This window comes from Paramormyrops kingsleyae, chromosome 17 (genome assembly GCF_048594095.1).
Source record: "Paramormyrops kingsleyae isolate MSU_618 chromosome 17, PKINGS_0.4, whole genome shotgun sequence".
Classification (NCBI taxonomy): domain Eukaryota; kingdom Metazoa; phylum Chordata; class Actinopteri; order Osteoglossiformes; family Mormyridae; genus Paramormyrops; species Paramormyrops kingsleyae.
The window spans coordinates 6,397,403-6,515,931 of record NC_132813.1 but is presented as its reverse complement, the minus strand read 5'-3'; the positions used below and the strand labels follow the sequence as shown (position 1 = coordinate 6,515,931).

At 48.7% G+C, this 118,529-nt stretch overlaps 2 protein-coding genes and 1 pseudogene across 13 annotated transcripts; 2 read left to right on the top strand and 1 right to left on the bottom strand.

Annotated features, from left to right (window-relative positions):
* Positions 1-1,482: 1,482 nt before the first annotated feature.
* On the top strand, positions 1,483-4,768 carry LOC140579205 (gap junction gamma-1 protein-like; annotated as a pseudogene).
* Positions 4,769-8,371: 3,603 nt separating this feature from the next.
* On the top strand, positions 8,372-96,754 carry myo18ab (myosin XVIIIA b). Of its 12 annotated transcripts, XM_072701525.1 has the most exons (47): positions 34,528-34,744; positions 36,596-36,821; positions 37,491-37,534; positions 39,142-40,089; positions 41,164-41,226; positions 42,288-42,425; positions 43,672-43,737; positions 45,273-45,360; positions 45,666-45,772; positions 46,214-46,390; positions 47,460-47,670; positions 48,386-48,528; positions 49,226-49,326; positions 49,830-49,893; positions 50,179-50,323; positions 52,698-52,871; positions 53,033-53,123; positions 53,607-53,799; positions 55,245-55,331; positions 58,186-58,333; positions 58,426-58,585; positions 58,673-58,859; positions 58,944-59,178; positions 59,870-59,979; positions 61,294-61,359; positions 65,470-65,598; positions 69,548-69,691; positions 70,218-70,307; positions 70,727-70,846; positions 71,520-71,631; positions 72,482-72,609; positions 72,943-73,097; positions 74,450-74,573; positions 74,671-74,871; positions 74,973-75,083; positions 75,749-75,853; positions 76,126-76,272; positions 76,377-76,490; positions 79,139-79,255; positions 79,832-79,915; positions 81,052-81,189; positions 82,482-82,667; positions 84,120-84,259; positions 84,999-85,043; positions 89,212-89,334; positions 90,517-92,013; positions 93,223-93,362. In XM_072701525.1, the coding sequence occupies exons 2-46, from the start codon at positions 36,782-36,784 to the stop codon at positions 92,003-92,005; spliced, it is 7,788 nt and encodes a 2,595-aa protein (XP_072557626.1). In that variant the 5' UTR covers positions 34,528-34,744; positions 36,596-36,781; the 3' UTR covers positions 92,006-92,013; positions 93,223-93,362. The 12 variants fall into 12 exon arrangements, with proteins under 12 accessions (XP_072557630.1, XP_072557628.1, XP_072557632.1 ...); XM_072701534.1 differs by lacking the exon at positions 90,517-92,013 and having other exon boundaries at positions 34,535-34,744; positions 39,139-40,089; positions 93,223-96,754; XM_072701528.1 differs by lacking the exon at positions 41,164-41,226 and having other exon boundaries at positions 34,536-34,744; positions 39,139-40,089; positions 42,288-42,323.
* Positions 96,755-99,687: 2,933 nt separating this feature from the next.
* pipox (pipecolic acid oxidase) lies at positions 99,688-115,741 on the bottom strand. The gene is made up of 8 exons (XM_023823005.2): positions 115,504-115,741; positions 114,567-114,715; positions 112,895-113,108; positions 110,454-110,636; positions 109,602-109,754; positions 106,408-106,557; positions 104,480-104,555; positions 99,688-103,162 (listed from the first exon to the last, which is right to left on the bottom strand). The coding sequence occupies exons 1-8, from the start codon at positions 115,609-115,611 to the stop codon at positions 103,032-103,034; spliced, it is 1,164 nt and encodes a 387-aa protein (XP_023678773.2). The 5' UTR covers positions 115,612-115,741; the 3' UTR covers positions 99,688-103,031.
* Between the last annotated feature and the right edge of the window lie 2,788 nt (positions 115,742-118,529).

Here is a 118,529-nt window from a genome sequence, read left to right as displayed (position 1 = left end):
AGCTATGTTACACAATGCATTTAAAGCAAGCTGACTTCATTGAGAAAATATGTTGAGATTTCTGTATTCACATGTAACTGCAGGTAAAATATGTGGTTTTTACAGACAATTTGTTAAACAGATATTTCTTGGTGTCGTGGTTAAACACGCATACAGGATTTATTTATAACCAACGGTAAATACAGAAATTCTAATTGTACATTATGGCCTAACTGCTTCCTCTGTTAGCAGAATAATAAGGAAGTCCACCCTAAGAAATAATACATAAGTCATAGACTGGAGAATAAAAAGTGCACAAGAGAAGTAAATAAATATTAAGAAGGTCATTCACTAATCAGAAGTCTGTATCGATTTAACGTGTTGAATGATAATGAGGTAATTATCTTATAAGATAAAATACCACTGAAAAGGTGGCATAAAAGATTACTGTTTATGATTATATGGCATCATTGTACTAATTCTTAACTCCACACATCACATAGAAATCCATTCAATGACATCAAAGATTTTATTGGCATAGTAAACATATAAGAAAAGCTTTGAATATGGAAACAGAGAGAGTAGATTCTTGTATTCAAGAAATATGACTACTGACAAAGAGACATATACTATATGGAAAAAAATTATTGGGACACACCTCTTCATCATTGAATTCAGGTGTTTCATTCACACCCATTGCCACGGGTGTATAAAATGAGGCACCTAGCCATGCAGTCAGATTTACAAACATCTGGGAAAGAATGAGCTCAGTGAACTCAAGAATGGTACCGTCATAGGATGCCACCTTTGCAATTCGTGAACTTGTTTTCCTGCTAGATATTCCATGGTCAACTATAAGTGGAATTATTGCAACTGTAAGTGGTAATATCGCAAAGTTTAGGAACAACAGAAACTCGGCCACAAAGTGGCTGACCGCATAATTAACATAGCGGTGTTGCATAGTGTTGAGGCGCATAGTGCATAAAAGTCACCAACGCTCTGCTGACTCAGTAACTGCAGAGTTCCAAACTTCCTCTGGCATTAAACCCAGCAAACCGGGAGCTTCATGGAATGGACTTCCATAACTGAACAGCAGCATGCAAGCTTCACATCACCAAGCGTTGGATGGAATGGTGTAAAGCACGCTGCCACTGGACTCTGCAGCAGTGGAAATGTGTTCTGTGGAGTGATGAATCACGCTTCTCTGTCTGGCAGTTTGATGGATGAGTCTAGGCTTGGCAGATGCCAGGAGAACATTACCTGCCTGACTGCATTGTGCCAATGCAGTAAAATGTGCCAACTGTAAAGTTTGGTGGAGGAGGGATAATGGAATGGGGTTGTTTTTCAGGGGTTGGGCTTGGCTCCTTACTTCCAGTGAAGGGAACTCTTAATGCTTTAATATACCAGACAATTCACAAAGCAAGGTCTATAAAGGCATGGTTGGGTGAGTTTGGTGTGGAAGAACTTGACTGACTCCATGGAACACCTTTGTGATGAAATAGAATGGAGATTGTGAGCCAGGCCTTCGCATCCAACATCAGTGCCTGACCTCACAAATGCTCTCCTGGGTAAATGGGGAAAAATTCCCACAGACACACTCCAAAATCTTGTGGAAAGCCTCCCCGGAAGAGTGGCAGCTGTTATAGCTGCAAAGGGGGGACCAGCTCCATATTGATGCCTATTGATTTTAGAATGGGATGTCATAAAAATTCCTGTAGGTCTAATGGCCAGGTGTGCCGATACTTATGTCCATATAGTGTACATATAAAAACACCTTGCTACACCTATGACTGATTATTTTTTTAATGGAACATGAATGCCGTTAGATGCTGATTTATGACACAGGTGTCAACATTCGTGCTTCCTGACCTTTGTCAGAGTGCAGAGTAACAATGAGAGCAGACTGATAGCAGGTAGGTGACAGAGGCATCTGGCCTATGGCACTAGCTCTATGACAAGGGTTAGGGGGGCAGTCATAGTATACCGGGGTAGATATGCAGCAGCATGCACCCTGTTTTTGAGTGGGCGACTTAGGGTAAATTTCAGTGATCTGATATTGAAAAACCACTTAGAACCTGAAAAGGTGCACTCTCAGGAAAAATTTGCACCTTTGCTTGTCCTTGGGGCTGTATCCTTGTAATTGTACCTTTTAAGGTACTGAAATGGACTCTGAGCAACATCCCAAAGGTACAAACAGCATTAATGTACCATCAATGGTATAGAAATGTTCATTTCTGTACCTTAAAAGGTACAATTACCTACAGCTAAGGGTATGATTGGCAGACCCTTGAGCGCACAGCCCCAGTGACAAGCAAAGGTACAATTTTTACCTCTTTTTCTGAGAGTGTGGGTACTTTCAAATGTTTGCGCAAAAGGGGCAGATGCTCAGGCTATTTAACCTACCACTGATCAAGGTTGGAGAAACCTTGGAAAATGTGTGTGATATACTTCCATTTAATGTTTATTGAAGTAAGTGAACATATAGATCCTCATAGTGGTAGACTAGAGAGAATCCTCAAATGAACACTCTGGAGTCACAGAGTTGAGTGTGCAAATAGATTTGTGTTGAAACGCAGACATTGTATCTATCCACCATTTCAGTAAGAAGAGCTCATAAGCACTGTTCATGGCAGTAACATTTTTTTGTTCTGTCTTTTTCAGATGTATTTTCCAGACAGATGAAAAAAAAACAATCTATTAATCAGTATTGTGTGACCTTTCCTGTCCATTCTTTCAACTTTGCGTCTGACTGTTTAATGGTCAAAGGTGCCCATTGTGCTTTTATGTCTTTGTCGCACCGTACATTGGGAGCTTTTGTTCATGTATAGCACAATGCGTGTTTCAGAGGAGTGGATGTGAGCGACCAGGCTATTCCCTGACACCCAAAGCAGCACACACTGCAACAGACGGCCTCTCCTTTGCACATACTCGTGCAGGTTGCATCTTTTAGCCTTTTTTCTGGATTCAGCCCACAAGGACAGCTTGGCAGAGGTGTGCGCTCTCTGCTGCTATATGCTTTTCTCTCCCCTGTTGGAGCTTAGTTTCATACCTACATTCCCTATTCACCTGGTAAGTCTGGCACCCATACAGTGCAAACAATGGGTAAATTCCGAGAACCATCCATTCTTTCCATGAAAATCCATTTTTCGCCTTTTTAAATGAGGATAGTAAGCCCAAACTCTTGCCTTCAGGCTGTCTAATGAGTTGGTATTAGGCATGTTTTTTAATTTCCAGGTCCGGATCACAATTTGAAGTTCCCTTTTGCAATTTATCTGCCTCTGTAGTGGACCTCTGCAAGATCCAGACGTAGTTCACAGCACAAATGTTCCTTTGTACATTTTGAAGACTTGAGGTTTGAGTTTTTACAAGCTAGAGGACCATCTAAATCTGACCTTTGCCTCAGGCCACATTGTGAGGTCAGAGGTCACCTCTTTGGGCACTGCTTGCTGTGTGTGCATGTCAGTGTTTATGGGAAGCTTGGATCCGGGCAGAGGCAGCCGTCTTTGGTGAGCTGCGACTAATGCATAGTTACTGGGTGGATGGAAATTGGTTAAAAAGAAGGTTTAGGACTAAGGCTGAAACCACTTTTATGACCAAATGCCCAACCTTTATTGAACATCAGGTGTGTTTTTTTTCTTGCTAGGATCTCACAGTTGCTGCACATTCTATCACCATATTCATATGCCAAAATAGCTTAAACATACTGATTCTATTCTAATTTCAGCAGACAATATAGACATGTACTATTTAAATTACTATTTAAGACCCAGTATAATATTTAATTTCAGTTTAGTTCATATAATACCACCCCTACACATTCATAATTGCTCCAAAAGGTTGCTCTTCCACACCAACTAGGACAGCTACAGTAAGTTCAATGCTAAAGAAATTTTTAGATATAATATCTTTTGCAAGATGTGCAATTGTGGGATTCACATCCAGGGGGTGCTGCTGTTTCTGCCCTGAACTGCAATAGAATAAAGCATTGATACTCTCTCCTTTTGTCTTTCCAGGTTAGGAAAAGGGAGACTGGTACATACTTGGTCACTTTTTAACAGAGGTCCAGAGTCATTGGCAAGATGTGGCTCACTATGGCGCTGCTGTTTGACAACCTGTTGGTGGCGCTGGAGAGTGATGCCATGTACAGTGACAAGCAGTCCTGATGCTTCAGCAATGTCTGCCGCGACAGGTTCGCCCCCGTCTCGCACTTGCGTTTCTGAGTCCTCCAGATCATGCTGGTTTCCACGCCCCCCATCTTTCATACCGTCTATGTGCTGAACAGGATCACCCAGGATGAAAAGCTGGAGATGGGAGAGGGAGAAGGTCAAGGTTCAACAGCCTGCAGGAGTGGTGCTGGAGGGTGGAGGAGAAAGATCCTTATAGGTTGGCATGCCCACTTCAGACCCTCTCTGTGAAGAAATCTGGGCCCCCCAAGAGGAGCAGGAGTGTGTGAAGGAGGAAATTCAGAGAATGGGAAACACCCCACCCACACTTCCAAAAAAGTGCTGCTGATCGACATCATCCACATGGTTCTGCGATCCATCTTGGTGATCACCATCCTGGTAGGACAGCACTACTCGTTTGGTTACAGGAGACCATCTTCCTCCGCTTCATATTCAGCCCAAGCTGCTTCATCCTCAGCGTCACAGAGCTGCACCACCTGTGTGTGGTATACGTCCTCCGCGTGCCCTTTTCCATCTGCCTCAACTGCCTTAACAGACTTCAAGAGCACTTGCCTGTCTGTGTGTCAACCAGGAACTCCTCCGGAAAAGACTGTGACGTGCCCTAGCTATCACCTTTCAGACTGAAGCCATGGTGCAGTGCGCCCCCAAGAGGCCCAACAGTGAAGTGGAGGAGAGAAAGCAAAAAAGTAAAGTTATATGGGCAGAACCGACTAATGCAGAAAATCATGTGTGCAAATTGAATATTCTATCTATCTATCTATCTATCTATCTATCTATCTATCTATCTATCTATCTATCTATCTATGTCTGTCTGTCTATATTTAATTTTTTTGTTTCAGTATTTATGTTTTTTCTCGATTGCTTTGGAGCATTTCTCAAATGACAATTAACATTCGCAAAACAACAAGTGTAATCCCCACACCACAGTGTCACTTCTGCACAGCAGATCATTTCTCATTGCTTCTACACACATTTCCAAATGTTTTAGTACATATATGCACATCGTATTTCACAATTATATCATGTGGCACAGATCTCATTTGCTTCAGTCATGTTGGTCAAAAGAGATTATGTAGTTTCTCTTTGTAATAATTTTACACCCAAAACTATATATATTCATGTGATCATCATGTACGTTTCAAAATGTTTCACAAAAATATTCCATAAATTGCACTGATACAGCGTTGCGGTGTTTTTGGTTCCCACAGTACATGGTTTTGTTGTCTTTTGTTGTTTTTGTTTTGCCATTTTGTTGTTTTTGTGTTACACTGCATGACTTTTTTTGTTTGCTAATGTCCCGTGTCCTGATATCTGAAGAGGTTACATGTGAATGCTGAAGCTTTCTCTTGCCAGTGAACTTTACATACTGTAATGTAGAACCTTGCAGTGTTGAAACTAGAGTCTTTGACATGGATAAGTATCAGTTTGCAAATGAAAAAACGATCAGCCAGTGACAATGAGTAAGTGGGAACTGACTATCATTCAGAATTGTGGAGCTCAGGAGCATAGTTATACTGACATTTTGACGACATAAGCAGTTTGGCTTATATGGCTAAAACAATGCTGATTGTACTTTTCGTTTTGGAGGCACTGACTAACTCATTGGTGAAATTATTTGCTTTTGAGACATGAGTTAATTGTTTCGGGTACGTTACAGGCTTTTGCAGCTAAACCATTGTGCTTTGCTGTGTGCATGAGCTGCATTGAGAAATGCTTTTGCGGCCGTGAGAATGTTAAGCATGTTTCATGAAATCTGCCAAAGCAATCGAGAAAAACTGTAAGAGTAACTTTTAACCGGTTTATCTGGAGCCCTACAACTTTAGGTATGGCAGTCATGTCTAAAAGTGGAAAAAATGCAGAAACACCTGCAGCTACAGCAACTGCCGGTATTGGAACTTGTTTTGAGTTGACTAGAGGCTGCTGTTTTCAATCCATCTGTTTTAGATCATTTATATTTTAACTCTATGTATGACTATTCTTTAGGGTTCCTTCCGTCGAATTAACCACATATTATTTCTGTTAGGCCTGTGTAACTTTTTAAGTTAGACTTTGGAGTCGGCAAAAGATGATGTATAGTGGACTTGTGGTACCTTTTACTATAGTCAACATGATTCTAAAGAAATTGAGTTTATGTCCTCTAGTACATTAAGTAATAGGCTATTATTTGAAAATCCTGGGAAGATCCTAGCTAGTTATGAAGTATATCACCCTTTCACATATTAAATAAGCTGTCCAGAAAATCACGTCAAAAATTATTTCTATATTGTTAATATGCTGTAAACACTTTATGGTGAACATTTCCTGGAATAGCAATGGCAAAAGCAACAAAATATAGAGGATATATAAATAGAGGTTTATTACGTTAAAGATCATCCCATTATGTTTCATCCCTTTTACTTGAATAAAGAATAAGATTCTTCTGCACAATTTAAATGAAAGAAGTTTGAACTAATTATTTCTGCTATTGTTTTTTTACGTACGAGGAACATTGGAAAGGGTCCAGCTAAGTTTATGTTCAGATAACACCACAACATACCTGTCAAATTTTGGATTTGAAAATAAGGGAAATTTTCCGGCACCCACCGCGAGCCGCCCCACCAGCCCAACCAAGCTCCAGTATCCCTTACATTTTAAGACAGGTGTACAAGAAATCTAAAATAACCACTTGTCATTTACATTTTATTTTCATTACACATTTTCTTTTAATTTCTCATGTTCACTCATGTGGCTCTCTGGCATTCACTAATGACTTATTATACAGATTTGTTGCAGACTTTGTATCCTTGTTGAAGTCGTCACAGAAGGCGAAAGTAACGTTGTTTTTGGCACACAGCATTGTCATTTAAACCTCCGCATTTATGACCTGGTTAATGTTGTAAATGACCTGCAGACTACTGCAGGTGGCAGTTCTCGCGAGGCTACTGACAGTTCAGTTTGGAGAGGCAGAGGAATTTTTTTTAATGATATTATAATACGGGAGATTTACGGGAAAATACTAATACGGGAGGACGGCGGGAAAGAGGGGTAAAATACGGTAGTTTCCCGGCCAAAACGGGAGACTTGACAGCTATGCACCACAAAACTCTTCTCTTGTGCCTAAATAGGTTTTCCAATTTCGTTAAAAAAGAAACTTAATATATATCTGAGACTTGTTTTTATTTGTATAGTAGTTTGTATATTTATTTAGTGGTTTGTATATAAATAAAGCATCTCTAAAGGAGACATCTGTGCTTTGAGCGTTTTAGGTTAATTGTCCATGGTTTTGGTCATTTTGGTTGCGGAAAAACGAGAACGCAAATATGTTATTATTCCACAAGAGGTCGCCGTTGGACTGCGTCAGACGCGTATGTGAGCCACCGTTTTGATTTTTTAATTTATCACTTTCCGCTTCCAGTGCCGAAATGAAACCAGAACAAGGTGTCATTAATTTTTATTTATTATTATAAATCAAAATATCGCCATTGTACTGTAATATAAGACAAGAGCTTGTGCACTGTGTACAAAGAATTGCTACATATATTTATTGCTATTTGTCTTTTGTGACCTGAAAGAACTGACCCAGTTGTATCTATTCAGTCAGTTGAACTGTTTGATTTGTTGCATTTGGTGTTTTGGTTGACCGTTTTCTCCGAGAACACAGCTGTCATCCATTTATACAGCCACACATTTTACAAGATCACTCCAAGAAGTCTTCTTAATGGGCGTACAGCAGGAACTTCCTGCTGTCCATCAACATACTTTGCTATAGTTATTGTAAGTGTTTACATCTCTGAAATACTCTCAAATAGGTGGGGGCGTCGTAAAATGGAGTAAATTAGATTAATCACATGAGCCCCAGAGTGTCAGGGTCCCCCAAAAATTTAGAACATAATTGTATTGGTCCAATATGATATGCTTTTATGGGCCTTCCTCCAGCGGCCCCGCAAATAGGATAAAACAGCGTAACAGACGCGTTTCTGACCAGATTGGTATTGATTCGAGTGATTATTGTGACCATTTCATTTTTAAGTTAAAATATAACTATGATACAGTGGTTGAAAAATCAAACTGTGCCAATTAAGAATAAATGAAAAATACTAACAATTAACAATCAAAGAAAAATATACATATATAACATTTGCTAGCTACCACAAAGCGATGGATAATACTCGAAACCAAAGCGTGTTGTGGGAGTCATGGTGCAGTTTCCCCAACCATCCAGCAGGTATCGCTGTGCAGCACCGAGCGCCCGGCGGTGTGCCGAAGCCGCCCGCCTAGTGGCTCGCAGTCATTAACGCCGAGGCTGGGAATCGCTCAGACTGATCCAGCTCGACAGCGCGCCGTCAGCCAGCATCAGCCGGATACGGGACCGCGGTGAGTGTCTGCGGGGCTAGCCAAGCTGGGGAGAGCGATTCGCGGGCCACTCGGCGTCGTTCGCATCGTACTGTACTTCAACCGAGGTGGTCGGTGCCTGAAAATGAGGGCGAGGAAAGAAGACGTGCAGCAGGGCTACGGGCTTCCAGCGCCTGGCGGAGAGCTAACTTAGCTAACTGCTACTCCCTCCAGCGTCCGCAGAACAAACGAGCCATTCATTCCCAAGCAAGGATAATAATAGTCGGCGCTTTGCAGCATTTCCCCGCTGATTCGGATACTCGCAGTATCCAATTTATGAATTAGTCCACATCATGGTGACGAGCCTATAGATAATTCGCTAGCAGCCCCTGCGCTCTCTTCCCCTGGGTAACAACATCTTTTTTTGTGGCTGTAATTTTACCCGTCAACAGAACGATTTCTAATGCTGTTATTATAGGCTGAGAAATAGCTGGCGCTGGCCTGGGTGTCGCTGTTCCGGCCGACGAAGGGACACATCTGCGGTTAGCAGTGTGGCTAAGCTAGGATAGGGAGGCTGGGGGGGTGCGCCGGGGAAGGCACCGAGGAGCGGCCGTGTGGGCGTGAGGGAGCCTCAGGTGACGCGGCTACCTGCTGCCTACCACCGCGAGCGTACATTATTCACGGCCGCGGCACGGAGAACAAAAGGCGGCCGCGGATCGCGTGTCCGCCGGGCCCCTCTGGCTATCGCCCGCTGGTCATGATACCTGCAGGTCCGTACGTGTGATGTGCCTTTTGTCCAGGACACCATTCATAAAGGCCCATTTAATTAGTGTTTCGTCACGCTTTACTGTTTACGGTCTGACAGTCTGTTTATTAAACGCCCCTTAAGCGGTTACAGTGGCATGTAAACATAGACTGCTGTGACGACGCTGAATATCGCAAAGTGATTATTTACATTTTAAGTAATTTCTTTTATCCTGTCCCATGCACAATTGAAATATTTTGCTGCTTCCGTTACTCTTACACTTAAACACAGTCCTTATGTTCTGTACTCATCACATTCATATAATTACTTAGTTAATTATAACCTACTTAAATGAGGTATTAGTCATCCTGCCAGTTTAACTTGAATGCTTTTTAATATTGCCTGCTAATATTATATTTTGCTTAGCAGATACTTTCTTCAAGATCCCAGTTCTACAAATTTCAGTATTTTGAGTACTTGTAATAGAAAGTCAAACTAATGGTACTTCATTAGGACCCTTTGTGGGATTTGAAGCAGAAGTCCTACAATTTCTGCTCCATGGTTACTTTATGTTGATTCCTTATCGAAGGGGTGATTTAAACAGCGAGCTTTAAAATGTCTGTTTTAAAATGTCTGTTTCTCTCAGCTCGTAGGGGTTGAATGGAGGGTGTAGCTTGTGTGTGTTTGTTTTTCTCTTGTGTGCAGCTGACACTCAAGAACAATTTCAATGGTGCAGGTATTGCCAACGGCACACACAGCAGGCTTTGTAGCCCATGAATGAATTTACAATCAGAACATTTAAAGTTGCTAGATTTGCAGACACATTTTGGGAAATATTTTTGCATTTTGGCCTAACTGCCGCTTCCTTTTGGGAATGTCATAGATCCTTCATTGTGCCCGTAGTGTGATCTTAGCTCGTTTTACAGTCTGCCCTTTCACTGCCTTATTTTAATCTTGCAGTCAAGCCTCTTGACTTGTTGAAATCGTTCCACTTTCGCATTGAGGGTCGGAGTGAGCTTTATCGCCTGTCTTTTGTTTGCTTGTTTTTGCGTTCTCTCAAGTTTGTCACACAGAGAACAGACGAGCACACAAAGGCTTTTGACAGATGTAGCTGTATTCATTTGTGAGAATCGAGAGTGGATTCAATAATTAATGGAGGAGGGGCACGTAACATCTGATATTCTCTTTTCAGTAAAGCGGTCTAGTTGATCTCGCCAAGTGCTCAGCATTAGGGATAGGTGATCCTGTGTGCTATTAGCCACCTTCCTCACTTGATGGAAGTAGACTCCTTTCTCCCTGAAATTGTGACCGGAGTGGAACGATCGGAGTCTTTGTTTTCCCTCGTCTTCTAGACCATTCATGGTCTTTACATTCATGTTCTGTTGCTGGTCTTTGGGGAGGAATCTGATCCGATGCTATTAATCGAGCTTTAGATATTAGGGATCTCCTGCTGGTGGGAACCGGGATTTTTTTTTTTCCGCCAGCCTTGGGACCCTTGACAGTTAGAGGAAGCGAGAATCTTAGCGATGTCTATGGCTTTGTGACTTCTCCCACAACATTGTTGCTCATCTGTCTATTGATTCAACGCAGGTCAAAGCCAAAGTTCCTTCGGGTCTCGTGATGGATTGCTTAGTTGAGGAATGTGGTGTTTTTAAAAGTTTAAATGTTTTTTTTTTCTGCATCATATGAGGTGCAGTGTTTTTGTACAAAACTGAGTTTTTCCTCTCCCTGTGTAATCCTGCTTAGACCCTGATTTCCATCCAATATCTTGATTGTCATCTGTATTTTTGTTTGCCCTGGTATTAAAATAGTTTTTGTTTTTGTTCTTTGAGTTTCCCCCCCCCCCCATCTCAAATACTACCCCTGTTCTTCCTCCCTCCCTTCCCCCTTCATGTTATGTGGTTCTGTTGGCTTCTGACTGGAGCGATTCTTCAACTTACCATGAGGATTTCAGGAGTACTGTTCTGATAGAAGTTGGATGAATGCATTCTTGTCCTTACATTATATTGAGTATTCCTCGACTTTTCGTAGCTATTTTTCTATTTATTTTTTTTTTTGGGGGGGGGGGGGGGGTCAGCCACACTGGGTTGTAACAAGACCCTGGAATGTGTTATCCAAGCCAAAGTTGTCTAATGTTCTTCTGTTGTTAAGGAGAATGTGTTCCCCCAATGGCAAGTTAATTGTCCCTGGTGTGCTAATTATGGGTGAAAATTTTGTAATGCACTTGAGGAGGGGTGCATTTAGAAAGAATTTACATTTAAAGGCTTTTAAGAATACTTTGGTTATGAGTTGACTCAATGTTGGCGCTCATATTGGGGAGAGAGAAGTGACCATGGAAATCTATATTTTTTTGCTCATCTTTTGCTGTGTGAATGACTAATATACAGTGATCCCCTGCTATATCATGGTTCAGCTATCGTGGATTTTTCCGTGACACATCACAGTTCTCTGTGTATCGCGTACCTTGCTTGTGGTCCGATTGTTGTGAGCAAACTTTTTGTGAATTATGTTACTTAGTCCGACATCCACATATCATATGTGTTTACAAAGTGTGTTTTAATAAGTTTACTTGTGTTTAAAGTGTGTGGGTGGAGTCTGGAACGTAACTTCCGTGATTGGTGGGGGATCACTGTAATTTATCTAATAACAATGATAATATCATTGTTTGCTTGCTCCATAATATGACTGAATTGATTTACTGTTTCCGTTCTTTAGGTTGCTTAAACTAGTGGAAACGTAACCCTGTTTGGATGTTACAAGAGACAAGGAGATACACTTCAGACTCTGTATGGAAACGCCCTCTTGCCGTGAAGGAACCCGTGTTGACGTGTTGGGACGCTCTCTTTGGAGTGATAAAGTATGTTTAACTTGATCAAGAAGGACAAGGAGAAGGATGTGGGGAGGAAGGAGAAGCGGGATAAGAAGGACAAGAAGGATCGGATGTCAGCAGCGGAGCTGAAGAGCTTGGAGGAGATGAGCATGAGGAGGGGGTTCTTTAACCTCCACCGCAGCTCCAAGCGGGAGTCTAAGAACAAGCTGGAGATCTCCAATCCTATCCCCATCAAGGTGGCCAGCAGCACTGAGCTCAGCCTGACCGACATCGACTCGGACAGCCTCAGCAACCGGGGCAGCATGGTCTTAGACATGGGCCAGCTGAGCGCGGCCAGCTCCAGCGACGACCTCAAGGGGGACGTGGCCCATGACGGCCCTCGGGGCTCCGTCAGGGAACGGGCGGCCCGCTTTGGCTCTCTGGCCAAGCAGAACTCGCAGGTGGGTCAGATCATGAAGCGATTCTCCTTCTCCCAGAGGAGCAAAGAGGAGAGTCCCTCAGAGGGCTCTACGCCTTCGGGGCAGAACTCCGCGGCCCCCTCCCCGCAGGTGGAGGCCAAGCTCTTTGATCCGCAGCGCAAGCAGAACCTCCAGCTGCAGACTGTCGATTGGGTCCCGCCTGCGAAGAGGGTTAGGATCCCAGAGGTGGTGGACAAGACTTTTGCGGCCGACCTGCGGTTGCCGCATGTGGTGCCTCCCCAGATCCCCGAGGCGCGGGAGCTGGAGCTCCAGCGCCGCAACACGGGCGACTTCGGCTTCTCCCTGCGCCGCACCACCATGCTGGACCGCGGCGCCGATGGCACCGTCTACCGCCGCGTGGTCCACTTCGCCGAGCCTGGTGCCGGGACCAAGGACCTGGCGCTGGGGCTGGTCCCGGGCGACCGGCTGGTGGAGATCAACGGACGCAACGTAGAGAGTAAGACCCGAGATGAGATCGTGGAGATGATCCGGCAGTCGGGCGACTCGGTGCGGCTGAAGGTGCGACCCATCCTGGAGCTGAGCGAGCTGAGCAGGAGCTGGCTGAGGAACAGCGAAGGGTTACGCAGAGAGACGCTCGATGTAAGTACCCTTCTCCTTCTCCCCACTCTCCGGCATTAGCGTTTAGCCAGGAAGTCTCTGGCCTGGGTTTGTGCCGACTTCCTCGCTTCACATCGGCGTTGTTCTGTCAGAAGCCTCTGGAGGGCGGCTGTCAGTGTTGAAGGTTTTGCAGTTTCTCCTGCAGGGTGGTTGTCCTCTCTGAGCAGCACGTGGCGCTAGGTGGATGTGATGGCTGTAATCCTCTGGCTTTCCTTTCAGTCGCCACATGTGGTTCTCTTACAGGTCTGGTTCTCGTGCTCTAGGTCTCGAGGAACTTGCCGAGCTCTTGGCTAAACGTCCTTGGTGATCTTGTCGTATCTGTGTGTTAGAGGGCTGCTGTAATCTATGAATCCAGTTGTTGAACGTCAAGCAGAGCTGGGGAAGAGCTGTGTTTCTTCTCTCCCCCCTATGCACACATGAACCCCCCCCCCCCCACACACTTTCTGGTTATTTCTGGTTATTTTTAACACTGCTCCCTTTTACTCTCCCCTCCCAAGCGATGTTTCAATGTGCTGTTGCTGTTTTTGATGGTTGGGGTGGCCCAGGGAAGAAGATGGAGCAAACGCACAAAATGAGCCATGGGATTCCTGTATCGCTGTCTAACCCGCGCTTTAAGAATGGCAGTTCTACCCGATGCAAAGAGTCCTTTTCATGTGCCTTCGAGAAACACTAGCATTCCCGTAACTGTGTAATCTCAGTACAGTGGTAAACATCAGTGTTTGTTTACATATCAATAAAGGAATCACACTTTTTTTTTTTTTTTTTTAACCTAGTCATCGGTTGCGTAAAGGTCACGTCAGAATGAAGTGGGTTCATTCAGTTGTTTTGGGGGGTGCTGGGGGGGGGGTTTATCTGCTGTGGGTATGGGTGGAGAAGCCATTACTGTCCCAGGAAGGCAGCTAAGCAGAGTAGAGCTCCTCTTCCGCCCCCCTCACCCCTGAAAGGTTAAACCAGAAACAAACTGTTGCATCTTATCTTTTATTTTATGGTTGGCTTCCACGTTGGATTGTAGATAATGGCATCCCAGAGCGGGTGGAAGTGTGTGTGTTTGTGTGTGTGTGTGTGTGTGTGTGTGTGTGTGTGTGTGTGTGTGTGTGTGTATGTGTACACTTGCGTGTTGTCGTTGGCACGCTTGTTAGCCATGGGCACAGAGCCGTGTTCCTCACGTCACTCTAACTGCCTTAACAGGGTGAGCAGTCGCTGCGATTGAAATGCCTGGGAGGATTTCCTGCCCGGGCCGTGCATTTCCACACGCTGTGTCGTGAAGCACGCTCTGTGAAGCACGCTCTGTGAAGCACGCTCTGTGAAGCACGCTCTGTGAAGTACGATCTGTGAAGCACGCTCTGTGAAGTACGCTCTGTTTCGCCAGCACAAGCTGCTAGTGGGTTTTTGGGGGTTTGAGTCTGTTTTCTGGGAGGGGGGTTGCTGTTGTACATTGATCTTTCCAGGTGGAAAGTGCCCTTAATGGAGTCACTGGTTATGAATATCTATGGTTGGGGGAGGCGGGGGGGTCTGTAACCCGCATGCCAGATGAGGGCTGTGCTTTTCCTATCATCTTTGTTATTACTATTGTTGTTAATGTTATTCATTCAGTGATTTTTTTTTTCCCTCTTAATCATTTAAAATCATTTGTTTAGCCAGATATTTCAGGGTAGTAATTTAGGTTAAGTGCCTGTCTCAGAGGTGGGGTGGGGTGGGGGTTACATACGCATGCCGTGGGATGGCAGTTTGCCTAGGCTGCACCTGGCCCCCACGTGGAAGTGATACCCCAGGTTAGGGGTACTGGGGTGTGTGGGGACCCCCCCCCCCCCCAAAGCCTCTGGTGAAACAAAAAACAAAGACTGTCGCCGTGCGGTATGACTGACAACCAGTAGTGTGTGGATTAGGTCACCCCAAGACTGGTGGATGGGGGGGGGTTTCCTTCAGCACTGCCGTCCGCATTGTGTCATCAGGGCTGTGACCTCGTGAAAACACGACCGCAGGGGCGTTCCAGCTCCTGACCGCTGCTGGACCCTCGCTGTTTGGCACAGTAATGCAGCCCTTTGAGGGTACATGGCATTTTAAATGGCATGGGGGGGCATATGCAACCACCCCCACACCCAAACTACAGACAGTTACTGCCATAAATAAGTACAGCTAAATTAAACTCCAACTAAACACTGCTGCTTCTGTTCTGTGGTAGCTATTAACTTTGGGCAATACGTTTCCCGCAAACCCTTTACTGTGACAGACTATAAATATATCCCATAATGTGGTGGCAGCGGTGGTGTGCCAACAGAGAGCAGATTCATTGGGCTTGGAGATCAAGCGATGCCGGTGGGAATAGGATGCGGAGCTGCCCCCTCGCGCAGCAGCGCCGTCGCCGGATGGGATGGGAAGGCCACTCCGAGGGTCTTGTGATTCGGAGGAATCCACCCTCAGTGGGCCGGGGCGTTCTGGAATTTTCTGTGAGACAGAGAGAGCTTTTATGCGGGTATGTGACATTTTAATTCTTCCCTTTCAGTGTCTCTCGTTCTGTTTCCCTTGTTGTAGCCACAGGACCCACATTATTTCTCAGTCATTAAGTCGCAACCCTGACTTCTTCTGCTTTGTATTTAAATATTTATTTAGGCAAAAAATGGGTGGAGTGGCAACCTGGCAGTAAAACAAAATGATTTCTGGTGCGAAATTGTGCATCTTTCGCCGCCACAATAGTCTGACATTACAAATAATTTCTTAAACCACACATTCCATGACCTAGTGAAAATTGTTCCGCAACCCACTTTTGGGTCATGACCCACTGGTTGAGAACCACTGACCTAGTGGACAAGCACAGGCCTACTTCATTTTCATATGTTTTTATAAGTTGGTGCCTCATGGTTAAGCTCTGGTGTGTTTGAGAGACGGGGCACAATGAGTGTGAGGTTTAAGCTAATCTCTCATAACAGTGAGCTTTGTGGACTTAAGTCTTTGTGGTAAATTTTCCTGGACGGGCCATTCTTGCTTTGTTTTTGTAAAAAGGGGACAGAGACAATGGGCGCCATCACCTTCCGCATTCCGGAAGCGTTCTGCTTTTGTTCTCCAGCTGCACCGACGTAGATGAAGTCTGTTTATAAGGAATTTTTTGGAATTTTTTCCCTCTGTGCTCTTCCTAGCTCTGCGTGGGCAGCCGCGGGGCGAATTCCCGCAAATCTGCACGAGTGTGTCGTAATCTGCTGGCCTTTGGGAGCCTTAGGGGGCGCGACGGAGGGGAACTTGCCCAGCTGTTGGATGTTAAGAGAGTCGGCAGCTGGATGCAGGGATATTTACTCATCTGCATCTTGGAGTTTTTATGAGCTGTGGCAAGAGGCCTCCACTAATCGGATTCAGTGACGTATGGCCTGGCAGTGCACACTGGATCTGGCGGGTGTTTCTGTAGCTCTGTTGAGGAGCAGATTCTGGTTCTTTTTACTTGGGATGGTCGCACAGAGTCGCCCCCATCCCTGCGTGGCTGCACCTGACCCACCCTCCTTCTGATACCTTCTGTTCTGATACCCTGCCGGTGGTGCCCCCTAGTGTCTGCCGCAGTGTGGTGTCCGGCAGAATTTGGGAAGCCTACCATTTTGTGGGAAAAACAACATCCTTTGGGGTTGGGAATTATGTTTGTAACGAACTGGAAAAAATGTTAGCACATGAAAGGATATTGAGAGTAGTTGTGTGGATGATGGTGGGGTAGTTTTTTTTTTTGGCATGCAAGCCGGATTTGCCGGGCGGGGCGTTTGTATGTGCGAGTGCATGATCCCAGTCCTTTGACAACCTGGTGACCTCAGACCACATGAAAGGAGAACCTGCTGAGAGGAGATGAGTGATGCCTGCCATTCATGCATCTAATGACCCCCAAAAGGAGCCTCTGTGGAAACGGGGTGCCTGGCTCTGTCCTCAGATCCAGGCAGTGGTCGGGCCGATCCTCCTGCTCACACTGTTGGTGCAGAGACTGTCACCCAGAGTGACTCTGCCCCAGCGTTCGTCATGTTAGCCTTTCATGGGGAAATGCTCCCACAGTGGTTCCATTTCAGACGGATCCATCCTATTCACCCATATTCTCTTAAAGACGACAGACAGCGGCAGATTATCCCGCAAGTAGGGCTGACCCCCCCCGCCCCCGCAGCTGGCTCCAGATTCTTATTTTCTCATGATGTGTAGCAGCCTCCAGGATCCGCCTGTGCGTTAGGTCAAGAATGAAGGAGTTCTGGTGGAGTAGGGGGGCTTTAGGGGGGCGGGGTAGGGCCGGGGTTGGTGTTGGTGGGTCCTCTATTTATAGACCCTGAAGGTTTTTTTTCGTTCTTTCTTTTTTTTTTTAAACCACAAAGTCCAATTTAGTTTGGCAGGCTGCGGCGTGCCGACATTCCTCTTCCTCCTCGGCTGAGGAATGAACGCAGGGTCCTCGGTCAGGAGCGCGCTCAGGCCTGCGAGCCAGGCTCTGCCTTTTTTTTTTTTTTTTCTCCCTCTCTCCCACTCCTGTGTTTTGATTTAAGATGCCGGGAAGAGACCAGACAGACAGGAAAGGTCCACTTCTCTGTGACGGAGGCCGGGAAGACGTGGCGAGGAAATTGCGCAGCGTGTTTCAGGAAGGGTGGTACGGGGCTGACGACTCCATGCTCCGGAGCAAACACGTAAACACTCCGTACAGCAGCGTAAAGCTGGGGGCGCCGCGATTCTCATTCCCAGCGGTATTGCAGTCGGAAGCTTGGTGTCGACTGCTGATTGGCTCTGCCTCGGGCAGCGTGGCAGCCCTCTGTAGGAGCTGTATGGCTGGGCCCAGGGCACTGTCGTCCCCATGCAATCAAATTAGCTTTTACTTTAGTAAAACGTTTGGGGAGAGGCGGGAGGTCTCACTTAATTGGCAGATGGGTGGTGTTTCTATAGTAAAACCTCCAAGGAGATGATGTCCAGAAGGTTTGGTTACGGTGGTTTGCCACACGGGATGAAATGGGGGGGGGGGGGGGTCTGAGGACCTTGATCCCACCTGCGGTGTGCATGGGGGCAGAGAGAACCCAGGGTCCCACTCGCCCCTCCGGGCTGGATATGGCATGTGGTTTGATTTGATTGCAGGTCTGACTTTATTTGGTAATTGTTTCCTCTAGTCAGCGGGGGCATGCTGAACAGTTTTGACTACGAGGCACAACTGGAAAAGGGGGTCTTCTTCATTATTGGGGTGTTAATTATCTTGGTCTTGCTAAAGTGTAATCCACCCCCCCCTGGGTTTTTGCATCCGTGCCTCTGTGCCCATATGAGTGAGTTTGTGTGTGTGTGTGTGAGAGGGGATGTAACTGCGGCACAGAGACGCTGCATTTTATGGGGGGGGGGGGGGGGGGCATGTGGGACAGGGTTTGCACAGCTGCCTGCCAGATGCAGGTGCCCACGTCACGTTTAGCTTCATGTGGGCACACTCACTGGCCGCTTTCCACACGTATTTCCTTTTGGAATTGCATGATGGGAGCAGGCAGGCTCCTCATTGGCCTGGTGGTGCCGGAAGGATGGGGTACGGAAATGATGGGAGCGAGTTCCCCAGAACTCTCGCCCTGTCCAATCCACCATCTACCTAAAATCGAGGGCATCACAATTAAACCATGGGATACCAGATCAGTTTGGTCTGCAGCAGGCCCTCCTGAGGCTGCCTCTTCAAAGTCTGTTTGGCCAAGTCGAGGCATGGAGAAGAAGGTCGCTAGGACTGCTATGGTGGCTGTACAGCACTGTTTACCCAGAGTGCACTGCTGCCTGGAATGTCTGTCATGTTTCTCTGCTGGTAGCTCTGGTGCTCAGGAATAACCCGAGTGTGGTGCCCCGCCTAATGGCCGGCTCCCGGACCTCGCCGTTCCTGGTGCGGAGTTGAGCTCCTTTCTGTGCGCTTGGAGGACACGGTGTTTTGGCTTTGTCCGCACCATCACACTAGCCCCCTTTGTTTGCCCGTGTCCCTACGTTGGCAGCCATCTGCGAGAAATTAGTCTGTTGCCCACCCCCCCCTTCCCTCCCCCCCCCCCACCATCCCCTGTCCTCTGCATTGGGTAACATCGCTTTTTTGATCTAGGCGGTCATACATGCTCCTTTCTTGCTCATTTCAGACCACCCCCCCTATTTATTTTATAACCCCCCCGCCTTGCCAGGGGGCTCCGGTATTTCCGCTGCCTTGGCATAATCTCCCCGTGGCCTGGGAGCAATTTTCTCAAAAAGAGTATTTAATATGCATATATATGTAAAACAGCAAAGGATGGTAAGTGAAGTCCACACCCAGAATTCAGGCAGTTCCTCTACCTGAACCTGCTTGTGAATCATGCTGTGGGAGGTATTGCGTGTTGTTAATTTGCCTGTTCTTACACTCTTCATATCTTCATCCTTGCATATTTCTTTGCCGGAATTTATTACCACCTCTGATCCCTCTCGTCGTTTGTGCTATCAGGTGGTCGCCCACAATGTAACAGGCATTACCGCTGAAATCCGCTTTTCAGTTCCCGAACCGTGCTGTTCGTTTAGCCGCTTGTGTGGAACGCCGACTGCCTAGAGGTGCTGATCTGACCCGGCTGCGTTTCTGTGTCCGTTCACTCTAATTTTGTTTGTTTGTCCGTCTTATTTCATTCGCTTTGCCGCATTTGTTCTTTGTTTCACTCCTGGAAAGCTGCTCTGAGTGGGTCGGGATGTGCCGACCCAGTGGGACCAGCCCAATATGTGAGCTTGTTCACCCAGTACGTGCAGCCACGGGGTCAATGGCTGACGTGCCCTGATTCTTAGTGAGGTATGCAGTCAGACTGTGCCTCCGACTTGCAAGCTTTTTAAAATTCTGGAATCTGAGTCTCATCCATCTGATCACATGTACACTTCTTGTGCACGCATTCACACTCACGCACACCCGCCCATGTACCACTCTCCCCCCCCCCCCGTACCTCACACCCGTGCCGTGTTTGTTACGCTTGGACCTCACACTGTTATTTTACTCTCCCAGACTATGGGCTTTGTTACCAAAGCCATCCTGATTAGTTTGGCTCAGAAATATTGAAACATCAACATTTATGATCTTTGAACTTTGAAACTTCATAGCTCACCGACCCCCCCCCCCCCCCCCCCCCTCCCCCTCCAGTCAAACCATACTTGACTGACTGTTGCTCTTGATGCACAAATTCTACGGGGAAGGGTTTCTGTTGAATTTATTGTGCATTTCATTTTTTCTGTCCCTGTATTTATTTCACGATAAATGTAAGTCTCATCTAAATGTGATTGCTTTTCTCCCATGGTGTAGAAACCATGGAGTGTGTGGGTGTGTGGGGGGGGCTACATATTGTGAATCCTCTTCTCTCCATACTCCCATGATCTTTTAGTGTGCAGTCCTCCCCCAGCACTGATGAACTCCCCTCCAGCCTAATCAGCATTTTCCATTCTCCTGTTCCTTAATAGAAGCCCTCGATTTGAATGCGATTGGTTAGTTGCAAGGAGTCCAGCTGTGGAACCACAGGACAGCATCTGATGGTTTCCGGTGGCCTCTATGATCACATATTCTCGGCATTTCTGTGGGTGTGGCTTAAAGCGACTTGCAAACCATGTGCAGTCAGCTTGTTTTGCAGAATTCCAGAAAACTTATTCTGTTGTTTAATTGCACATACGAGAATGCAGCTTTTGTATACTTTTTCTAAGGACGATTAGGTGAATTATGACATGTGAAGAGTTAGCAGAATATAGTAGCTAGGACAATGGAATCTAATTGAATTATCCAGAAATAGAATTTGAAGAGGAACTTTAGTTTCAGCCATAAGCAAAGTCACAAGGCTTGTTCCATAAGCTTGTGAACACACCATGAAGTTTAAACTGAGTGTTTTGTGGGACCCAAAGCCGGGGCCCATCTGGGTCCTTCTCCTCAGAGTTGGCATAGCACTGCTTCCTCTTGCATTGTGTTGGAAATGGGAGCTTAATTCCACAACTTCCTCTACAGGCTTTGGGGGGAGGGCAGTGGTTTGGTACAGTGGTGTGATAAGCACAGGAGTGGGAGCACCAGGACTGCAGTGCAGGAAGCAATCGAGCTTAACCGGGAAGCCCTGGCAAAGATTGGGAGTCCTACTGGGTGGCTCACCACCTACTGCAGGCCAGTCTTCGAAACGGGGGTGTTTACCAGTAAAGCTGGCCTCTCTATGCCTGTTGGGATGATGGCCAGAAAGGGTCGTGTCTCCTGGGGGGGGCTGTGCCCCGTCTTTCAGCAGCTTATCCTTGGGGAGGGGGATCTGGTCCTGCGGTTACCCGGTGGCTGAACATCCCCATTGCGCGGCGTCGCCTTTCTTTGGATGACGGCTGATACCCTCTGCCGGTGTGAAACTGAGCAGCACCGCGCTGTCTGTGGCCTCTCAGAACAGAGGCTCCGTCTGTCAGACCTCCCCCCCCCCCCTTTGAAATGCATGCACCCAGAATCCACCCCCCCTTCCCACGTCTCAGATCGCACCGATAACTCTACATCTTAAAAGCTCCTGGAGGAATTATCCAAAGATTGGTCCTCTCTGATCTGACATTTAAAAAAAGATTTTAAAGAAGTTTGTTTTGAAGGGGGTTGTTGATGATATGATCGTATGGAAGATAAAAAAAAAAATCCACCAGGTTTCCTTCTAAGGCCAATATCTTCACATAGAGTGACATCCAGATGTCTGTACTGCTACTGACGGGGTATTAAGAGGTGTCCCTTTGCAAATCGGAACGGCACTTATTTACACACTATATGGCGAAGCGCTCTGCTCCCAGCAGTAGTCTGAGTGATTCCAGCTGGGTTTCCTCCCTAAAGTTTCTTTCTGGTATTTATGGAATCTGCATTGGAACAAACATCGTGCTTCCTGACTGGGTCCCTGGGGGTGAGGTGGGCGGAGCAGGGACTGGGGCTTGCTGGTGGACCAGTTGGGGCCCATGTAAGACAGGAATGCTATTTGTTAAAAAAAAAATACGTCACGTACCTAGGACAGGCGTGCCCACACACCATTCACACCTACAGGCTATTTGGTAAACTCCAGTTGCCCTCAGCATGTTTTTAGATCGCGGGGGGAAGCTGAAGTACTCGGAGGAGACCCCACGATGACATGGGGAGAACATGCAAACTCCACACAGGGAACCCAGGCAAAGACTTGAACCCACACCCCAGAGGCGTGAGGCAACAGTGCTAACCACTGCACCACCATGCCGTCCCGTTGCATTCCCTCTGTGGTGAAAGGCTTATCAGATGGACAGAGCTTCACTTAAATGGTCCTTTGTATTAATCAGAATTAGAATCAGTTGGTGTCTCTCTGGTACATTAAGTCGGTAGGTCTCTCGTTGGCAAGGACAGCTTTGGATAGTGTACTAGTGTTTGGCTGCATTCAGCCATTGTTGCCTCATGCTGCGGTGTCACATGTAAGTGCTGGGGAAATTGTAATTTGGTAGCATTATGGATTTGGTTGTACCTAATTAGGGAGCTGTGTTCCCGTGCTGCTGTAGCCGTGTGCCACCGGCCTGTCATCCGCTTTGATTCCCTTTTCAACCTTTCAATCTTTCCTGTCATCTGTGATCTTACGCCAGCTCCCACTCTGAGGTTTTTACATTCAGCGATTAGGCCAGTAGTTAAAAGTGGAACGAGGTGACTGGCTGCAGTAGACAAGAGGCGAACGCCTCGAGCAGCTCCAGCTTTTTGGAATGGTGATACTTCCTCTTAGGATGGAACTTTCATCAATGTCGTGAGAACATGTTTTCGTTCCCTGTCCAGCTGTAGCCCTGCTGCTTCCTCTCACACCACCGCTTGAATCCCTTTCCCCTGAGTTTCTCATCCTAGTTTTCTCACTCTCTCCTCACCCCTTTACTGACTGGCCCAGTCCCAGTGTCCACTCAATGACTTTGAGGCATGTTCCCGCTAAGTCCATGAGGGCTTAGGGCTGTCCCACTGTCAAATTGCCAAGTGCATGAGGGCTCTGTCGCAGACATTTTGAGCCCTTCATGCACACTTTCCCTAGGTCCACATTTCTGCAGATTTTGCCTGAGGGAATTACCCATAGTTCTTAGCGTTGTGACGTGAAACATGGGATTACCAGGGGAAGCCTGTAAGTGTAAAAAGTTTTTGCTTAATGATGCTGTTTTGACAACAAAGAGTAAATTGATTATTTGACAATTATCTCAAGGCATGATGCTGGAACATGTTCATATTAGACTGTCTGCCCCTTAAGTGCCTTGGCCATGAAAAAAGTGCAAATCTTAAAATAAGAAGTCCTAAACTCAAGATAGTAAGGGACATGTTTTGGTGTTGTCAAGGTAACATTCCAGAGTGCTGTCCCATTTTTACTGCTTTGAACCCTCGCAGCCTCTCGCACTCAAACATTTACCAGGTGACGTTAATGAAGTCTGTGTGGATTCAGGGCTTAGGCCTTTGTGAGGGGGGGGGGGGGGGGCATTGAGTGACTTACAGTAGAGGAAGGGGTTATAATTGGTGTGCTCTCTGGGTTTTCAGCCCACGGCCCTTGTGTTTTTAGCGTAGCGCTCTGCTGGTTGATCTACAGCAGCTATATCCCCTCTGATGCCTCAATCTTCAATCCTCCCTCATTGCCCGACTCTGCTTATCGTGCTCCTCTGGGTAGTAAATCATGGCCGCATAGACCCCCCCCGTCCCCCCGTCCCCCGTCCCTTCTCACCATGTCCCTGTGAGGTCAGTCTGCCAGTCAGTGAATTTTGTGTTGAAGGATCAGCTGGGAGTGAGCATGTTTCCACGATGTTAGCCATTTATAAATGAAAGCGAAGTGTCCTCCCTCACATGCATACATACCACTGAGTGATATTGACCGATAAGTGCAGGCTTTCCATTCAGCCCTGTTTCTCGTAGACGGGTTCATCAGAAAAACACACAAGATTTATAACCCAAGTATATGTGCAGCCTGGTTTTCCTCCAATTAATCCAAGACCTCTCTGTAGGAAATACATCATCACCAGGTCCTGAAACAATTCTGTGTTGCCTTCAGCAGTGCAATGGAAGCCAGGCCATTGACTGGAGAATCCTGGAATGCCTGTGGCTCTTTTGGAATTTACGGAATTGCAGTGTTTAATTTTTGTACAGTAACTGGACTACGGTTACACTTGAGTGTCATGTGTAGACCATCCACTGCCAAAACTGTTATCAAGTTGTTCCTTCCTTAAGTAGGTACCTTTACGGAAGCTGGGCTTTTGGTCTGTCCCTGGTGCCAGTGTTCTTTTTAATACTAGGAGTCATTGTCTTTGTAACTCAAGTAAATAATTTGGGCTAATTCGCATTTTCTCTGCAAATACAAAGTGTTCAGGATGAAACTGCGGAATGGAATGGGTTTTTTGGGTATCGGATGTTTCTCGGAATCGGGTTAATCTTTTTCCTGCAGTTTGCCGAGATTGTGGTTTTCATCGAGAGCTGGAGTGGCCATTAGGGGCAGCTAATGTTCCTGGTGTCTCACGTTTGCAGCCTTCTGTGGTTCCACATACTTCGTTCTTTGCTGGCAGACATTTTGTTTTCCCTGTCTTTGAGAGGTTTGCGCATCCTGTTGTAGATAAAGTTCTCAGATGAGGAGTATGAACATGGAAACTGGAGCTTACGCTGTGATTTTTACATTGGGCTGAGGCTGGCGAGCTTGCTGAAGGGTCCAGCGTCCTGGAAAGGAGGCCATCTAGAGCTCCAAGAGGTGTAGAGCGCGATTGTGAGTAACAAGGAAGTCACGGCAACTAGGTTTTGGCCAATGGCTGCGGAAGGGAATACAGGAGTTGCGCTGCCCTTACAGATGTAGGTGTACGGGTTGCTTTCCATTTGTGTACCCAACAGTCGCGCCCTGTAGGCAAACCAGCTTCGCTCTATCAGCGGAATGTATCTGTGACCTTTTGAAAGGACCCAGCCTGTCATGCCCATGGCGACAGACTGCCTCTTAGGTCTTGCTGCAACACTGGGCGATGAACAACAATGCTTATTTATTGCTACGTGATGATGGAGTTCTTGTGCGTTGCTACCTTGCACAACCGCCACGTGACACCGCACGCTTGCACATGCCTGCTTGCCATTTATTGCATAAGCTTCTCCCACCCCTGTGCTGGGGAGCACGTCCACTATGGAATCCCTTCCCGACTCTGTCAGTAACAGACCATTAAATCTGTTCATCGATCTTTCATAACAGTTTATGCAGTACAGGATCTCCACGTGCCTGGAGCATATTTCAGGAAGTAAAGGGTGTGAGACATGAGATGCCAGTCTGCGGTGCCATTAAATGTCAGGATAACCCCAGACATCTCTTCACAGGGAAGGTGAAGACCTTGATTGAATCTAAGATAATGTTAGCATTATGGTATAAAATCCTGTGTCTTTCACCTAATAAGCCCAGACCCCTGCCATCACACGAAGGTGCTTTTTTTCCCCCCCTATCTATGATGATCCAGAGACGTTTTCATTCAGCTGGTGCTTGCAATGGTGGCTGAAGCATTTGCCCAAGTGTGTCGCTCATTTTTGTTAAGTTGCGAAGTATTTGTTGACGCGTTATGTGGTGAATTGTGATAAATGCTGTTTTACAGTTAGGCAGTCGCTGCTTGATCCACAGTAAGCTCTCTAACATCGGGGGTGTGGGGGACCAGTTATGCGATTTTAAAAAGATTCGTAAGGGACCTTCCTGCAGTGTTTTAAAGAGGATTCAAAACTACATTGCAACAAAGCATTAATAAAGGCTTACATGGCTATCATCAACTCTCTTTGTTACTGAAGCTATATATAGAATTTTGAAAACATGCATTAAGTTATGATGTATGAGGGTTTGGTAAACATTTTTGCGGTTTTAGTAGTAGTTAGAGGAAATGGTTGAGTAGCTTGTGGCCTTTCATACACAAAGTGTTTTTCTCCTAATTCATTTTTACATAAAAATGCAGGAAGTTTGGTTAGAGTGTAAGAAGAATCCCTCCTCACTCCCGTTGTGGTGAGGATTGAGGGCTCAGGGAAGATGGATCACTCTAGGAATATGAGCTTGGTTGCCTCTGTCCACCAGTGCATACTCGGCCATTATCACCGGCAGGAGTCTGCACCATTAGCCAATGGCTGACCCTTATCTGACAGCTCTCGGCCAATTAAAGAGTGCCTTGGAGGCAGAGTGGAGAGACGCCTCCCAGTCTGTTTCGTGTACATGCACCTTCACTGCCTCTGTGCTCTCATGAGGAGCTATGCCTCTGGGTGATGGGTCACGTCAAAGGAGAGGTGGAATGTGTTTAATTGCTCATTGAGTCTATGCCGCAGTGACGTTGCAGTTTTCTGTGGATCCTTGAAAAGCGAATGCTACCTCTGCCCCAGCCTGTAATGATTGCAAGTCACGCCAGTTAGCATTTACGGATATTCTTTTATAAGCTTTACTGCACGGATCATTTGTCATAATCCCCAGAGGGCGACAGACCCCATGCAATGGGCGCAGTCGCTCATACCAAGGCTGTTAATTATTGAGAGGAGTTAAGGAGCAGCAGGAAGATAACGGCGTTGCTGTAGTGCTGCATTTGTTGGATCCCTCACTTTGCTTGCGTGCGCCTCTTGTTTTCTTAGTAGGCAGCTAGAAACATTCTGTGTCCACTGAAGGCTTAGGCACACTCCACCCATGGGTGCTTTCCTTAGCTGGAGTGTAATGCAATTATGTAATGCATGGAAAATGGGGTTTTAGTGAATTGAGAGTTTGTGTGTTTTGATGCCCCTAGTGTTCAAATGATAGTACTGCCCGAAAAGACTCGCTATAGTCATATTGATCTACATTGTCCGGAGATTTCCTTCCATCACTCTGTGAAATCATTCATTGGAGTCCAATTTTTCACCCGGCGGTCTGGAATGAGTGAGCGGGGGTGTCGAGCTTGGGGCAGCGGGCACATGCTGTAACTAAGCCCCCTTATGTAAGCGTGCTGGAAAACCTTTCTCCCGCATCCCAACTCCAGTTGTTGCCACAGAGGGCTGCGGAAGCAGCTGACGTCCGTTATGTTCTCCAGCAGTGGCGCCCCCCCCCCAGTGCGAGCTTCCGTCAGCTGTCCTCTGCGGGCTTCACTTCTGTACTCTGGCTCTCGGCCTCGGCCGCTCACAGGCAAAAAGCAACCAAGGCGGGCGGCCTGGCGGCCTGGCTGCCTGGCTGCCGCTGGAGGAGGCTGCAGAACTTGGCTCTCATATAAATAAGGTCTCCTGTGTTTATTTGGTGACAGGCACTCGGAGGCTGTCTCCTCCTGGGGATCAGGCCCCGGCACCATGCCGGCTTTTGCTCCCCGAACGGATGTGGCGGGAGGAACGACGGCAGATGAGGGCGGTCAAGTGGCGCAGACACTTGCACAAACATTGAGCAAACGCTGTTCGTTTTTGTGCTGCGTCTCTTCTTTTTCGGTGTTCTGAGAATCATCTCTGTCTCTCGGGCCTCTATTACAAAGAATGCGGTACCTGATTTCCCATTCCCCAAAACCGCAAGTCTGTGGACTGGTAACTGGTTTCTCAAGTGGGGTTTGCGTGGTGTTTGGGGAGGAAGCTCAGCCGCCCTGGCGATGCGCCACGTGGAACGTTCCGTACAGTTCTCGGTTCTCGCCTCTGTTAGGCAACAAAAGGGACACAGCCGGTCATGGATTCTGAATTCCAGAGCAAAGCCCCTGCCATTGAATGACTGTGGTTTTTTTTTTTTATTTAAAATTTTTTTTAATTTTAAAATTTTGCCGCAAAGAACTGCCATTGCCAGTTCATTGTGTCTGGTGAAGACAGGTTAGAGCCTTTTGGTGTGTGTGTGTGTGTGTGTGTGTGTGTGTGTGTATGTAGACACATGACCTCTCACATCATTCAGGACCAGCCATTTTGGGGGAATCGAGTTAGCATTTTGTAGCTATGATACGTGGCACTGCACCCTCCCAGGACGGGCGATGCCATGTATGAATGTACTCTAGCCGCCCAGGGGTGACCCATTTGGCAGGGTTTGTCCCGGCCCTGCCTGCCCCTTGGGGGGTGCCCATACAGATAATCACCCCCCTCCCCAGCCAGGTCGTCACACCCAGAAACGTGCTGGTATCGCTGCTGCCCCCCGGGCTCGTTGGGGAAACGGCCGCTCTCTCAACGCCGTTTGTGTGTTTCTGGTGATGTCACTGGGCCGGCCTGTTCTCGCAGGCCCGAGAATCTGTCAGGCAGACGGCATTCAGCGTTTTCCCCCCCAAGGCAGCGTGGGATACGGTTACACTCACAACACGCAGATGGGCTCTGGTCTGCACCTTCGTCTGCATCTTCAGTGTATGAGCTGAGAGTGTAAGACACCATCAGTCTTTATTGGTGTAAATGGCAGCTACTGGGATGAGCCACTGTCTTCTGTAGCCATAACATTTGGTAATTAACATGTTATTAGCTGTAGGCCTATAAGAATATATTAAAGTTCATTTTAGTTTGAGAACATCATTAATATAACACTTGTGCCTGTTTTTTGTTGTTTGAATTAGGTTTTTTTCAGTAATGTCTACATCCTGTGCCGATTTGATATTGACATCATTTACTTTAATGTCATTAGCACAGGTGAGCCTGGTTTGCTGGCTAATGGGTTGTTTTGTTACATAGTAAAAGATCAGAGATCAGAGAAATGGGGTGTTGAGTTACGGTAGGTTGGATTATTTTGTGCTGTCAATCATCTTCTGTTGACTACTCTGCTGGTTTCCATTGGGTTAAAGCAGGCACATTAGCCCCGCCTACTGTAGCCCCGCCCGACATATATATCGAATCTGTAGGACCTCAGACGACCCCCCTCCTCCGTGGTTGGACACCCTGTCCCTGCTTGTTCCACCAGCTTACCCGTCCATATCCATGTACCTCTTTACATATCCATATGCCCTCCCATCTGTGCCCATTTGCCCCCCAGTTGCCCCCAAGCTGACATGCTACTTGCCTGCACTTTGTCGTCTCAGCCACCGGTATTTAGCCCAGGTCATGGCGGGACACTGGCAGAGCGGGTTATTCTGCACGGTGTTGTGGGAAGCCTGCCCTTTTTATTAAGGTCGGCTGAAGACCTATTTGCATGTGGTCAGTCCAGTGCTAAATATGAAGTCCACGGACAGGCACCCAGAATCCTTTTGCATTCCAGAGAAATACAGCGTAGGCTTCTCATCTCTGGCTTTTCTGTAGTGTGTGTGTGTGTGTGTGTGTGTGTGTGTGTGTGTGTGTGTGTGTGTGTGTGTGTGTGTGTGTGTGTGTGTGTGTGTGTGTGTGTGTGTGTGTGTGTGTGTGTGTGTGTGTGTGTGTCGTGTGCAGTAAGCTGCCAGGGATGGGGTCCAAGCCCACAGGATACAGATGGATATGCACTGTTCTGGCTTGATAGTCAGCCTCAGCACTCTGCTAAATTACGTGTGAAGGTGGTTAATGTGGAAGTAAAAATAAAATACAGAGTTTATGTGGGGGGAAATTTCATGAATGCGACCCTGAAAATAGGATGGAGGGTAGTTCAGCTGGTGGATGTATTCAAGCAGACCATTATATTTGGCTAATTACCTTAGGCTCTCATCCAGAGAGGCTTTTTACTGGTTTATACAGTTGAAATCAGGTTTATCCGGCAGCTGGGCTGGTCGCTGCCTGCACACCAAGCGACATCATTCGCTCTCCTCTTACTCAGATGCCTTTGATTGAGCAGTGCTCCTTTCAGCCTGACAGTTCTGTAAACATCAGCTCTGCGTCACGCGCTGGGTCATGCAGTACGAGACCGGCGGAGGAGGCGGCGGCCCCATTGCATCGGGAATCCCGAGCCCGGTCGATGGAGTCCGTCAGCCGGAGATCGATGTGGACCTCACCGAGGGAGTGGCTGTCAGTGGGGATTGAGCTCTGTTGCTGATGTCTGCGGACGGCAGACAGTAACTCATCCGGTGGCGGTTTTACAGCCTTGTGTCACTTGACTGATTTATTGAGGACCTTCGATCCGCTGGCGGGGGTGAAAGGTCAGCCTGAGCCTCGCCTCACCCCACCTTCTCGTCACCTGACTAAACGCTAGCCTTTGACCCATGTGCATTACGGCTGGCGGATGTCCGGAGGGCCATGCTGCCGCGTCTGTTTACTCGGCGCCGGTTACTGACTCAAGTGTCACAGACCGACCGTGAGAGCACACGGCCGCGGTGAACATGGGGGTGGTGGTAGAGACCTCCCCTCGGCGTGTGAAGAACTTCCCCAGATGTCAGTCTGTAGCTGAGTGGCAGTGCTGATAATTGGTAAGGCAGCCCTCTCCCTAGTTTCAGTTCCTCCCTCAGTTTGACTGCCTCCCTCTGCTGGCCATGTGTGGCTTCTGCATGCTCCTGGCCGACGACTCACACCCCGACGTTTCTGTTTCCACCCATGAGCATCTCCCTGCTCTTTCTCTGCTCTCTGTCTGCGCATCCCCCTGCTCTCTCTCCTCTCTGTCTGCGCATCCCCCTGCTCTCTCTCCTCTCTGTCTGCGCATCCCCCTGCTCTTTCTCTGCTCTCTGTCTGCGCATCCCCCTGCTCTTTCTCTGCTCTCTGTCTGCGCATCCCCCTGCTCTCTCTCCTCTCTGTCTGCGCATCCCCCTGCTCTCTCTCCTCTCTGTCTGCGCATCCCCCTGCTCTTTCTCTGCTCTGTCTGCGCATCCCCCTGCTCTCTCTCCTCTCTGTCTGCGCATCCCCCTGCTCTTTCTCTCCTCTGTCTGCGCATCCCCCTGCTCTTTCTCTCCTCTCTGTCTGCGCATCCCCCTGCTCTTTCTCTCCTCTCTGTCTGCGCATCCCCCTGCTCTCTCTCCTCTCTGTCTGCGCATCCCCCTGCTCTCTCTCCTCTCTGTCTGCGCATCCCCCAGCTCTCTCTCCTCTCTGTCTGCGCATCCCCCAGCTCTCTCTCCTCTCTGTCTGCGCATCCCCCCTGCTCTTCTCTCTTTTGGTGACACAGGCACTCTGATGTAATTCTCGTCAGAGCTAAGAATAGACCCCCCCCCCCCCCCAGTCCTGCATAAGGGGGGTGGGCATGCTGTGTTTCTGTGTTTATACGTGTTTCCGCAGCGTCGCCCTTGCCGACAGTTTCGCTGATCAAGCCTGACAGCTCCTGCTGACTCCTGGCACCGACCTGGGGATGGGTGACGTCAGAGGCAGGGTGGAAGCGTTCCTCTTTGATCAGGGCTGGTGGGCGGATCGCGTGGCATGGGGAGACCAGGAGCTGCCCCCTCCTGTGTCTTGTCTGTTCTTTTACCAGCTGCTGATGCAGGTGGGACCCCTGGTCCTTACTCTGTATAAAGCCCCTGGCTTGACATGGCAGTCAGTAGCAGTTAGAGGGCGCCATTAGCCTGCAGTCAGCAGTGCGTAGCGTGTGAGGCTGGGCTCAGGGGCGGGCGGGTGGGCAGGCTGGCACCATCGCCCTGGCAGGCGCACAGAGCCGCATTGTGTCACGGCCGCGTCTGGGATCAGGCTTAATCGTCTTACTTAGGCTGCATGACGTGTGCGTACGTGTTCGTTCCTGCCGGGGTATCTCCCTGCCTAGGCTCCTCCCGCTGACAAAGTACCCAGCGGTCCTGAGGAAAACTGCGGCTGAAAGAGGGCACGGCTAGTAACCCCGCACCCAGCCTGGCGGCCCATCCCTGGATCATGAGGCCACGCCTACTCAGGCATATCAGTCCGTGTGAGGCACAGTGGTATTGCGGCCTGCCTCGACAGGCCTGGCCAGGCATGCCCACTCCTGTATCATCTGTGCCAACTTTTCTGTCCTGTTGTGTCCTCCTTCTGCTGTCCAATGCTGGGAATTCTTGGAAATTAGTCTCTAATACACTGAGTAAACAAGCACCTCTCTTCTGAATTGTATGCTGGATGCTGAGTTTAAGCACTAGCGTTATTCTGACCGTTTAGCATCCAGAATTGCTAACAGGCAAAGCAGAACCTGGTTACAGCTGACTTGAAATGTAAGCTGCATATAATAAAATCTATAGAGCAGACTAATGAAACAACATCCCTGCTGGGGAACAGGGTGCACCTATGGATTAGCCTAAGGAAGAAGTCTCTGCTGTCACAAAGGCAAAGCAGACCCTATTTAACTGATCATGCAGATAATGTTGCATTTCAGGTTTTTTAAGTATTCAGGTAGGCTGGGAGTACAGTAACAAAACTCTGCAGGACCACACACGTCCCAGTGACATGGCTGGGGGGCTGATGGTCCCAGATGCCCAGGCCTGTTTCAGTTAAATAACCACTTGCATGGGTGTGTGAATTTGTAAGCTGTGCAGTAGCAGTAGATGAGTCCTCAAGGTCACTGTGTGACGTCTGTTAAACCCTTTGTAACGCAGCTTAATTATAGGATGCTTAAAAAAACACGGCAGAAACGCTGGCCTTTAGGTCAACGAGAGGCCGTGCTTTTTACCCCCCTGCGGAATTCTGCTGCGGTTCAGCTGGATTTTTCTGACACGTTAAGAAGCAGTATGAGGTTCACCTGGGCATCTGTTGGGTGCTTGGGACTGCTGGGTCGCACGTGCTCAGCGTGCTGCAGATGTAGAGGTGGACTCAAGGCCTTCGCCTGTCCCCTGTGTTACTCCTCAGAGAACAAAACAATTCCAGTCTGTTTTGGTTTCCCATAATGCAATTTCACGTGACGTGTGAGTCAGTTGCTTTTTTTATCATTTACATAAAAATTTACATTCTTCTACTTGGAATAAGTATTGCGACTTGCTGATTTGATAATATCTTTTGTCCATTTTTTTGCTGCCCTGTTTCATTTCAAGAGACAGAAAGACCGGCTTAGACGTATTGTCTGGTACTGTGTTATATTATGTAAACACTGAACAAAGAGGTATTTCAAGGCTTTGAGCACCCCCATGTGGTGCATTTAAGCAAGTGAATGCGTCAGTGGATGCCTGAATGAACTTGGGAAAGAATGCACAGTGTCCCCTTGTGGTGTATGAGGGGTATTGCGACAAATAGACCAGGTTTGTTTTTGGCACGGTTTTTTGAGAAATGAAGGAAGGAGTGAAAGGGATTTCTTGTCTCATAATGGGATTTTTTAAGGTGAAAACTCTGCTAATTCCTGGAACTCCATTAATTAAGCTTTGTGTGGTATTGGGGGAGGATGGTGTTTTTGACCCTCGGCTATGCTGAGTCACTGTGTTCCAGTCACTCTTCTGTCTGCCCTGCTGGTTTACTACATAGGTGTTGTGAAACACCCGCATGCCGTGGCCCCTGCCTTTCACGGCGGCCTGGACAGACAGCTGCGGAAGCCAGGGGCTCCCTAAGGGTGGGCAGCTTCACAGGTGCACATTTGAGGTCTAGAAAGTAAAAATCCAGACCAACCAGCTGAGTACTCCGACTGTGACTTTTTATATTCACCTAGTCGGTTGAAACGTCTGGATTTTTGCTTTCTGGATCTCAAATATCCAACTCTGACCAGCTTATTGGATACTACAGCGAGCAGGTCTGATGAGGGTGGGGGAGGGTGGGGGAGCGCAAAGTTTACACTCCTCCCCCCATTTTTTATTTTTTTTTGTGATACATTGAGCTCGATGTAAAAGTTCTCAGCTAAGGCCTTGCACTGATGGCGCAGAGACACTTGTATAAAATTGCCCTTGCCTGTCTTGGCTGTATTTTTATAATAGTGTAAGCAGACCGTGCCTGGCGGAGCGCTGTGTTTGCACATAAAAGACTCGCAGCTTCCAGTTCGGTGTTACTTGGTAGGTATAAGCCCAGGGCCCGGCTGTCAATCTCTGTGGTTTTAGCTTGAAATCCACTCAGGCCTTTGCTCACTTATACGCAAAGTCTCATTTGCGTAGATCATTAGAACCTGAAATGGTAATTAATCTGTTCCCCTGTCTCTAAAAGGTTAGATTTTTGCTTCTGGACGAAGGCTGTGATCTCGGCAGCTCGTTATCGGTCGTAGTTTTGAATGTCTTTAGCGTCCTGCCCCCCTGCACCTTCGCCTTTCGTTCCGGAGTCGAGTCTTGCTGCAGAGACGGGCGATGCCTCGCTGCGCACTTCCTTCGCGTCACGAGGAACTCGGCCGGAGTGCGGGGGAAGCTCGCCGTCGCTGTCATTTCCTCCCTCACCTCTCTGCCTTGTCTCTCAGCTTCTCTGACCTCTCTTGGCTGTTCGGGTTCGAGGTGCACAGTAACTGCGGTGCTGGTTGCACTATCAGAGTCTGACACGCACGGGCGTGCAGGCAGGAACGCCAGCCAGCGTACGTCTCCTGTCGCGTCGGCTTGCCGGCTGAAGGACGGGGGCAACTGCAGACACGGAGCTCCTAATTCCGGGAGGTGGCAGCGGTGCCTGCGCTGGTGTATAGCACCTATTTTTAACCCCCCCCCCCCATCCCCCTGCAGCTGCCCTCAACCCCCCTCGGTGCAGCGTCAGGAATAACAACAGCCCGACGGCCTATCACCTTTCCCGACCCTCTTCAGACGGGACCCCGCATTGGTGTGTGTGATGTGAGCTCTCTCTCTCTCTCGCTCTTTCTCTCTCTCTCTCGCTCTCCCGCTCTGTCTGTCTCTTCTTCTTTCCTGTCATTCGCCGCTGGCCCCTACCCTGGCCTGACCCCAGAACTCCTTCGCTTGCTGCGGTAAGGGCGCATAGCCGGAGGTGTGATCCCGGGACGGGAGGCAACGCGAGGTGACGGATCTCTACTCCTCCATCCTTCGCCAGTGACGCTGGAATACTGGAGCAGAGAACAGGCAGGCGCCCGCGCAGGTCCGGCCCGCTGCACGCTGCCCCGGCCGGGGGCAGGGAGGCTGCCTCGCCGCATGCCCGCTCTGCCTGCCTCTATTTTTAGGGCTGACGCTGGGGAAGGTGTGGGGGAGGTGCTGAGTTGAGCCCAGCTGCCATTTTGCTCAGTCAGTTTGTAGCTGGAGAGGAAAGTGTTAAGTTGGGGGGTATGAACCCGCCGTTTAATTTACCACGGTAGGCTGTCGTTTCTGTAACTTTGTTGTGTGGTGGTGAGGCTCTCCAGGGTGTAGTTTTGCGGGGATGTTGGGGGGCAGTGAAGTACGATCTTTCGGGTTGGGTTCTGTCCGCGCCCCCGATTAGCGGAAAGCTGCAAAACTTTCGCCGACCGTGTGTGTTTTGGAAAAGACTCGAGTCTGTTTCCACCAGAAGCGGAAGTGAAAGCGCAGAGTTTCGACATCTGCAGGTTTGAAAGAGTCGCAGGTCGCACCAGAGACAGGAACGTGTCTGTTTGAATCTGACTACGGGCTGCCACTGTGATCATTGATTGTGTTATGCATTTTGTGTGTTGCGCACCACTGGGGTGAGCGTTTCTTACCCGGCGGTTTGCCCGTGCATCTGTGTCGACCCAAGGGAGGTCGGTAGTGAGCTTTGTGCGTGCTGGCCTGCTGTCCCCTGTTCACAAGGGTGGGTCTGCTGTCGAAATGAGGTGAGACTCTAGCGGGCACTGTGACTAACGCTTTCCGGCCTTAAATGGCCCTGCCGCCTGTTTTCCCGCTGTAGTGTTTCCTGCCGTTCAGCTCCGTTCAATATGATCATGGTCCATGTCTGCCCAAGCGTGGCTGGCTGCCATTAGCTCGACCTGCAGTCACTGGACCAGCATCTCCCGGTCTCCCGCATCTTTCTAGAGACCGATAAATGCTCCCGAGATATGGGTGCAGAGTCACATGACAAGGGAAAGGGAGGGAGGAATAGGGACTTTATTTGGGGGAGGGAATGGAGTTTTAAGAAGGAGGACAGTGGGGAATGAAAGTGAACGATTCAGGTGAGAGAACAGGAAATAAAATGAGAGAGCTTCAGCGGGTACTTCAGGGTGTGTTGGTGCCAAGTCTGACATGCTATAAGGAATTAGTGCATGTTTGTCACCCAAGCCTGGGCTGTGTACCCAGCTGCATAACCATGGTAACCTCTGTGTGGTCAAACCGGACAAACTGGGCTTGTTGTAATGTCATCTTAATGGATAGCGATTAGGTATTAATAATTGTTTATCCAGTCGATTCGGGGGTGAGTCATTTTAGTGCGGTCACAGTCCTATAGTGAGGCTTTATGAGGGGTGGCAGCCTTCCTCTCCAGCGTCACACTTTCGGCAGCTGGGCACTCGCCTCCTGTGATGTCGTCATGTCCTCGGGGGGGGGATGGTTGGGGGGGGGGGACAACATAGCTTCAACTTCAGCAGTCCCTGTCTGGATGTGTGGCGGAGGTTCTTTAGACGTGATGTTAATCAAAACCCCACCAGAGGGCACAGCTCTGCTTTTTTTGGGAGTGCCCCCCCCCCAGGAGCCTGCTTCTCATCCACTCTGTTATCAGGGGAACGGCTAAATCGGTCTGGCAGCGATACTGGCTGTCGCGCCCTCAGCTGCATGTCCACATGGACTTTCACTGGCTGTCACTGGCTTCCTCTCATTCTTATGATGGTTGATGTCAAGCCCCTTAAAGAGTGTATGTACACTCTTAGAGTGTATTTTCCATGTCAGTGGCTGTCACCTGGTCACGGTCACTTTCCGCTTTCAGCTGGATGATAAGAGTGGACCAGTGTCCTCATGTCCTAACCTTGCTGTGACCCACCAACCCCACTCTCCACTTCTCTTTATACCTCAGACTTGTCCATTTCACCCCTCCTGTGGCGTTGTGTGGTCCTACTGGCCTGCCCGTTTAGGCCCTCGAGCCAGAAGCTCCCCGTCACCCCATCCGTCCATCAGTCCGTGATCAGCTGCGCGTCCTCCTCCCTGCCCCTCCGCCTTGTCTTCCATCTCCTTCCCAGCCCATGACAGGAGACCCGGCATCATGGCGTTCTCATCGCGCTTCTCCTTCTGGGAGCAAAAGGGAAGTGTTGTTCAAGGTGCCATGTGTGTCTGCGTGCATACGCGTGTGTCTGCGTGTGTCTGCATGTGTCTGCGTGCAGGCATGCTTAACACCCCCCATCTCCTGTTCACAGTGCAGCTTCGGCTTCGGAGTGCTGATTGCCATTTTGTAGCCATACCCCCCCTCCCCCCGTGCTGTGTAATCCCTAGCTGTGTATCTCCTCCAGTGACCGATCGGTCCTGGGAAGGCCCGCTTAGAACCATGGAGAGCATACAGACTGAAGAAATGTTGATGCACAGCAGCTGTCTTATGTCACCCATGTCTTTCTCAGTAACGGCTTGATGTGTAATAATAGACTTTTCACAAGCACTTATGTAACTTATGTATCTTTTATGAAGCTTGATGTTTGTGTATGGGTGGTCATAGATGGGTGTGAATGTGGCAACTCCTGCTGTTTTTTTTGGGGGGGTGGTGGTGACATTACCCTGATTCTGACAACACTTGATGCTGCTTGGTGTTCTCCAGATATATGGTCCCCCCCTGCTTCCCGTCGCCAGGTTGATTCAGCTTCTAGCTTGCAGATGGGAATGTGCATGAATCCCCTCCCCCCCAGAGTGTTACTGCATGCTAACCTCCTGTCCACTGGTACCCGGGTTTAACCCGAGACCCTCTCCACTTTGACCCCTATAGGTCAAAGACGAGACCAAGCCAGGCCTCAAGAATTCCAAAGAGAATGTAAGTTTCCAATAGTCAGTGCCTGGCACCCAGCGTGTGGTTGGGTTTAGGGTACTTTTGGTCACGATGTTTGAATGTGTCTGAAATTTTAGCTGAATCAAACTGCACGGATGTGAGTTTCCAGTTTGGGTTAGGACTGGTACCGAGGCTGACTTCTTGCCAAACGAAGTAGAATGACAGGAATGAATGGGAGCCTTGCGATTATTTCCCTGCCAGGGGACCGCGGTGTCATGGATAGTTACGCATAATTGCACAACAAAAGCCGGGAACGGTGCTGTGTGGCATCTCTGTAATAGCTGCCTAATTGCCTTTGAAAATGATTACAGGTTTCGGAAGTCTTATTTGTTTAACAGGTGTTTTGGTATGTGTGTTGGGAAGGAGGGGGTGGGAGGAGGGTGGGGATGTTGATTCCTGGCTCTGAATTAGCACAACCAGGCATGCCGAAAAGAAATTCATTTGAGAGGCTAACTGTGTAGGAATTTCTGTTTATTGAAGTGGACCCACCGGGACCCAATCCCCACCCCAACAGTGTTTTCTGGAAATGGGAACTCACCCAGTTTTTCTTTGATTTATCATCACTCACTTTGATTTCAGAGAGGAGTAGGTATTGGCTTTAAGTAGCCTAATTTCAAGCTGGGATAATTATTACAGTAAGGAATCTTAAAGCAGAATGAGGTGAAGGTCTGTTGCAGAAGGAAATTGCTCTAAAGTTGAAGAAGTTGGGTTTTCTTGAACTGGGCTTGGAAATTGCAGGCCTGCTCATCCTTGGGGGGTTGGGTTGGGTGGATGAAACCAGCATGAAACCAGCAGTGGTGGCCCAGATCCAGTATCCTATTAGAAGTCTAAGGTTTGGTAGGATCATGGCACGCTGTCAATCACAGCCTTGTTTAATACAACTGGGGAAAAGACCCCGTGCCTCATTAATCTCATCAGTGTGGGCAGTATAATTCCTTGAGACTGGTCTCCAGGCTATGACCAGAAGTTGGGCCCATGTGGCTGGGGGCGATAGCCTGGATAGCTCTTCGTGTCTCGTTGGCTTTATGTTTAAGCAAGCCAAGTAGTTTTCTGCCTGATGGAAATTCTCCTCATTGTACAGAAACTGCCATGCGAGTTGTCAGCAGAGCCTGCTTAGAACTACAGTTGACTAATCAAAGATGCTAATTTCTTCTAGTGCAGAGGTTATTCATACGCCTGCCCAGAAAAGCAGAAGCAGCCTTGATGTAGGAATATGGTCTTTAAACAGCACGTTGGGATTGCCGGGACTCTTATTCTCATTCACACACTCACTCTCCGTTCACAATTCCCCCTGCCTTGTGTTCCGAACCTGCGCTCCAAGGTGACAGCAGCGGTAATGAGGTCTATTTAACACATGCAGCCCAGTGGATAATGGTACAGTAGCATAGTTTGGGTTAAACGTGTCTGAGAGCTGGGGCACGTTGAGTGGTGCTGAGCTGCTTGGGGAGATGATGCGTGAGTCTGGGTCTCATGGGAGAGTCTGTCATAAAGGCAGAGCCAGAACTCTGTCTCTTTCCAGTTGTTTCATGGGGAATGTTGCTGTTGCCTAATGTCAGCTCTGTTCACCCCCACATGACTTGCTGCCCTAGCAGTCTAACAGTGACGGCAGCATGAGCAGCCGGTCCCAGTCTGTACCCAGCCTGAATCCTGCTCGGGCGCTGCTGCGCGCCAAGAGCCCTGAGCCCCAGCAGGAGCAGCGAAAGAGCCCCGAGCTTCCCCGAGGCCGGCCGTCCTTCCGGAGCACCGAGCCACCCGGTGCACCCGGGCGCTTTAAGAGTCCGGAGCCTCCCATTCTCAATGGAGACAGTGGGAGCAAAGGCACACTGAACGGCCCTGAGGAGCAGAGTGTGGGCCCCAGGAAGGTGATCCGGCGGATGGTACAGAAGGCGCAGCCCAGCGAGGAGGACGAATCTGCGGCTAAGGCCACTGCAGGGCCCCCGAAGCCAGGGGCAGTGCCTAAGGTGATAGCAAAGCCATTTTTTAACTTCAAGCATGACACTATCAACAAGGAGGAGAAAGATGACATCACAGCTGGTCTCACTAATCTGATGGGCCGTGGCCGGAGCAGGGACCCCCGGCCACGTTCGCGAATTATGCTTGTGGAAGAGAAGCTGGGTGACCAGAAGCTACCGGAGGGGAAAGACGAGGAAAGTTTAGCCTCACCTCCTGCTCAGAAAGATGAATCTCCATTGCCCTCCACTACTGAAGCTTTACCTCCATCCCAAACCTGTCCCCACACCCCACCTGCTGGTTACATACCTGCTCCCAAATCCTCTGTGCTCTCCTCTCCTGCTGGATTAAACCCAAAATCGTCGGCTCCCAATCCACCTGCCAAAGCAAACACTTTTGCTCCTCCTGTCGGATTCATTCCTCCACCGAAAATGAACCCCCTCACGCCCCCTGGTGGATTTGTTCCTCCACCCAAAGTGAACACCCTTTCCCCTCCTGCTGGATTTGTCCCGGCAGCCAAACCAAGCCCCCTTTCACCTCCACCTGGATTCATACCTGCTCTCAAACCCTCATCCCTGAGGAAACCTGAGGTACAGTGTGTTTTCCACGTGTGATAGACACGCACGGTTTAGCAGGTGTGAAATCCTAAGCCACTCACAGTGATGCATGCAGTTGACGCGTCCTCAGTACTTGACAGGTCTAACGTTTGCACGTGCATGCTGGTTCTTGAAGTTTCTTCCTATACCTTTGCCGTGATGTGTGCCCAGTTTAACATAAATCACTGCTAAAAGTGACTGGTCATCCCAAAACAGGCTTTTGTTCTGATCCTTCTGTTGTCTGATTGTTCAGTGCTGGTTCTTGACTGACATGTACTGATGGCTCTGAAATCTCCTCCCCGTTGACCAAACTCCCTGGTGTTTACACACTGTGCACCTCATTGAATTCAGAGTGGCTCTTCAGCTAGTATTTGGTGTTGAGATCCATGAGGCTTTCTTGTCATCAGGAAGCTCATGAATGTACGAGAGTTCAACGGGAGCTGGCAGTTGCAGCAGCGAGACACTTAGAAGAAGTTTCATAGCCTGTGCTGCTTCACATAAAATATTTGAAAGGAACTATTTTGCAGCTGTGGAACGTATGTGGGCATTCGTACATAGGCATGTGTTTTGGGTTTGTGGTTCTGATGGCCTTTACTAGCTGTCCTTATTGGAGCCTGGTGAATGACCATGGAAAAACATTGGCTGGCTGAATCTCATATGGGCATCACTGGTGTGAGTTTGCATTGTGATTGTGTTCCAGTGTGGAAATGTTACTAACTAAGCACATGGTTTGGTCTGACCTGGGGTTTGTGTGTTTGTGTGTGTATGTGTGTTTGTGGGGTTGTTCGAAGGTGAAGGCAATACCTCGCCTGGGCTCTGACCGAGACAGGTGTGTGTGTGTGTGTGTGTGTGTGCAGTTGCTGGTGCCTGAGCCACACTGTAGCTTTGACTTGCAAACGAAGGGGAGCATTATCGTCTGGGCCATTGTGGGATTGAGCCGTTCCACTTTGCAGTGTGATGATCGGAGCTATTCCCGATCGAATGCCGCCTACTGCCTGATGGCACAGTTTTGGAGTATACTGTTCCATGCTTGCTGGCAATGGCCTTCATCCATGATCTGACCTCTAGGTGGTGCAGCTGACCCCCACTGAAGAAGCTCAAAGACGAATGGAGAGGATCTTCAATGTGCCTGTAATTCTCTAATCTTACCTTCTCCCTCCATTTCGTCTTCCTTCCTCTTCACGCCCTTGCTACCCTGCCATGCTAACACTTGTCCTGAAGAGGTTAGGCGCCCACCTGTCACACGAGCCTGTAGTCTTCATAAGGCGACCCTACCGCGATCACTCGACACCAACAGGGGTCATTAAATTTTAGTGTCTGGCATAACCTAGTCAAATGCTTGAGGGTGATGTTCATTTCGGAGCCTTCCGTGACCTAGGGTTTTTTTTTTTTAATTCTTTCCAGGGACCTCCGCATAAATACATGATTAGATACTTTATAACAAGCATCTTTTCACTGCTGCCATTGGCAATGCTTTTGTTGGCAACCAAAAGGTCTCTTTGTGAATAACTGTGGGCTTATTTATTATTGCAAAATTATTTAACGCACATTATTATTTGGCTAGTTAGTGGTCTTTCTTCTCAGTTAGCCAGGCATGGATGGAGAGATTCTTGAGGATTTGTATTTGGCTGTCCTTGTTTATCCAGCATTCGTAAGGCCCGTGTGGGTCGCCATGAGGACTGCAGGCTACTGTGCCAACTAGCCGTGGATGGATGTTACAGCTTGACTGGTTTTTTGATTAACTCCTGCCTTCTTCTCTCTGATGGGCTTTTCTTGCAGTGCTTTCTTTGAGGCCTCTTTTAATGTTTTCATCATTGTTTTCTGTCTTCCCTGTTTTTTTTTTTTGGAAATATGACAGTGAGAGAGTTGTGCTTCACGATTTGCCTGTGGAGCTAAAACAACCTTCAGCAGTCACAAATGCGGTGTTCCTGTGACTGTCTGCCTTTCACAGCAGAGGTCTCTTTGAACAAGTGTTGCATGTTGTTCCAATTTGACCTGGCATTGCTTCCACAATAGCGACTGGAGCACATCTCCCATCAGGCTTTTTGTGTCCTGACATTTCGCCATTCACCCGCCACCTCCCGTTTCTTGACTTTTCCGTCACACTCTGTTTTTTTCTCATCTCTCCCTCTCTTCTCTTGCCCATTGCTTTTCTGCTGCTGCTGCCGTTGCTGTGGCTGCTGTGTGGCTAGGTGGAGCCAGTGGCCAATGGGCCCACCCCCACCCAGGTACCGTACCTGCCTCAGGATCCCCCACCCCAGCCCGGCCAGCCACTCGCCATCCCCTGCCACGGCTTTACCGCCGTATGCTCACGTGTGTCATGTTGGAGTGTAAGACTGTTTTCTTTAACTAACTCCTCCCCTTGCATTGTCTCTGTCTTCCTCTCTTTCTTGCTGACATGCTTGTACCTCCACCACTTACCTTTCCCTCTCTGAATCCAACACCTGTCATAATCCGTGATTGTATGATGTGTTTTCATGGAAAGCTCCCCAATTAACTGGCTCAAGGATGAGTGTGTGTGGCAATCAGTTTTATCATTTACTGGTCAGATCCTGCTTGTGTCCTACATGTTGTGGTCCCTCCCACCCCGTATGTCGATACATTATAGTCTGAGTAATAAGTGACTTGTATGATTTTTGCTGTTCAACTAAAATTGACTGCACAAGGAGGCTAGGAGATTGGGGGGGAGGGGGGACACAGAGGAGCTGTCCTCTGTCCTGTATACAGTAAGTCTGAACACAAACCTACGTCAATGTGTACAGACTGCATGGCACAGCCCTCCCTGTGGGATTGGAGGTGTGCACCTCGGCGCTTATTGTGGGCCAAAGGTGATTTGCGAACACCAAGTAGTATATTCCTGGTTCTAAGTATTTAGTCACTTTATACTTCCTATGGCTGACTTGACATGCCCACTCTGCTGACCTCACTTCCTGTTTGTATATTCTCTCCTGTCCCCTGAACACGAGTCAATGCTAAGGTATTTGCTAGTCATGGATATGTTGCTTAGCATCACGTATGATCAAGAAATCCTTAAACCTAGCCCTTGGAATGTTTGGTGTTTTTGCTTAAAGTAAATCTCCAAAACCCAGTTAAATCAGTCCTTTGGCAATGAATTAATAGTTCTAGTGATTTTTCTGTAAAGCCATTAGATTCTGATTTACATGGCGAAATATAAGGATGTTTGCATGTAGCACTTAACAGTTGTGGTTGAATTTTATATTAACCCTGCTGTGTTAGTAACACCTAAAAATCTAACGGGAATTAACAGAAACTTGTTCTTTCCACACAAGTTGACCTCTGTGCCTTACTTTTATTCCAGGAATTCGAGATTGTCCACGTATCTCCATGCATGCACGCAAATGCACTTTACAAAAGATGCCGTTTTGTTACATAGTGGCTTTTTCCTCATTTTGTTATGTCAGCTGGTGGCGTTGATATAGTTCTGGGTCCTCTTCTTAATGCATGGTTATCCATTATTCCGTGTTATTTATTCCGTGCCCCTCAGCTTCTCCCTGTCTCTATGGGTTAAATATTGACTCTTACATTCCTCCCCCCCCACCTCCTGCCGTCTTTCAGGGACAGGTGGATGAGGATCCCGTGGCCGTCCTTCAGACGGCCCACGCTGTGGCCGTCCAACCCAAGGTCTGGCCTCGGTTCTGCCTGCGTTGTTTTCCACTGACCTCCCCCTGCCCATTTTCCTGCCCTTGCCCCACCCATCCCTTTGCTGTGCTTTGTCACATGCAGTGTTTTATTTTTGTGTGTGGAGTGCCCCCAGCCCCACCCCAAATATCTCCACCCTAAAACGGACTGTGTGCATGTAGAATGCTAAAACCACCCACCCCGGAATAAAACGGAAACCTTTTCACAGGGAAAACGGGACGCTTTTTTGACAGTCTTTCATTCAGCCTTTTGTATTCCTTCGTGAAGCCCAAATTAGCATGTGCTAGAAGCTTGGTGAAGGGCCAGTTGTTACAGTGGTATCATGAGAGCGGTGGAAGCACTCCCGTTTTCCGACGTCCCGGAGTGGTGCTTTGGTTCTCATTCACTTCCCATGTCCTTGCACTCTCATTTCCCCCCCACATATCCCACAATGGAAATGCGTTTTTCCATTTCCATAAAGAGGTTTGCTTCACTGCTTCCTGTTTTAACTCTCCGCCTGAGCCATAATGTGTTCTGCTAAATGACGTTGAAGATTGTGAACGTTGATTAACGTCGTATAGAATCGACGTCGTCGGTTGGCCTGTTTTGCAGTGTGATGGTGATGTGATCTGTGCTGTTGCGACTGGTGACTTTCATAGCCCTCCCAGTAATGCAGCAGGCCTTGTCTAACCTCGGTTCATGTATGGATGTGGGTGGGGTCTTGTGGGGTCCCGCCCCCTAACACCTCCCCCACACTGCACATGGCTGTTGTAGTGCAGCTGATTACCTGCCTCAGAGTGCGGCCTCCGTTGATCCGTACCGTGTGCTACTCGCATAACGCAGAGGGAGGAAATGATGAGAGTTCTTCGGCTATTTGGTATAATGACTTCCTGCCTCGCTTTTCTGCTTCGGGTCATTTGGGGATGCTGACTCGTGGCTTAAATTAAACTGACATTTTCATAGGCCATTAGGTAACAAGTGGTTCGCTTTCAGATTTGAATATTTCAGCCTTTTTTTTTTTTTTTTTTACTTTGTTTACATAGTGCTGCAGTGTTAAAAAAAACAGCCTTTTGCAGAAATCGGTCAGCTATGTCCCCTAGCATACGGTGCCTCTGTCATCCTAGAGTGGCAGGCAGCAACACTGTGCAGATGGTTTTCCTCTTAATTATTAGTTTTCCTTCTTGCCTGTTCCAGAGGCCGATGGAGGGGCTTTAGCTCTGTGATTTTCAGTTTTACTCCTTTATTTTTTGTTGCCTGTCTGTTTTCTTTCCCTCTATTATGCCGATGGGCGACTCTAAGGGGGAGCAGAGTGTTCGGCAAACAGGGCACGATTGAAATTGCCCTCTCTGGGCTTCGATTTCTTCGTGGAAGGCCTGCCACACCTCCTCCCCCACCCACCCCCCAACAGTCGCCAGCAGTTTGGCTCCCCCTACTGGGCATTTCATTGCAGTACAGGGTGTGGTGAAATTAAGGCCAGACCGCGGAGGTCTTGTCGCAAACGGTGGACATGGCGTTTGATGGTTCTTACTCCTCTCCAGGTGAAGACGGAGGAGCAGATTGCCGCAGAGCAGGCATGGTATGGCTCGGAGAAGGTGTGGCTGGTCCACAAGGATGGCTTCTCCCTGGGTAATGGTCCCACACCTATGTCCTACCTCATGCACCCCAAAATTCGATCATTATCCTCAGCAGCCAGCCTATCAGATGCCTCCCTCCACATCATGTGACCTCACAATTCACATACAGCTACAAAATCAGTTTTTATCACTTGTACTGGTTGGTTGGTTTAGTGTTACAAATTTCCTCTTTTAACTTGCAGAAACAATACTGTAATTGTATAGTGCGCCAATGGACCGTAACTGTTCAACTAGGAACTATCAGTCATTGTTTGGTTGATTTATGCCATTCACTTCTCTGTTCTGTGGTCTCGTCAGCGACTCTGCTGAAGACGGATTCTGGCAGCCTGCCAGAGGGGAAGGTGAAGGTCAAACTGGAGCACGACGGCACGATACTGGACGTGGATGAAGATGACGTGGAGAAGGTTGGTCAGCGTGGCCCGTAGGGTGCAGTCCCTGATTCCAAAATCCATGATGTTTATTCAGTTGTTGGACTGGCCAGACTGGTGTGAGATGAGCCCCCTCCCAGGGCGAGCAGATGCTGTTTGCACCTGTCCACCACCCTGTTTTTTAGAAGAATGTCAGATGCACACATGGTTGGCGGAGCAGAGGAAGGTGCATTGCATTGTGGGGCTTGAGCCAGGGGTCGCATGGAAACAAATGTCAGGAATGTGTTGTCTTGGCCACAGGGATCGGAACAGAGAATATCATTATGGCATATTTAGACATATTGGAGACCCTGGCTGTAGATTTCCCATCACATGTGATTTAAACAGATTAATTTTGGTTGCAGAACTGCTTTTCCGTAGCTTTTATGGCACTCTTCATTGGCAGCATTTGACCTTTGACCTGCGCTCCCTTCACAGGCAAACCCCCCGTCATTTGACCGTGTAGAGAACCTCGCCTCCCTCCAGTACCTGAACGAGTCGAGTGTCATGCACTCGCTGCGGCAGCGCTACGGAGGAAACCTCATCCACACGTACGCTGGGCCCAGCATGGTGGTCATCAACCCTGTTAGCGCCCCCTCCATCTACTCCGAGAAGGTAGCACCTCCCTCCTGCCCAGGAGTACAATGTAGGCTACTTTGAGTATACAACATATAAGTGTAACTTGGATATTTGTTTAGATAGTTAGGATGAACCATTAGCAGTGTAGGATGGTTAGAGTATAAAATTTAAGTTACACTGATTATTTCTGTAGAGGAATGGACATGTCCCAAATCTTTAGTGTGGAAGCATTTACATAACAGCTTACCATACTATTGCATGGAAGCAGAATCAACCGTTCGGAAAAGGCTGACTTTCACAGCAGATCAGCCTGGTAGCCACTTCTTCTTCCCTTTAGGAAGTGGTGAGGTATTGTTTGACTTATCTTGTTGATAAGAAAGCAATTGTGGATGTTGTGAAGAATATTTGTAGCCATAACGCCACAAAGATCATGCAGGCACACACTGAAGTACAGTAGGTGCTTAGTTGTGTGTGTGTGTGTGTGTCTGTCTGTGCGTCTGTGCGTGCAGGAGACCTGTCATCCATCTGAAGTAATTGTCCCCCAATGGGAGTGTAATGAAGTGATGAACAGTGAGCAGCCAATAGGGCCTTTACCGTGATGTGAATTTAAAAGGGCGTCAATATCCTGTCACTGGTAAAGATGGCCGACATGAATGAGCCCAGATGACCCTTATATTTTGCTCAAATGGTCTGCATGGCAAAACATGCCACTGCGATGTCTTAAACCGAACAGCCAATAGGAGGGCATATTGCAGCCCGCTTACGGTATTTGACAGTTTCGGCAAAAGCCCAACATCGGAACTGTAGTTGAAATGAAAGCCAGCGTTGGTGTATTTGTGTGCCGTCTCCGTTGCCAAGATTGAACAGGGTAGTTCAAGACTGGTAAGAATTTGATTATACTGTAACATATTAGATTACACTATATAAAGGCCGGTCAAATTTTATTTCTGCAAGCTAGCTTTTGCAAAGTACTGCTTACAGTGGTTTGTAATCTAAACCATGATGACTCCCTGACACCATCAGAGAAGGTGATGTAATGCACATGGTAAATGGGCATGTTGATAATGTGACCCCCCCCCCCATACACATACACACACACACACAGGTGATGCACATGTTCAAGGGCTGTCGGAGGGAAGACACAGCCCCCCACATCTATGCCGTGGCCCAGACAGCCTACCGGAACCTTCTGACCACGCGCCAGGACCAGTCCATCGTGCTGCTGGGCAAGAGTGGCAGTGGCAAGACCACTAACTCCCAGCACCTGGTGCAGTACTTGGTCTCCATCGCCGGCAGCACTGGCAAGATCTTCTCTGGTGAGCTGGGAGCCTGCTGGCTTTCCGGAGACAGGGGGCGATGCAGTTCATTGGCTGTCTGAAATAGTGTGATAACCAATCACAAATCGATGTTGATGAAACTTATACTGCTATGTTCACACATGCTTGCTTTTCATATTTTTACTATCCTTACAAAGATAGGACTTAATCTTAGCCACAAGTCACAAGTAACCAAACAAAATACAAGACTTCTTATTTTTTTTGATTGCATTGGTCCCCACAATGTAATATAAACCTAATACACACACACACACACACACACACACGGACGTGGTGTCTCACCCAGGCTCCCTCTCGCTTGCTCAGCTCAAATGCTTAGGACCACCCTGCTGTATCCTGCCCTGGTTTCCATGGTTACTTCAGGGCAAACAGGGCTGGCGTGGACCCACAAGGACGGGGAGGCGGTGGCCGCCAATCGAAGGCCGCCGGGCAGTCCTGATGGATTACATTCGGTCTAACTGCTCCGCTTTCCCCTAATTAGCCTAGCTTATCAAACAGCCTCAGTCGTGTTTAGCTTTTTTTTTTGCCTAATTGGTGCTACAGTGCTGATTAACTGCATCGTTTGGAGACGGGAAGTTATCTGTCCGGGCGGTGGACTTGAGGGGAGGCCCTGCTGGGTCTGACCTGCAGTTCTAAGCATCTCGGATGGTCGAGGCGCTCTTCTCCTCTAACGCTCCTCCCCCTGCCCCCGCAGCTGAGAAGTGGCAGGCCGTGTACACCATCCTGGAGGCCTTCGGGAACAGCGGCACCTCCATGAATACCAACGCCAGCCGATTCTCCCAGATCGTCTCCCTGGACTTCGACCAAGCCGGCCAGGTGGCATCGGCCTCCATCCAGGTTTGGGCTGTTCCGTCCGTCGGGCATGTGCTGGGCACACGGACATGGAGACCCCGATACTCTGCCCAAATACACTCCTGGGCAAAAAAATGGGCCAGTGCTTAATGTTATGCAATTTGGGTTTAGCTCATATTTTTTTTGCTCAGGAGTGTACACTGGAGCACTTGGGAGTGTACACAGTGTTAACAGTGTTAAAGTACCAGTTCACCCCAAAACTGAAAAAGATACGTTTTAGAGGAGCTTAATGCTATCTCCCCATCTAGGTTGTTCTGTTGTGATGCGAGTGTGAGTGCCCCTCATGCACACTGACACCGTTGGTGTGTGGAGCTTGGTAGAAACAAATAGTGTGCACATTTAAACTGCTGAGTACAAAATCCACAGGTTATCTTCAATAACCGGCTCATGATTTCTGTTAAGAGACATTGCTGTTGATTTTTTTTTCAAGTGTATTCTTCTGCCACTTTAATCACCACATAAAGGATGCCATTCACTCCCGTTATATTTGAGCGAAGACTGACATTTCTACAGCCTATAAAACTAGGCAACTCCCAGCAGAACTACCTAGATGGATAGACAGCACTAAAGCCTCTCTGAAACACATCTTTTTCAGTTTTGGCATGAACTGCCTCTTTAAGTCCACCTTCAGCCAGCAGGATATAGAGCGCCAATGTTTTGTTGCCCGGTTTCCCGCTCGCAGACCATGCTGCTGGAGAAGCTGCGCGTCTCCAGACGCCCTGAGGGAGAATCTACCTTCAACGTCTTCTACTACATGATGGCGGGCGCAGACAGCACCCTCAGGTGAGCCGCCATCGCAAATCGCGCCTGCAGGAATCTCTGCGGGTCGTTGTGCGATTCGTCAGCCTTGCAGGCCCTTGTCCATTGTTTCGAAGCAGGACGGCTGGCGTGTGGACGCCGCGCCTGGCCCCGTCTGACCTTGCCTCTAAAAGTGGGGCGTGAGACCTGCCAGGCGGTCACATGGGGCCACAGGCCCAAGCTCCGTGGTGTCCCGTCCAAACGGGCTTGGCCGGCCGCTCCGCCCCGGCCTGCCAAAATAAGATACGAGCAGCCAGACGAAACCCGGCCTGGGCCTGCTGAGCGAGCCGGGTGCCATGTTTCACCCGCGTGGGTCGTATTTCGCAGCGCCGAGCTTCCCGCGCCGATTCCGCCAGGGTCGTTTTACGGCGGTCGTCGTGGCGGAGGCCCGTGTTGGCGATGCCCGTGAAGGCCACGGTCCCAGTGCTTTTGAGGGATCACCCTGCAAACCGCCGTGTGACACACTTTCTGCGCCTTTCCCCTCTCAGGACGGAGCTGCACTTCAACCACTTCGCCGAGAACAGCGCCTTCGGAATCGTGCCTCAGTCCAAGGTAATTTCCCGCGAGCTGCACCAGCGTGAATACCAGTGAATCTGATCTGATCTGCCTTCACGCACCATGCGAGAGGGTGTGTCACTCGAGCAGGCAGGCCGTTCATGTGTGAACGAGGGTTTCTGCTCCGAGTGCCACATGCTTGGGATGTTAAGAAAAATGACATCTCCTGAGGCAGGACAGTTTGGAAGCGGAATGCTAGTCCAAATAGATGCTGCGAAGGGGTACTGATATTTTTAGTTAAGTGCAGGCACATAACTGGTCACCTAACACCCCCATTCACAGCCTGAGGACAAGCAGAAGGCTGCCCAGCAGTTTACCAAGCTCCAGGCCGCTATGAAAGTGCTGGGCATCTCGTCTGAGGAGCAGAAGGCTGTGTGGCTCATCCTGGGGGCCATATACCACCTGGGGGCCGCAGGGGCCACAAAAGGTAATGTTCCACACCCCAGGCGCTTGTGGGTTCTTGTTCCTGCCCTGCTCCTGTGCAGTAAACTGTCTAACTGTAAAGCTGTACACACAAGATGATGACTGACTGTATAGCGTTTATACCATCCCAGTGACACCTTCTCATTTGAACGTATTTATCAGAACGTAAGGCTAATGTTTATTGACATTTATTACTCCTGCTTGTGGTTTCCTCGATGCCAAAATGACTAACTCGTCCGTTGTCCGCTATCACCCGAGAGGGATGCGTGTCGTGTCATGCATTGTTGTGCTCCTGTCGCATACACATGGCGTCTGCGTTTGATTAATATGGGAGGAGAATCCAAGCCGTGTTCTAACACTGACACCCTCATTCCAAAGTTAATTAAAAATCCAACCCCAAAGACACAAACAAGAGCAGGACAAAAGTAATTAAGGAACAACGAATGCATTGTGTGCCTGACGCACCATGCAGTGCGGAAAAGGTGGTCGCATTTTTTTCCGGGCGGGGAGCGATTGGAGCGCAGTGATGACAGTCTCTAATGTCGCCCTTCCGGCAGTTTCCGACATAGATGGATGCGGTAAAGAACTTTTCTTGTTTTTAAGCCGTCAGTTGCTTTCCATGCCCTCTATATGCATGAACGTCTTTGAACCCCAAACTCTGACCTTGTGGTCTTTAAAGGCTCCCGCGGCGGCATCGCGGACATCAGCATGCACGAGGCCTGCCACTGGTCTTGGCGTCATGTGATGCTGTCTGGCGGCCCATCTCTATGCACTTTCCCTTCATCTGGGCCTTTTTTTTTCCCTCCAGCGGGAAGCTCAGCCAATTAAAGCTCTTTAATCAAAGGGAAATACCTGTTTACGGAATCATCCTCAACCCGGCGCCACGCGAGCTACGCTGGAGCGAAAACACCTCAGCGGTCTACCCTGTTTGTGAACTCTGTGTGATTTGCGTACGTTTGCCACCCTGGTGTGCGGCTGCTGTGAGCTGAATATTTAATTTGAGGCTACGACAATACACGCGTTTAAATCGTGCAGTTTCTGTGCAAAACAAATTTGCCATTGTTGTTGCAAATACAGCTGTACCAGTAGGGGGCAGTATTGATCTTTGTTTTTTTTCCCCTCTCCATTGTGTCAGCTCTTGGAGAGGAAAAAGACAGAACAGGTATTTGCAAGATACCTGTCCAGACCCCCGTTTAATAGCAGCTAAAGACCATAAATATGAGAGAGAGAGCACAGATAACGTGGTGTGCTTAATGTCAGACCATCCAGTAAGCGGCCACTCTGAGATCTTTGCGAATGTGATGTGAACGAACCTCCCAGACAGAGCACACGAACAAGCCTCCCCCCCATCCATTTGCCGCGCACTCGGTTCACCTGCCCTTTGCGGGGCGCGATGTCCGGTTGTGCGTGCGACCGCGTCCCTGTCCTCCCTTTGCCGTCCTGTAATACCATTTGGCAGATTGAAGTTCTGTATCCCTAACATCTCTGTTTTTACTTGCATGTTGCATGCTGTCCGTTACAATGCAGAGGCAGACGAAGGTAAAAAAAACATACTTATATTTTTCTTCTCTTTCCTGAGTAATTCCTTTATCGTTATTACCAGACCTTCTGTAATTAGCATTTTTATTGTTTTCCTTTGTCGTCTTTCACTGTTGTTGGTATTTTTTTTTGTCCCTTACAATTACACGCCTTCATACCAAAGCTGGCAGCCCCACGTCAGTACTGGGGCATCGTAATGTTTTCCGTAAAGCACAGCATTTGATGCTCTTTAGAGATTTTTCGCTTTCATTCCTGTCCGGTGAAAATTAAAGCCGGCTCCTTCCTGCCTGTTTTCTCCATTACCCGTTTTGACCAGAGCGACACGCTGGCTTCTGTTTTCTGTACCAACTCCCGACGTTCCTTGGACGGAGTTGGTGCAGAATGCCGGCTCAGTTTCCCTGCCCGCGTTTGACTTCTAATGCAGCAATTAGACACCACCTCTGGCACGGCGGACGCAAACAAAATTGGAGGTTGATCTCGGTCTGCCGTGGACAGGTGCGGGTTGGGGGGGAGGGGTTCAGGGGCATGATGCCATGGGAAAAAACAAGTGCCCTTCTAAGCCGTGCCAAAAATTCAACACATGACTGGATTTGCAATTCAGGCATGCGGTCGCTTGGTCAAAATCACCATAGGTTTGGGATTACATGATGGGGGAAAACATGGCAGTAAGGTTAAATATTTACATACAAACATGGTTATAGTGACTGTTAGTGCCAGACAGAAGAGTATGTCGGGCAGGCAGGTCTCTGAGGCCTTGGACCCGGTAACCGCTGGCTACCTGAGTCTTGCACTGTCTTGGAGTGTGCTGGTCTGATGGAGGCCCGGTGCTGTGTTTGCAGCCGGACGAAAGCAGTTTGCACGCCACGAATGGGCCCAAAAGGCGGCCTACCTGCTGGGCTGCAGTCTGGAGGAACTCTCCTCCTCCATATTCAAGCACCAGCACAAGGGCTCCCTCCCGAGGTCCACCTCCTTCCGGCAGGGCCCAGACGACTTGGCGTCCGGGGATGGCTCAGGTGCGTTGGAAACCTTTATTCACTCTGCCCGTGCCCCTCGTGATCTGAAATGGGCCGATCGTTAAACATACTCCTGAAGCTTTCCAGTTCCCGCTTGGTCTTGCACGCGTTTCCGGCATTGCAGAGGACACCTCTGTTCATTAGCACTTCTGTTTCCTCAGGACCCAAGATCACGGCTCTGGAGTGTCTGGAGGCGATGGGTTCCAGCCTCTATTCCGAAGTTTTCACTCTCCTCATCTCCCTCGTCAATCGGTCAGTCACTCACTCCTCATCGGTTTCTCCTGCTCTAGAGTTTTAGGTTTTTAAAAAAAATTCACTGAATCTGGTGACCTTTATGTTTGGGCTTCAAATCCATTATTTTTTTTTTTACTTATTATTAATGGAAACAGTCATGTTTTATTAGTTAGTTGCATATCCAGATTTGTTGTGCATCAGGCCTGAGAATGTCTGGGAAGCTGAATATAATTGAATCCGGACTGCGTGATTGATTCCGGCCCCTGGGCGGCAAATTTTATGGTTCCCCCCTGGTCGGTGAAATTTATCTTTGGGGAACCCATCCCCTGCTCTGCAATTTTTTTTGGACGCAGAGAACGTTGGCTTTGTGCTGCTGGTGGAATTTGGACCTTGAGGAATAACAGTTGAGGATCGCTGCCATAGACGCTGTGAGCGTATTACACGTGTCAGTGCTGCTCCCCGTTGTTCCTCACGCCGCTGCTCTCGTCCGCTTCGCCCCAGTGCCCTGAAGTCCAGCCAGCACTCCCTGTGCTCGCTGCTGATCGTGGACACGCCGGGCTTCCAGAACCCGCGGCTGACCAAGCGCGAGCGCGGCGCCACCTTCGAGGAGCTGTGTCACAACTACACCCAAGAGCGACTGCAGACGCTGTTCCACGAGCGCACCTTCGTGCAGGAGTTGGAACGCTACAAGGAGGTATTGCCACGGGTCTGCATGCGAACACGTGCACATGCTAAAGTCCTTATGCTAAAGTCTCACAAAGTCAGTTTTTTCCCCGTAGTAATTTAGAATGCTCATACTTTAGCCATGCCCCTCTCTGGGTCACATGACCTCCCCAAGCTCAGAGTTTCCATTGAGACCCTGTTTGTCAGTGTTGTTAATAGGATCCTGTGTGGGAACAGTAGGCCGTCCTCACCAGTGACCTTTACTGCCCAGATTCAAAGGCTACAAAGTCGCTCAGTGTTTTCTCTCCCACTTGAGACCAGTGACTGCCAGACACACAATGGCCCCTTTGTGGATGGCCAGCCTGACCAGTTACAGGGGCACAGTGATGATATCTTTCACCCTGTGTGCTGGGGTGGGCGCGGTGTTGTCTCGCCAGCCCCCGCTGGGGCATTTTGTCAGGATGTCCCCAGCAACAGCCGCAGTGTCGCCCCCCCGCTGGGTGACTCTGGCCTGCCCCGTGGCGTGCTGACGGCCGTTTATGGCCCTGCTCTGTGCCTCACAGCTCTCTGCTTTTGCTTTGGCTTGGGGTGGATGGCAGGTGGGCAAGTTGATGCAGGTTCTTCCTCCCATATTGACCAATCTCACCTAAAGCGTGGGTGTCCCCCCCCCCCCCTCCCCCTGCACACACAGGTGGCATCAAAGGGGCAAAAGTTAGGATGATTCCAGAATTTGGAACATAATTTTTTTGATCTGGGTTGGGAACTCTGTACGATACGCTTTTATGGGGCTCGAACGCTGTAGTGGCACCCCTAACACACACACACACACACAGCAGTTACTTTCCAGTGGATCTCCCATGCATGCACCGGTGCATCTGCAGCAACATCGTTCCCCTGGTGTAATCAAACACCAAATGGTTCCAACCTGTCTGAGTTGGTCCAGCCTGCGGCAACAGGTTTACCAGTACTGTGATGAAACAAGTGTGCCCGAACAGCGCCGGCCCTTTTCACCTAGCTCCCCCTCCCAGCTGTGTGATCAGGTGGGTAATTCATGTCAGTTGCTCCTAAATATAATGGGCCCACGTCCGTCACTAAGGGAATCTTGCTTGCTCCCCGTATGTGACGTCAGGACAGTAACAACAGCAGCAAAGCCTCTGTTCTCTTGCGATCGTCGCAAATGCAATGTTTTCCTGTTCCAGCTTGGCAATCAAAGTGTTTTTTTTTTTCCCCCGCCTCCAGAGTGGTCATTATAGTGACAAAAAAGTTAGCGGAATGCCTTGACTTCCTGATGAAAAAGGAAATATATGCATATCATACACATGTTTCTTTGGAAGGTTGTGTTGATATGCCTACCTGCAGGGACTGCCTTTTGGTTAGCCAGTGAAATTAGGGATGTGAGTGAAGTTTCACGAGCATTAAAGAACTAATAGGAGGCTTTTAAACTGTGTCACTCAACACTCCTTTTTCTCCACTTAGGAAAACATAGAGCTTGCTTTGGATGAGCTTGAGTCCAGTACGTCTCGCTCTGTAGCTGCTATAGACCAAACGTCAGCTCAAGCACTGGTAAGTGTAACTCTGTGCCTGTCTGTCTTTCTCATGGTTTGCACCCAAATCCTGGATCGACGTGGCTCGTCTTTCTGGCCCCCACAGCCTGAGGTTCGAGATCAGTTCTGGACTCCACTGACAGCCCATCATGCATTGCATGCACTGTTTTTGTTTAGATGTGGTCTCGCCACGGACCCCGCCCCCTGAATCTTCAGTAAAACAGACACTTAGGGCATTCCAGTCCTCAGAGACCTGCAGACAAGCATGTTTTTGCTCCCTGTGAGGCAGCAAAAATGTTTACTGTCTGGCAGGGAGCAAAAAAGTGGACTGCCTGTGGTCTCTGAGTCCCAGGTTGGGAAACACTGACTTGGGGAGCTGTATGTTAAGTTGTACTTGTTAAGTCCGCCTTTTGCTTAATCTTAACCCAGGCCTGGCATTTTTATCACACATCAAAGCCGCTAATTTTACTCCCCCTTAATTCTCACCACAAGCCTTGTCTGACAACCCGTGTCATCAGCGGAGGAAAACGTCCAATTTAAGTAGCTGGGATGATGACACGTGTTTTGGGTTAATTTTTTTCCTGTTTCCTTCAGCCCATTTTCTTTATTATGATGCTTATTTTTGTCTGCTCGGTTATTGACGCGGTAAATTAGCAAAAGCAGGCACTGGGGGGCTTGCCGGCAGAGCGGGGGGGGGAGCGTTGTTTTTTGTGCGCCGAGGGTGAAAGGGTCCCGTGGAGTTGAGAGAAAAGGCCGTTCGATGTGGAACGGCGCGTTCGTTGACTACAGCAATGCCAGTTATCTGGATCCCTCAGTTAGAATGCCTCATCGATTCCTTCCCCATGAAACATTAAAAGCATTCATGGACATATTTCACCCAGAGTGAGGTTGTGCGCTAGTAAACATAAGACGCATTGTGATATGTTCTAATGATAGTCACTACATATAGATGTTCAACTGAAGGATTCGATTTACTAAATAAAATAGTACATTGCTTATGTGGCTTGTTGATTTCCAGGAAAATGTGTCTTCTGTGTGCTGTTAGGGGATTGGCTTGTTATCAAGCAATGTAAAGAATAATCAGACATAAAGTACAACTTTCATAAGTACAGTGTATTGTGGATAAAGTCTGAAAATGTTCTGTGGAGGCTTTTTTGGGTCATGTGGCCTTTTCCTTGCCACTGTGCTGTCATAGTACCCGTCCTGACGTGTAAGTAATTTTGTGAGTAATGCCCCCCAAACATAATAAAAATACACCTTCAGTATTTAGCAAAGTCAGCCTGACCAGACAATGAGCTGTTTGGCACTGAAAAGTACACCCCCCCCCCCACAGTGAGCTTGTTATGCTGCAGGGAAGGTGTCCTCTCTGGACTGCCTCTACCTGGGGTGATGCCGCTGACCGTCACCCTCGTTAGACACGCCGAGTCTGGCACCTGAAGGACAGCCGGCGTGCCTGCGGTAAAGCGACAGCTTCGCCGTGTCTGTAAAACCTCGCAGCTTTCGGAATGTGCGTGGAACACATCCTGGCATGGGGGTACCGGGCTGGCTTGTGACTGGCGCTCCTCCGGCTGTCCGCGCAGGAAGAGCCTGAGCGCGTGCAGAGGACACGCTTTAAACGCACCTGTTAGTTCTCTCTGTCTATCACAGCCGGCCTGATTTAAGGAGGTTATTCGCTTCTGCTGTCATTGTGTTGGCAGCCTGTGCAGACAGTAACTGCTGCTCCTCCAGTTAAATGAAGTGATGCTTTATTTGCCATTTGTAGAAGTACAGGTTCATCGCAATGCTTCTTTTCACATATCCCTCCTTGCCCTCCCTAGAGAGAGACACACACACACACATACAGGTTTGTAATCTTTGTGGGGACTCTCCATTCATTTCTATGGGGAAGAACTCTAATCACAGCATTACTACTTTAGCCCCCTCCCAGCCCTAACCTTAACCATAGGTAACCAAACAAAATGTACTTTTGGCATTTTTACTTATTTGATTGCATTAACAGATCTTTGTGGGGACCCAAATAATGGTTCCACAATGTAAAAAAAACAGGTTTTTATTACATAGTGGGGTCCCCACAAATATAATATAGTAATATAAACCTAATACACACACACAGTGAAGCTTGGGGTCCGAGTACCAGGTTCCCTATGTGTCCGGAGCATTTTGGGAGGTTAGGGCCTAGTGTCCAACAGGAAAGGATTCAAACCAATGACCTTCTGATTGGGGGCATAGAGGCCTTTCCTACTCGGCCGCACAAGTCCACTAAGGCTGGCCTTTTGCTTCAACAGAAACCAGGCCTGAGGTCAGTGTAGTGCCCTTTCAGGACCAGAACATACAGAAAACACACCTGCAGGAATGACACTGAATATTTTTAAAGGAACAACGCCCTTTTTTTTTTTGCCTGTGTGGTCAAAGCACGATGCGGAAATAAATAAATAAAATCACGACTGCTGCCATCAGCTGCTGCTGAATTGGGGGGGGTTCTGTCTATTTTTAAATATTTTTCCCCTAGCCATTAAACACGTTACGAAATGGTGAGCTTGGTGATGTTACAGCGTCAGACAGGCGAATCGTGGCAGCCATTACTGGCGTTTAATTGCTTAAGTGGGGAGCGGGAGAGTGGGGTCTGTGAATGCTCCAGCGCCCGGCAGCTTTTATTTCCATATTAACGCTAATGAGCGTGCCGGCGCTGTGGGCGGCCGTCCTCACGGTGCTCCCCGTCTCCGCAGCGGTATGCCAGGATCGCTGAGACGAAGCTGCTGGCACTCGTGCGGAGGGGAGGTGTAGGGCCTAGTTTGTGTGTGTGCGCGAGTGCCAGCATGACCTTCCCCGACATGCAGACGTGACCCCGCCCTTGGCCGATCTGCCCCCACTAGGTGCGCACTCTGGCCCGGACAGACGAGGCACGGGGGCTGCTCTGGCTCATGGAGGAGGAGGCGCTGCAGCCCGGGGGCTCCGAGGACACGCTTCTAGAGCGTCTCTTCAGCTACTACGGCCCAGCCGAAGGAGAGGGCAAGGGCAAAGGTGAGGCCCCGCCGGGAGCGGCCGTCCGTCTCCTCGCTCGGCACGTACTGTCATTGTCGGGAAGGTGACACCGTCTCTTCCCCCGTCTCAAGGTCAAAGCTTGCTGTTGAAGAGCGAGAAGCCGCGTCACTTCCTGATGGGGCACAGCCACGGGACGGACTGGGTGGAGTATGACGTCCTGGGCTGGCTCAACCACGCCAAGCAGAACCCCGCCTCCCTGAATGCCGCCACGCTGCTGCAGGACTCCCAGAAGTATGTAGGCCGCGGTGCCTGTATCTCACCAGAGAAATTGCCGTCGTCGGCCAGCCCATACCCAACTCTTACCCAACTCTGTCGCAGGAAGAACATCAGCAGCCTGTTCATGGGCCGCACCGGTGGGCCCACGGTGCTCTCGGGCTCCATCGCCGGCCTGGAGGGAGGCTCCCAGCTGGCTCTTCGCCGGGCCACCAGCATGAGGAAGACCTTCACCACCGGCATGGCTGCCGTCAAGAAGAAGTCGCTCTGCATCCAGATCAAGCTGCAAGTGGTGAGTCGATGTGATGAGCTTCAAAAAGGTCTCGGAGGAGTCACCCACAATCCAACTTGCGCTCACCGTCTCCCTGTCCTCCAGGACGCGCTCATTGATACCGTGAGGAGGTCCCGAATCCACTTCGTTCACTGCTTGCTGCCCAAGGCGTTCGCACTGAGTGGGGAGCTCCGAGTGCAGGGCGGGCCGTCTCCCCGCTCCGCCGAGGGCGAGGCCCAGGGCGAGAGCGTCACCGGCCTCATGCAGCTGGATGTGGCTCTTCTTCGAGCCCAGCTCCGTGGCTCCAAGCTGCTCGACGCCCTACGGATCTACAGGCAAGGTGGGCATATTTCATGCCTGATCCACAGGGGTCATCCCAGAGCACGTCAGTCAGGTTTAGGCATTCTTGGTCTGAAAGTAGAGAATTGTGGAAATGACCTCAGCTGTGTTTGATGTCAATTACCAGTCAAAAATCTGGACACACCTACTGGAAATCATTTGCTTTTCAACAAGATAATGACCCTAAACACACTTCGAGGTTATATAGTAAGTATGAACAAGGAAGAAGATGGAGTGTGATTACAGATGACCTGACCTCCACAATCCCCCTACCTAAACCCTTCAGAGTAGGTTTGGGATGGGTTGAACTAAAGAGTAAGATCAAGGTGGCCAGCTTGTACCAAGAGCTTGTGGAAACTCCTTCAGGACTGTTGGAGAAACATTCCAGGTGGCTACATCTGGAAACTGGTTGAGGGCATGCCAAGAGTTTGCAAAGCTCATCATAGGAATGTTTTTTTTGCTTCAAAAGGGGGCTGTTTTGAGATGCTGAACCCTTCTCTTGCTCATAACAATATTTGATATGTATCACTACAAAAAAGCAGCCTAGAGGTTTTTAACTATAAGGTGAATAACATTAGCCAAAACAGAGAGGTGCGTTCAGACTTTTGACTAGGACTGCAATTTAATTTTACATGAGCCCAGTTGTCACTGAGCAATTACCCAAAAATGCACCTGCTCCTCTTCTTGCCCAGGGTACCCGGACCACATGGTCTTCTCGGAGTTCCGTCGCCGCTTTGACGTGCTCACGCCTCACCTGACCAAGAAGCACGGCCGCAACTACATTGTCACGGACGAGAAGAGGGTGAGCTTTTACCTCGTGCCCCTGTGACCGGTCCCCCCCCCCCTGCCCCTCAGGACCTCTGGTCATTGATTTAGGAACCAGTTTGCATCGTTATCCCACAGGTGTGACAGAAAATTGAACAAAAGAAGCCCTATTAATTAGCTCTATTGTCACGACTTATTGTCCTGGGTGATTAATCTGTGATGAACAGTGGCAGGATGGACCATTGTGTAGTGTAAATGGGGGAGAGGTTTTTACTGCTTTGCTGCAATGGACTCGCAAAACCCTGTGAACTTCAGAGAGTCAGTGGGTGAAGTTTATTTGAGTCCATCTTGCCAGTTCGGTCTGGCTAATGAACAGGTTTGGAATAAGCCCACCTGAGCATGAAGGCGACATACGGTCAGCTGGATCCTTATCAAGGGCAGGAGTTTGTATACAGGAGCAGCCCAGTAAAATGACCAGCACCAGAGGTACATTGTGTTAAAAAACGGGGGGCTGGAGGAAAGAAAAAGAGAGAGAGAATTTAGGTTTCTGCTGTGTCTCAGCTTCAGAGCCTAACCAAGCCCCCTCTGACCAAGAGGCTCGCTTCTTCTCCCTTAGGCGGTGCAACCTACAAGGATTTTTTTTTATTTTATTTTTTTTACACTCGCCCCCCCAAACTGAGATAGCAGGGCCCAATTTTACCTCCATAACAACCTCAAGAATCTGTTCTGCACCCAGCTGTTCTAGCTAAGCTTGCCGCTTGGGTTTAATGAGGCTGGCCATTCTCCTCTGACATCTCTCATTAACAACGTTTTTTTTTCCTTCCCAGCCTCTGAAATGCCAGTGATTGGATGTCTTTTGTCCATCACTCGATTTTCTGTGAACTCTAGCCACTGTAGTGTCTGAGAATCCCAGGAGGGTGACCGTTTCCGAGATACCTTAACTAGCACATACTGTATGACGCCACTTAGAAATTGTGTCGATTACACGCCTTGCTGTTGTAATGCTGAGCCGAACAGAAGATGAACCTCTTCACCCTTTTTATGTGCTGTATTCCTTTACAAACACATGATTGGCTGTTCAGACAAGCAGGCCGTTCACTGTTTGTTACCTAATCACCTGTCCTCTGCGTGGTTTCTTACTGAAGTGTCTAGTCGATCCAGCGACTCTGTGATCGGTTAATCGGTTTGTGGATAATTTGTCGACAGGAGTGTTGTCCATTTCTTGTAAACGGGTCTATTTATTAGCTGGTAACCACTGATTCGGTCAGCTAGATGCTTCTTTGAGAATGGCTGCAGAGGTGGGTCCTTGGGGAAGAGGCTTGTAACTATATTTTTCCTCCATGCTTTATAGGCTGTAGAAGAGCTACTGGAATCTTTGGACCTTGAGAAGAGCAACTACCACATGGGTCTGAGCAGGGTGAGTGCCCAGGCCGTCTCCGCTATCAATCTCCTGTTCTCCTCCTCGCTATGTCTCTCTTTCTCTGTCATTTCCTGCCTCTCTTCCCCCAACACGGCAAGCACACGTGCAACTAACAGACGCACACGTACACGCGTGTGCGCGAAAGCAGAACTTCATGTATTCCACACTCCACAGCAAGCCCAGTTCCGCTACCCATCAAGCTGAAGTTAACTCCCAAACGTTATCAGTAATTTTCTATCTGTGGATAGCTAATCAGTAGCAGCCAGCATAGAAAAGGCTGACCTTCATCACAGGACCGTCCTGCTCCTTTTCTTCCAGATTAAGGCTTGTCAGGTCTGTCAGCCGTGACTCTACTCATTCTCAGTCTCAGCACCAAAAGTCCATTTGCATTGCAAACGCCGAGCACCAATCTGTAAGGCGACGTCTTTCAGACGTATCTGTCAGCGGGGTGCCTCTGTGTGTATGCCTTTTTATTTGACATACCACAATATTGAAGTATATCAGACAAGCTGAACAGCAAATTCATTGCAGATATGAAAGCCTTTATGAACAGCGTGTATGGCAGACGACCGTAATCGAAATTGATTTCCTTTGGACCCGGCGCTTTGAATTCAGGGCTGAAATAATGGGCATTGTAGTTCGCTTTTCAGAAACATTTCGATGCAGGCAGCCAGCTATCGATCTCATTGATTTCATGACACCATCGGGAATTTGTCTATGAGAAAAAAAAATGCGGTTCTTCTCGCAAGGTTTATATATATATATATACACATACATACACGCTGGAATATTTCGTCCTCGCTATGGCGGCAGGAACGACTGTGTTCTGCCTTGCCTACATGCAGTTTGTACGGCATTTGAAATGAGATGAGACATTTACAGATGGCTGCATCGGTATGTGTGGCCGATTTCGGGCGCTGCCCCTGCAACAGCTCACGGCCTCTAGGGTATTTATGCAAAAACATGAAAAAGGACCTTTTGGAACTGAAACAGGTGCAACACTAGTGCTGACAGCCACTTGGAAAGATCGCAGCTTTGCGAGACGTGCAGGACTGCAGAATCGAACCTTAAAACCCTACTGTGGCCTCATTGCAGCGTTATGCTAGTTCTTAAGTACCAGCAGCCCTTTATTTAGGGGTCTAGCCTAGCTTTTTGTGAATCTTTGTAAACTCTAAGTTTTTACTCTTGGTCTTTGTCTGCTGATACCTTTATGTTGTTAAGAGAATATATATTTTTATTCCTTGTGCCATTTTTCCACAAAAAATGTACATACATACATACACACACACACACACACACACATATATATCCAGAAAAGTCCACAGATCCACCCAAGGCTAAGCTGAGGTTAAAAATCAGCCCTGGATTTTTTTGCAGATACAGACCCCCACCTCTTATACACACACCTATGATCGAATTTGCCAGTGCCGGGGGGGGGGGCCGCCACGACTAATTCTGTAAACCAGATGGCCAGTCCAGCCCTGGGTCCACCGCCTGAGAAATGCTCTCTGCTATCTTGGAGTGGAGCCTTTGGGGGTGGGGGCGGGCTGGAGTGGTGTGGGTGTATTCTCATTATCTTCCTCGCCTTGGCACATGCCCACAGTGCCCCAGCAAGCTCAGATTAATGCTTTCAGGCGAGCAGGTAGGAGATCACCCAGGAGAGAGAGAAGCCCCTTCTTGACAGTTCCGCGTGCCTGTGTACTTGGGGTAGAAGAGGCCAGATAAACAGACTCGACTACCTATGAGTGACGCGTCAGTCGCGGGGGCCGTCACAGACCCTAAAGTGGGTGGCTCCCTTCTGTTTCTTTTATAGTTGGATGCACATGAGGCTTTATGAACCACTGATTCCATTGAAGCTCGGCTTCTTTACCCATAATGCAGTGCTGGCGCAACACCTCACTCGGAGACAATCACCTTTTACTTAGCAGATGTTAAATGGGATGGTGACATAAGTGAGGCACATGGCACATTAGAAACGGTACTGTGCAAAGGTCTTAGTCGAAGAAAATGTTTAAAGCTGTTTATCTGGGTAGTATGTGTATATTTGCTCAAAAAAAAACACAATTTAAAATAAAAATATATGTAAATGAACATTAAGAATAAAAAGTAACAAGAATTTCTTCTGCTCTCCATAAACGTACTGATACCATGTTGGATAGGTAGATAAACAGTTTAGTTGCCAACCCTCTCCTCAGGGCACCACAGCCATTTCATGTATTTAAGTTTCAGCATCAACTTAACTAAATAAATTTAGTTAAGTAAATAAATGAGGTATTGATTAGGCATGCATGGTGTACTAGTAGTCGAGTCAGCAAAAACAAGATTATTTGATGGTTACTGCAAATACTGAGGTGGCTTCAGAAGAGGTTTTTCACTGGCTAAACTGACACACTTTGACAGACATATCATAGCTTTACGGCAACATGAAGGTCATTTAAACATTTTTGTTTGGCTGCCTAAGACTTCTGCACAGCACTGTACTTGCTGTTGAGGAGTTGACTAGGCACTAGGCAGTGAATGCTCAGTTATGAGAGTAAGCAGTATTGGAGCAGGAGCGATACAACAACATCTAACAAAGCTAGAACCCAAAGATAGAGACACAAAAATAAAAGGATCAGACCCCACTGTGATCATTTTGGTCCTTTGCAATCACTCTTCAGTATGAGGTCATGGATACATGGAACATTGTATCATCCATATGCCATTGTTACAGCAGTCACTGGAAAACGTGACCATTTTCCCTTCGCCAGCAGTGGAATGCCATTCTGCTCTGACCTCTGAAGACAAAGCTGGGAGTTTGTGCTCCTGGTTCAGCACCCACGCCTCTGGGCCCCTGTGGGGGTGGGGGTGGGGGGGGGGGGGCAGAGAGGGGCCCATTTGCGTTGCTCAGCGTTTTCCTCGCAAGAAATGTGGGCGAGCGAATCCATCACGGCAAAACTCCTGAAAGCCTCCCTTCAGTCTCCGAGAATGACGCCGATCCTTAAATGAACCACAACGTATTTCCACTGCATGGATGTGTGCAGGGCTTGTCGCTATGGTTACGCTGCATCAAAAGCGGACACCTTAAAACCGGCAAAAGTTATTGCCAAGTACACTTACATGACAAATACCACATTCGGACACTTCTCTAACCAGTTCCACATTCCAATAATGGTCCCTGACCTGCAAGTTTACAAGAGAAAATACGTTCTAAGGACACCAAAGCCGAAGTGAATCTCATGGGGCCAGCTGCTGATTGAGAGTTGGACATGACAGTCTGAGATATGGCACTTGTCCTTTGTTGTCTGTTATTTCAGAGATGGCATCGTGATGTTAAGAAGATGAGACTGTCTTATAGAGACACATCCATCCATCTTCCAGCTGTCTGATGACGGTCAGGGTTGTGGGACTGTCAGTACAGTCCAATTTAATTGCAGTCGTCTTTCCAACACTGTCTAATGTTCCTGTGGGTTCTAATGTGACAAGTGGGCTGTCACACACAATCCTAAGAAAGTTTCTTCCTGAAACTCCTTCAAAGCTGATGATGAAGACACTCGTGAGACAGTGCCGTCGTCATCCCCAGAATTAGTAAACAGCACTTTGGAGAAATTAATTCCATTGTCTCTCACCTCCCTTTCACCGCACTTCCTGACTACTGAAGAGACACTGGTGTAGTCAATTGGCTTATCAAGGTTTGTGTTAGAAATTTGTAGCGTAAGTGAGGGTCCTTTGAAGAAAGAAAGATAGTTTTGAAGGTGCGTTGAAGGTAAGAATAGGCCCTTTGAAGTCCTCTCTGTCAGTATTGCTGTTCACATTCTTTTCACAATAATCCAGTTTAATCAGAATTTTCTCAGATGTTTTTTTATTTACAACCGATTTTCGCAAATTTTGAAGTTTGAAATTGTCTCAAACATGGGATGAAACTTTAAAGCTCATACTGTCCTTCTGCCATTGCATCTTTTGCGCATTCATAATTATTGGTCTCCGGGGAAACAGGTAAGCTTAATTTCTGCCGTGGGCCCGATTTTCTTGCTGCGTCTGTAATGCATGTGTCAGGATCAGGCCGTGCCGTGCGGCCGAGCTCGCCGGGTTCCCCGCTGCAGTCTCATCCGGCTCTCTTCTCCGCAGGTGTTCTTCAGAGCCGGCACACTGGCCAAGCTCGAGGAGCAGCGAGACGACCAGACTCGCCGTAACATTGCCCTGTTCCAGGCAGCCTGCAGGGGTTACCTGGCAAGACAGTCCGTCAAGAAGAGAAAGGTAATTTGAGTCCTGTGTCAGGAAGCAGTTTCATCCAAAATAACCTTCGGTCACGAATTTGGAGATGTTAATATTGTACTGAGTCCATTGTTATATTCACATCATTGAAACGTTTAACAAACTCCAATCCAGCCCCTTCACTTTAGAGCTGTAAACAAACATTATTCATGTCTCCTGTAATCGGCCTCCCCGCACGGCGCGGATGGATTTACTCGTCCTAATTACATGGTACCGTGGCGGGTTCCAAGTTCAGCTATGCCCGTCCAGAGTCGCCTGTGATCAGAGATTGTGATCTGAGGGCATCGGATCCATCAGCCCGTCCTCTTTGCTGTCAGCTGGCGTTCGGTCTGCCCTCCTGGGGGGGGAGAGCATGTGGTGTGAGAGACGGCCCTTATCGGTTACGCTGTTTATTACTCTTCTCTGTCCGTTTGATGCCCTGTCCCTCTGCAAATTTTAGCGTTCCCATTTTTTTTTTCCAGTATCAGTTTTGGCTTTCTTTCCATAGCCCCGCCCCCCTGCCACGGCCACCCCCCTCCCACCACTGTGCTCTGACTCCCTTGCCCTCTGACCCCGTCGAGTTGATGTATGACTGCGCTGCTAATTATCGGGGGGGGGGGGCAGGGGGGGTATGCCGTCCGTCTTGGCCTTCATAGTTGCCCTATGCTGCCTCTCTGGAGTCAGATGGTCTGACACTGAGCCTGGGGCCGGACCTGCAGCCGCTGCCTTAAGCGGAACATTCCGGGTCCAAGGGATTGCAGTTCCATGAATAGCAGAAGAAGCTAAGGCCCGATCGCTTTGTGGATTTACCGTGCTATCAGTACAGCATCAGCGCAGCGGGGCTTATCCACGTGTCCTCCCTTCCTGAATGTTCCGGAGCCTGCACCCCCCCCCAACCCACCCCCCCCTAAGAATACTTTCTTTAGTTGTTCAGCATTTTTGTCCCGCAGCTGATGCAGAAGCCTTGCCAATTTAAGGTACCCTGTCCGTAAGTAATATTCTGCAGTCGTACGTTCCGTTGCTGTCGTTTGTTTCGGAAGTCATCGTTCGTTTGGCTCGGTGGGATGTTTCTGTCGCCTGCTCCTCCGGTGGCAGCGTGTGCATAGGCGTCAGGATGGAGAGATGTTTTCATAGTGCACTGCCTGCTAGAGGTAGAACTTGGAGCAGCATGTTGTAAGTCCTTCTCAGCTATAGTGAGGTCATATTTTTGGATCCTTTGTCCTTTCCTCTTCTAAACATTTTGAGTAAGAAATGTTACATGCCTTCAGTGTAGTTTTATCGTGAGAAATTCTGCATTCCTGGCACATTTTCAGAATATACCGAATAAGTGCGTAATTACAGTCTGACGCCGTGCAGATATCTTCTTTAAAGTCGTGGATTTTCTCAGTGTTTTAAAGCCGGCTGATTTACCTGCTTTTAATGGAGGGACATTTCTCTTGCGCCCGGGACTCCCTCCGGCAGCATATCCTCCCTAAGCAGCCCGGTCCTGTGAGATGAAGACTCCTATTTACGTGACTGATGTTGCCTGATATACCCGTAGCCTCGTGGCAATAAATTACCACCGATGATTCATGGTGGTGACATTTGAAGTTGTGCTTGCAGTTGAATATCTCTATTAAATGAATATCATCGACTCAGCATTCGGATTTACTATTATATATACTTTTTACCTGATGTAAGAGATTCTCATTTATGAGTCCAAAGAGGGAGAATGTATTGAATGGAACGTGGGTGGGGGCAGGTGGGGGGGTTGTTTTTAACTCCACATGTCCATTGTTATACCCAATACCCCTCCCTCATGAATGTGGCAGAATCGCGAAGGGGGATGTTGACTTCCCCATGTCTTTTCCAGGATCACGTCGGTTTTTAAAGTTCCGTCGGCATGCTTTAATAAGACCCTGCCGTCGATCGATGTCACGGCTTCCTAATAGGCGGCGTCGGCGAAGCGCTGGAGCTTTTGAAGGCGCTTATAATCCGTCGTGTCACCATCCTGGGGGAGGAGAGAAGCCGTGGCTGTGGCCACGGGCAAACGCGTTCGCCTGTAGGTGGTGGCAGAGCGATCGATGGGCCCCCGCCTTTGAAGTCGGCGGCTAACCGGGAGCAGATGGGTCCGGTAGGACCCGCTCACTACATGCGGCCCCTGAAAATCGTTGGCCCGTTTGATTACCTATTTGTTTGCCAGTGTGGTACAAGCAGACCTCGGCGAAGACAGTGGTGTCTGTCTGAGGGACTAGTGCCTCACCTGCATCGTTTTCGGGGGGGGGGGGTGGGGGGAGTAAAGAAACCCACTCAAGTCACCTTTGCAGGCACCCCCACCTGTGTTTTTGACATTCATTTAAAGCGACAACAGCCCTTGTTGGGAATTTCGCAAAGGAACTCGCTTCCTGTGGCTAATTAAATTGTTGCTTACAGACGGAGCTTCTCTCCGAGTGGGAACAGGTGCGCTGGAGCCCCTGCCTCCTCATTGTTTGTTTATCATTTATTTTTATATTTACTCCGCCCCCCCCCCCCCCCCCGCCCCTCCTTAAGTTATGCCCACCATCAGTTGTTAAAGCTGTTCTTATGCATCTGCTGAGAGACTGAGGCACCGGTTAGGACCCCCACCTTTTCAGTTTGACACAGAAATTCAGCAGAGGATCAGCATCATATGTTAGAGTAAAGTTATGAACAAATATAGAAATACTGCTTCTTTTTTTTCTTTAATGAAAGTATTCTCCGTTTGTGTTTTCTGTTTACGACTGACAGTCACGCACATTAAATCATGCTCTGCCGTGTTTAGTGTCCCCCCCCCCCCCCCATACCGTCCTCGTCCCCTAAGTGAGTTAATCCGGCGCTCGCAATATCTGCTGCGGATTTAAGCATCGCAAATTAGCCCCATTAAACGCCACCATATTCCAGATTTGGCTATTTTTTTTTATTTGTTTGCACTGCGCCGAGGCTTTTGCGTGGCGCATGACGAATCGCAATCGCCGCGGTGCCAGTGGAATCCACCCGGCGCCGCAAATTGTGGAACTCTAATTGGGTTTCCAGATAATCCGCTGTTATTGGAGATGCTCATGTAGCATCCGCGTGTAAATCTTATAAGGTATTTAAACGGCTGCCAGGCCATATTGACGTTTGATTTAATTACCCTGGAGAGCTTCAGCTCCTTTTAACTCTCTGCGGTTCAGGCAGTTCGAAGCACATGGAGCGGCTCAGTGTGGGCGACGCGTTTGATTGGGCGTGAGGGTCTGGCCGCTGGAGCTCAGATGCGGATGCCCGTCTGAGCGGAGTTACCATGGTGCTTGTGTTCCGGCTCACAGTCGATGGCCTCATGTCCTCGGAGTTGAAAACTAGGTTGAGTTGGGTGTTAACCCAGATCCTCCCTATGCCCCCTGCCCCTCCGTGCCTATCCTGGGGGCACTGTCCCTCAGCTTGGCTTAAGTCTCTCCCCTCGCCTTATCCGTCTTTTGCAGATCCCTTATTCTCCTGTCTTAAGGGTCGAGGTTTGATCTCTATAAGGCATCACCAAATACAACAGCACCTTCTTGCAGAGTGAAAATGCGTGTAACTTGAGACGACAGAATAGAATATCTGTATCATTGTACGTGTACAACAAAACTGTGTGCTTCCCATGAGCACTATAAAAGATAAATAAGGGAAATAGTAAATAATATCTGAAATATAGATGTACAGTATCAAGCTGAAGGTGAAGTGCTGTAGAGCACATTCTTTTAGCAGCATTAAACACTATTTTTTTTTTAATTAGCTCCATTCATGTGGATAAGATTTAGCAGCACTTTAATAAACTGTTGTTGATGTGGGGGGGGGGGGGGCAGGTTAGGTGATGGGTGCATATGGAATACACATAGGTGTGGGGGGGGGGGGCTGGGGTTATTTGAGTTTGTGGTGTCAGCTGCACGCCAGAGCACACACGCAAATCTAGGGTTCCTGTCACCACCACCCCTCCTAGATCCAGGACCTGGCCATCCGCTGCATCCAGAAGAACATCAAGAAGAACCGGGGCGTGAAAGACTGGCCCTGGTGGAAGGTCTTCACCACCGTGCGGCCGCTCATCCAGGTGCAGCTGACCGAGGAGCAGATCCGCGGCAAAGACGTAAGTGCCCGCCAGGAAACGGAAGGTCATTGGTTCGCGTACCCAGAGAAGAATGCACTGCTGTAGTAACCTTGAGTAACTAACCCACATATGGTAAAAATATCCAGCTCTGTGAACAGGTAAAAACCATAGGCATCCGTGCAACTGCTAGGCAGTAAAATCATAATATAATGCAGTAAACCTACAGTGAATTAGTGAGGATCACCAAGTCATGAAAGACTGTTCAGTATAGAGAGTAGAATGTGAAAACGTATCCTATGTAGGATGTGAGGTGGATTAGTGCCTGCAGAAGTCTCCGGAAGTCACCTTGTACTTCTTGTGCCCCTGTGGCCTGTGAGGGATGACTTTGGTAAACTGTAGCTCAGGTCCTGGAGGGTGGGGGGTGGTCGGGATGTGGAAGGGACCTTTATTTTTGCCTTAGCTGCAGGATTGAAGATAGCCACTAGGTGGCACTCATGACTCCTCCTGGTGCAGTTGGGAGCTTGCCGTTCTAACTCTGTGTCCCCCTCTGTCTGTCCTCATCCAGGAGGAGATCCAGCAGCTGAAGGCGAAGCTGGAGAAGGTGGAGAAGGAGAGGAACGAACTGAGACTCAACAGCGACCGGCTGGAGAGCAGGGTAGGGTTGGCTTACCGTGATCAGGAGTGAGGCTGCCAGCATTTCCACATCTCAAACACACACACACGCACACACACACACACACGCACACACTCCCCTTTTGCCTTGGCACTGAGGCTTGGGCAGCACTCCAGAGCTGGCAGAACTGTCCTATAAGAAAATGTCTCAAACACATGCCGGGAGCTGGGCTGCATACAGCCAGAACGTCCTCCTGTGCTCCTGAGGCACACGTGACTGGTTCTGTGACAAGGTTGTGGGCCGGTTGAGTCCGTTCATTGGCGCTGGTCCATTTGCCTCCGCTGCCGATAGGGGAAGCAGCCTGATGGCCTGACTGGGCCTTCAGGCGACCACCCCCCCCCCCCCCCACACACACACACACACGTTCTCCCCCAGGGGACTGAGGCTGCTTTGTGCCGCAGATCACGGAGCTGTCATCGGAGCTCGCTGACGAGAGGAACACGGGTGAGTCGGCGTCCCAGCTGTTGGAGTCGGAGACCTCGGAGCGCCTCCGTCTGGAGAAGGACATGAAGGACCTGCAGGTAAGGGGAGCCCAGGACCCAGCGTAGAGTCTCCCAGGTGATTAGCGGGCTAGCAGGCGGGGTTAGCTGGGGAAGCGGCCCACAGCCTCTGCGGCTCAGGATGCCAGGCCTCCCACGCTGCCTTACCTGCGGCTTTCTCCCCCCGAAAAGGAAAGCCAGCGCCTCAGCAGAAACACCATCGAGTGAACAGTGAAATTTGCAAGTAGCTCTTAATAGACATTAAATAATCTAAAGATTTAAAACTGAAACCATTTTCAGTAACAGGCATGGTCTATTACCCGTGAGTCCATTTGCACGCCCTGCAGTGAACTGTGGTGGGCGCGGGGGGGTGAACAAGCAGAGGGCATCGGGGAACTAATGGCACCATGTTATGAAAATGAACAGTGAAATCAGATTTGGACCTGGCATTTTTTTAATTCCCCCCCCCACACTCGGACATTTATTTGACGAGACTTGGCATAGGTAAAATCCCAAGGGCGCGGACTAGATTTTCCCGATGAGTGCTTGTGGAGCGTAGCCATTGCTGAAAGGTGAACCGGGCACAGATTGCCTTGGTCATGGGGGAGAGGAGGGTGTAATTGGCCGGGGTGGGGGGGGGGACGTCATCCGGGGGAACAGATGGCCCTCAGAATTTGCCCTGTGGGGGCTGATGGCTGCCATGTGCCGGGTACAGAGCAAGTTTGACGCCATGAAGAAGCAGATGGAGACCATGGAGATGGAAGTGATGGAGACCAGGCTGATCCAAGCATCAGAGCTGAACGGCGAGATGGATGACGACGACACGGGTGAGTGGGTGGGGCATGTAGGGTGTGGTGGTGTGGGGTTTGGGTGGGGTCTCAGGGCTCACCTGGGGATCCCCATCTTGTGGTATGCACCGCCCGTTGCCGTCTTGGGGGCTGCCGGTGCCCTAAAATTAAACTGCAGACGCACCCCCACCGGCAAATGAGAAAATAATCTCCAAGATCAGACCCTGAGCTGGCTGGGAAGCTGCCATTTACGCTATTTATATGGAAATGGCAGCTTGCAGTGGAGAGTCCTTCAGCCTCTATGGAGGTGAGATGATGGGCTTGATTTCAGATCATCTGTCGGAATTAAAGCGGACCGACCCAGATTGGAGCCCCTCCCGCCCCAACCATCACGGGCTTTGAACCCATTTCCCTTGCAGAGCGTCTGAAATGCCAGGTCAGCTTTCGGTCCGGCGGCCCCATATCCACTGTACCGGTAACGCCACCTAATTGATTCTTGATCCCTGCCCCGTGAGGTCTAATACGTTCCAGTTAATGTTTATTCTCCTGTAATTAAAGAATCGGGTATCGATCCTATGGTGTTGGGTGAGCTGTCGCAGCCATTAAAGCTGTTTCATATTATCCCTTTGAGGTGCAAAAAAAAAAAAACTTACAATATTGATTAGTGAAATAATGGAGCATCGCATGACTGTACAGTGTTCCTTACTTCATCATCAGCTAATAGCAGAGAAGAGAATCATTTCTGGTTGGCTGTAGAGGAGCGTTTGCATCCGCAGGCTAACGGTTCGGTCGATCAGACTTTTTCTTGCACGCCTGGGAGATCACAGGGATAAGTCCGTGTTCCCACTTATCCCATTTGTTTGTGCGTATTCCCTCGTCCTGCCCACAGGGGGCGAGTGGCACCTGAAGTACGAGCGCGCCATTCGGGAGGTGGAGTTCACCAAGAAGCGGCTGCAGCAGGAGTTTGACGACAAGCTGGAAGTGGAGCAGCAGAGCAAGAGGCAGCTGGAGCGAAAAGTGAGTCAGCGTCCCCCCCCCAACACTCGCCTGTATCCATATCTTTGTGGGGACCGTCCATTCATTCTCTATGGGAAAAACCCTAATCCCAGAGATGAAAACCTTAACCCCCACCCAGTCCGACCTTTAACCATAAGTAAACAAACACACAAGTTTTTTTTTAGTTTTTTAATTCATTCACATTCACAGATTTTTATAAAATCAAGCTTCCCCTTCTGCAGACTGAAAATATGGTCCCCACAACATCAACAGAACGGGTTTTTTATCACATTGTGGGGACGAATTGCGACAGTCTAACGAGAGCCTGCTGCTATCCCCCCCTCCCCCACGCAGCTGACAGACCTACAGGCGGACGGCGAGGAGGTGCAGCGCTCGGTGCAGCAGCTGAAGAAGAAGTGCCAGCGGCTGACGGCCGAGCTGCAGGACACCAAGCTGCACCTGGAGAACCAGCAGAGCAGGAACCACGAGCTGGAGAAGAAGCAGAGGAAGTAAGCTCCAGTCCAGGAAAATGCGTGACATCGTGACATAGCAGGGGGCAGCTAATTCAGTGCCCAGGGAGCGGTGCCTGGGGGCGGTACCTTGCTCAGGGTACCTCAGTGGTACCTTGCTGGTTGGGGATTCAAACCAGGCCACCACTGTCCCTCGTGCACAAACATGCTGGTACACTTTACACATGTACAAGTGTATTTACACAGATGTGCACGTGTAGCCGCAGACACACTGTACACCATAGTGTACACACATTATTCATGTCACACGCACAGCCTTTAGAATATCCTTACACCTGCATAAACGTTCAGAGGCGCATGATCATACACCCACGTCGCCTCAAACCCGTGTTCTGTTAGTCCTTCCTCCTCCCGCAGCTGCTGTCAGCCAGGAGCACATTTAAGCTGACAGCTTGAGGGAGGACTGGCGTGGCGTATGACTTAGGAAAGTTCAGCGTGACCTTTTCAGTCTCCGGCATCAGCCAAACGGCAGCGCGGCGAAGGCCTTTAAAGAGCACTGTGAGCCCAGCGCTCGGCTCGACGGGCCCCTCCCCACCCGCCCCTCCCCCCTGAACGGGAATGGCTAACCGGATGCAGCACCCTTTTTTGGATTCTGCGCCGTCAGTGTGCGTCCCTGAGAACTGGGAACAAGCGAAGAACAAAAACCACGGCGAGAGCGACCCCTAGGGGGCAGACTCTAGCAGTCGAGGGTTTAAGCCACGAGACCCGTTTTATCCGAAAGCCGGCCCAGCATCGTGGAAGTCACAGGGCTGTGAAATGGGAATTTGGGGGATGGGGGCTGGCTGCAGTAGATGAGGACAAGGCAGGCGGGGTGTGGGGGGGGGGTGGGTACTGGCCATCAGGCAAGTTCTTGGATTTGTGACCTGAGTGTGACGTAAGAGGCTATGAGGAACGGCTGGGTCTTCACAGGTCCTGGGTGCGTATCGCTCTCATCCACACATTTGGAACCATCAGTGCTTTCTGCCAGACTCCCGCAGAATATTTAATTTTTAATTGTCAGGTTTCCCTGCACTGCTTCTGCAGAGCTGAAGGACGTCGTCAGGGGACATAGGGCATAGGGTGCTGTTTTTAGCAGACTGCTAAGCTGTGGGTCCCCAGACAGGCCACTATATCTCAGCTCTCTCATTATGCTAATGTGTCTTTGACAGCATATCAAAGGGGGGTAAATATATGGAATATCAAAACATGTCAATATATATAAGCTGCAGATGAAATTTTAATGAAGCAATGCTTCTGAAACTGCTTTCCCCGGCGATTTTAGTTATTGTGTCAGATATTTCGGCTGCGGTCACAGGTTAGAGGTGACATGAGCCCTCGGGGGAACTTTGCAGGTTCGACTCGGAGCAGTCGCAGTCCCAGGAGGAGGTGCAGCGGGAGCGGACGCAGCGGGAGAAGCTGAGTCGGGAGAAGGATATGCTGACTGGGGAGGTGTTTGGCCTGCGGCAGCATCTGGAGGTGGGAGAGGCACGCCGTTGTTGAAGACTCTGCAGCAACCGTATGAGTCTTAGGCGTTAAGTCTAACTCTGTTCCCCCCCCGCCCCCGAAACAACAGGAGAAGGACCTGGAGTTGTGCGCTGTCAACTTGAAGGTGGAGCAGCTGGAGGCGGAGCTATCGGACCTCTCGTCCCAGGAGTCCAAGGACGAGGCCTCGTTGGCCAAGATCAAGAAGCAGCTTCGGGATCTGGAGGCCAAGGTGAAGGACCAGGAGGAGGAGCTGGACGAGCAGGCCGGCACCATCCAGATGCTGGAGCAGGTACTTGGGTTGTCATTTCGGGGACCCGGAGATGAACCGGCCGCTGTCATGTCAGTATCCAGGATACAGTGTCTTTCTCGTGACTTGCCGCGGCCTCGTAGGCGAAACTACGCCTGGAAATGGAGACGGAGCGGCTACGGCAGACTCACGCCAAGGAGGTCGAGGCCAAGGACGAGGAGGTGGAGGAGATACGGCAGTCGTGCTGTAAGAAGGTACGAGATCGGGGCTCAATGCTGGAGTCGCTGTGGCGTCTCGCACTCCTGAATCGGGTCAGTGTGGAGACCCGATGTGAGAATTGAGTTTTTCTTCTTTTCAACTACACAAAACTCTCAGCCGGGTTAGTGGGGGCCTGGTGTACTCACCCCTGAAAGTGGTTTTCTGTGAGAAGTCGAAGTGCCTGTGTGTGTGTGTTTGATGCGCATCAGGTCTTGGCAGTGGGGGGGGGGGGCACACAGTATCTACTTCTCAATATCAAATTTTTTTTCCAACTGCCTTTTTAACTACGTTTCATTCATTTAGCTTCTATCTAAAGTGATGTACATTCTTGAGAGCAGAGTCAGATGGGGTTAAGGGGCCCGATCAAGGGTCCAGTGGTGATATCCCTCCTTCAGTCCTGGGATTTAAGCTGACGACCTTCCGACACGTCATCCTTACCGGCCGAGCTGCACACCGCCCCCATAAGTCACCTGTTCACTGACATCACCGCGACTCACAATCACTGCACTCAGTGTGGTTTCCTTCAGCTCTGGATTGCAGTGCGCATACTGTATGTGAATGGGGGGGGGGGGTTGATTTATGTGTCCGAAACTACCGTCATGCGGTGGCTGCCAGTCTCACCCACTCAACCACCCCCCCCCCCCCACCCCGTGATTGACAGCTGAAGCAGATGGAGGTGCAGCTGGAGGAGGAGTACGACGAGAAGCAGAAGGTCCTCCGGGAGAGGAGAGACCTGGAGGCGAAGCTGCTGACTGCTCAGGACCAGGTGACCCTCAGCTGTGACTCTTAACTCGGGTTGCTAAATACGTGAACTGCTCTGCGCTCCTGTAGGATTGTGGGATAGCGGCTGGTTTAGAGGCCTACAAAGTGGGCCTCTCACCCGCAGTGGTCACATGTCACAAATCTGACACAGGAGACTAGTGACCATATCAGTAAGCGCAGTGGTGATCAGGTTGAGACATTGAGGTCCATTTATCATGGGCTCTGTGGGTTCTGAGCCGCTTGTGGACTGTCTGGATCTCCCCCCCCCCCACACAGGTGAGCCACAGGGACGTGGAGACGGAAAAGCGCCTGAGAAAAGACCTGAAACGCACCAAGGCCCTGCTGGTCGACGCCCAGATCATGCTGGACCACCTGAAGAACAACGCACCCAGCAAGCGTGAGATAACACAGCTCAAAAGCCAGGTGTGCACCCCCCCATCCCTAAAACACCATCCATGTTTACTGCGGGTTTAAACCCGGATGCCCAGTGCACTGGAGTTCACTGGACTTGCCCTTCCGTCCTACAGCTGGAGGAGTCGGAGTTCACCTGTGCGGCCGCCGTCAAGGCCCGCAAGTCCATGGAGGCCGAGATCGAGGACCTGCACGTCCAAATGGACGACATCTCCAAAGCTAAAAGCGCTGTGAGTGCGACGGCCTTCCCCCCACGTCGCCGGGGCCACACCCCTGCTCATCATCGAGGGGGAACTTGAGATTCAGCTGCCGCAGTCTCCTCTGAGCTTGACACTGACAGGAAGTTGTGAGGAACTCGGAGATGACAACTATTTAGTTGCGTCACATGAGATACGGGCCCTGCTGATGCCCCCCTCCCCTCAGCTCTGCTCAGCAATAGCTCCTCCACCTCTTTTTGTTGGGGGGTGGCTCAGATTTAGCCATCGATTGCCATGGAACGATTTCCGCCCATAATGACATGTTTCAAAACCCATTTCGAACACGCCATATCACCTTGAAATACATTATGGCTTAATGATTCTGTCACTCTTTCTTTTTTTTCCCTCCCAGTCTTTACTGATGGGTGAAGAATAGAATTCATGTAGAAGCTCAGTGGCAGACTGCTGTAGGGCAGCAAAATGGATGGCTGGCTGTTTTAGGCTCTCCGATTCAGGGGGCTTTAGATGCTCGCTTTTGCTGTTCTCTTCCGCTGTGCCAGTTTTGAAATTTCCGCGCTCTGTTAAGCAACACCGATCTGAAATGTGCCCGAGATCTCTCCACATTCCCTCTACGCGGTCCTGAGATTCGTTTGTATGAGCGTCAGGCACTTGTGGGGGACAGATGTTGATAGAAAACCAATGGCGATGTCCCCATGAAACAAATAATGTACATTTTCCTTCCTTCATCCATCCATCCAACCATCCATCCATCCGTCTACACCCAACTGCTTTTTTCCCCCTCTGGAGTCAGAGGAATAGAGTAACCCGACAACATTGTGCTGCTACACAGGAATAGCACATGCAAAGCCTGCTGGGATAGCGGTGGCCAGAGGTAGCCTCTGGGACCCCACATTACCCTTTAAACATGCCGTATGTGTGCAAACATGTGACCATCCTTTGGAGTCGTAAGTGTAAATAAATTTGGCTTCGTTTCAGGATAACACCATACGCTCAGGCCGTTCCGCCTTCCATGGTCTTTTCGCGACGCTCTAGTTAGATGGATGTCTTTTGTGTTGGTGTGTATTAGCGGTCATTTAATTTCCCAAGTATGTGCTAATGGATTCATTAGCCTGTCTGATATTCACATTTTCCCCCGCCTTATTAATACGTCCTGTTCCTGGCTCCTGAGAAGTGCCTTTTCTATATTGTTGAGGTAATTATCAAAATGAAATTAGTCTTCCAATTTGTCTGGGGGAGTATGCAACTGCAGCACTACGGTAGGCAGCAGCTAATTAGCTTCTCTGACTATGGTTGCTAATATGTGGGCCCTCCCCCCCCTGCCTCCAGTCTGACGGGGGGGGGGCTGCCGTACAGCCCAGGATTTATTTGGTTTTCCAGGTTCATTTGAGCCTCATTATCTGCTATTTTCATGTTATTATTCGGGGCAGCATGGAGGGGGGGGGCAGTAGTTACTACTCTTGCCTCGCGCCTCTAGGACCGGGGTTCGAGTCTCCGCCACGGCTCCGTGTGTGTGGAGTTTGCATGTTCTCCCCGTGTCTCCGTGGGGTCTCCTCCAGGTTCCCCGGTTTCCGCCCCACAATCCAAAAACATGCTGCAGTTAATTGCAGTTGCCAGATTGCCCGTAGGTGTGAATGGTGAGTGTGCCCTGTGACGGGTTGGCCAGATTGCCCGTAGGTGTGAATGGTGAGTGTGCCCTGTGACGGGTTGGTGCCCCGTCCTCGATTATTCCCTGCCTTACGCCCATAGCTTCCGGGTTAGGCTCCGGAACCGCACAACTCTGCATAGGACATGTGGGTGTGGAAGATGGATGGATACATTATTATTATTATTGCTATTAATAATAGTAATAATAATAATAGTGGTTAATTGTGTTTAGATGTGCAGCGTTGTAACCATCAAGCAGCCACAGCATTGTTTCTCACACTTTTGGCGCTTCTCCACCACCAGTGTGAGCAGAGTTGTACCCAAGCTGTACCGCAAAGAGGTGATTTTCCATTGTAAATTATGGAAGCTTTACCCGACCCTTATCCGCGCTTATGTGGCCCTGCTTACCATCAGGGCCAAAAGTGTGACTAAACAGAGCTGTTTGTGTCACTACCATCTGATTGGTCAAAATGCACCGAGATACCAGTGATCTGCGTCAATTAGTATGGATTATATTAAGGAAAAAAAGGGCATATTCTATATATTATTATTAATTATTAGTAGTATCGCACATTACGATGTTTTGATGCAGTCCCAATAACACAGAATCTGAAATTTCCAGCCACTCACTTAAAAAGGGAATGGCTGAATGGAAAGGATTCGTAATGCAAATTTTACGCAACCGAATGCTAATTCCATTAGCGTTAGCCAACATAACACAGAAATTCCCATAGACATGCTAGTGGAAATTACCACATAGTAAATCTGAACAGTAAATCTCTTTCATTTTATGTGACTGCCTCTCTCCGAACCAGGCAGCGCCTTTATTGAGCTGACCCCCCTGCGGTGGAAAACCAAAGCGAGCTGGAACCGTGCTGTAACTAGTATCTCTTTGCGGTGCGGGTAGGGAAAGGCCTGGTTCCTCTGTGCCAGTGGAAAAGCAGCATTTGCTCCTGAGAGCTTAATCTCCCGGCCATGTTACCCCCCCCCCCCGCTTCCCAACTTCTGCCTGTCAGTTGGAGGAGCAGCTGAGTCGGGTGCAGCGGGAGAAGAACGAGCTACAGTCGCGCATGGAGGAGGACCAGGAGGACATGAACGAGCTGATGAAGAAGCACAAGGCCGCCGTCGCCCAGGTAACCCCCACCCCCTCGACCCTGCGTATACCCTTCAGTGCGCTGCCCCACTCCCACAGTACTGCTGCTCAAAGCTTTTCTCTTTCCAGTATTATATTCAAAATAATATAGGTTGCTTTAATGACATTTCTATCCATTTATACAGCATGTTAACTTAGTAGAACAAATTAAGGCTAAAAGTACAACAGGAGCAACTCTCCTGGGTCTTGAACTACTAACTTTTGAAGTCTTTTTCTTTAATTACTGCACCACCTACTGTCCTATTTTGCTAATGCTGACTTGGGGCTTTTTACTGAGCCCAACACCATAGGGTTTTATTGGTTTAAGATTACGTAACTTAAATAGTTTTTCTATCGCTTATCTGAAATTATCCAAAAGACGTTACAAATGGAAAAAAAAAACATTCTTTCATCCTCTTTATTAACGTTCCTTCTCCCTATTAATTCTTTAATCCTTGAATGTTTTCTCACGTTATTCATTGCTTCGATCTCCCTCTGCGGCCGCCTCGCTTTCGGTGACTGCGATCGACACTGCGTTTGGCCGCTGACGATGTCCCTGTCCCTCCTTGCCCGACAGTCGACCCAGAACCTGGCTCAGATCAGCGATCTCCAGAGCCAGCTAGAGGAAGCCATGAAGGAGAAGCAGGAGATCCAGGAGAAGGTAACCCCCCCCCCCCGATATCCCCCAAAACATCTGGGTGTGGTCGGATGTGAATTACGCGGCTTTCTTCGTTCACTCGGCCCACCTGCCCTGATCTGCTAATTCTTTGATCCTGGACCGTCGTAAGTGCGCAACGGCCTTGTTGGGATCAAATGGCACTGGACCAGGGGCTTTTTTTGTACTTACCAACTCGCAGACCCCAGTTTGGCTGGATCTACGGCTCACCCTGGAGCTTAAGCGGGCGATGCCCATCTGGGATCGAGCCCTTTGCTGATAAGCCTCGCCTGGGTTCGAAAGCAAAGCCGGGGACTTTTAATGATACTGGTGAGGGATTTCCAAATCCCGCCCCCGGGATCCATAGCTGCTCATTACGGAGGCCACCCTTTCTCCCCATCCTTTCATGGATTTTGAAATAAATCGCTCCGGGCTGACAAAAAAAAAAAGCTGCTCCTTTTATGCTCTAAGAACAGCTTTTATCTGCAAATAGGAGCCTTGGAAAACCGCAAGCGTAACGAGTTTATAAAACATCAGCTTCACCTTCCTCGACGCGCTGTCGAGATCGTTATTAAACCCCTGGCTTCTTCACCGTGCAGCTCATTTATCAGAGACGCTGTCAGACGCCAAGATGGTTATTATTTTGCGGTGTTATTCATGCAAATGTTGCCGGTGTTCATCTGTGGATAAATTGAGTGTGTTTTTCGAGAGTCAGTGTGCAGGAAATCATTATTATTTCTCAAGGAATATTTTATGAAGTTGAAAGGTAAATAAAAACTTGCGGACCTTAAGTAATAGATCTGAAAGGTCTCTTATGCAGATAAAGAAGACTATTTTGGACAGATAAACTGGTATAAACAAATTAAGAGTAAAAGTAGGAAGGCTTACAGTGGGCGAGAATTCGAAGTGGGCGGATGTGAAGTTCCAGATATTTCGGCAGCGAAATACTGTCATGATGCCCATTAGAAGTAAGTTTATTGAAACTTATTTTCATCAATAAATCACTCATATGAGCATAAGTGGGCAAGATGTGGCAGAGTGGCGAGCGGCCTGCAGTCCATAAGACGGTTCCTTGGCGGCGAGTCAGGTTGTGGAAGCGCGGATTCGGTCAGAACCCACCTTCTGTTTCTGGGCTGGCTCAGCTCCAAGCCCTGCAGAGCCAGCTGGATTTCCAGGAGCAGTCCATGGTGGAGAAGTCACTGGTCAGCAGACAGGAGGCCAAGATCCGCGAGCTGGAGACCAAGCTGGAGTTCGAGAAGACTCAGGTCAAGCGTCTAGAGGTGAGCCGGGGCGGGGGGGAGCCAGCCTGCATGTGAGCTGAGAGGGGAGCGAGGAGGGTGGGGAGCGAGGAGGGTGGGGGGCGGGGATTAATTAATGAGCATGTGTAAAGGGATTAATAGAGACTTCCTCCAAATATATTCACCTTTCCTACACCTGCCTGCCCCTCCCCCCAACACTCTCTCCCCATTTTTTTTTTCCCACCGTCTCTCCGAGATTAATGCAATTTGGCTCCGAAAGCTGTTAGATTACGTTATGTCGCTTCTCATCTAACTTTAACTCTCCCATCTGTCTTGCGAGTAATAGCATATTTACTACATGGGCTTCTATTTACTAATTTGGTTATTTTGAATTTGCATCCGCTGATTTCTGGAGACGAAAGGGGAAACGTTTTTAATTTTGCAGCTTTCATAGAAAAAAGTAACGAGGAGGTACCTGTTCTGGCTTTGAAATGTTACCAGCCGCCTGCACCTACATCCACTCTTTTATTATGTGTCCAATACCACACAGCGTTAACCTGACTAAAGGTCTAGCGGCCACCCTCCTCTTGCATCGAGTCGTTGGATCAATGTTGTCAAAATAAATTCACCCAAATGTTTGCCAACCGGCTGTCTTACATGACCCCCACCCCTCCCGGCGCTCTAACCGTACACCCGGTTCACGGCGCTGTGAACTTTCAAGCTGTTAGGTAACGAAAGGTCACCGACCCCGCGTCTGTGTGGGAGGGATCGATGCAGTCTGCGGTTCGGAGGCGGTCAGGCAATCAAATGCGGTTTAAAGAGGTCGACTACGAAGGTTGAATCTCCATCTGCTGGTGCGTTGAATTGCTTAATTTAAGACGCGAGATTTAAAAAGAAAAAAAAAAAAACTTTTAAAAAAATGATTTTATATATGTATTTTTTAATTGTGGTGGATAAAGAAGTGGAGTGACAGTAGGTGGCTTCGAGTTCCGGTGTTTTGTCACCTGGTCTGCCTTTTTGCAGTTCCGGCTGTCTAATATAAGCTGATATTTGTTCAAGGCAAACAAAAAAATAAATAAAATCGCATTAAGGTCGCATAGGACCCACATTATTGCATGCAGGAGATGTCTCAACCTTTGGGACCCCGTTCAGTGTAAGTGTGTGTGTGGAAGAAGGGGACAGGATATGGATTTGACCCAGACAGCCTTGTGCATTTACATCTCGAAGCAGAACGGCCAGTTTCCCCAGAATTAACGAGGTGTAATAGCAGCTTGGAACTTAGGATTTTTGTCATGAATCTCTCATTCACGTAAATGCCGCGTTTAACCGCTCAGAGCCTGGTCGGCCGGCTGAAGGAGAACGTGGAGAAGCTGACGGAGGAGCGAGACCAGCGGACGGCCGGGGAGGGCCGGGAAAGGGAGCAGAACAAGCGCATGCAACGGCAGATCCGAGACATCAAAGAGGAGATCACCGAGCTAGCCAAGAAGGAGGCGGAGGCCAGCCGCAAGAAGCATGAGCTGGTAGGGCCTCCTCGTTTCTTCACGGGGGGGGCTACACTAAAAGTTCTGGCAAGGGCAGATGCTGTTACATTTTTATGAGATGCTGGGTCATCGCTTGATTTATCTGAATCTTTATGCATAAAGATTCCAGTATATAGAGTGTCTCAGATGTAACATCAAAGCTTTATTATTCAAGTGTTTCGATACCCAGTAGCTTTTGTTAAGAGATGTCAAAAAAATCCTTGATTCTTTTTTAGAAGCCCTTAAGCTGTCTCCCAGAAAGCGCCAATCAAACATTACTTCCGAGTGCTCCTGACAGTGCTATTAATTATAACGTAATTCGATTGATAATGTTTTTGACTAATTGGACTGATAATCAGCGATCATTGTTGCTATCATTGCAAATGGTTGTGACGTCAACCGGTTCCTACTGAAGTCTGCTTCTGGATAGGTGGTCAGTGGAGTCTTGTGGGTCTTTTAATCTGGTCAAGCAGAAGCTGGGGCTGAAGTTGCATCAGTTTGTTTGTCAAAGTGAGAAGCCTGGATGGCTAGGGGCTTGAGCATGAGAGGAGAGCTGGCCAGAGGAGCACTTTTGGTAAGCAGAATTGGCTTGGAGGGAAGGACTGGACTCCACGCGAAGATGCCCAGTGATGATGGTTAATGGTTCACATGGACAGCAGGGCGATCGCCATGGAAGCTGGAATGCATGAAGGAGCGTGACAAATCGTCCTCCAAATCAACCTTTAATGTATCGCTTGAGTTAAATGGCCCGGTGACTGACAGCACACATTAATTTCACCGCTAATGGATTTTGAAGCTTCACTCCTCAATCCATGTCCCTAATACATGAATATAAGCAACACGTCATTAGACATGCAAACATCATTCAGTTAAATTTGCTTCATATAAAGGGATGGGGCCGTGGTACATTGGCCTCAACTGGAAGCTGATTGGCCTCCAGTGTGACCCCTCACCATCACTCATCGATTTAAAACATATCATTGGCTAATGTTAATGTTGGCCCCTCTATATGAGATATGGCTCCTCTTATGCCCCCCACCTTAAAAAAAATATCTTAGTGCGTTTCTCAATACTAAGAACACAAAGATGGTACTCGCGGTCTTGGTGAGACAGGTCTTGCTAACTTGCCTTCCGAGAACGAACTTGGGGTGCAACGAATCATGGGATTGGTCTCATTCGGCGAGGATGCAACCGATGTATCCATGATATTTGGGGTGGGGCAAGAACGACATCCAGGGAATTTTACCACCCTCTGTATTCTGTTCTTGAGTATTGGAACTGGTCTTCAGCAATGGAAGATGACGTGGGTACAACAGAACAAAAGCACGCATGTCAGGAAACACCCATAGTCACATGAAGAATATTTTTTCAACTAAGCACAGCTGGTCTCAACGGGCTATTAAGGCAATGCATTGTGGGTCAAGTACTCAGTATATAACTTCTTCCCCGCAGGAAATGGACATCGAGAGCTTGGAAGCCGCCAACCAGAGTCTGCAGGCAGATCTTAAACTCGCTTTCAAACGGATCGGCGACCTGCAGGCCGCCATCGAGGACGAAATGGAGAGCGACGACAACGAGGACCTCATTAACAGGTCCCGAGCCGTCCACACATTGTCCATCTGTGCTGTGATACCCCGGTCTTCCAGGAGTACCGTGGCTGCAGGAAGTGACATCGTGACTGCTGCCATCCCTTACCGTAATGATTACTCCGGACTTCATATTCACAGATAACTTGGAAATTACCCAGCACAGATATTTTCCTGTAGCTAATACAGCCGGAATGAGTCTGGCATATCCTATTTACATTTCCGGAAAGATTTGTCTTGGAAGCAGCAGCGCTTAATCTCAATATTTAAATAGTCTTTTCTCCTTTTCCGTCAGCTACAGCTGTCCCAGTTTAATCAGGATCCGTCCTCCTCGTTTAGCATTTGTTTATTTATAGTTCCTGACTCCTGCTGAGGCTCGTTTGTACAAGAGGCACAGCTCTGCTGCCTCGCCGTAGTAAAACTAGTTAGTAAAAAGTCAGTCGGCATTACCATACGCTAACTTGTCAGCAAAGCAGTGTGGGCGGGCGGGATAGGGTGCGAGGGAGTACTGGTGAGTCACAGTCCAAAAATACAGAGGAAGACATGACTCCTGCCCATGGGAACATCGGACCTCTGAATATACGCGGACATCTGCCTCTGCCTCTATTTGATCCTGCTGTGTGTTTATGCTCCCGTGACGCATTGCTGATTCGGTGTGGCTCTTTTTTTTACTTTACTTTCTCACTTTTCCTTTCTTCCCCCTCCTCATTGTCTTGGTGTGTCTCGTCCATTTGTCACGAGCCAGTTTACAAGACATGGTGACAAAATACCAGAAAAGAAGGAATAAAACGTGAGGGCCACATTTCTTTTACTTTTAAAACTTTTATGTTTGAACTTTATAGCTCTTCACCAGCGAAAGGTGCAGTATTCACTAAGCCTCCCCAAAACAGCAGGGACTCCTGCTTAATTTCTGGCCAGAGAATCTGGGATCCCAGGTTCCAGATCCTTGGGTGTTTTGGAAACAAATTGGGAACAAATGTTTAAAGATGAGATTGAGCGTGCACATGAGCGTGCACAGAGAAGTGGACACTCACCAGCAGTGTATTAATTCCATCTCAGGAGGCTTCAGTGATACTGCACCAGTGATCTTTTCCTCACTGGCCAACCCCCCCCCCCAAGGCGCACGCACCACCGCATGGTCCTGCCTGCTCGGTGACACGCATGCACCAAACAACATGCTTCCACCTGCATCCAAACCCCGCCCACCCCCATCTACCCTCCTACTTCCCAGTTTGTTAGGGAACTGTTACAGAATGTGCTGCCGCGAGGGGCTGATCTGTCTGGGCCCCTGCAGAACTGCGTGTGGAGCCCCCTTTTCCACCCTTACCCTCCCTGTCTGCCCGGTCATGATCTGTGCCCATTAAGGCCAGAGACAATCACACAGATTGCGAGGAGCCGTCCACACTGTTTCTGGCCTGGGCTCCTATATTTGCTCGGTTGGATGGGAGCAGCACCCCCCCCCCCCCCATCCATCCGTCTTTCAAGCACACCCCCTCGATCACGGACATGCTGCACATGCAGCACGGAATCGCCGCCTCTCTACGTCCAGCTGTCCCAAAGTAGGCGCCTACTGTACCTCAGTCGCTGTACTTTTCTGCTTCTTCTGTGCTTTTATTTTTAAACTGTGGCTTTTTATTTTTAAACTGTCACGGCGCCGTCTGACCAAGCGTAACGCATTGCAGCACCGGGGAAAATAACTGCTGGCGTAATGCAGATGGGGATGCGTCACACTTTACGGGTGTTTGCTGGGCAGCTTGATTAGTTGAGCCCTGCCTGCACTTTCCGAAACGCGTCCGTGTGCATTTCGCGATATCCTCAGACTCTATAGTCTGTGCCTCTCAGCTGCAGAGAGCGAGCTTTCATTGACTGATACCATTTTTAAAAGGGCCAGTGCTTTTCCTTGGGGAATGTAGTTTTATTACATGTAGAATGTAGTTTAAATTAGCGTGGTATATTCCCCAGTGCTGCAAGATCTGTAGGTCTCTCCGGGGGTCCCTGCTGACTGTGTGCCGAGAATTTTCCAGAGCTCTGGTACCCGGTGGCAGCCCTTCCTCGAGGCGGGGAAGATGCCCCAGAATAAAGCGAGGAGATTGGAGAGGAACCTTAAAAAAAATAATAAAAAAAAATAAAGAGCTCTCTGAGTAATGAAAAGAAGACACTGGTTTAGGCTTAAGGGAAGCACTTCACTTAAATGACCTCCAGATACAATTTCAGCGCCCCTTTAAAATCCCCCTAGCAGCTGATAACAGGTCTCCATTGACATGATACTGACAATATTTGTTTCAGTTTTTTTGGCCGGTTTACCCTTATATGTAAGTCCATGCCTGTGTGTTAATTTATGATGTGAATGTTTCTGCTAAACGCTTTGAAGAATAGCTGTGGGAGTATTATATGGGTCGCCACACAAACAGCAGCGCGTGGGGGGGGGGGCAAGAGCTGCCTGAACGGGACGGCGAATCCATAGGTGTTAATGATAAATGTAATAGTGTGTAACAGAGATGTACAACCGGTGGCAGCAGACTGTCACACACAATTAATGTCCCCGCGCGCGGTCTTTCTGTTTGTTTGCTCCCCTCAGCTTCAGGACTGCTTAACTAATGGTACACGACCAAGAACATAAATTGTGTGTGACACCGTGTGCAAAGCACTCGATTACAGAGCACTCCCCCGACCTGGAGATCTGCCCTCCCCGCCCAGGATGCCCACCGACGCCCCCCCACACCCACACCCTTGCCCGTCTCCTGAGAAACGCCGAGGGTCTGTGGTGATAGACCGAGGCCTGCTTCAGCAACTGGTGATTCAGTTCCATAGCCCAGGTCACTGGTCTGGAGTTTGCATAGAAATTATAGGTTCCCAGTTGGTGCGTCACTAGGGCTGTTTTATGAGGGGGCTTTAGTCCCCTTAAAATATTATCTACCCCCCCCCCCCCCAAATAAATGTACACTAATTAAATAGTGTGCTCTCATCCATTTGCATTCAAACCAGACCCCCCCAATAAAGGCTAAGCTCCCCTTTTTCATAAAAGTCTAGTGGCGCTCCTACTTCCCAGTAGAATGGATAAAAGACTGTCAGGTCTAACTCGGGGCGAAGGAACAGGGCCGTTAATAAGATGTACGTGTGATTCGCCTGGGCTTGGGGAAGCAGACCTTCCAGCTGGGCGAACCCACTGATTGAAGCTCTACAGCCATGTGGAGAAACTGTAGGAGCGTAAAATGCTGTAATTTCCGTTCAGGCCCGGTACTCTTCATGCTGGGTGTGACACAGGGGCTGACGGGTTTACGTCACCTTTGCTCCGTAGCTGCTGGACAGCATGCTCCCGAAGGGTCTCCATCCGTCCACTTGGTTAAGGCACCTGGCCCTTGTTGGGCACAGCCGTGACGGTCCATGATTTTGGGTTCCGGTGTCGGCGATCTGGATCTCTGACTTGCAAGCCCTTGCTGCCCTTGGCGGTTCTGCCCGCAAGAAAATTCCGGAGACACCAGGCGCCCTCATGTTCTTCTTGAGTTTTAACCTTGGTTTATATTCTTTTTGTACCACTGCCTTGGCTCGCTTGAAACGACATTGTTCACATTTGCCATGTGTCGTGGCGCCTTTGCAGATGTGACATATGGGACTTGGTGTAGAAATGGGACTGAGCAAATAAAATTACCTCCAAGTTACCGCCTTATAATAAAAGCTCCTTCGGTAAAATCAGTATTTCTGAAGTACGACAGACGCCAAGCCTTAGCCACTTTGAAGCCAGAGATATTAATTATGTGTGTTCTCTCAAAACCAGCTCCCCCTCCCCCTATCCACCCCTCAAGTGAAATCTGATTTATTTTTCTAAATTAAAAAGAAGAACAAATAAACTCCCTTCCCGAATGGCGGCTGAAGCGCCTCCCATCACACCTCCGTCGCCCTTTGTTCACTCGAGTCTCACTGATGGGGCTCCGGGAGGGGAGGGCAGACTCGTTTGCACCCCCCAGAGTGTTCCGCAGAGCAGGACCTTAGTAGCTGGGCCCACGTTAATTACAGGTTTGCACCGGAGCCTGCTTAACTGTCGTGTCGTGCCGTTACGGTAAGATTAGCAGAGTGCTTTGAGGTTCGTGTTTTACGTTTCCCGGAAAGCCGTCCGTTCGCTGCCACAAATGCACTTTTGTAGCTTTCTGTCTTTCTGGCAAGGACTCCTTGTTTTTTCTGTACTTGGACCATAGAGAGTTCAGTGAACCCCCCCCCCCCCTTCATCATTCTAAGTTGGTTTTCACTCATCTTCACAGCCAAAGCTAATGTCATGATTGCAGTGCGTCCATGCCCTGATAAAAGAACTTAATGGATGAGTTTTTCTTTTTGTTGTTTTTTTTCCCCCCCTGTTCCATCTAGTCACTTACATGTTATTTTGCTAAACCTTTGTTAAGTGCTGCAGTGCTGCCTCTTGGCTGGGAAGGGCACTCTGTAAAAAAATGAACAGAATTGAATTATCCGTCCATTATATAGTCAAGCCTACTGGTTTTGAGATTCACTCTTTGTGCAAAGCTATGGGGTTTTATTTTTTTCCTTTCCCTCTGTCTCGAATATGTCACCACATGAAGGAAATGTAAATATTTCTGGAAGAGGCCTATTTTCTTGTTCGCCGGAATAGATATTTTTCCCTGGAGAGTGCAGAGGAGAAGTTGAAGCTGGGGGGAAAAAAAAATGAAAGCATTCTAGTTTGTGGAGCTCCCTTTTGCTCGACTCCCCTTTTTGTGTGCCGCTCCCCGGCGCGTCGCTTCTGAGTGTATAACCGGTACCAGGCTGCCGACTAACCGCAAAGCCGCGATTGCAGGGGCCGCTGTTACTGGCCCTTTAACCCACACGCTTGACCCCGCCCACTTATTGCGCTCCAACTCCCCCCCCCCCCCCCCACTAACGTCTAGCTCAGCTCAGCTCAGCTTCCCCATTCTTCAAACTGACTTGGGTTCTCTCTGCCCCTCCCCCGCCAGTGAGGGGGGTTCAGGAACAGACTCTGAGGTGGAGGACCGCGTCGATGGCGTCAAGTCTTGGCTGTCCAAGAACAAGGGCTCTGGCAAGAACCTGTCCGATGATGGCAGCCTAAAGAGTTCCAGGTAAACCCGTAACCCCGCAGAATCCCGCTGCCCATGGGCTCACTTGCTCCCCGCTCCAGTGGTGTTCCTCCTAGAACAGTGACCCAGCGCCTTAGCACAGCCCCTCGGCCTCTTGGAGACAAAGTGAAGGATCACCCTAAGAGCACACACCTCCTCGCACTTGCTTAGACATTGATAGTTGATCATTGATGCGTTTATCTGATGACCAGCCTCCAAAACGGAGCCCCTTCCCACATAGATTTATTGACGTATCCCCCCCCCCCACCCCATCACAGATCGATAACCCTGCCTGGTACCTGACAGGTTCAATGGTACCATTCTCATGTCTTTCAGAGAAGGTCTAATGGCTGTTAGGGCTTCTGTTTATTTGTTTATTTTTAAAGGGACGGTGGTTTTGATCTTCCCTCCGCTTCTGCCACTCAAATCGACTGGACAACGTTTGAGACACTTTTATAGACACGGTTAATTAAAGAATCGTGAAAGTGCAGGCATATGGTTGTTACCTCTGTGTTATAAGAAGAATGTTTTGTTGGGTTGGCCCCCCCATCCTAGGTTGTTCCCTGCCTTGCACCCATAGCTTCCAGGACAGGCTCCCGACCCCCCGCGACCCTGCATAAGTCAGGCGCGTATAGAAATTGGATGCATATTTAGAAGGTGTTTAATATTTGCAATGTTTTTTGAGCCAGCCTGTGCTAAGCTGCACATTCTCCTTTTCCAAGCGATAAGAAAGGGCTGAATCAAAATCCTCAGTTGCGTTACACCACTGAACCTTTTCATTAAAATTGATTCATCCTCTGTATTGTCCTTATGCTCAGTCATGCTGAACTCATTACACCGAGGGCCTGGGCTTGATTTCCTTAAATTCTGTAGTGAAAAACCTTTTGCTGTATTTTTGATTGAACACTTCTCTCGCTTGGAATTCAATTGTATAATCTACCCCCCACATTTATTTGTTTGTGAACAAAAGCACCTTTCCAGTTTTTAGTTTCTCTCTCACCTCCTTTATTATCCAGATGAAAAAAAATATTCAAAACTATTCCTCTTGTTTTTGTTCTTAAATGTCATCCCTCCTTTTTGAGCGTGTCACTCATCCATCGCTTCCCTTTCTGTTCCATTTCCTCCATCTTCGTTTGTGGTCTTATGCCGTCTACGTTTGTCCTCATTTGACGACATCCTCCCCAGATATGCCATCAACGTAGATGGCAAGGAAGGGAAGGAGGGCAAAGAGGGCAAGGAATGGAAAGATGGTAACGGCAAAGAAGTAGAGCAGAGCAGACCTGTGTCCGTGATGAGTTCACTCAGCTACAGGAAGCGCACCAGCTTGAAAGACTCCATAGGGGGCCAGGGAGACGACAGCTCCCTCTTTAGCGCCCTGAAGGAGCAGTCGGAGTGCCAGGACCTGTCCGCGTTCCGCAAGGCGAAGGCTAAGTCCTCCGACGGCCCGGATGACGCCCACTCTGTCAGCTCCTGGAGAAGATCCCAAGCCGGGGACGAGCTGGATGACCGAAGCTCTGTCATTTCTCACGCCTACTCCGAGGCCACCAGCCGGGCCAGGAAGGGGCTGGACAGCCGTTGGTCTGAGTTCGACAAGGAGTCCACAGTCTCCTCATTTGCTCCGAGCCGGGCTTCTGCCCGTCGTGGGCTGGACTTAGATGATGACGGTAAGTCTTCCTTCAGCTTCGGGGGCTCCAGTCCTCACAGCCTGCGCCGCAGCAACTCCTCCCGCCTGGACGACCGACGTAGCGACACCTACGGCTCAGCTGTCAGCCCCAGCCTAAGCAGGCGTTCGGGGGGGCGCAGCCCTGGCAGTGTGAGCCGCGCCGACTCTCGCATGTCCCTGAGTCGCAGCTGCCGGCTCAGCGAGTTTGATGATGACGCTATGAGCGTGGCGTTTAGCGAAGGCCGCTCCAGCGCCTACAGCCCCCACTCATCTGGACGAAGCTTTTCCATGCCGCCTCAAGCCCGGGCCACGGACTCCGACCCCCCCGACACATCTGATATCAAGCCGGTCGCCCACCGGAACTACCTGGACCCGGATCTGGAGGCGGCCATCAACGAGGTTCTGAGCTTCAAGCCCATCAAGTTCAAGAGGCGGAGCCTGGAAGACTCCACAGAGGAGGGAGAAGGCGGGGCGCCGGGCGAGGATGATGAGGACCGCCGAAGCGTGCGGAGTGCCAAGAGCTCCCAGGGTGACCGCGAGGCCGGCCAAGGCTCCTCCGGCGTGCGCCGCTCTGCCTCGGCCCTGGACTTCAGCCGCTCAGCCAGCAGCTGCAGCGGCCGCAGCAGCCGGAGCCACAAGACCAAGAAGAAGAAGAAGAGGAGCCGAGGGTCGCACAGCTCCTCACCGGATGAGCGCCGCAAGAAGGGCTCCAAGAAGAAGTCAAAGAAGAAGTCCAAGAAGAAGGAGACCGACTCAGAGTCATCCTCGTCCGAGTCGTCGTCCTCAGAGTCAGAGTCGGATTCCTCCAGCTCCGGGGCCTCCACCATCTCATACCGCAGCTCCAGTAGCATCAAAAAGGGTCCTGGCCGGCCGGCCTCCGGCTGCGAGGAGGATGACGACCCGACAGCCTCAGCGGGGGGCCCAATGCTCAGCAAAAAAGAAGAGAAGAAGCGGAAGAAGAAGGTGGACAACGTGATGATGAAGTACCTCTACAGGCCTGACAGTGACTAAAGCTGGCAGTAGGTCTCGCCTGGTCTGCGGTGAGGCATGACACCTAGACTTGCTGTGACACTAACCATCGCCAGGCTCTGCTCCCAGCAGCGCTGTGTTACTGGTCGTTTACCCAAAGGTCATTATCTTTTGTATGTTAATTGCCACTGTTTGAACCGTGAACTAACTTTGGAGTCGAATCAAATTATCTCCAACATAACAGCTATTTTCACATTGCAGGGCATTTTGAATTTCATTCAGCAGGTGAAATCTGTTCAAGCTGCTTGGCTCAAACTGTAGGCGTATCAATGTAGGCGAATTACTGTTTTTTTTTTTTATTCTCCTAAAAATACATAATGGAATAATGGATACAACATTGTGTGTTGTATTTAAAGAAATTTTCCACAAAAGGTTAGGGCATTAAATGAGTGCGATTGCAACAACTAACTTACTAATAAGCACTGGTGTGATTTACAACCTTACTACAAGAATGGAAATAACTTGGTACATCAGACCCAATATCTATATTTTCTTTCTGCATTTAATAAAGCACTACAGGCATAATCAAATGAGCACATTGATTCGGAAAGCCACCGCTTATGTTACAGGGAGACGATTGGCTGATTGTAACCTGAGGGTTGCAATATTTGAGCTACACGAGAACTTTCGAATGGGCAGTATATGGATGGAAGAATTCAGGGGTTGAGAATCTATACATTATAGCGTTCGGGGCATGGGAGACATGAAGGTGTTTGTCCATGGTTGTTGTAATTAATTTGCATGTGATAAGAAAGTTTGATGTTCTTTTATAGACTGATTTGTGATGATCAGTTTTCATGCTAAACCTTCTCCAAGTTTTGAATTGATTTCATAAAATGCTCTGCATTAACTTTGAAAGGATACGCTTACCTTTTTCTTTTGTTCAGAAAATACTTCGGACTTTAGAAATGAAAATTTCTTTCAGATGAAAGGTGTGGGTTTCTTTAAGAGGCTGTGTTTGTTCGTTTGTTTTGTTTTGCTTCCTCACGGCATGGTGACAAGTCTTCAGCAACTCTGCATGGACTTTGAGTTGATATTTACTCCCGATTGCATCAGTCTTGCACTTGTTGTCGCCAAACTGACTGAAAGCAAGTTAACTCAACCCTTGTTTAACATATGATGGGATGGGAGGAAGTTTTAAAGAATTATGTAAATCTCAGATGCTAACTGAAATGTCCTCTTGACTTCCCCTCCTGTAGCCCGCCACCCAGTCGAAAGCGATTTGGCCTGGATAGATCTGACGAAGAGGAGGAAGATGAGGAAAAAAAGGAAGGGGGGGCGTCTCGCAGCTCCTACCGCCCCCGATACTCCCGCCGCAGCTACCTGAACGACAGCGACAGCGAGGGAAAGCCGTCGGAAACAACAGCGTAGCAGCCTCCCCCTGCCATGAACAGTCCCCAGCACGCCTTGCCTGCCCCTATTCACCCCCGAGGAAGAACAGACACCCCACTTTTTGCAGTTCCACAGACTGATACCCCTACCACCTTAGACCATGCCCTGCCGTGCCCTATCACCAGCATGACAACCTGAACCAAGGGCTCGCAGTGCATGTAGACCCCACCATGTCGCGATCACGGACTCGCAACCACTAGTCTTCTAACCTGGAATATCAAATTGTCACATTGGTGTAATATGTTTTATTTTTATTTTTACAATCTGTGGCTTGCGTCGGAATTCGAAAACTTTATGCGGCCTTTGGGGTCACACCCAGGATTCTGGGGTGGAGTTTTGGCTCGTTCTGTCTGGCCTCCACCGTCCTTTCAGAAACCAGCTCATCAGTGATGCTTTTTAACTTCTCGATTTTTTTATTTTTTTTTTGTTTTTTTGATAACCGCCCCTCTCTGCTTGTCAAAAAGCTGACCGCCCGCCCCCCCCCGCCCCACCACACCTCGGCGTCTTGTTATTGAGCCAAAGAGCCAGAGGATATTCGGTTTTACATTGGCAGGAGACTCTGTTTGGCTGCACGCATAACACAAATCAATAAATAAATACATAAATAAAAGATAAGGTTAACTACCAAAACACGTCTGTTGTAAGTACATGCGTACAGTTGTTCTTATTGTCTCCTTACTCGGAGTCTCAGAAAAAGCAGCGTTGGGGCAGAGCCGTGCTGGTTTTCTCCCGCATCTGGGCCCCCCTGTAGCCTTGCTAAAATTCCCACAACGTCGTCAGACTGGGCTTCTGGTGTCTCTCTCCTCTTGTTTATTTGTTGGAATTATTTCACAAAGCGGGCAGTTGGGGGAAATGCAGAGGATGCGCGCACGTAAACGGGTGGCCCTTATGTATATTTATATATGCTTCCCCCCCCCCCCCCATTTTCGGCTTGATGTGTAAGAAGTGATTTGCTTGGACAGGCTCAGCGTACAGTGGCAGCATAGGAAATTAAACCTCTGGGCTCCCCTGGTTTCCTATAATGTGCTTTGTCTTGCTCTCCTTTAGCTTGGAGGATTGGTTTCTGCTAAGAGTCTTTGGCTCAGGTTCCTGCTCCCCCCCCCCCCCTTCATGCTTTTCACTGTTCGCTTTGCTTTGTTTTCCAGAGGGAACGTACTCGGCACTGGGCACTGCGTGTCGCGGTGCTGGTCTGTCTCTTGTTCCCTTCTCCTGCCAGTGCTGATGATAGGATACAGGACAACAAATGGTCACTGGGCCCTTATCTCTGGCCCTTTCCTGGCCAAAATTTAAAACCTCTGATAGTTGCCTGTTCTACACTAGTCACTTTGACTATGCTGGTGAAAAGGGGTATGTCTATGTGACATTTTACACTGTGAAATCCCTTGAGGATTTTTTCGAAGCAGACTGATTGACATAGATGATGTGCCAGTGTCTTGACCATACTGCGGGATTATAGTAAACTGAGGAGTTGCCGTTTAACCAGGAAAGACGACTCAAGAGGATGCTTCGTATATGTACTTTATAATTATTGTTCATATTGAGTACAATTATCATAGCGAACGTCAACTTCACATGGGGTACACTGTGCGAATGAAAAATTTACGGACGTGCGTCTGTCTGCATATGTCTTCGGATTAAAAAAAAAATGTTTGTCTCCGAACTATAACATAAACTGCTCTCGTATTGTTTTCTATGCTTTCAATAATCACTTTAATTTGAAGTCTAGCATTTCACAAAGAACTGAGGCAAAAACAATAAAGAAAATATCCATACAGACATAACTCTACTGGCTGTGCACATTAATATATATATATAAAATATAAATATATCTGTATGATTCATTCTAGCTCTCAATTCATTATTTTCTTATTGAAATTGACTCTTGTTAAAATAATCGTTTGCTTTACAGTTTAATATATTGTAAATAAACGATGGCCAATGTTTTAGAAATGTTACGGGGATGTTTTTCTTTTGCTGTTCGAACCACTTCTGCTTTGAGCTTCGAGCTGCTCATAGTTAAATCCTGTTTCATAGCCTATATGTTCTTAGATGGTATCATCTAAAATTAGCCTTTATTTATCGTTTAAGGAAGATCTGTTGGAGAAAAAAATGTAGGCCTATGTCTGCACACATCTCTGCAATGTAATTGAAAAGGACCGGCTCTTTTGTTTTTCATAGAAGGAAACGCTTCCCTTCATGCTAGTTTGCAACACAAAAGATGGGGTCAGCTGTGTTGATGCCCTCGGAGCATTCAGCTGCTCTCAGGAGGAATGTTTAGGATGTGAATATGCCCTTTTAGAGTTTTAGAATTCTCTCTCCCCCCCCCCCCCCCCCCTTAGGGGGCATCAGCACTGAGAACGATTAACTATTTCAGAAAGGTAAAACCTGAATTACTGTCCGGTGTCATAGGTGAGACAAGTGTCAAATCGTTGTTGCAAAATCATAACAGATAGGTATCAAGGGGGCCGAGCCATAAACAGACTTTCAGAGGGGCGGGGGACCGTTTTGATCAGGGTTTGTCTTGACCACCGAGAAGAAGAAACGCCGTAAGCTTGCGGATCGAGCCGTGGGAGAAATCATAGTATCCCCTTTGAGGTTTCCCAGCTTCGTTATTTTACCGGGACTCTGGTTCTGAAGTTCACGTCGGTGCTGAAACGATTCCCGCTGCGCGCTGGCTTTTGATTCCGAGTCCGGTTTGCCACGTTCTGTAATGTGAAACCCATTAATCCACATTTTCTTCTGGGATGTAAAATAAACTGCTGCTTTCTATCATCGCTTTTCGTGTCGATGAAGAAAGGGGGTGGACGCCGTACTGTAACTTTGCCTGGATTTCAGCCCGCAAGTCTGTCACTTCTTCCGTGCCGAATGGGGTGCTCCTGCTGACCGCATGCATTACGAAATTATTAACTGGCTAACAAACCAGGGTCTGGGAAGTTCTATTTTATTTTTTTTTTTTCAAAAAACGTATTAATAAGGGATTGTATCTGATGGGGGTGTATGATGGAGCGAGACTCCAATCAGCTTGTCGATATTCAATCATGCATATAGCAGGCATTGGTGAAAGCACCTATTTTTTTTTCCTATTTTCTCTCTTGGATTATGGAAGGCAGCTCCTATCGTTCGTAATGATGTATACGCGTCTCGGCAGATTAAAGGGGGTATAGAGACGCGCTTCCAGCTTCAAGTGTTTTGGTCAAGTACGTAGGAAAGAAAATCCCTAAGCTGCAAAGGAGGACGAATTGTGAATTTCGATGCCATTTTAAATGAAAATGAAAACTTATCAATTGTGTGTGTCTGTGTTTTGGATTATTTGCAATAAAATAAAGTCATGGGTTGTAATATTAAGATTGATTCTTGGCTGAGGGAGAACAACGTATTATTGCAAAGGTACACTACTTTTAACTTGTCAACAAACGTCTTCATACAGTTGATTCTTTTTAACCACTCAAGCGATGCAAGACTGGAAGAAATGGACCAAGGAACCTTTTAGAAGGTATCTGTATTAAAGCAATGTAGTTATAATTGAATTTAATTTAAAAACCATTAATTGTGTCAAGAAAAGCAACTAGTAAGTAAAGCAAGGTTCTTACCCATCGGTAATGTTGGGGGGGGGGGGATTTACGAACGCACACGTAACAAAAATCATTCTTAGGGCATTAAGTCATTATAGTTGGCTTTTGGTATATGTATAAAACAATTAAATACAATTTCCGTGTGACTCTTTAAGTGAATAAAGTACAGGGAAGTCAGGTGTGAGGCCAGCGATGTATAGAGGTTACACTCCGGGCCGCTTGATCATTCAGCTGACGCTCGCTCGGAGGTCGGGCGGGCGGATACCTGCCGATGTGGGGGGGCGGTTACAGCTGCGGCGGCAAAGCTGCTTGATTCCTGCTGGGAGTTCGACCTGATCCGCCGCGACCGCAGTGGCGAGTGGTTTGCAAACCCCGGCGCCCTCTGAGGATGCGGTGCACCGCTGTTTCAGCCTACGACCGCGTTGTGAGGGCTGCCCCAGGTTGAAGGCAGTCCGCCTGGCCTCGGCTCCGTCTCGGCTTTCCCACGGAGTGCATGTTTTGTGGCCAAAGTTTGACGGTAAAAAAATAAAAACATATAGTATTTTGAATCCATTTCCCATGCCTCAAAACAGGAAATTAAATATCGACCGATTGCAGAGTGGAAATTTATTTTGACATGGAATGGAGATTGACTAGGGGCGGCACGGTGGCGCAGTGATTAGCAGCGTAGCTTCCACAATTATGGGACTCGTGGCTCCACGTGTGTGGACTTCGCATGTTGTCCTCGTGTCATTCTGTCCCGCAACCATGAATAGGACAAGCGGCTTCAGAAAACGCGTGGAGGATCATTGTGGGTGAGTCTTAGGTAATTGACACACATCCTAACTCCATATGAATAATCATGCAAAAAAAAAACAAACACCCATTTAGAGACTGCTTAGATTCTCTATATCTGTGAACTTCTGGAAAAACTACATCGTTTACGTGTGTATGCTAAAGCAGTTGCTGAAATCATACTTCAAGCACTGTCAGCCTGTAGGAGTCGATTTCTTTTGTGACATCGATTATGATGTTGGTAAGGATCATGGAAGGTCCGGTGCACAACAACCTCATAGACCCGCTGGTTCCTCAGAGATCCAATCAGCTATCAGCAGGCTTCATCACTCAGAGGACTCGTAAGCAGCAGATGTGATTCTGAAAGGAAACGGGGCTGACTGCACTGACCGTAAATATGCTCTGTTTCTCGAATGGTGGCTACAAGCAATAGGATCAGAAAGCTGTGGCGGCGTGGCGTCACGTGCCGCTTTAATCCTTTTCTCAGTGGTTATTTTGCTGGTTCTTATTGATGCAAATCAGTCCGTAATTTACAGTATAATCCCACCCAATAACCTGTGGCTACAGTGACCCGGGAGGGTTATAATCATGTTACAGTGCAATTCTGTGTTGGGTGAACTTTGCATCAGCTGAAGTGCTCGTGACATAGCATCTACTTAAATATAATTCTGCATGGTGTACATTTATGCAAATGTCACGGGGTATTATGCATATAACTACACATGAAAATTTCGCTAATACGAAAGTGATGATTATCTTGAGGACTCGGTTTTATATATTTTGTTCTAAATGTCATCATAATCTTTTTTTTTATTTTTTTGAGAGGGTGGATGGATAAAACGTGTTTTCGTAAAGTTGCCCTTCATTTGGGTTTGTTGTGCCTAAGTAACGGTTACAAATTAGGACAGGAAGGATGATAAAGGGTAATGAAACTGAAGTCTTCCAAGAAAAGCAGTATTCAGACATCATCCGCTGGCAGAGTAGCTGACAGATTAGAGGGGCAGCCCCACTGAAGTGCTTTCCAAACAAAGCTCACTTTGAATCACAATGTCAAGTAGTCCACAGAGCCTCTGTCATCAGGCTCAATTATTAGGAGATTATGTGTTCGCTTGTCGATTTAATGACTGCTTCATGCTGGTCCTGGTGGGCATAAGTTGTGGGGGGGGGGTGTGATAATGGTGTCACCACCGCTGCTGGTACCACTTCCGCTGGAGTCGGCTTAAGGCTGCACAGGGGCCGATGAAATGCGACCGTGCTCTATCTTTCACTATGTTATGCATGCAAATAGGGAGATTAAGTAAATGACGATCGACTGCTTCAAAAGTCTATTAAAATCAGGACTAGCTAGTTTTGCATACAAATGTGCTCCCTTTCTTGTGTTAGGTGTACGTCACTCATTCTGTCGGTTAGTAGTCTGGACCTGGGGACGCATGTCTTCAAAAGACGCCTGCTGTTCCGGCCCGTTTTGGCAGAAGGTGGAATGTCTCCGAACCAACAAATAGCTCTGGACAGTAGCTTGCAAAGGCGGGCTTATTGTTTTTTGGCTTGTGGTGTTTAGTGATACGTGGCATGAAACCAGCAGTTCTTCTGTTGCCTCGGGCCTCTTGGGCTGGGGGCAGGGTGCTAAAATTTGGCCCTCCATCCATGCATGTGTTTTTGTCCAGTGTTCCGTTCGTACATCATCTCGCCGTGCAAAGGCGTGTGTGTCAAGCAAATCGGTGACCCCACATTGCCTGTAAAGTGTATGATTGCCCCGAGATGAATAGAGATTCTACCCAGAGTGCACCCTGCTTTATGCCCTGTGTTTTCTGGGATATATTCTGGATCAGCCAGAGTGGGTTGGTTTTGAAAAATAAATGAATTTTGGAATGAATGGCTTTTGTGTTTTGTCTTCCCATAAAAACAAAGAGAGAGACATGACTGGACTGTTTTTGACACCCTTTAATTTAGCAGGTGCAATCAAAATTATGTAATGTAACAAAAACGAAAGTCTTTGATTGGATGCGGTTACAGACTGATTTGAATATGCTCAGCTCTTGGCTTGCGAGGGGATCCCACTCCGATTCTGTCGCCCGTGGTCTTGGTCTTGCACAGATATGGTGCTGAATCTGACACTGATGCTTGCTAGGCTGCCCCGTGATGGAGGACTGATATCACAGCTTTTGCTCTGCCAGGCTGTCATCGGGCCCTTTTTCCATGTTCGCGTCCTCTGCTAAGGAAAAAAATGACTGACCCCTATCGTGTTTCAGTATGCTAAGCACCAGGCCGTATGCCGAGTACGTATGTCGTTTGGCGGGGACTGTGTAGGCAGGTGACGTTCTCTGGTGCCCAGTTAAAGACTGGGTAGCCGGGGACTGATCATGCTAATCCAGCCCTGCATGTCTCCAGGTGGACCAGCTGTCCCAACGATGAGCTCACACTCGGCCAATGGTAGGCCACATCTCTGATTACCTCATCACCATTGAGGCCATAGCCGCACACATTATACATGAGGTAAGCACACCTCAGCTGCCTTTCTCAAGCGTATATTGTTAGTGGGAATACTCGCGCTAACCCAGTGCCCCTCCATGTAAAAATTTAGCTTTGTCCCTGATTGCTGTACGTTCCATTAGCCTAATGTGTGCTAACAACAGGTCTCTGGGTCACACAGGAACCGTTTCCATGGCTACCTAGTATGCGGCTTTCACTGTGTCCTGCTGGTCTGGAGTCAGCTCTGTATGCTTTCCTTTATCTTTGGTTTGTTTTCCTACCGAGTGCTAAAACATTATCGCAGGCTAATTTGGGAGCGGCGCGGAGACAAAGGTGGCGACGAGATAGCGGAAGTTAAACTTTAAATAGACGTCACATTCCGACATTTTTTGGCTCATTTCTCCGGTAGGTAAGAGCCAGGCGCTCACAGCCCAAGGTCCGCCTCTGTTCCTGCGGTAACGTCCGATAACGGCTGAGGGATGTGAAGCGCCAGACAGCGCTGAAGGTGCATAAGGGAGATTAGGCTCATTAAACATCCCCTAAGCTGAGATCACTCACCGTAAACTCGTGTGAAACCAGAATAGATGGCAGAATCCTGCCGTGACAGTGACGCTCACCTTCCAGGCTGGCTAGCGGAAACAAAGACCATACCTGAGTTAATTTAACCCCCATTGGAAGGGGTTGGGGGGGTGAATCGCATACAACATCGCGGAAAAACTTTCTCCCGCCGCCTGATCTTGACTCTCGCTGTTCTCTCTCACACTTCTGCTCTCTCCTATTGGACGCGGCAGCTCAGGCTGATTAGCAGAGATCCGTCTCCCTCTGCCCGCCCCAGCCGCTCTGACACGCTCGCCAGCCCAGTTGAGTTAACTCACCCGCGCCATATGCAGGCCCGATGGCCTGTTCTCCCCCATCCCTGTCACTTTCATCTTTCTCTCCCAGGGCTGGACTGAACCATTGCCCCACGGGGGGTGGGGGTTGTAGTTAGGGGTTATACACAGAGCATGGCTTAACTGGCTTGAATTATATGTTCCCAGCAAATCCCGAACAGTCAAAAAAGGCAAATATGGCCTGTTAAATATTAACACTTAAATTAAACTATACACCCATTCCATCATGTCGACATTTTAGGTTGCCACCTCCCCATGTTTTATAACACCATCTAATAAGCCGAATCTTCTGCTTCTCACCGATAATTAGAAGACTGATTACACCTTCCAAGTTTTTGCCCCCCCCCCCCAGTTCTGAATTTATTCACTCATTTCATTATGCGATCGTAAGACGGAGGAGTACAGCGGGGTACGCCTCTCCTGATCTCCCGAAGTTGCCCGGTATAATTTTCCCATTCAGACTGATGACTGTGGTCATTTGCTTCATCCACCAGCCTGGCTGATTGGTGATTAAGTTGTTTACAGGGTTTGGGGGGGTGGAATGGATGCAGGGTAAAAACTACAGTTGGGAGACAAATGGCAGTGAGTGGATGATGGCTTTTTAACAACGAGCCAGTCTGCATAAGAGCTTGGGGGGGGGGTGGGGGTTTGCATGCAAAACACCTCGGGCCCGAAACCTGCACAGTCTGACCCATTAGCACAAATTAGCCAATAGAATGGTTCAAGAAATTTTGCGGGGATGTCACTGGGAGGCGGCAGTGTGGCGATAAGGTAGACCCGCTCTGATGGTCTGCTGCAGAGCTGCTGCAGAGATCCACTCGTTTTCCTCCTGACACTTTCCAATCACAGGTACTCGTCCAAGGCTATCAGGACTGCCAGCATCGGTGGAAGACCTGACGTCCTCGATTGTTTCCTCTACGCCTTTGAGTGTCGGCGATCCGAGCAGCGATCCGTCTGAGTTTAACACAAATCATGGGTTATTGTTGCCGTCTAATGGCTTTGATAAGACGTTTTCGGTACTCCGATGTCACAACAAGGCTGAAGTGTAACTCTGCCTTGCCCAGGCTGTTGATGAAGCCCTCGATGGCATGTTTCATTTTACGTGAAAGGTTCCAATCGTTGTTTTTATTCTCCTGTGGCACAGTGCCTCCTTAATCTGAGACTGGGGTTTTTTTAAGGCCACTGAGAAGTAGGGATGGGTATCGACACCCGGTATTAAACGGGCCCCGGGGCTAAATTATTAAAGACCGTAGTATCAATAAGCTCCAACGTTATCGGTTCAGTTTTCGGTCCTGAAAAAATTAAGAAAATAGATTTCCTATTTATCGCCCTGCGGTGTGTTGCCGACTGCCCAGGGCTGGTTTCTACCTGCGCCCCTTGTTCCTGGGATAGGCTCCGGGCCCCCCCACGACCCCAGTTGGGATTAAGCTGGGCAGCTCTCTGTATTCCTCGCTCTCTCATGCGCTGCAACATGCAGCACACATGCACAGACCCTGCTATAGTGACGATGGCACAGAGACCTAAACATTCAAAACTGTGGTTACATTTCACTAGAGTTGATGTTGACTATGCTTGTTGCCACAAGTCTTCTGCATGCAAGGGCGGAAACATAAGTGATTGGTTGAAACATGTAGCGAAAGTTCATCACATGCATACGGAGAAATGCATAGTTTTCGACTGCCTAGCTTTTAGTATATTATGCATGCTTACGGAGTTGACTAAATTATACGAATATGGATTAATGATTAAAAGTAACAATTAACCAGCCGATTCAATCTGAAATGGTCAGAGCGTCATCTTTCGTTCAGATCAGAGTACCGATAAGAGTACCGTTAAAGTTCCGGATCCATAAAGTAGTAAGAGTAATAGTATCGTTAGAATCTTACTACCCTACTACAAAGACGGCAAGATTTATAAAGTGGACTTGAGAAAGTTCTGGAAGCGCTGCAGTTTGAAAGGTGAGAGGTCATGGGACGGTGGGCGGCCCAGGCTGAGCTCACACAGCACCTTGCCGACGACGGGCCCGAACTTGAACCCGTGACCTGGGTGGAGGGAGAGAAGAAGTTGATGATTGCTGATTAGCTGGATCGCTTAAAAAAAAAAAGAAAAGCTTCCGTTCCCTGGCTCCGCCCCTTATCCATCACACGTCACACACGCGCACAGCTAGGCGAGCAAATAAAAAAAAATTGAATTGTACTGTCTGCCATGGAACATAAATTTTAATGACTTTAATAACTCTACGGGAGTTTGGACAAAATTTTAATCGGGATGATCTGCTCCCTTTAACGAAGAGGCGTTTGGCACCAGACCTCGGTAATGAGGGCGGGCTAGGGGGTGGTGCTTCTTTTTATTGGCTGTTGCTGCAATGTCAATCACTCCCAGCAGCCCCATCACAATCCTGCAAGGGGCCGCTTGGAATGTAACGTGCGGCTCCTGGGCATGGAAACGAGGAAGCGCACGGGCAGCGGCTAACGCTAACGCGGCACCGTAATGATCTGCGCGACAGACGCACTCATTTAGCGCGTGAGAGACGAGGACCCTTATCACCAGGCCGGCGTGCTGGTGACTCGTCGCCATGGCAACCACGAGATCCTGTTTCAAATGTTTCACTCCGGCGACAGGGCGGGGGGGGGGGGGGGGTGGGCAAAGGGAGTTTGGCCCATCGAATGGAACAATGTGGGTCTCTTTTTCCGAGCGGTAGATCATCATCAGAGAGCAGCTCTCAAGCCGCTGGGCTACAACACGGCCGGTGAGGTAAACAATGGGGAGGGAAGATGGGAGGTAAAAAAAGGTTAATGGTGATGAATCATCGCCCCCACGACAGTCCTAATATGTTATTAAAGCTGAAGAACAAATGTAATAAATCACTAGCTTTCAGGGCCCTGGGATGGGAAGGACAGAGCTGCAGAGGATGCCACGGCGCTTGTCAAATCAGCCTCGTCACCACGGAACAATACATCGGGGTGGGGGGGTGTGGGGAGGGGCACGCATCCTACAGGCTTAGCTTCCCATGTATGTCCCAGGCAGCAGTAATCATGTTTGTAATTAGTGGAACAAGGTGTGGAACAGATGGACCCCGGAGATGGCAAGAGGGTGAGGGGCTGCTTCCCCTGATTCATGGTCCTCCCCGTGGGGGGGCCCCTCGGTAAAACGAATGGTGGGGGCAGTCCCTTATTCCTCTCTCGCTTTGGGAGATGGCATCAAGGATACAGTATGGACACAGATATACACTGATAGGGGGCCCAGCACTTTACAGGGGCCCCGGAATATGTTAAATTATGAGGTGGGGGGCAGAATTTCTAGCTCCGCCCCTGGGTGGAGTGAATGTGGGGGGGAGGGTTGATTTTAGCAGCACTGACCTGAGAATCCTGCACCGATGATGATGTTACTGTGCATTGGGTGACGGTCCAGGACAAAGTGGTGGTCTGGGGTGACCTGTGGGGGGGGGGGTACAAGCCCATGAGTGAGTTAAAAACCCTGTCAGTCGTGTGAAACCCGGCCAATTTTCCAGACCGCCAGGATGAAGGTCATGCTTGAGGTTTCAGTCAGCTACTGTGGGCTTAATATAAGTCCGGAAGACAGAATCCGGCATTACAGATATGGCATTATAGTACTGTGTGTGTGTGTGTGTTTGGGGGGGGGAGGGGTCAGATATACATTACATTGTGGGGATCAAATTATCTTGACATTGTGGGGACCATCTTTTTCGGTCCCCACAAGGGGAAACTCAGTTTTATAAAAATTTGTGACTGCAATCAAAAAACTTTTGTTTGGTTACTTATGGTTCAGGTTAGGGCAGGGTAGGGGTTAAGGTCGTCATTGTTGGGATTAGAATTTCGCCCATTGAAATGACTGGACAGTCCCCACAAAGATAGGAGTACAGGTCTGTGTGTGTGTGTGTGTGTGTGTGTGTGTGTGTTTAAGTGAATAACCGAAGTCTCACACTAAAACTTTACAAATCAGGTTCATCTCCAGTGCACCGAGCCTGGTCCTTGGAATTAGGCAATTGATGTCATGAATTTATTTAGTGAATTATTTATAGTATATAGAGAAGAGCTGCTATCTACTATCCAGGGTATTTTTCTATAGACTTTATATAGTCAATGAAGAGCAGTGAGAATTGTCAAAACACACACCGTGGCGGGTGCTTGTGTGTTAACGGCATCTGGCCTCGGTACAGACCGCCAGTCAGAACCGGCTCCCTGCTTCCTCCCGGCGGCCGTGGAAGACCAGGGACCTGTTAGCCACCTCATGCTCAGGTATCTCTAATTAAGGGCTTTTCAGCCCCTGGAGAGCTTGGAAATCAGGGAGGGAAACAGCAGAGAGTATTTTGCAGCCTGAAAAGTGGAGCTATTTTTTTGGTATCTTTGCACCTGAAATTAGAGGTCTGTATTTTAGTTCTCGAAGTGGTCAATGACCACATAAAAATGGAGGTCCAGCTTCCCAGAGTTCCTTGCTCGCGAGTGTGGTTGTTCCACTGGCTTGTGAGAAGCACTTAAGATCGTCCTTGTGCTGCCTTTTCTCGTTGTTAGTTGCTTTGACCGCTCCTGCCTTTTCTTCTGTTGTGAGTGCCGGTGCCCAATTCACCGTAACCCAACAGTCCCCCCCAGAATCTTGCCGCCATTATGGTGCCCGCCTCGCGCTGCCTCTCCATGCAATCGCAGCCCGGTCCTGAGTGGTGTGTGGCGTGACAAGGCTGTGTTTTGGCAGGATGAGGGGAGTGGATCGATGCGGAAGCGATAGAGCTGACAGGATTTTTTTTCTCCTTGTCTCCTCCTGGGGTGTCTGATGGAGACCACGTCCAATCACCCAATTACTGGTGTTTTGGGCCTCGGCTCACCAGCCTGTGCTGGTACGCGTGTGTCCACATGACTGTCTTAACGCAGGTCTTTTGATGCATCTTCCTCGGGAGGAAGAGTCACAGGGATGTATAGTACAGATACAACGCTTCTTGACGTGTCTGTCCTTGACCTTTGACCCCATATGCATTTCCCTAAAGCCGCTGCAGTTAATAATGACAGCGTTGCTCTGAGATGTGTTGAGTACGGCTCAGCAGGTTTATACTCAGTGCCCAATACTGAAAAGTCACTGGTTCAAATCCCTGCATCGGGAGAATAATGTCACTGTTGGGTTCTTGAGCAAGGCTCTTAACCCCCAGTAGTTGCCCCTGTTCGCTCAATTGTATTTTGCTTTGGATAAAAGAATCTGCTAAATATATATAATGTGCCAGTGCTATTAGGACACACAAAGGTGAGTTTGTATGTATATGAGTCTGCCCACCACTGACCGTGTACATGCAGCTCTCCACGACGGCAGGCACGGACTCCAGGCCGGGCAGGTGGCGGGAGATGTAGCTGGACAGGATGGCGACGTCCCCCCGGTCTGTCTGCTTGTCCCGCTGGTCGGGGTCCGTCTCGCTGCCGGCGTGGTAGCAGACCTGCAGGCATAATGACGCTAATCCGCTTCCTCTCTCCGCTCAGTATGGTGCTAATCAACAGCCCGGGACTGGAACTGCGCTGTTAATGGTTTCTGTCGTTACGGGGGTCGACTGGCTCTAATGCGGCAATAATTTAACGGCCCGGCGCTGTTTGCAAGCTAATAGTAAAACTCTCGGGAAAGCCGTACCGCGGTGTGACTCGTTTGCATAAGGACGTTGTGGCCTCTGCTGCAGAAGCGTCAACATTGATAATTGCTGCAGCTTGTAATTCATCTGCAAACAGCTTCTGGGGTCTATAGTTATGGGGGGGGCTGGAGCCTAACCCAGGAGGTGCATGGGTATAATGCAGGGGAACAGTCTAGAAAGGATAAATGGTAAATGAACAGGTGGACATCAGGATATCAGTCCCAGTTTTGTGATTCTGTGTCTTCTTAAATATTGTCTATACTGTATATGGGGGTTGGACGATGAAACACTTGGCCAATAGTGTTTGAGGATTCATGCCTATATGTGTGCAGCCTGGTGGCCTGTCTTCACTGGTTGCACATTCCGTCCGTAACAGCAGAGTGTAAAGGCTGAATTAGCAAAGCTGTACGTAAAACATTGCAATGCAAGCAACATAATGGGAGACGCATCACAGTTCAAAAGAGGGCAAATTATTGGTGCGCGTCTCGCTGGCACATCTGTGACCAAGACAGCAAGTCTTTGTGATGTATCGAGAGCCACTGTATCCAGGGCAATGTCGGCACCCCAGCAGGAAGGGTGGACCACATCAAACATCATTGTGGATGTAAGAGGAAGCTGTCTGACAGGGATGTCCAGGGCACTGACCAAAAAAACATGAAACCACAGCTGCCCAAGTCACTGCAGAATTAAACATGCATCTCAACTCTCCTGTCTCCACCAAAACTGTTGGTCAGTAGCTCCACAGGGTCAGTATTCATGGTCGGACTGCTATTGCCAAACCTTTGGTCATATGGGCCAAATGTCGGTTTCAATGGAGCCAGCAGCTGTGGGCTGTGGACTATGTCAAACATGTATTGTACTCTGATGATTCCACCTTCACTGTCTTTCCCACATACGGAGAGTTACAGTGTGGAGAAGCTGCAAAGAGGCTCATCACCCTGACTGCTGCGTACTCAGAGTGCAGCATGTGGGTGGATCAGTGATGGTTTGGGCTGCAGCATCATGGCATCTCCTAGGTCAACTACGTCACTGACAAGGACTACTGAACCATTCTGGAAGACCATGTTCACCCAATGGTTCAAACACTGTACCCTGAAGGTGCTGCCGTGTATCAGGATGATAATGCACCAATGCACACAGCAAGGCTGGAGACAGAGTGATTCGATGAAAGTCAGGTTGAACCATCTCCCATGGTCAGCAGATCTGAGTATTATTCAGCCACTTTGGGGTGTTTTAAAGGAGCGAGTCAGGAAATGTTTTCCTCCACCAGCATCACATAGTGACCTGACTGCTGTCCTGTAAGAGGAATGGCTGAGAATCCCTCTGGCCGCTGTGCAGGGCTTGTATCTGTCATGCCCAACAAACTCATGCTGCATTGGCCACAGAAGGAGGCCCTACCCCACTATTGTGGTCTAAAACCAGGTGATTCAGTTTCATTGTCCAACCCCTGTACTTGTGTGTGTGTGTGTGTGTGTGTATATATATATATACTGTTGTCCACCTGTTCAGTTTATATACTTCATTCATGCTCCCATGTGTAGATTTTCCATTCTGTTTAGATTTCTATTTATCTGTCTACAGTATGTTAACCCGGCCACCAGGTAGTCTTGTAAGAATTTCCATAATCCTCGTTGCTGTGCTTGTATTACTTCTGTTTACACAGACATACACTCTGTGATTAAGGTAACAGGCGTATCGGCACCTCCATCGCTATGTGCTGGAGGACCGGTCTTCGCCCCCTGCCCTAAACATAAGCCACACGGACCCCACCTAACAACATGAGGCAGCGGTATGTGCGCATTCTGAGGGTGGGGGGGGGGTGTTCGCGCCAGAATGCAGAGCCAAGCCACCGTGAAACTTCCGGGCTACTCTGCGTGGTTCGGAATCAAACTAATAAATCTCCTACCTGCTGTCGATGCATATCGTCTTGCTCTGTGTCTTCATGCGATCAGCTTCAGGAGTCTCAGTAGAAGAGCTATTTGAAGGGCTAAAACGTTGCTGGGGATTCTTGAAGCTCCGTCGCGCATTAAATGTGAACCATGCCATGATTAAATAGCTGCAGTATTATAGTATTATAGTGGGGGTGGATTTTGGCAGATGAGGTTAAAATGCTGTATCTATAATCAGATGGTTGCTGGTTCAGATCCCGCGGCCAGTTAGTTTGCCATTGGGCCCTTGAGCAAGGTCCTAAACCTAGAGCCGCTCCTGGGACTGGCTGTCCCTGCATTCTCAGCTGTATGTCACTTTGTATAAATGGCTCAGCTAAATACATAAATGTAAATGTAGTGCTGTAGCAGTCTCACGCCCCCCCAGTCTAAAGCGAACTGAGCTGAGCATATTTAATAGAGTAGTTTCATTTTGTGATATACAGACCATCCTTTGCCCCATCAAGTTTCTAAAAACATCCTTCACCCCCATTCAATTATTCCGGCTGTTTATTAGCGAGATCCCATCCATAAAACATGGGCAGAGTAAGGTATGCATCAGATTTAAAGCCATTGTTTTATTTGAGTAATTTTATTTGGCATCTCGCTACCTGTGAGCTAGAAAGAATTTTTTTTGGCCTCTTTGACCCGGTGCTCAGGACCGACACCGTCAGCTGATTGGATGGATACGTTACGGAAGGGAACACCATTGGCTCATCCTCAGCCGCGGCTGCTCATTGGGCAGTAGGTCATGTGAAATCATCTGGATTCTATGACCTTGTCGCCTCCCGTCAACCTGCTGTGCTTGTTATGTAGGAGGCCGTGGGACGAGACCCTAATTACGCATCAACACGTCAGTACGAAACGGGAGGTCGCTGGGAGGCAGGCGTTGTCGCTCACCTGCAGGGATGCACTGAAGAGGAGGGCACTCACCTTCATTAGCCCAGGGTACTCGTTGGACGGAAGGCCGTAGATGTCGGTCTTCTCCATCTCCGACGGCAGCTGGATGAAGCAGGGGAAGCGCCTGCTGACGCTGTATGTTCCCGGAACCTTCTCCCTCCAGTAGCAGACATTAATCTTCTGCACCTGTCCGACGGAGAGATCATTCAAAGTGCCCCTAAGGGCAAGCCCATAAACATTCCCAACGAGGGAAATTTACGCTCCCTGATTAAGGACTGCCTCCGAGTGCTGGCGATGGGTTCCCTCATTGTCTTGTCTACCGTCCAACTGCAATTAAGAAAGTACCGATGATGTTCCCTTTAGAAATAAGATGAGATGAATATACACTTCTACGGATTGCGGCTTCGCAGGGATAACAGGCGTACAACGATCTGACGGCTTTCAGCTTAATTAGCTAATGGGCCATCCTTTTAATTTTATGACCAGGAGAAAAGTGCCTGTGAAAAGCTTCAGTGGTTGTGGACCTGCTCAAGGTTCAGCGTCCCTGGTTAATGAATCGCTGATCTCCTCCTCTGTCCTTCTGGAGACTTTGTCATTTTGAGTTTTACAAAATCACTTTGTTGACAATTGGCTCATCTGCCGGAGTTCAGGATATTCATCTGTCGTATTATCCAAAGAGAACGAACGTCAGAACTTTGGGATGTATCTGGTGCATTTGTTCGTCAGATCGTCCGCTTCTGTGGCGCCAGATGGAGAGTCTAAAGCCAAGGTTTGACAGCTCCGTGTGTGTGTGAGTGTGTGTGAGTGTGTGTGTGTGTGTGTGTGTGTGTGTGTGTGTGTGTGTGACAATAGCTACATGAGAGTGGCGTCTGTGGTATGCTTTACCTGCAGGGGTAGCTGGAGGCCGACGTGGGACAGCACTGCATTGGCCCAAGGCCCGGCTGTGATCACCAAGCTCGCAGCTTTGTGGGCTCCACTGGCTGTTGTCACGGTGACCTCCGAGCCAGGCGTGATGCCAGACACTTTCTCCCCATCCTTGATTACCCCGCCCAGCTTCTGGAATGCCCCCTGGCAGCACGGAAATCAGACAGAAGAAGACTCAATGCAGCACACCTTGAGTGGACCATCAATACTTGAGGCTTTTTTTTTTTTTTGCGATTTCAAGACGAAGTGGATTATTGCTTTTGACTTCAAACACATAAGAGGTGTTATGCCGCTGTAGGTTTGTGTCCATGTGCAATAAACCATCTAATGACCTGATACTGATGCTTATTCTGATGGGGGCAGTGTGACTGCAATTGGAAGGTTGTTGGTTCAATTCCCATGGTCAGTAAAGTGATTGGACCCCAGAAAATGGTCCTTAACCTCCAATTACTTCAGAAACTGTCTTCTCAATTGTAAGTTGTTTTGGATAAAAGTAGCTACAAAATAAATAGAATGTAAAATAAAAGTGCTTTATAAAGCTGTAAATAGAAGCACGCCGGCTTTGGATATCAAGACGATAGAGTCAGAACCAAAATGACATTACAGAGATTTGCCTAACATAACAGCAAGGCCCTGTGTGCTGCGCTACAGCAACAGGGCCAAAACAAGACACCTGGGTGCATTTCAGACTAGCTTTGCATGACATCAAGCTGGAACAACCTGGCCTGTTTAGTCTGAGTGTTTGTTAATGTTTCGATGGTGGCTGGTGTTGAGTGTGAGGCTATGCTGTTGATGTCCAAGTGACCCTCACAAAAGCCTTTGAGATCTTCTGTCTCCTCTGGGACCTCAGGCCTTAATTAGAATGGTAATCTCCACCCTCTGTCTTCGCACACGTGCAGACTAGACAGGACATACACATACAAATACTTTGCAAGGGTTCAATGGGAAGCCAGACCTGCAACCCTTGTGAGACGTGCAGATCTCCGACAGCCTATAAATCGAGAATCGGGTGGGATGACTGTCACAGTTTGAAGAACTGCGTGATCCTGGCAGTTGTCATGTAATGAACGGGTCTCGCACTCGCTTGATCTGTGCTTAATGCCACAAAGGGAAAGATGTGGTCAATCAATGTGCAGAAGACTGGATAATTGTCTCTAGTTTGCGTTAAAACAATCACTACTTCTATTGGCTTTTCTGTGCAGGATATAGCTGTCCCAGGAAGATTTTCTGACTCATTTTCACATTTGATTTCTTGTTGGAGTTTGTGTGCAGAAGATGCACTGAATTTCAGATTCAATTCGCTTGGTTGCTGCTAAATTCATCAGTCAATAAAGCTGATGTTGGCATATCTATGATTAACATCCTTAGTTGATCTGCCTGGGGAACCTAATGTTCGTTTGTTTTTTCAACCTTTTCGCAAGGTGGAGGTTGGTCCATATTTATGACCCATTGGAACGTTCAGCCAATCACATGCAGTATATGTAATAAAGTGGGACACCACCACTTGACTTCTCCTATGTGATCCATTAACTTGGGGAACTGCAAACTCACCAGGTATCCCTGACTGTGGAGCTCTGTAGCCTGCTCAGGATACCTTAGGCCAGTGTTTCTTAATCAAGTCCTTGGGGACTCCCAAAGGGACACATTTTTGCTCCCTCCCAGCTCCCAAAACACCTGCACCAGGTTTTCTGTGTTAAATTGCTTATTTAGTTTGTTCTAGTCTGTTTGGTTCTAGGCTGCTGGGAGAAGGGAGGAAGGTAGAATATGCAGTTTGGGGGTCCCTGAGGACTGGGATCAGAAACCCTGTCTTACATTCATGTGGGCCCCCAGTTGTCCACATGCCCCTAATGGCCCTGGGCAGCTTTGCTGAGCTCCAGTCGCACTCTGAGTTGCAGGATCCCCCCCCCCCCCGGTCCTCAGGCATACACAGCCCAGCCCGCCTGGCCCAGCACACAGTCTCCGCATCGCTTTTCCCTGCCTCCTACAGCGACGGGTAGCCCAGCGGAAGAACTGCAAATGGGACCCTCAGCTCTCTTCTGTACTGTTTTGCATGGTATGATGTGCTATACTTCTGAGAAGGGTTGCCCTGTTTGGAAACAATGGCACCCAGACAGCAAATCAAAATGTTAATTTTAGGGATAAAACCTCCCACGGGTATTTTGTATTGGTTCTCCATTTGCTGCCTGGGATGGATCCACCCCAACCTTGTACTGGATTAGCAGATGGATGGATGGATGAATCGATGGAATATTGTATGTAAAATACATGCAGGTCATCATTTAGGATTTTCCTCATTGTCTGGCCTGTGTTGTTGCCATAGTTACGTTTTTCTCTGCTTTGCTGAGGTTATACTGTACTTATGTTGCTGTATTTTGCTGAACCGGAAGACCCAGAGCCCCCACCTGTACGGCCTTTAAGGCGCGGTCAGCGTACAGCACCCCCGCAGTGGTGTCCACGACGGCGCCGTGCCCGTCGCCGAGCTTGAAGTGAGGTATGTGCTGAGGGAATTCCTCCGGTGCCAGGACCACGGACGGAACACGGTTCAGTTCCAGAGCCTCCTTCATCCCCTGGAAGTCTCTGCTTTTCTCTGGGCCAGTGACCAAGAGCCCTGTTTGTCTGTGAAAATGGGGGGGGGGGGGGGGGGGGGCGTCAGGTGAAGGCAGGAAAGGAGGGAGTCTCACCGATGTCTTTCTTAGATGATTTCCTCCTGTTAGTGTTTACTTTGGTTGTCACAAAGTCTGAATTCCGGTTGCTCTTCTTAAAGTGAAACAATCGGGTAGTAAATTAAATCAATTTCTGCTCATCGCTGCTTTAAATTAAATTAACATTACCGGTAATTGATCTGCCTTTAACAAGATGAAGTAGAGTTGGATTGACTAGCCCATGGCAATTAATCTTGTAGAAGATGTGAACGCTTCACATTATGTTACAAGCCCCGGCTGTGATGTAAATACAGGCCCGGTGCCACTGCGTCTCTGTTATGAAAGCGCTCCTCTAACATTGCCGCAGTGTTTCCCAGTCACGTGACCGTGTGCGGCCTTGTGGTACTCTGCTATGTATAGCTGCGCTTTTCAGCACAGCTCCCCTCCCCCTCCTCCTTGCATGGGCCACCCCAGGTCATGTGACTGGCACCTGCAGGCTGGATGCACGGTGAGAGCAGTGTCTCCATCTAGACAGGAATCCCCCACCCAGTCCATTCCTTCAATGGGCTCTGATAACGTTACTGGAAAAAGGTTACCCCCTACACACACACACAGGCTAAGATTCTGCAGCCTCTCTCAGAGTCTCTTTTAAAAATGAGAGTAGACACGAAAACTATCTGGGCGGGGGGGCAGGGGACAGGGGTGTCCTGCCTCTGATGGCTGTATCAGCTGTTTTGGTCATTTACGAAGATGACAACTGCTGTTAATGTCCCTTTCTGCCATCAACAAATAGCTCAAAACCCATCTGTTCCATGAATACCGCTACTACTCTGATAGCACATGTTCCTTGGATTTTTTTAATGTTGCGCGTCATGCTCTTTGAATAGCAGTACTATTAGGTTCTTGCTAATGTAGGGCTTGTAGGGTAGCTCCTGCTCCAATGCTGCTTACACTTGTACCTGGGCATTCATTGGGAGCTCGGCCTAGTCGTATTTAGGCCTAGTCGCATTTAGGCCTAGTCGCATTTAGGCCTAGTCGCATTTAGGCCTAGTCGCATTTAGGCCTAGTCGCATTTATGTATGTTTGTATGTTTGCAACGTGCTATTTGCTTGTGTTTTGAATGATGCAGCGCGGATGATGGAATGGCCGCATTGATGCGTCTTTTGACCGCGATGCGCCGGACTCTGATCCAGCTGAATGTTTACAAGCTGGCTGTTTCCAGAGTGTGGGCATGGGCAAGGGAAAATCCTCGTGTAATACTCAAAGGAAGAGACGTTGCTGGCTTGGCGCGGTGCCCCGCGCACTGACGAGAGGCTGTTTAACAGCTGGTGGATGGCTCTGACCGCCCGCAAGGAGCGTTTTCAGATCTGTGAATAAACCTGGAAATGCGGAAGGGTCTCTCTTGAGCGGTAACGGATATGGCGGCGTTCACCTGTACAGCTGAACCCCGGACTCTGCCTCCATATGCGACCAGAGCAGGTAGGACTCCTCCATCATGTGGAAGTAGAAGTCCTCCTCGTAGGCCTTCCGGATGATCCGCGTCTGCCCGTGGGAACTCCCTCGAGCATGGGGAAGGGCGAACTGGAAAATCAGAACTTCCGTAAAGACCCAAGAGAGAGCTGGCTGTGGAAGACCATACATCTGCAGGATTTTTTTTTTCCCTTTTGAAGATAATTATGGAAAGGATTGTCATGATTGTTCATTATATTTTATTCTTCACCCAGGATGATCTCCTTTACGTGTCTTTTTTTAGATGATATGTGTAGAATCTGTGTGTGCTGTGAAGGAACAGGAACAGTGTCGATTTAGCTAAACATTTAACTGTGGCATTTTGCTCATGCTTAATTTCTGCTGCGAGGGTCATTCCAGTTTATTTGGTTTGCTCGTTCAAGCTGGGCAAAGATCATACTCTTTTTAATCTTTTTCTTTAACAGCACTGTGGCCTTGAACTGGCTCAGCAGTGATCCATTCTGAAAGTATCGGGTCTCATTTTCGTCTATAAATATGTCTGGAAAGTGGCAGAGAGCTTCATATATTTTATTAGTGCAAAATGTCAGAATGGACACCACAGGGAGCAGCGTCTGTATACACACAGGCCCCAGAGCTATTAGAACACAGATGAGCTTTTTGTTGAGCTTGCTTTCTGTTCTGTGCGAGGTCCTTGTACACTTAGCGTGTAGCGTGTAGCGTCACTCTTGCATAATCTTATTTCATGATTATGCTGGCTGTAAATAATCAATGAACAGTTAATAAAAACCCATGCTGATTATGTCCAGTTTAGTTACCCGCCCCTCTTGCTTGCTGTGAGGGGTGTGCAGCTCTGAGCCGGTCATGCCTGCACCTCATTTGCCCGGCGACGCGTCGCTAACCTGTTCAATGAGCAGGGTCTTCCTGTTGTTTTTGGCGAGGTGGTAAGCTGTGTAGGACCCTTGGATCCCCGCTCCTATGACGATGCAGTCATACTTCTGGGATGACATTTCCTCGGCGCCGAGGTTCCTCAGTGCTGGCAGGTTCACTCGGCCCTCTTTCCGGCTCTTTCTGTGCCTTCGCAAAGCTCTGGCTGAAGTTCTCGAATTACACTTATGTAACCCTGAGTGGCCCCTCCCCCGTCGCCCTGGGTAATGCCTTCTTAAAAAAAAAAAAACAATCCACAGTGCATGGCTGAGAGTGAGCGTTTCGGGGTAAATGGGCCTCATCAACACATGTCTATCTCAGGGAATGAAAAACAGGAATATATTTCTTTTTTTTTTTTGTTGTTTTTGAAACGTCTGTTTAAGACCGGCCTCATGTTTAACGACTGCGTGGCAGGCGGACAGTGTCTGCTCCCTTGAGTGGGAAAACGCTATGCTTTATCTTGAGCGAGACAGCCAAGAGGAGAGAAAAAAATAAAGGATCCGTCCCAATGCATTGTTCTCTGAGCTCCGTCTCCAGTTTAAACTGCTTCATTTATTGTTTCTGCTGCCTGTTGCCCTGGAAAACTTTGCCCTGTGAATGACCGAGTAGTTTATGGGTAATAACAAGGTGCGGGGGAGGGGGTGGTTCAGACGAGCGTGTCTCAGATCATTAACTTTTTTGCACCTTTACACACCTGCTCTGTCGGTTATCACCTGATGACTGTGTGGCACGGCCACATGGAATATAAAAGGACCTTAAGCATAATGTCTGCTCTCCTAAATATTACCAAGATGCAGAGAGCCTCTCTCTCATATAATTGCACAGGTCAAAGTTTCTGTCTCATTTACTAGATCACAGTAAAGCCGTGGGAGATCTCTGCATGGTTGTCCGCGCTCTGTGCATTGAGACGCTCTAAACATCGCATTGATTTTCCTGCCCCTCCGTCTCTCCCTCGCTCCAGCTTAGCTGCGGACAGCTGCCGCGCTTCCTCTGAATGCGACTCATTTGCAATCGATCTCTGCTCAAATAGCTCGCTTGTTGATCTCGGGCTGGACCCCAGGGGGGACCTGACAAAGACCTGTGCACTTCTAGATGTACCTAGGGTCCCGTCGGGACCTTCATACCGTAATCTGTCCTTTGTGCAAGGGCATAGACCTCTCCCACCTCTGCCCTTCCTTCTCTGAGATTAAAGGACTAGAAACTGCAAGCTCCACAACGCTGGTGTCCAAAATCAGGATACAGACGCTCCTCTACTTGCGCACGAGATACGTTCCGAATGGCCGTTCGTAACTTGAAATGTTTGTAAGTCGTTATTCAACATCATTTTAAGGGTATACGCAAGTACAAAGAACTAGGATGCTGGGAGTACATACGCTATGTTGTGGACAGGAAATAGGAGTCCAATGAACACAATTTGGACTTACAGTCCTCTTCGTTCGTATGTTCGAGCGTCTGTACTTTCTGATCATTGATTTTATCTGTTGCTTAGATGAATAATAAAACTGTAGCTACCAAAGCTAGAAACTCGTTCCAAATCCCCACCACTCTTTCTCTAAATAAACGATTTCATTGTTCTGGTTCTGAGTTCTGACCCCGTACCCTGCTAGCTTCTTTTATGGCTCTGTGGTCTTGAAGCAAATGAAACAGTCCTTGGGGATCGATCTTATTAAAAACCCCTGAAGATCTTTGCAGATTTAAAACACAGTGGGGATTCAGGAGCAGAAGGGATGGGCATGGGGGCCTGAGGTCTGCGGGCTCACCGAGGGCAGGCGGATGGCAGGCCTGGCAGACGTGCCAGGTAGGTGGTTCGGGGCAGCCGGGTCAGATGGCCTCCCTGCATCCCGTGGCCCGCTGCCCCGACACTCAGTGAGCCGAAAGCAGAGTCTGGCTGGCTTCTCCTTGCCTCTCTCTCCTACGCGCCCGCGCTGATCGCTCAACCACACATCGCTAAGCAACGCCATTGTCTCCGAACCAGAGGTTGGCATGAAATTGTAATCATTAGCGATATAATTTGGCAGTTATTGCTCGATAAAGGTTAATTCGCGATGCCTGTTTTTCATTAATCGTCCATTAATCAAGCTCGTACAACATGCAGGCATCTTAATCCTGTTTAATTTGATGTCTTCCTGTTTTTGCCTGTGTGTAAAATTACACGGAGTGCAGTGTTCTTTTTCAGGGGGAGTGGTAGTTTAGACGCCTCACTTAGGGCTGAGGGGTGTGAATGAAGTGTCCTCCATGATTCGTCTTTCCCACCAATTATATCTCAGGCAGGTAAAGGTTGGCCACTTCAGTGTAATGTATTCATGAGGAAAGGTAGGCCTTTCCAGCCACCGTCCCTGATTGAGTTTGAACTAATCTGCTCGCGGTTCAGTCCGCTGGCGATGGCGACGGGCCCTCTGGTGCGAAACTCTGACATTCCAATTAACTGGGAGTCAGAGGCTCGCGCCTGCCGATGAGACCAAAGCCGTAATCACCACGGAAAGTATCAGGACCCTAAAATGTCTTTGGTTACTTTTTCATTTCCTGTGGGGTTCCTGTGTGGGCGGCATGAAGCATTAAACAGGCTCGACTCGTGCACGCCGGCCTCGTTGGTAAATAATACCACTGATGGGAAGTATGAATCCAGATAAAACGGAGGCGGAATCGGTGGGATGGGTCACTGCGGTGTCGTTTTAAATGTCCCCACAAGGAGCCTACAGCCAGAGAAGACCAGCTCACTAGCACCACTGAGAGGAAAACCCCCATAGGGGCCCTCCCCCACCCCGTTCCCCACCCCGTCCCCAAAAGCATGATGTGCAAAAAAAAATTAAAAAATCATAAAAGGCCTCCAAATTCTGCCGACGCATAAAATAATAAACAAACAGACAAACAGAAAAGGCACTCAGGCACATTTGCATGTGAATTCAGTTGCTGTAATTACTTTTGCGTTAGGCCACATTGTTTTATTTATGCTGATTCCCCCCCCCCCCCTCCAAAGTTTTACGATTTCTGAAATGACATG

Bases quoted from the DNA above. Each gene is read 5' to 3' on its own strand.
- myo18ab (XM_072701525.1), top strand. From the start codon at position 36,782: ATGGCGTTCTCATCGCGCTTCTCCTTCTGGGAGCAAAAGG. The intron at 50,324-52,697 runs GTAATGTTCCAC...CTGTGTTTGCAG, and splicing joins GGCCGCAGGGGCCACAAAAG to CCGGACGAAAGCAGTTTGCA. The intron at 61,360-65,469 runs GTGAGTGCCCAG...TCTTCTCCGCAG, and splicing joins ACCACATGGGTCTGAGCAGG to GTGTTCTTCAGAGCCGGCAC.
- pipox (XM_023823005.2), bottom strand. From the start codon at position 115,611: ATGTCATCCCAGAAGTATGACTGCATCGTCATAGGAGCGGGGATCCAA. The intron at 110,637-112,894 runs GTGGGGGCTCTG...CCGTGCTGCCAG, and splicing joins GCGCCTTAAAGGCCGTACAG to GGGGCATTCCAGAAGCTGGG. The intron at 106,558-109,601 runs GTGAGTGCCCTC...TTATGCCTGCAG, and splicing joins AGTACCCTGGGCTAATGAAG to GTCTGCTACCACGCCGGCAG.